General features: G+C 40.5%; 9 protein-coding genes and 2 pseudogenes across 23 annotated transcripts; 4 read left to right on the forward strand and 7 right to left on the reverse strand.

Annotated features, from left to right (window-relative positions):
- Positions 1 to 10: 10 nt before the first annotated feature.
- Positions 11 to 1,347, reverse strand: LOC118559679 (annotated as a pseudogene).
- Positions 1,348 to 6,612: 5,265 nt separating this feature from the next.
- On the reverse strand, positions 6,613 to 22,655 carry LOC105936947 (sphingomyelin synthase-related protein 1). 3 transcript variants are annotated; one of them, XM_021324198.2, is made up of 6 exons: positions 22,541 to 22,655; positions 17,370 to 17,999; positions 17,115 to 17,210; positions 16,905 to 17,022; positions 16,666 to 16,816; positions 6,613 to 6,836 (listed from the first exon to the last, which is right to left on the reverse strand). In XM_021324198.2, the coding sequence occupies exons 2-6, from the start codon at positions 17,993 to 17,995 to the stop codon at positions 6,781 to 6,783; spliced, it is 1,047 nt and encodes a 348-aa protein (XP_021179873.2). In that variant the 5' UTR covers positions 17,996 to 17,999; positions 22,541 to 22,655; the 3' UTR covers positions 6,613 to 6,780. The 3 variants fall into 3 exon arrangements, with proteins under 3 accessions (XP_021179873.2, XP_021179868.2, XP_012733479.2); XM_021324193.2 differs by lacking the exon at positions 6,613 to 6,836 and adding an exon at positions 12,741 to 14,051 and having other exon boundaries at positions 17,370 to 17,996; XM_012878025.3 differs by lacking the exon at positions 6,613 to 6,836 and adding an exon at positions 12,741 to 14,051.
- Positions 22,656 to 22,806: 151 nt separating this feature from the next.
- LOC105936983 (dual specificity protein phosphatase 13) lies at positions 22,807 to 25,994 on the forward strand. The gene is made up of 3 exons (XM_012878078.3): positions 22,807 to 23,223; positions 25,468 to 25,682; positions 25,758 to 25,994. The coding sequence occupies exons 1-3, from the start codon at positions 22,907 to 22,909 to the stop codon at positions 25,964 to 25,966; spliced, it is 741 nt and encodes a 246-aa protein (XP_012733532.3). The 5' UTR covers positions 22,807 to 22,906; the 3' UTR covers positions 25,967 to 25,994.
- A 740-nt stretch (positions 25,995 to 26,734) lies between these two features.
- Positions 26,735 to 28,308, forward strand: zgc:153981 (dual specificity protein phosphatase family protein). The gene is made up of 3 exons (XM_012878088.3): positions 26,735 to 26,879; positions 27,256 to 27,473; positions 27,568 to 28,308. Exons 1-3 carry the CDS (start codon positions 26,755 to 26,757, stop codon positions 27,777 to 27,779), a joined length of 555 nt encoding a protein of 184 aa, XP_012733542.1. The 5' UTR covers positions 26,735 to 26,754; the 3' UTR covers positions 27,780 to 28,308.
- Positions 28,309 to 28,972: 664 nt separating this feature from the next.
- On the reverse strand, positions 28,973 to 32,779 carry LOC105936708 (dual specificity phosphatase DUPD1). Of its 2 annotated transcripts, none has more exons than XM_021324232.2 (4): positions 32,579 to 32,779; positions 30,518 to 30,713; positions 30,211 to 30,434; positions 28,973 to 30,066 (listed from the first exon to the last, which is right to left on the reverse strand). In XM_021324232.2, exons 2-4 carry the CDS (start codon positions 30,694 to 30,696, stop codon positions 29,825 to 29,827), a joined length of 645 nt encoding a protein of 214 aa, XP_021179907.2. In that variant the 5' UTR covers positions 30,697 to 30,713; positions 32,579 to 32,779; the 3' UTR covers positions 28,973 to 29,824. The 2 variants fall into 2 exon arrangements, with proteins under 2 accessions (XP_021179907.2, XP_021179893.2); XM_021324218.2 differs by having other exon boundaries at positions 30,518 to 30,741; positions 32,579 to 32,778.
- Positions 32,780 to 36,207: 3,428 nt separating this feature from the next.
- LOC105936997 (dual specificity protein phosphatase 13) lies at positions 36,208 to 38,275 on the reverse strand. 2 transcript variants are annotated; one of them, XM_036130334.1, is made up of 5 exons: positions 37,964 to 38,275; positions 37,705 to 37,830; positions 37,354 to 37,622; positions 36,513 to 36,939; positions 36,208 to 36,425 (listed from the first exon to the last, which is right to left on the reverse strand). In XM_036130334.1, the coding sequence occupies exons 2-4, from the start codon at positions 37,827 to 37,829 to the stop codon at positions 36,719 to 36,721; spliced, it is 615 nt and encodes a 204-aa protein (XP_035986227.1). In that variant the 5' UTR covers position 37,830; positions 37,964 to 38,275; the 3' UTR covers positions 36,208 to 36,425; positions 36,513 to 36,718. The 2 variants fall into 2 exon arrangements, with proteins under 2 accessions (XP_035986227.1, XP_021179913.2); XM_021324238.2 differs by having other exon boundaries at positions 37,381 to 37,622; positions 37,964 to 38,271.
- A 2,689-nt stretch (positions 38,276 to 40,964) lies between these two features.
- On the reverse strand, positions 40,965 to 54,525 carry LOC105936968 (adenosine kinase). Of its 2 annotated transcripts, none has more exons than XM_012878059.3 (11): positions 54,380 to 54,525; positions 52,107 to 52,181; positions 50,662 to 50,715; positions 48,023 to 48,101; positions 47,768 to 47,940; positions 47,586 to 47,694; positions 44,461 to 44,631; positions 44,328 to 44,363; positions 43,442 to 43,556; positions 43,285 to 43,371; positions 40,965 to 43,197 (listed from the first exon to the last, which is right to left on the reverse strand). In XM_012878059.3, the coding sequence occupies exons 1-11, from the start codon at positions 54,517 to 54,519 to the stop codon at positions 43,073 to 43,075; spliced, it is 1,164 nt and encodes a 387-aa protein (XP_012733513.1). In that variant the 5' UTR covers positions 54,520 to 54,525; the 3' UTR covers positions 40,965 to 43,072. The 2 variants fall into 2 exon arrangements, with proteins under 2 accessions (XP_012733513.1, XP_012733522.1); XM_012878068.3 differs by lacking the exon at positions 54,380 to 54,525 and adding an exon at positions 53,485 to 53,585.
- Positions 54,526 to 55,153: 628 nt separating this feature from the next.
- Positions 55,154 to 64,972, forward strand: ap3m1 (adaptor related protein complex 3 subunit mu 1). Of its 2 annotated transcripts, none has more exons than XM_036130333.1 (9): positions 55,154 to 55,485; positions 55,805 to 56,117; positions 58,305 to 58,476; positions 58,627 to 58,764; positions 58,863 to 58,948; positions 59,045 to 59,178; positions 59,838 to 60,045; positions 62,517 to 62,661; positions 63,812 to 64,972. In XM_036130333.1, exons 2-9 carry the CDS (start codon positions 55,845 to 55,847, stop codon positions 63,910 to 63,912), a joined length of 1,257 nt encoding a protein of 418 aa, XP_035986226.1. In that variant the 5' UTR covers positions 55,154 to 55,485; positions 55,805 to 55,844; the 3' UTR covers positions 63,913 to 64,972. The 2 variants fall into 2 exon arrangements, with proteins under 2 accessions (XP_035986226.1, XP_021179924.2); XM_021324249.2 differs by having other exon boundaries at positions 55,808 to 56,117.
- A 182-nt stretch (positions 64,973 to 65,154) lies between these two features.
- LOC105936874 (vinculin) lies at positions 65,155 to 105,566 on the reverse strand. Of its 7 annotated transcripts, XM_036130328.1 has the most exons (24): positions 105,077 to 105,565; positions 94,626 to 94,696; positions 91,604 to 91,754; positions 90,931 to 91,039; positions 88,815 to 88,937; positions 87,485 to 87,645; positions 87,279 to 87,281; positions 83,525 to 83,615; positions 83,275 to 83,422; positions 83,028 to 83,181; positions 82,680 to 82,855; positions 80,006 to 80,196; positions 79,644 to 79,670; positions 78,130 to 78,329; positions 77,782 to 77,910; positions 77,496 to 77,645; positions 77,295 to 77,403; positions 76,889 to 77,191; positions 76,684 to 76,808; positions 75,859 to 76,044; positions 73,487 to 73,663; positions 70,783 to 70,986; positions 69,509 to 69,613; positions 65,155 to 67,870 (listed from the first exon to the last, which is right to left on the reverse strand). In XM_036130328.1, exons 1-24 carry the CDS (start codon positions 105,242 to 105,244, stop codon positions 67,724 to 67,726), a joined length of 3,408 nt encoding a protein of 1,135 aa, XP_035986221.1. In that variant the 5' UTR covers positions 105,245 to 105,565; the 3' UTR covers positions 65,155 to 67,723. The 7 variants fall into 7 exon arrangements, with proteins under 7 accessions (XP_035986221.1, XP_035986223.1, XP_035986222.1 ...); XM_036130330.1 differs by lacking the exon at positions 73,487 to 73,663 and having other exon boundaries at positions 105,077 to 105,566; XM_036130329.1 differs by lacking the exon at positions 87,279 to 87,281.
- A 6,806-nt stretch (positions 105,567 to 112,372) lies between these two features.
- plaua (plasminogen activator, urokinase a) lies at positions 112,373 to 116,809 on the reverse strand. Of its 3 annotated transcripts, none has more exons than XM_036130335.1 (11): positions 116,717 to 116,809; positions 115,952 to 116,045; positions 115,828 to 115,861; positions 115,229 to 115,367; positions 115,059 to 115,141; positions 114,919 to 114,972; positions 114,660 to 114,834; positions 114,405 to 114,550; positions 113,458 to 113,598; positions 113,218 to 113,366; positions 112,373 to 113,123 (listed from the first exon to the last, which is right to left on the reverse strand). In XM_036130335.1, the coding sequence occupies exons 2-11, from the start codon at positions 116,000 to 116,002 to the stop codon at positions 112,929 to 112,931; spliced, it is 1,167 nt and encodes a 388-aa protein (XP_035986228.1). In that variant the 5' UTR covers positions 116,003 to 116,045; positions 116,717 to 116,809; the 3' UTR covers positions 112,373 to 112,928. The 3 variants fall into 3 exon arrangements, with proteins under 3 accessions (XP_035986228.1, XP_021179975.2, XP_021179966.2); XM_021324300.2 differs by having other exon boundaries at positions 115,229 to 115,373; XM_021324291.2 differs by having other exon boundaries at positions 115,229 to 115,373; positions 116,709 to 116,809.
- A 13,121-nt stretch (positions 116,810 to 129,930) lies between these two features.
- LOC118559680 lies at positions 129,931 to 137,191 on the forward strand (annotated as a pseudogene).
- The last annotated feature ends 2,223 nt before the right edge of the window (positions 137,192 to 139,414 follow it).

A 139,414-nucleotide genomic window follows, 5' to 3' on the forward strand; every position in this document is an offset into this window, starting at 1 on the left:
TGAAAGAAAGTCAGACTGAGTTGCTTCTGCACTGGAGAGGCACGGAAGTGCGAGACGTCTCCATGTGGACGGTCGACATGGAAAACGCTCAAACTCCTCTTCTTGTGGGAAACAGCGGCAGCGGAGCAGCACCTCCCGCACCTCCTGTCGAAAGTTGGAGTTGAGGAAGCGTAGATGATGGGGTTGATGCAGGTGGAGGACATGGCCAGCAGGTGGCGAGGGAAAACAGGAGGTTGTGGTGGCAGACGGGCAGAGCCTCCAGGTTCCAGTCGGCCAGCACGTTGAAGAAGACGGTGAGCGGAAGCCAGCACAGGGCGAAGGCGGTGATGAGCGCCACCAGCATGATGTTGATCCGCCGGCTGTTGGTCATCCGCTGGTTCTCCGGGGTCCTGGCGCGGTCCAGCATGTCTTTGCGGTGGCGAAGGCGAACGAAGACCCTGACGTAGCAGAGCAGCACCACAGCAGGAGCGGGCCGCAGTACTGGAACAGCAGGAGCCACGTGGCGTAAGCGACCCTATGCTCGTGGGACGGCCAGTGCTCCACGCAGGCCTCCATGTGCATGGAGGTGGGGACATAAGAGAAGAGAGAGCGGTACAGATTCAAGGCACAGAACGAGTTCCTGTAAGGACGGAGACGAGCTGAGGAGCGGATGCGTTGGGATGAACATAGGGAACCAGCTGCGGATGGAGCGGCAGGACCACATTGGCGTACGGCTCGTTAGTGAGCAGCTGAAAGGCTAAAAAGGGCGTGGAGGTGAAGCTGGCCAGGATCAGATAAAAAGGACCGCCATGTAGGCCTGGGGAACGCTCGGTTTCCATCCGGATGGGTTAATGATGAGCTGGTGTCTTTCCAGAGCGATGAAGACCAGCGACAGCACCGACACCGTCACAGACACGCACTGGATGAACGGCACCAGGCGGCACAGCAGCGACCCGAACACCCAGTGGTCCATGAGCGGTAGATGACGGTGAAGGGGAGACAGAACACGCACACCAAAATGTCAGAGAACGACAGATTGCAGATGAAGATGCTGGTGACGTTGACTTCTCCCTGCGATGGGTGATGATGCAAATGAGGCCGACGTTCCCCACCAGCCCCAGCACCATCGTGACGCTGTACCACCACCACCAGACACGTCGTGAGGAGGGGACATGTGGCACTGCTCTTCGTGCTCGAGGACAGAGAGGTCCGAGATGAGCTGGGTCTTGTTCCCCGGCCATTCTTGAGCTGACTCGAGACTGCCGCTTTCCTTCTCCCAGAGCAGCGAGTGAGGAGAGGTGGCGGAGCCGTTGAAGAGGCGAGGAGATGTTGGTAGAGAAGGCGGCTTGTGTTGGCACTGAAGGACATAGCACCCGATCTCTCTGGATCTAACCGTCCATCCAGTCTACTGGAAACATACACCAGAGACAGAGGGGAAACAGAGAATAACCTGTTAGGTGCAATGGATCCTATTGGTCAGATAAGCAGTTCATGCAGAAATTATATGGTTCACTGACATGCAATATTTAGATAAAAAATATTTTTGTCAACCCTTGCCTGTTATGGAAAAAAAATTGTAAGATGGATGTCTCATGTTAGGCTTCTAAGAGAAAAGCTATGAGCACCATCAAATCACCTCTGAAATGACTAATGATAAACATTAATCATTGACAGCAAGTGTAATATTCTGAGTTCTGTTATGGTTTATGTTAGTTTTCCTTCTTCTCCCGTCTTTATTATCTGGCTGTTTTGAGTTCTGTCTAGTTTGGATTCTTGTTTAGGTTCGTGCTTACTGTTTTAGTTATGTCTTCAGATGCTTCTTAGTTTAGGTTTTGAATTTGTGATCTGTTCCTGTTTTGAGCCTCAGCACTGATGTCTGGTCTAATTACTTACTCTGCACACCTGCCTACTCCACCCCTGCTGCAATCACCTCTCACCAGTTTCACCTGATTCCACCTCCATATAAACTGCTGAGACCAGACATCAGTGCGAGGTTGTCCTGTTGAGTATGGGTGAGTCTCCTCCTGTGAATTCTGTATGTTAGGTTTGCTTTTTGGATTTTTGACCCCTTTTCCTCCAGAAACCCGAGCCAGTCTGTCCGGTCTGTTCCTGCCTTGTCTGCCCTGCTCGTTTGTTTATTTTTTGTGTCACCTTTTGGTTCTACAGTCTGTTTGGATTTTTCCCCTGTTTTTTGGGTTGGTGATTAAAGAGCTTTTTTTTAAGAAACCTCTGCTGGTCTGGCTGAATTCTGGGTCCTTTTCCTCGGAACATTACAGCAAGATGTATTTATGGACCTTAGCGACGCAGCTTCTCAAGACTCGAGTGTTTTTACAAATGACAGCTGAATTGATTTCTCATTAAGTCAGGGAGGGGCTAGGCTTGAAAAATCTGGAGGTGGTTTCTGCCGTCAATATCCATTGTGGCACTGTAATATTTAGGAATAAATATCAGAGCCCCTATCAAAGCATCTTTAATAATTTATGTCAGAGTTTCTGTTTAAAACAAACTTCTGGTTCATGCTATTGTTTTACTTTCTGTGATTTTTTTTGTCACATTTTTGTTGTTATAGCCTGTACCAACAGCAACCCAGCAAGTTTTGTGGTAACATCTGCCCTGCCAATTTCTGAAGCAAACTACATATTTGCTGCACTCATTACTACAGTGATAATATGACAATCAATCAAGCGTTTTTTTTTGTTTGTTTGTTATCCTTGATGCTCACTGTAAAGGAGACCGTATTGGCTGCTGCATCTCTGTCTGTCTGCGTCATGTGACCTGCTCCGTGTGGAGCGGTTGTTGGAGAGAGATTTGCAGAGTGCGACTGAAGACACGAGCTATTAGATTTTATGCAACGCTTATGAAGAATGAGAACGTTTTCTCTTAAGTTTTGCCCCAGCTTGATTAGGCGGAAGTGCAATATGTTACAAGCCGAGTTACAAAGAAAGAAAGAAAGAAAACATGTTAGTGGCAAAGTACCACTTTAGCTGACTGTAGCCGTCAGATATGTTTCAGAAACATATGCCCAATCTGTAAAAACTCCACTTGGGACAAAATATCTGTTGCTGTTAAACAGAAACTGGAGAGACTTAACATTGTTAGTGAGGGAATTATATTAGACACAGGCACAATACTTAAATAGTCCATGTAATACTGATTAAATCATGCAAGGTATTTTACTGTCCTTTGAAGCTACTGAGATTTTGACTTGATATATACTGTATGGCATAGATATTCATTAGTTATAATGAAGTAGTAGATTTAGAGGAATTATCAGCAAATTTATTCTGTCACATCCCAGGTAGAAATACGGGTGTTTTTACTGTTATTGATTCTTGAGGCTTAGCTACCATTTTAAGGTGAGGACTTTACAGACTTGACTTTAATAGGTAGGGAATAGTAAACTCTAATTTCTGTACTTTTCTTATTTCTGTTTTGTGGAAAACAGTATACAGTTGATCCTAAATATTTCAGATACTTGTGATTAAACTTAGATTTTTTTGGCCATTTTACAAATTTATTTATTTATACAATAAAAATAAGTGCGTCTTCACACAATAGAAAGCAGTTTCGGAAAACAGGTAACATCGTGTTGGCCAAACTTCAAGCACTGGAAGTTAGTTCATCAGTTGTTTGTTAAATTCAAACAAAATGTCTACTATGATGATTGCCTTTCCTATTTATCCCTATATCCAAAAGAGCTCATCAAAAAAAAAAAGACAAAAAGTTTCAGCGCAATGTCAGCAACTCTCTTTAAAAATATTCATTGTTAGAATATATCCAATGCTAGTCTCTATTTTTATGCAGATGTCACAATTATCTATTCCTCGTTTCCATCAGCAGTCCAAAACTTAAAATTTTCAGCAGCCTACCTCTGGAGTAGTTCAGTAAAGTTTGAAAAAGACCCCGGCTTGAATGGGTGTTAAATGCAGACAAATTTATAGCGTTGTCTAAGCCCCCTGAGATTGGGTCGTTAGAAGCTATCGCTTGGTGAGAGTGGAGGACTGGTCACCAGAATGATGACGATACTGCTGATGTAATCTCTTTGGGATGTGTTGGAGGACCGAGCTGTAAACACTGGGGAATTGGAAGCATAATCTTCCTCCTCTTTTCAGTGTTGGCGATTCTCTTTTGACCAAGATGGCTTCTTTCACCCCTCTTTCAAACTCCTCCAACTGAACTGATAACAAAGAACTGAGCGAAAGTCCGGTGCCTCCGATTTAAGCCTGTTTGCTGTTGCGATGACCCGGATAAAATGAGAATTTCCGCAGGCATTTTCCTCAGTGACTTTTGAAGCCAATTTATTGGAATTCAACTCGCTTGTTTACTTCCTCGTCCTGAATATCAGTATTTTGCACTTGATTTTTTTTATAAACTGTATTTGTCCATCTGTTCTTTCTGAGGATAAAAGTTTTTCAAGGAATTTTTTTCTTTTTCAATGTGCTTGACAGAGCATTTTTAAATCTCTCCATAGGATGCTGGTTTGTTAGGTCTCTAACCTCCTGTTACGTCTCCTCCAATTTTCTTCCCGTCCCTCAATAAAATAAAATCTAACTCTGTACTTTACGAACTCAAATTCGAGTTGGAGACATTACTGTAACGATTTCTGTCTCGGGTGGACAGGTTGTTATGCATTTATGTCCAAGTTTAGCATTTGCAAGCTAATGTCACGCTCAGCTTTTATTTGAGATATTTCTAGATTTCAGTGAAGGAAATTAATATAAAAACTGCAAATATTTTTTTACACGCCCTTTGAAATACACCTGTATACCCGTATGCAAAGAAAACGACTATAAGAATACTAAAACCAAAAGTTTTTGTTTTATTTTTAAATTTTCACCTACTTCACCTGCAGTGATAATTGGCCCTCCTTCCTTTTTTGCTTGCGCAGGCTAAGACCTCTCCATTCATCGCCCACCAATCCACGCACGTTTCTAGATAAAGATAACGGCGCTGTGACACTAAAATTACTGTGCATATCCTGCAGCAGAGATTTTCCTTTTTTTTTCTCCCTTTTGCACAGTGACTGATGCGATACGTCAAAGTGAAAGGGCGCGACATTGTCAGAATCCTAAAAATGGATTCAAGCCGTCTCCCCTCAATCCTCTGACATATTGCTGTGAAAGCCAACATCATAAACAAAATGAGACTGTCACTTTCTATTAGCGGCACATGCACTTAGCTATCAGTCATCTCACACGGCCTCCTTACTAACCAACCCTGTCAGCGCGTGGACGGAGCTGTGGGCAGCGTGGCACAACATGCATCATCCCTTGTTAAGGGGTGGCAAAGCAATTGTATCGTCGACAGTAGTTAGATGTAGAGCTTGAATCAGATGTGGAAAAACTCCAGGGACAAAATGCCCAGTACTCTGGACATAATGAAGTGATCCGACAACGTAGGATGGACATTCAGCTTGTAGTTTTGTTATTCTGATGGTCCCCATCCTTGAGCTGAATCTCTGTAGGGTAAGGGGACACCATGACCTGCCGGGCTCCATTTTCTCCATTGTAGTCTATTTTTTGTACCTCAGCAAAGTGTCCTCCATCTCTCAGAAGACAGGCGACAGAGTAATGGACAAATGGCTGAATGTAATCTTTGCTCACCTTGGTCTTTTTCTTTATATTTAGGAGGCAGCGCTGTGCATGGGCTTCTTTTATCAACCTTGCAGTTTCTTTTTTCTAATGCTTTTTTTTTTTACTTAGAAAATACATTTTCAGAAACGCATGGCAATCACACATTCTCTTTTTTAGCAAAAATTGCCCTTTGATGATGATGTTTTTTGAATTCGTTGTGATATTTGACTGTGCAGATGCCTTTAAAGTTTAAGCATTTGGGGAACTTAAATATGTTTTGTGTGTGAGTGAGTGTGTGTGTATGAGTGGAGTCACAGATCAAACAAATGTGCCCGCAAATGAAAAAGACAGGGACACAGCTTGGTCAATGTGTTTAAGACGAAAAAGCCTTAAAGTTAAAATGAAACAGCTTCTGATAAGAAAATGTTGCGTGATAGAAATTTTTAAGAGCCGTGCTTCTCACATATTTTTTTTCCACGTTGCTCCTCCGACGTTATGTCTTACTGTAATCCATTGTGGCTGTATGCAGATAAACTGTCCACATGTTTGCTATTAAGGAGTAATCGTCCTCTCTTTTGCCCTTTGTGTGTGTGTGGAGGCTCAGAGTAAACGTAGCTGGAAACTGTTTGGTCTGCTCAACCTGTGATAATGACCCGGGGTTCATTGTTCTCTGCTTAGGGTGTCAGGGATTTTGCAGGGGTCCTCTGAATACACTTTGGCTGTAATGAGATTTGTTATCTTCACCTTTCCACACGGTACTGCTAATGAGCCTTCTCATTTTTCCATTTCTTCTTTTTTTTTGTGCTTTCTCCTTTGTTCGGTTTAGGTGGTAAAACTGCACACATTTCTTTAAAAAAAAAAAAATGCCAAGAATCAAAAGGTATTGTTTGAATGCATCACACAAAAACATTTCTAAACATCAATTCATGCTAAACAGCAACATGATCAGGCTACAGAAGATAACCCACGCTGCATGCAATATAGGTGATTAAATATTCAGACTCACATCCACTGATTTATTATCTTTTTCATTGCATCGTTATTGTCTGGAAGACATAAGTCACTCACGTGTGGCGGAGGCTGAATAAAGAGTTTCTGTGATGCCTTGAAGACCGGAGATGATGCTCTGAACAGGTGTGAGTCCACAGGGAGGAGAGTAGAAGAAGGAGCTGAACATCATAATAGCCTGAGCGTTTCTGTCAGGAACAGCCGTGAAGGGAGAGCAGCTCTAATTGGGCTGTTGGAGCCCCTTGGGTGCCGAGACCCTTGGAGAGTCGATCTCTGCTGTCACACAGTGGCGAGATTATTATATTACAGCAGCTGCTGCACAGACTGTGCGTAAAACGTTTAGCAGAGAACATAGTAATCACAGCTGGAAGGTGCAACTTTATTACCAGTTCAATTCAAATTGTGATAAGATGAAGCAAATGGGTGCTGGTGTTTGTTCATTGGTTGGGTGCTCTGTGTAAACGGTGCAACCCAATCAATACATTCAATTCAATTTTATTTATATAGCGCCGCCAATTCATGAAACATGTCATCTTGAGGCACTTTACAAAGTCAAAATCAATCAGATTATACAGATTGGTCAAAAATTTCCTATATAAGAGAACCAGTTGATTGCTTCAAAGTCCTGACAAGCAGCATTCACTCCTGGAGAAGCGTAGAGCTACAGGGAGAGTCGTCTGCATTGTCCATGGCTTTGCAGCAATCCCTCATACTGAGCAAGCATGAAGCGACAGTGGAAAGAAAAACTCCCCATTAACGGGAAGGAAAACCTCCAGCAGAGCCAGGCTCAGTATGAACGGTCATCTGCCTCGACTGATTGGGTGTTAGAGAAGACAGAACAGAGACACAACAAGACAAACAAGCACAGAAGCACACATGTAGTACAAACCCGAAAAGGGAGTGAAGTTGTATTTTATCCATTAGGGTTTGCTTTGTCTTCAAGGAGGATTATACTCCTGTTTTGTCTGACCTCTGTAGAATCTCGGCAGAGCAGCCGTCTTTATCTACAAGCTCACGCTCCTCAGGGACGTCTGCGGCCCCCTGCATCGGGGATCTTTGAGAATCAAAACGGAACAAAAATATCATTCTCAAAATGTTTTTGTTAACTGCAGACTTTAAAGGAAAGAAAATGACTTGCTGTTTCTTTCTTGTTTTTCCACACTTTGTTACATTACGATTAATAATTCCAATTTATTTTATTAGGATTTTACATGACTGACCCAAAAACAAAATGACACATATGTGTCAACTAGAGGGAAGATGATTTGATGATTTCACACGAATCCCCAAATTGTTTAGAAACGTAAACTTTAAAATTGTGGTATTTATGTTTTCTGACCTGCGACAGACTGGCGACCTGTCCAGGGTGTACCCTGCCTCTCGCCCAGTGAACGCTGGAGATAGGCACCAGCACCCCCCGCGACCCCATGAGGGATAAAGCGGTTCGGAAAATGGATGGATGTTTTCTGACACCCCCCCCCCCCCCCCATGCCATGTGATTCACATAATAAAATTTGAAAAAAAAAAGTAAAAAGCATATATCCTTCATTCCACTTTTCATTATTTGCTAATTGTATCAAAACAATCCCAATGACAGGCCCGTATTAAGACAATGTGGTGCCCCTGGGCACTATACCTCAAAGGCCCCCCCTTACCCGTGCTGTCCTCCGGTCAAAAACATCAGACATAATCAAGGGGATTTCTGTAATGTAATTTTTTACTATTTACTAACTTGCACAACTACATGTAGGCATATGAGCAGTGAGCAATATTCAAATATCTCATTTTAAAATGTTGAAATCAAAAAAATCTTGATTTATTTATCATTTATTATTATTGTGACATCAGTGTTTACAAAACGAATAATGCATGGTCTTTCAACAATTTCAAGTAAATAATATAACAAAAATATATTTTTAAAGCATGTGTCATGTGGTGCCCCCCCCCCATGGTTGGTGCACCTGGGCACTGGCCCTTATGGATAATCCGGCCCTGCCAATGAAATACATTAAAACCTGATGTGACTGTAAAAAAGTTCAAGAGTGTTTTTACCAGGCTCTGTATTTTATCCCTCTCTATTTTCCAATGTTCCAGATAGATACAAATAATGGTTTGGTAGGATTTTTTTTCTGTATAAAAGTTCTACCTTTTCTATTAAATCCTCCCCAGAAAAACACCAATTATACAATTTTCACAGATCTTACAAGTGCACAGAAAGATGCGGTGGCCCTACCCCACAGCCATCTGCCTTTATTATGCATGAACATTAACTATCTTTACAGCAATTACTTTTTCACACATCCACCTGGAGGTAATATCCACTTTAAATCTCACAAGTCATCTCTTAGGAGACAGGTGTTGGATTAAGTAGGTGTTGAGACTGAGATCTGATCTCATGCAACCATGAAGCTTTATGTTTTAACCGTTAAGAAGGAAGAAAACACTTGTTTTAGGGGGAGGGAAGATAATACATCGGTAACACTCAGGGAAATATTGTAAGAAAGAGAATAAAAGACAGATATCTTACACGCGGCAGCAGCTCAAACCCTGCTTTGTGCAGGAGCCCTTCATGCACGCTCACCCATTCAGACCTGAAACCGTGCTCCTTCCCATCTTCATCCACACACCTTTTGTATACATAAATTAAACCCGTGTCAGAGAGGCAGCTGATGCGCTTATCTCTCTCTATCTGATAAATCCATGACAGCTGCTAATCCTTTCTGTGTAATAATTTGTATGGTGTGGTTTTTAAATCATTTGAATTTCGTATAGGATGCTAAATGCCAAAATATCTGATCCTGAATGCTTGTAGGCAACCCAAAATGTTAGTTTTAAGCTTGAGAACCTAAAGCAAAGGTCCAGTTGGCTTTTCCAAAACCACTTTTGTGTAATGAAGAAAGCTTTCCTCCGTCCCGCATCGTCTCCTGCATTTTATTGTATGGACTGCGGTCTGTCTCTGCAGGTTGCAGGATATTACTCACCTTTTGGAGGGTTTGTCGAATCTTTTATCACCAGCTCCTGGAAGAAACAGTCAGAGTGACACAGGACAAAAAGACCCAGCAGACAAAAAACAAGCGCACGAGGAGAAGCCTGAAAAAATAAAAAATAAATCTGTGAACATGTTTTATAGTCTGAGGTTGATTAACACAACGGTTGAATTCAGTTAATACAGTTCAGATTGATATAAAATTGTCCCTTTTGTTTGTTTTTCTTTTAGTTTGGAAAGTAAGGCTGCAATTTGTTGGACATAAAAATGCCATAATTTGAGGTTGTATATAATGTTACACAAGAGAACATACTGACTAATACGGCTTGTTTATAATTTAATGGGCTGGATTGTTTCCCCTGCAACACATAATGTTAATTTATTACAGTGACTTGCAAAAGTATTCACACCCCTTAAACTTTTCCACATTTTGTCACTTTATAAGCAGAAACATAAATATATTTTATTAAAGTGGTATACAATTGTGAAGTGGAAAGAAAATATACACAATTTTAAATATATATATATTTTTTTACAAATAAAATGCTGAATAGTGTGGTTCCAAAAATGTTCAGCCCCCTTTTCTCTGAGTTTATCCAGTCGCCTTCAGAAGTTGCCTGGCCTTTAAAAGAAAACAGAGTCTGCTGATCTCAGAGTCAGAGGAAGGGAGTTCCAGTCTCTAGGAGCAACAGAAGAAAAAGCTCTGTTGATCTTAGTTTAAATTTTCTATGGGGACAATCAGCAGGTCTTGATCACTAGACCTCCGAGCCCTAGTAGGGGTGTGGGGAGTGTAATAGCTCAGTGATGTACACAGGTGTCTGTCCATGCAGACGTATCCACTCAAAGCTTAGATTTTGAAACACACTTTATAATAAACCGGGAGCAAATAAAGCTGCATAAGAAGTGGAGTGACATTACAACATTTAGTAGATCTTCTCAGAAGCATAGCTGCAGGATTCTGTATAGACTGCAACCGGTCTATGGAGGTTATGGTAAGACTTGTGCAAAGAGCATTGCAATAATCCAGGCGTGACAAAAGAAAAGCATGAATAAAAATTTCCATCTCAGGATGAGAAACAATAGGGCTCAGTTTGCCAATGTTTCGCGGATAGTAGAAATAGCAACACACCAGAGAGTTAACATGATTTTCAAGTGTAAAGCCCAAAATAACGGTTATCCCAACGTTTATGATAGAAGACTTAACCAAGAGGCCCAAGGATTTGTTTTATCGTCTTTAGTTATTTTTTGCGGTGCAAAAATGATTACTTCAGTTTTTCCTTCATTTAATTGAAGAAAACGTTTAATTAAACCCAGGCATTTTAGTAAATTGTGTACCTTCAACACTTTATTTGGAAGAAAGGAAATATACAACTGGATATCATCTGCATAGCACTGATAGGAAATATCATTAAAAGATAACAATATGGGGCCAAGTGGGAGCAGATAAAGCAAAAACAACAATGGCCCCAGAACAGAGCCCTGTGGAACATTGCATTGAACGGGACAAGAAAGGGATCTATAAGTAGACACAGCCAAGAAGGTAAACCTATCGGATAAGTAAAAAGACAGGCATTTTGAAGCCTTGGCCTATCTAGCAGGGTTGCATGGACAGTACCAAAAGCTGAAGTCAGGTCTAAGATAAGCAGCACAGAACATTTACCTCCATCACTCTGCATCAAAATATGAGACTAAAAAGAGCTGTTTCAGTTGAATGGGACTGAAACCTGGCTGAAAGTGGTCCAGAATGCTGCACTGATTAAGAGCAGCAATTAACTGCTTGACCACAACCCTCTCTACAATCTTGGCCAGAAAGGGAAGCATTGAAATGGGTGTGGAACAGCTGAAAAGAGTAGGATCCAAATTAGGCTTTTTAAGAGTGGGTGGATTACTGCACTCTTCAGACAATCAGGTACCTGACCAGAAGCTAAAGAGGCATTTTCTTCTATGTCAAATACAAAAGGACCAATGCACTGAAAAACACTCACTACAGGAGAAGCATTTGTAAGTGGGTTTTCTTCCACAGATTTCTCTGCAAGTGCGCTTTAAACAGTGGATGCCATCATTTCCCAACAGTGTGGAAGTAGAAACAGGTAAGGACCTATTTTTAACCGAGCAAATACTGTCCAAAATATAAAGGCAACATTAAGTCAATCGATTAGTCTGAGAACCTATATCACTAAAAGGAAACAAAACATATTCATGTGTTAGAATGGTCCAGTCAAAGTCCAGACCTAAACCCATTTAAGAATCTGTTGCAAGATCTGAAAACTGCTACAAATATTCTCCATCTAATCTGACTGAGTTTGAGCTGTTTTGCATAGAATGGGCATTTTGCTGTAATTGCAGCAAAAGATGGTTCCACAAAGTATTGACTCGGGGGGACTGAATACTTTTACAATACACTTTTGAGTTTTTGTTTTGTAAAAGATATTTTAAAGTTATGTATAATTTTCATTCTACTTCACAATTTTATATCACTTTGTGCTGGTCTTTCACATAAGATTCCAATAAAATATATTTGTGGTTGTAATGTGACCAACTTCAAAGAAATGCTATGATATACATTTTACAAACAAATTTAATATTTTTGGCTTTATTAGAAGATAAATATTTTTGTTTGAAAGCGGCTCGTTTCAGCCACAGACCTCACTAAAATGACAGAATTAAAGTGCAGAGCAATGCAAGCTGAGTTAGTTAGAAATTCACACATTTACACTTCAACTGCAATGGTAGTAAAAATGTTTCATATTTTTATTTAAACCATAAAAGAAATTAAACTGTAACCAGTCTACAAAAAAAAAGAACAAAAAAAAAAAAAGAAAAGAAATTACAGCAGCCCTTATATGTCAAATATACTATATTCAGATGATGTCAGATCCAGTCAGAAAGAGTTTTGTGTGTCACAGTGCTGGTTTATATCAGTGGGTGTGCAGCCCTGAATATCTTTTCAATTCAATATTTGAACAGTGATTCATCAGACATTTGTGGGGAACAGGTGTAATTGAGTTATATTAAAATTGCACATTTAAAAACACATTTCTCAGAATGAAGGGACAGCTGGCATCCAATACATTCAGTATGCTCTTGCAGTATGCAAAAAACTAGAACGTAAAGGAATATGAGGACCAATAAACATTTTCCTCAACAGTAAACTTCATTCACTAGATTGAAGCAAAAAAGTAAAAAATAAAAACAATGCATTAATAAAAATACAAGCCAGGGTATTGTAAACAAAATTCTAGACTTTTCCTGACAAAGTGTTTTCTTCTGACAAATGTCAAGTAAATCTATGCTTGGTACATAATCAATGATTATTTAAGAAACCAAGTAGGATAAAGAAAAAAAATACATTAAAACCTGAAAGTTACATTTGAAATCAATCATAACTAAACAACTACTCACTCTTCATGTAAAAAGAGAAATAGAAATGTCCCTGAAATAGAATGTTTTTTTTTTGTCATTAAACAGGAGGTCAGGTATCTGGTTGCATATTAATAATAATAAAAGGCTGTTTTGGTCGCACTTACTAAAGTGCCCTTAGCATTAAAATGTAAACTTTTAGCAAAATCACTCTGGAAAACAAAAAACAGTCACAAGCATTACTTTATAGACTAAGACAAACAAATCACCAATGATCTGTAAACATCCCCAAAGTGGACGGTAATAACGATGCTACATAGCTAAAATTGTAGTCGTTCTGAAAATGCCTATATCCTTTGCTTCTACAATATAAAAGTCATTATCTTTTTTGAAAATGTGCAATTTAAATCTTATGGAGCAATTTAACATGTTATGAAATCCACATGCAGCTAACTCATCTAATCATGAAGGAGCTAGCAAGAGTCTGACGAATCTATCCTAATAACTAAAGAAACGCAAGTTTGTTTTTTTACATTTTCTGTTCAGATTGATTAAATGTGTTTAGCACTAAAACTACATGGTTTCCAGTTTTTAGACAGCTCCATGTCAGTATTTTTGGTTTTTCCGTATGCTAAGCTAACTAGCTGCAGCTTCATATTTAGCAGACTGACAGTAGGGGTTTAAACTTACTCATCTTTTTATATAAAGTACACAACCCAAACTGTATAATTATGCTATGCATAGTTTATTTTTGTAAAAGAAGCAAAATATTAATATAATAAATAAAATAAACAAGCAATATTGCTTGAGGCACTGATACAAAAGCTCAATTGTTGTCGTTCATCCAATTAGAGCTTTCATGAAGGCAGGTTTATCAAAGGGCCAGTTATATTGGTTGGGGACGGGTCCATTCACGTTGCACTCAAAGAAGGAGAACATGGGGAACCAAATGCGTGCTCTGCGACTGTGCTGGTAGGCGCGGGTGTTAGCTAATGTGTGGTAATAGAGGAAGATACGCGTGGTGATGTAGAAGGCGATGAAGACGTCGATGGAGTAGTGCTCGTGAGCCGCCAGGATGAAGAAAATCCCAAACAGATTTAACACCCAGGAGATGGTGTGGATCAGATTCCAGTTTCTTGGCGTGTCTGAAAATTACAGGTTAGTGTCAGTCGTTTGCCCTTTTGGGGGAAAATTGCATAATTTACCAAACTTAAAATTGCCCGTTTTCAGTTGATGTAAATGATTGAGAGATATTTCCAAAATGTTTACTGAAGATATTTCTACAGCGGTCAGCCTTAAAATATGAAACCAAGAAGGAAAACTGAAAGAACAGAATATAAGGAGGACACAAACAGAGAAACGAGGAATGGAAAAAGGAAGAACATGAAGACACAAAAAAGTAGGCAGAAGTTATAAATAAAAAAGGGAAATGAAAGAGATCTCCAAGTGAAAGGACAGAATGGAGAAAATAAGGACAAAGAAAGAAAGAATGAAGGACCTGATGAAAGCAGAACACAAAAGAGAAAAAGGAAACACAGGAGGGAGAAAGAGAATAGAGTATGTAAGGAAGGAAAATGAGGAATAAGGATACAATGGAGATAGAAAAGAAGGACACAGAGAAGGAAGGAAAGATAGCAGCTCATGAAGGATGATGGCAGTGGCAAGGAGGGAGGGAGGAAGGACAACATTTAGACAATGGGACAGAAAATAAATTCTTTAAAGGAGAAGTCCGATCAACAAGGAAAAATCAGTGGCTATACCTAAAACTAATACGTTCGTGGTGATTTAATGAATTTAGCGTTAATCAATAAGAAAATAAAAGCATAAATTGTCGTCTCGATCACTGTATCTGGGGGCGGCCATTAGTGCCCATATTTGGGCACTAATGGCCGCCCGACATCACATTCTGTGACGTAATGTTGCGGGAAGGCACTGCACTTCACAAGCTAATTCAATAGGAACTGTTGTACACAGCTGTGATCAACAGCAATTATTTTGGATTTACAGAGGACTTCACCATTGAAATTAACGAGAGCTATTGTTAAATAGCTCGTGCATGGCAGCTGGATGTTCAAATACATCGGGTAAAAGGGAAAAAAACATTAGTTATTTCGCCTTTCCAACTTATTTTATGTGACTTTGGTCTTCTTTTTTCTAAAGTCGCTTGCAAATCTCATGAGTTGTGGGGTTGCAGTTTTTTGGGCTTGTTTCTGAAAGTGAAGTCGATTGTTTGGGCTCTAAATTAAGTGAAATATCCTTCCGCCTTATAACGCACTGCGGCTCATCCTGACAGGAGCTGAGAGTAAATTCAGAAAGAGCTGCTCTGCCTGTATTTTCTACAGTTTACCGTTGCAATAACTGATGATAACTGCTGAAAGTAGATTAGGCGGTGCAGATCACCACTTTGAGCAAAGATTGGTTCTAAAGATGAATTTTTACTCACTGATAATTCATAAAGATGAATTTTTACTCACTGGTTTATGGGTCAGAACCCGACCCATAAACCCTACTTTAATACTTATGTTGTCTTTTTATGTCTCTAAAATGTAAAATGAGTATAACTTTAAATTTAAATGCTTAATACCATGTCTATCTTTGTTTAAGAGGCAAAAAACAATATTTCGGTATAAAAACTGGTATTTATTTACAACGGGACAGATAGGGCATTGGGACTTGCTTTACAGCCGATCCCGCACAGTGACGTCACAAACTGGGAGGAGGCAGTACTGTTCTTCACCAACATGGATGCCTCCACTAAAGGACATTCAAATGAAAATTACTCTTAATTAAAAAAAACATATCATTTATTGAAAAGTATGTAATAATTTTATATTTTAAGTACGTTCAGCAGTTTGAATTCTGATTTTGACCGGACTTCTCCTTTAAATACAATTATTTTTTGACAATCTTGTGATCTTCTTTCTACACTAATCCAGAGAAGGAAAATAGTGAAATCAAATTCTATACTTTTCCAGACTGTCTAGGGACGCTGCGTTTAAAAGGTCAGGCACCTTTAAATTGGTACACTAGGTAACATTTCCTTTCATTATGGTTAAACAAAATACCAGCATTCAGATTAGTTTGAGTTAATTCTAAATATGCTCTTCATTTTCCTACCTGTACAGTTTGGTGACCTGTTCACTAATCCTCAGCCATGATGCAAATCTACAACTATTTGGTTTCAACTGTTTTGCTTAGAGCTGTCCCACTTCTAGAACAAAATAGTCATCCAGCATACTCTGTCACTTCATGTAAATGATATAGTGGAAGAAAATTTTCTCAACATTACTTTAATGGCAAAATTACCATTATACTCTTTGTATATGTATATTTTTACCTCTGCTCTAGAAGGCTGTAGACATTGTACATCTACCCCTGTCCTAATAGGACTAACCGTCTCGCACATATTTTAAGGTTGTGCTGATGGATATTTAAGGTAGTCCTGAGTTTTCATTAAGACCAGACAGACCAGAAATACCGAGGAACATCTTTACTTTCCGTACTGTAGCTTTGCGCTTCTTCAGGGGGAGTGAATGCTGCTTTTCAAGACTTGATGCAATCTGCTGGATTTCCTTACATAGGAAGTTTTTTTTTACCAAATCTGTATAATCTGATTGAATTTGACTTTTGGAAAGTGCCTTGAGATGACATGTTTCATGAATTGGCGTTATATAAATAAAGTTGAATTGAATTACTTTTCTTAAAATCCATTTTTCAAAGCCAGTATAGAATAAATAAATGAATAAATAAAATACTTACATTCGGTGACAAAGAAGTTGAGTAAAGTGATGACCACGGTGTGCCCGCTGAACATGTAGTCTCCACAGGTCTGGACGCCTGTAAGAGTCATGCCGAACCCACTCCATATAGCCAGCGCTCTCTGGATCTTCCCCCAGGTATCACCATATGACTGACAGGGCACACATTTTTTTTCTACTTATTAAAAAAAAAAAAATCTAAAACTCTGATGTTTACAGTATACCTCGTGTTTTACCCACCAGGCTGGCACATTTCAAGTGCTGCCCAGGCACAGAGAGCGAGGTGACAAACATGGTGCAGCACCGAAGCAAAAACACTGTTCCCATCAGAGAACACAGCCGTCTGAGGAGAATTGACCTGAAACACAGAAGAAAAGCTTAGAATAAACCCTCCCACCCGCCATGATGGGCAGAGCGCAGTGTGATGGGATCGGCTGGAAGCGGGAATACCTGTGCTTGTGAAGGAGCAGGATCAACAAAAACATGTAACACAAGATGAGACCACAGGCCTCGGCCATCACAAAAGCCCAGGGGATTCTGGGTACGCTGAAAAAGAAGGATGACGTTCATATCAGGCTGTAGAGTAGATGCAAACAGCAGGAGAACTTGTTTCGGAGCTACAGAGATAACAAGCGCTGGAATCCTCTTGTGCATTTTCACTGATAGTCGCTGCAAAACACGCAAGATAAGCAGGCCGGTTCGTACCTGTCCAGGAATATGTCAGGGAGGGGCGGGTACGTCCTCATGTCGGGGACTCGCTCGTGGACAATCACCATGACGAAGGAGGTCAGTCCGCACACTAAGAACACATATATGGAACTGAGGACGGTCTTCCAGACCTCTGGATCCAGTCTGCCCGCCATTGGCTGCCGAAACCTGCCGTTGAGGTGCGTCTGACACAGCGCTGGCCCAGGCACACATCCAAAACCGCCGCTGCTCCTCAGCCGCAGCTCCGTGCCGCTCCACAAACGGTCTGCTCCATTACACGGCCTGCTCTCGGCTCCGTCGCAGCTCCACTCGGCCCTGGGAGCACCCAGCGAGAGTCCGGCGGGGGCACTTTCTAACGGCCACAGACCCAGCTCCTCTAGCTCAGCCCTATTCTCCCGCTGGAGGCGCCGCAGGGCCACGGTCAGCCTCTTGATGTGGCCCAGCACGGCGAGGCTCAGCGGCGGACCCCGCAGGTCGGCTTCGGTCAGAGCCAGCAGACCGAGGCCGTCGATGCGGTGCTGCGAGCACAACAATTTCACGTACTCCCCGAAACCTTCCTTCTGAAGCCACAGGGCCACTTGTTCCGTGCTCCAGGCGCTCACGCGGCCGTCCAACTCCGACATGCTGCTGCACACAGAAACACAGACAGCGTGAGCGCACGTTTAACTCGTCAAAGAAGACCACACGGGGCATTTCCTGGAATGCCTTCGCTGATTTACAGCACACTGGAAAGTATTCATACCTTCACAACTTCACAGCTAGTGTTGCGCCGATGCCATTTTTTGGCCCCGATACCGATACCCGATACCTGGCTGTGCAGTATTGGCCGATACCGATACTATACCGATACCATCTGTTTGAAATTGATGTGTGTGTGTGTGTATATATGAAGAACTGCATACTACTGAGGGTAGTATAGCTTTTTATTGCCTACCTGGAATGGGTGACAATAGTTTAATAAACTTTTGGCTCTCAAATGCCAAAATAGTGCAACTTTCATGAACTTATATAACATGTATAATAGTAGTCGGGAGAGAGAAGGCTGCGTTCAAGTGACATACAAACATAAAAATGGTATCGGTGCCCTATTTGTTGGTGCTTGCCGATACTGATACCACCATTTTAGTGCTGGATCGGGGCCCCGTCCGATACTGGTATCGGCGCAACACTAATCACAGCATTGGATATTAATGTGATGGACAAACAGAAAGTAGAGAATATTTTTCTTAAGCGGAAGAGAGAGAGAGAGAGAGAGAGAGAGAGAGAGAGAGAGAGAGAGAGAGAGAGAGAGAGAGAGAGAGAGAGAGAGACAGAGAGAGAGACAGACAGAGAGAGAGACAGAGAGAAAAATCACATGTAAATCAAAGGGTTTTAGAAAGAAAAATCTGAAAAGTGCGGAGTGCATTTGTATTCATCTCACCTGGGTCAAAACTTTGTGGAACCCCCTTTCACAGCTTTAACAGCTATAAGTGTTTGGCCTATGTCTGAACCAGCTTTACACGCCTACTTTTCTTTTTATGGACTATTTCAAACGCAACCAAAAAGTTACATTTTGGTCTCATCGGACCAGAATGACTTCTTCCACTTTTTGCTGTGTCCCCTAATTGGCTTTTAGCAAATGGGACTACTTATTGCTTTATTCAAAAAGGGGGCTTCTCAAAGGGTGAGGCTGCCCGAGTAAATGAGTGATAGGTTTTTTCTGTCAACAAATTCTCCCACCTGAACTGTAGATCTCCTCCAGTTACCATGGACGTATTGGCTACTTCTCTGAGTAATGCTCTCCTAGCATAATTTGGGCAAGTTTGCCGTTGTCCTTTCCAGCAGCAGCTCTGTGAAATGTTCACAGCTTGTAGATATTGTTTTATAACCCACCCCTGTGTTAAACGTCTCTAAAACGTTCTCCCTGAACCCGTCAGTCATCTTCATGTTGGTCTTTATGACATAAAATCCAAATAAAGCTCACGTTTGTGATAAAGCACTAATACTTCCTGATGTACTTCTGCTGATCACAACCGCCTACCATACTATCTAGATTGAAGTTGTGCAAAATACTGAACAGGCCAATAATTTGCTATATATTTGGCTATAATTCGATTTAAAAAATTTAAGGTAAATCTTAAAAAGGTGAAAATATTCCCTCCTCCTCACAGATATGTCTCCAAATTGAACCACAAATGTCTCATTATTGGCTAAATAAGGGGAGGGATCATTAAAAACACTGTTACTCATGTATGAGTTAGCCCGCTAATTGTTTACCAACTATCATCTTTATTAAACTACTTTGTTAAATATTTATTAACGGTCATTGGGAAAATTGTACCCAATACGTATTCTAAAGCTGTTATTTGATGTAATTTACCATAACGCCCTGTAAGCTTATATTGCAAATGTAAAATTGTTTGGTTTTTTTTGTTCAGGGCTGTTTACGCCCCAACAGAGCAGTAGTCCATAGCAAGTGAAGGTCAAACCAAACACAAATAGTCGGTCCTCTATGTTCCACTGCTGCCGCTTTAGAGCTCAGAGAAAATAAATAGACGTATACCTTGAGAAAACACACAAAGAGTCGTTGAGTATAAAGATTTAGAAAGAAACAAGATAAATGACTTTCTGTTTTGCACGTAGACATAAATTTGTTATTTCAGCTTTTTTGTTTTCTTTTTCGGTGTTTACCCTTTGACCTGCATGATAAGCTCATAATGATGTTGCTCCAAAGGTCTACAGCTCTGCACCAACGTGACTGGACTTGTCTCCACTTTTGAAAATAAGCGATAGCCTGCATGCTGAAGAGGCACTCGATGGACTTAAAGTCAGTACAGCAGGACGCTTTTTGTGTCCTACGACACATGAAACAGCACTTGCATTTAAGACGATCTTATATGTTAAACTATTGTTAATCCACTATTAACATCAATGGTTATATTAAAGGTGAGACAAGCACCCTCTTAGTGCACTTTGGTCTACACTCTGACTGACTTCAATATCTTCATGTACACAAGTTTAACAGAAAATATAGTCAGAAGTTTGGAGTAACCTTTGTCATTGAGCGTTTTGTTCTTACTTTTATGACTTTCTACATTATATATATATATATATATATATATATATATATATATATATATATATATATATATATATATTTTTTTTTTTTTTTTTTTATTTACTTATTTCCCCCCCCCCCAACTTAGAAAACACTCATGAAAAAGGATTCATCAGTGCATTCATTACATTAAGAGACTGAGTCTTTAAGGACATCATTTTTTTGTTGTTGTTGTAACAAAGCAATGATAAAATCCATTATCCGATACCGTATAACCAGCTGCTTTGGAAATCTAAAAGTTAAATCCATTTCTCAGATAAATACTCTGGTTAAGACCTCAGGCAAAAATCATTGGCACACAGGCCCTCGGGTCACCTCGGGAGCCGTTTTCTCAGGAAATCATCTGACAAGCAGACAACATGATGTTGGATTCCACACATGTTTTAAATCCTGAATATGTTCTATTGAAATCAGGGAGACGGTACAGGGTTCCGCTTTGCAAACAACCCTTATAAAAATCCCTCTGTCCCCTCGGCCCATCAATCTTGTTAACAATTCAAGACAGTGAGATGGTTTTTATTTAATTATTGATGCATTGATGCTTCGTAGATGATGAATAGCTTGTAGAAGTCTGGTTGTGTTTCAGTCGAGTGGGCGCAGAGATGACCGACTGCTGATGTTGTGGAAAATTTGTTCTGATTTTTAATCTTTTTTTTTTTTTAACTTTGTGTACTGTATGTTGTTTTTGGTGTAGTGGTTGCTTCCCGTGTCCGGGAAGAATTTCTCCCGAGGGAGACAAATAAAGAGTCTTTATTCTTAGATACATGGTGTAGGCATCAAAACCTTGACTCAAAAGTAAATAGAATTATGTATCAAACACAAAATAACTCAAAGCGTCTTGTATAATTTAGCTTTTTTCTAAATACACCCCATGTTTTGAATACTGCTTTGGTCACTCTTGGCTTTCTCTCGATGAGCTTTGTGAGGTCAGTCACCTGAAGTGGTTTTCCAGCTGTCAGTGATACACAAAGACAAACCAGTGAATGAGAAGGTGACTCCAAACATTTGACTGGTAGGGTAATTTTGTGAAGATCACTCTGGTCCACTGACTTTAACTCATCTAGCGATGCTCTTAGGAACGCTGTCCAATTAGAAGACCACTTTCTGGCCAGGCTTTAACTTCCCCGCTTGATGTCTTAAGATCCTGCTGCAATTTCCCTGACAATCTTTCCACACGATGCTACCTATTTTTGTAAAATACACCGTCTTTTTTTTTTTGTTTGTTCACATGTTGTGGTTTTAGACTAATTGCTTCGGAATCGCAAAGTCAGACCGAAGAAGTGATCAGAAAAACCTCCTTCATCCATCAAAGCGTGAGTGACCACTCTTTGTTTTCCTGTTGGGACGGGACAAAGACGTTGGGAAAGGCCACAAAATCTAAAAAAAAGGGCTGGAACATTTTTGATATTCTAGTTCAATACAAAATGCTTAAAATGAAAACAAAAAAAAAAAGGAACAATAAAAGAGAAAAGCTGAAAGGTTGGGCGAGAACAACAGCCTCACCCAACATGACATCACTGAAACTTGTCACACCGGTTCTAGCTGCAGGAAAGTCTTGGTCCACACAGCTGATGTAAACTCCCTGTCCCAATGGGCAATGTTTTATTAGTTTACCCAACAATAAATGCAAATCACACTGCTGCTGCTCCAGTATAAATGACCCCACACCAATGATTAGGGCAGGTCGAGCAGTGCCAAATATTTACACACCTCAAACCTAAATAACTCACCGGGCACAGCCTCTGCTCTGCTCCCTTAAAAAGAGAAATCGCTTATTTTTAATCTAGGCTCCGGGGGTTTTCTGGCATCTTCTGCGGCCGTCGAGGCTTTACTTGGGACGAATAAGTGCCGTGTCAGCACATTTGGCCAGCTTTACACTGAGTCAGAGGGAGCAGAGAAATCTCCCTGTGTGTCTGGACAGCTCGACAAAGGGCTTACAGTGTCCTCAAAAACACAAAGATATATTCTTTCAGAAGCCTAAAATGGCCCGTAGACACACTTAACTGGGAGGAAATTGGTCCCAGAAGGTATAATATGTTTTAAAAGTATTGTAAAAACAACATTTTCCTACCTTGTCGGTAGTCACAGCGCTGCTGGAAGTGGCTGATGAACTTTCTGCCTGTTTCTCCACTCCCAGGATTGTGTCATGGCCAACATGTTTCGGACAACCAGGCAACGCCAAACAGGAAGACGGCGCTAATAAACAACATCAGCAAAGAAGAGCTCGCTGCTTCGCGCAGACGTGCGGCCGGGAGCACAGCGACACCTGCCGGCCGGTTCTGCGAAGCGCAGGGATCTGAGTACAGGACACGTCACACAACCCAGACAAACGAAAAAAGGGAAGAAATAATAGTAATAATGATTTTTAGCTTGATCCATGTGCCAGGAACAAAAAAAGTAGCTTTTAAAGAGTGGATTGTTTACAAAAATATGTCATATGATTGTGTATTTTTTTCTGCCTTCGCCAAAGTGCACCACCTGTTTGTGGCAGTCACTGGCTAAGCGAGGAGAGGGTTGTTTCCTCTTCAGGAAAACCACAGAAATGACAGACACTAGGTCACCCCCGGGTGTTGTAATGGGAGAGAACTGTGTCTCAAAGGGCTCCAAACAGACAGAAACAGAAGAGGAGGAAGGACACAAATGCAGCACAAGCAAGACTCCAACTCTTGGGGAGCTTGAGGAGATTCTACATTCAGCTCCACGCTCGTGCCACCATGTAGATGAGGTGTGGCCGAATCTTTTTCTGGGAGACATGTGAGTATCCGGGGCTGCAGTTTACTATGTCGTATACAATTAAAAAAATTCAATTCAGTTTTATTTATATAGCGTCAATTCACAATACATGTCAACTCAAGGCAGTTCAGAAAGTAAAATTCAATCAAATCATACAGACAAATTGGTCAAAAAAAATTCTTGTCTACGGAAACCCAGTCGATTGCACTGAATCTTGACAAGCAGCATTCACTCCTGCTGAAAGAGGACATCTGCATTGTCGATGTCTTTGCAAGAATCCCTCATCCTGAGTAAGCATGAAGCGACAGTGGAGAGAAAAGTTCCCCTGTAACAGGAAAGAAAGCATCCAGCAGAACCAGAATCAATGTGAATGGTCATCTGCCCCGACCGACTGGGGGCTAGAGAAGAAAGAGCAGAGACACAAAAAAAGCACAGAAGCACACACTGATCTAGGAATCATTTCTATGTTATATGGTAATGGCAGATGATCTGCCTCCCTGGATGGTGTCACAGCTAACAGAATGCCAGACCAGATGAGCCTACTACGAAGAGAAAAAAGACAGAGAGAGCATAAAGTAAAAAGTTTATATAAAAAGAAACAATGCAAATTGGAGAACAATATAGGAGAACTCAGCAGAGTGAGAGAAATAGATCCCAATGTGCTCCAGCAACCTAAGTGCTTCTAACTATAAGCTTGTCGCGTAATCAGAGCTCTGATATATGATGGAGCTTGATTATTAAGGGCTTTATACGTGAGAAGCAGAATTTTAAATAATATTTTTGATTTAACAGGAAGCCAATGAAGGGAAGCTAAAATTGGAGAAATATGATGAATTTTCATCAGAACTCTTGCTGCTGCATTTTGGATCACCTGAAGGCTTTGAACTGCATTTTGTGGACTTCCTGATAGTAAAGCATTACAATAGTCCAGCCTTGAAGTAACAAATGCATGGACTAGTTTTTCAACATCACCCCTGGACAGAATGTTTCTAATTATGGCAATATTCCTGAGGTGAAAAAAGGAAACTCTGGAAACCTGTTTAATATGGGATTTAAACCAGCCTAAATCTTTCCCACTAATCCCTACAGTATGTTAAGGTTTTTCAAAGAGAATATTGTGACCAGCTTTATCAAATACAGCACTGAGATCTAACAGGACAAGTCCATTATCTGAGGCCATGAAAATATCATTAGTGACCTTCGGTGCTATGATGAGCTCTGAAGCCTGACTGAAACTCTTCAAATAGGTCATTACTTTGTAAATGTTCACATACTTGATTAGCAACTATTTTCTCAAGAATTTTAGATAGGAAAAGAAGATTAGATATAAGTCTATAACTTATTGAGTCATCTTGATCAAGAGAGGGTTTCTTACGTAAAGGTGTAATAACAGCTACTTTAAAAGCCTGTGGTACATATCCATTTACTAAAGAGATATTAATCATGTCTAAAATGGGGGCATTGATCAAAGGGAACACTTCCTTAAATAACTTGGTTGGGAGTGGATCTAACGTACAGGTTGAAGGTTTAGATGAAGCAAAAAGTTTAGATAGCTCAGAAAGCTCTACTGCTTCTAAAAAGTTCAAACACCGATCAGATTTTAAAGAATCCTCCAATGCTGCATCATTTACTGAGGACGAGGTAATCATGTTTGGGAGGATGCCAAAGATTTTATTTTTAATAGAATCAATTTTATTTATGAAGACTCCCATGAAGTCATTGCTGCTGAAAGATAAGGGGATGGATCAACAGAGCTATGACTCTGGGTAAGTTTGGCAACTGTACTAAAGAGAAACCTAGGATTGTTTTTATTCTCCTCTACTAATGATGAAAAATATGATGCTCTAACTCTGCAAAGGGTCTTTTAATACAACAGTAGATTATTTTTCCAGATTAGGTAGGATTCCTCTAGATGTGTAGAGCACCATTTTCTCTCCATTTTCCTAACATTGTGCTTCAAGGAACGCAGCTCTGAATTAAACCAGTGAGCCAGCTTCCTGTGAACAATCACCTTCTTTTTCAAGGGAGCTACGTTGTCTAATGCAAAATGCAATGAAGAAGTAACACCATCAATAAAAGCATCAATTTGTGAAGGGGAAGAAATAACATCGCTGCCATCTGCTGGACATTTCTATGATACTGAGGAAGTTAAAACGGGTGACAGACTCTTTAAAATCCACTTAAAATATGGATGTAATAAGGGGTATGAATAGTTTTGCACAGGACTGTTTTATGCTTGTTAAAGCTATCTTACAACCATTCCAGGTTTATGTCTCATGACAAGTTCGGACTCTGGCAGCTGGGCATCACTCATGTGCTGAACGCCTCCCACGGAAAGCTCTGCTGCAAAGGCAGCGATGATTTCTATGGAACCACTGTGAAATATCACGGAGTCCCCGCCAATGACCTGCCAACGTTTGACCTCTCGCCTTTTTTTTACCCTGCAGCAGAGTTTATTCACCTGGCTTTGTTATCTGGAGGTAAAGCCGGCACGTTCTTAGAAATGAAAACAGTGAGATAATTGAAGTTAGATAATTCTTTTTTTTTTTTTTTAGGGAGGATTTTTGTACACTGTGCAGTGGGAGTGAGCCGGTCGGCCGCGCTGGTTTTGGCCTACCTCATGATCCACCATCGCCTCAGTCTCCTGTCTTCTATACACTGTGTGCAACAGCGCCGTTGGATTTTCCCCAATAGAGGATTTATACGACAACTTATAGACCTGGAGGAAACGCTGCGTGTGGAAAGACAAAACAAGCTTAAATGAGCAGCTTATTTACCAGCTTGTTATGTAGTCATTGTTTTTTGTTGATGAGTTGGGCCAAACACAGGCCATTGTTAACCGGATCTTTAGTAGATCAAAAATTTAGAATTACAACAAACAACAGGAAATATGGAGCAAAAACCATAAATATGGATCAAATTGTTGAGGCATGTGTGAGAACCAAAGGATCTGACTAAGGAGTGACTGAACAGAGAGGCCTAAATGCAGGAGAAGGTGATTACTGAAATAAGTAACAGGGGAGTCTAATCACTGGGAGAGAAAGAGCTGAAGGAGAGACAGTGAAAATGAGCAGGTGCCTTGGCAACAAGGGGAAGCACATATCTAGAAATAACCTCTGAACAGAACATTACCACCAAGAACATCAACAATAAAACATAAACTCAGTGCTATCTAAAGTCCCACAGATCTTTCCAGTCGGATCACTTTCTGCATTTGTGAACTACACTGCTCAGCTCTTCAGCCCCCCCTCCCCACCCCCTCCTCTTCCCAATCTCATCTGATTTGACCCTAGTGCTGAAAGAGTGAGAGAAAGAGAGACAATCACACGCGAACAGACCGATCAATCCACCAGCGACACTAAATAACTCGAACGTCCTGCCAGAGAGAACACGCTGAAAACACCAGGCTAATTTTGTAGCGGGGCTAAGCGCCACCCAATAAATCAACCAGCTGCTCATGCCTCTCACCGAGCTGATGAAGGGGCGGTGGGCTGGGGAAGCAAGGGGCAGAGCGGGCGCCTGCTTAGAGTCGGACTCCTGTGCACAGGAAGAATGTCGAGGAACGGCCAGCGACAGAACCTGGTGGCCATTAAGGAACTTGAGCTCATCTTGGACTCCTGCACACTGGAGCTCACCCCTGTGGATGAAGTCTGGCCCAACTTGTGCATAGGAAATGTGTGAGTGTACTGTGTTTAACTACAGAAACAAATTATTAAGCAGTTCATTTCAACTTTTGGCATTTTTTTATTGTCTAATATAGTGTGGAACCTTAACTAATCTGGCATTTAGAAAGTTTTATAATGTATAGCTCTTGTCAAATAAAATAAGCAATTTATGATACCAGCTATGATCAGTTATTTTAAGGCAAATCAGCTATTATAAAGAGTTAATTTAACAGCTTTAACCTCTTAAAAATGTATGTGCTATGTTATATTCTCAGTAGATAATATTTATTGAGTACTTATATTTGTATATTTCTGTCCTTCTGAATTTATGTTTATATAGTATAATTAGATAATTCTGTTTTATGTGTGTCCTCTTTGGGATCCATAGGGCTGTTGCACAGAACAAAAACAAATTACATAAGCTCAGCATCACTCATGTCCTGAACGCAGCACACTCCAAGCAGGGCAGCATCGGTGACCAGAGCTTTTATGGGGACGCTTGTGTTTACTTTGGCATCCCAGCGGAAGACTCAGACCGCTTTGACCTCAGCCAATACTTCAAATCTGCTGCCGACTTCATTCATAAAGGCCTGAAGAGCAAAGATGGTATACCCCTTTCAACATCTTTTATAGATTAAATTAAAATTTTATTTTTTTAGTAATTTTCCCTCGTTTTTCACCCCCCCATCCTTCTCTACAGGAAAAGTGTTGGTTCACTGCATCATGGGTGTGAGTCGTTCGGCCACTTTGGTCCTGGCCTACCTGATGCTGAGGCATCGTTTCTCTCTAAGAGATGCTCTCAGACATGTTGTCAAAAAGCGGGCCATTTATCCCAACCGGAACTTCCTGGCGCTCCTCCTACAGCTGGATGAAGAGCTGAGCCGAAAAAGGACGCTGTGTCCTATTCTCTGACACTATTCTCTCTGTTTCATTGGCCCTCGGTTGTTTTCATGACCTCAGCATGTGTTGCACTCCGATTAAATCACTTTAGGCAGTGGCTGTAAATAGCACATTTGTGTAAACTAAAATAAGACATTTGAAGTCTCTATATTTGTTTTTCTTTCCATCATCTCATGAATCTGTAATCTGTAATTTTGATTTCCAGGTCCAGCAACATGATGTTATGTAATAACAGTTAGTGACGATTAACCCAGATCTTTTTTTTTTTTATCAATTTCTACATGACGTTTGTTAGCTGGACTCACATGGATGCTGAAAACTACTGATTAATCAATCAATTAATTAATTTCCATGTGCTCTACTTTACATCTTGGACCAAATAGATAAAACGTTGCCCCAATGTACGAACGCTGAACGTCTTTCCTGTGTTGTTATTGTTTGTTTCTCAGTTATAAAGTTGTGTGTTTGTGCTTTGATGCAACAAAACGTCTTCGGATGAATCCCAATGTCCCAATAAACAAATAATAACTTTTGTTTTCAATTCTGAGTTTAATTTAGTTTATTATATCATGATTGTTTTAGGGGCCGCATGGTGGGGAAAGGACTGCTTCCATGAAGCAAGACAGTTCTGGGTTCAAATCCCGGCTAAGTTAGTTGGTTTCTCTAAATTGCTCCTCGGTGTTAAAGGTATACTATGCAACCGGGGTTGATTTTCCAGCGAGGCTCCCCCCAGAGGGCGAAAGTAAAAGTGCACTGTCGTAAAGATGCTCAGCTGTTCTGGTTTCTCCATCAAGCCAGGCGCGGTTGTTTTGAGCTTAGCAGACAGGCGAACGCAACGAAAAGTCGAAAAAACGGCAGTACAAACAATGACTAACACAGTGAAAGTATGAACATGCACACAGAGAGAGAGAAAACATTCCAATGTTACTTACAATTGCATCAGCAGAAACGCGAGGTCCGCGTCAGCCTTGCAGCCTTCTTTTTCTTTCAGTTCTCGCCATTCGGAAAAAGCTTGCCCGATGTTCACCCGTGTACAACTCCTCTCTCTGCCCAGAGCCCTTTTCCTCTTTCCTCTTCCTCTTGCCTGCTCCGACATGGGCACCGATTGTGTGTTTCTTTCTCTTAGTTCTGATGGCAAAGCTGGTGCAATTAAGCATCTAAAAAAACATGTTAAAGACCTTGCTGTCAAGTAAAAGCCCCTCAACAACAATTTGAGCCTTTTATTGAATTTATTACTAGATGGGTGTAACAAAAATTACCCAGCATTTTTGGGTGTAGCACTATCATGCCTGACAGTTAGTGAGAAAGACCCAAATGCAAACAGGAGGGCGACAAACAACACGATGAGGTGAATTTTAATGGAAACCAGGGGAATAAACTAACAGATGCAGCTGGAGACACAAAGGAGAAAAAGCACTTAAACAAAAGGAATGATAAAGGAACCGAGAGATAAATACAAAATCCAGGAATAACTCAAAACACGAGAACTAAAACACAGGACAAAATAAAAACTGAACTAAATCATACAAAGTGAGGTAATGTTGAACGGTCCACCCAAAGACTCGACCTCAAACATAACAAAACTTCATAAATGACTATGTGCAAAACCAGGTGATGCAAGAAAATCAAACAATCTAATTGAATTGAACTATGCCAATTCTGATAAGAAAACAGGGCAAATATGTAGCCAAGATTATCTAAGGTGTCCATTTATGGCTACAAAATTCATGTTTCAGTGGTTCAATTTATAAATCAGTTAATCATAATTATAGTCCTTTGTGGATTAGAGAAAATCCACAATAGGTTCAAACTTGCAAGCAATTGTATTGAAAATGCATTAATTGCTGTGTAATCTTTACAGCCTGGGAAAAAAAGCTAAATTAACTTATTAAAAGGACAATATTGACATGGGATTCAATTATATGATGAATTTATGAAATTCTCATTGGAACTGCATGCAACACCATGCAAGAAGAAGGAAAGTACAACATAATTATGAGAAAAAAATTTACATTTATATTCACACCGGGTTACATCAAAGAAAATAAAGAGGTATGTCATGTTTCTGTTTTGCTTTCTTGGTCTTCCATGTCTCTTTTCCGTCTCAGCTTGTCCTCCTGCAGCGTGATGTCCAGCGCTCTGAGCTGTTTCAGGAAGCCGTGATTAGGCAGGATGCAGCGGTGCTGCCGCACATGCTCAATGGCTTCCACTACAGTTAAGCCGTGCTTCATCATCAGGTACGCCAAGACCAGAGTGGCTGACCTGCTGCGACCCATCACGCAGTGAACCAGCACCTTATCTGTAAAAGAAAAAAGAAAAAAAAACAGGTGGACTCGTCAGACCAAAAGAACAAAGCACAAGCACTTTCCTCAGAGGCAGCAGATATGTGGTCAGTTCTGTAGAGCAAAGACCTTGGACGATCTGCTTCTTCTCCAGAACTCACTCTGTGGGCGGCTCAGGGCCTCATGGATAAACTCTGCCGCCAGGAAGAAGTACTGGGAGATGTTGAAGGTGGGTTTGTCGTCAGCTTCCACACCAAGGTACTGGATGTCCAGGTCGCTGTAGTAATTAGCTCCAGTCAGCACATTGTTCCACTTTCCTTCTGCTGCATTCAGGACATGAGTGACACCCAGATCCCTGAGCCCAGGCCGCTCAAGAGCCGTTTTCCTGCGTTCGTGCAACACGTTCATCAAGTAGCAAGCTGCGCACTCTGGATTTAGATTCATACAGACAAAACAGAGATAACTCACTCATCCCCGATGTAAATCCTTGGCCAGACCTGATTGACATGGGTATATTGAGCTGTGGTGCCAGTCCAGAAGAGCTGCTCCAGGTCCAATGTTCCAGGTGTGACGTAATCACTGTCAGGGTCTACCTGCACTGCTGCATATGGATTCCTCCTCTTGGATTTCACCACGCAGGAGCTCATTGTTCATCTGTTATTCCCTAAAAACGCCCCAAAAAACCCACATCCCTGTGGAAAAAAAGGATGCATGTTAAAAGGACAGAGGGTGCTACATTTAAAATATCAAAACAAGACGGAATTTAAATTGTATTTAAACATCCAAAAGGAGCAACACGAAATGCCCAGACATCGCTGATCTTTTGTCTGCCTCAGCAATGGCCTGGTACCTGAATGACAGCAGATTTTTAAGGGTTTTGAGTTTGATCAATTTACAATATATTCTTTGCACATCCTTTCTACACAATTTTTTAAAAAGTATTTTTTTTTATTTACACCAAAAGTTGTGAAGCGAATAGATAAATGGTTTTCAGCTCTGTTACAAATGAAATTCTAAAAAGTTGGCTTGTGTTTTCGTTCAGCCCTCTGTAGCCCTCACTCAGATACTCCTGCATAAAATTCAGTCCGTCCAACTGCCAGATAATTAACAACATGTCAACATGTGTGTAATATAATTTTAAGATTTAAGATTTATTTATTTTCACAAATCAAAATAGAAGCTCAGAATACACATATAAAATAAGAAATGTGATGGAGTGTGACAGAAACCCCTTAGGGCTTATACCAAAGGCCACACCCCTAAAACAACAAAACATCAGGCAGCTAACATTAATTTCACTCGAGACAGAAAACAAAAAATAAATGTACAGTGCAACATTATTTTTTTACATTTTAGCTTTCAGATTTCAGGGAGTCAACATTTGTAAAATAATACATCACTGTCTTTTTTGGATAACAGTATTTTTTTCAAAGACTTTCTACCATTTATGAAGAATCCAAATATTTTCCATATTCATTCCATAGTTTTGCACCATGATGCCAAAAAGAAAATTGCACTTGAGTTTTAGTACTTAATGGTAAATGAAAGAGACAAAGCTTGTGTAGTATTATAAGAATGCACATATACATCTAGCTCTTCTGTAAAGGGCTTGGATGGTTTTTTATAGAGAACATTAGTGAACAAACAGCTTCATAAAGGAACATGGCAGACAAGTCTGGTTTTACAGAAGTTCAACGCAGTTAGGGTCTAGAGCGATATGTCATGCTTTGAACATCTCACAGACCTCTGTTGAAATCATGATCTGAAAGGGAAACAAATATGGCATACCTACAAATCAATACATAATTGCCTGTTAAACTAGATTAAACCGAGAAAGCAGCCAAGAGGCTCACGGTATCTCTGGGGGAGCTGCAGAGATTCAAAGCTGCGGCCGGACCACCTGTTGGTGGCAGATTCATAGTGTAGAGACAGAAACGCTGGTAGGGATTGATGGGAAGCTGGATGGAGCTTAATACAAGGTGATCCTGACCCCAGGGTGGGGATTCACCTTCTGAGGGTCGAGCAATACCCTTAAGCATAGATCCCAAGCTCGAGAGATGGAAAATGGTTTAAATCACAATGCTTCCTGCTCCTATGGGCCCACTTTAGATGGTCCTGTTACCTCCTCAGCGTGCCATTAAGGATCAACAGCAGGGAAACACCTAAAACATGTAGGACAGCAGGCCCTGAAGACCAGGTTTGAGGAGCACTGGTTTAGATCAAAGCATATTCATGTGTTAGAATGGCTCAGGCAAAGTCCACAGTTAAATCCAACTAAGAATCAACAGCAAGATTGAAACTTGCTCGCAGAAACATACAAAAAGACGTGCAACTGTAATCACTGCAAAAAAAGTGGTTTTATGAAGTGTGGACTCAGGGGTCTGAATACAAATTCACATTACATTTCTTTATGTTGGGTATCATCATCCTTCATTTTCGCTTCACTTTGCATCAAGGAAAGCTTAAATTCATGCACATAGATTACTCAGATGTATTAAATATATTCAAAGGCAAATGAGAAATACTCACCTTATTTAAATCTGTTGCTAAGCAGGAAGCAGAACCCCTTTCCTTAATGAACATGTGTAAACCGGCTCTGAGTATCAACAAAGATCTCCCTAAACAGAAAAACTACAGACGGACTGGTGACCACTCCCCGAGCCTGTTTAACATTATATTTTTAGACAGCTGGGCTATAAAACCTGAGCTGGACAACATGACACACGTACACACGCACACACGCACACACACACACATGCGCACACGCACGCACACACAATGCATACTTATTTTTTTTAGTTCTTTTGACTGTTCAAGCTTTTTAATTGGGCACAATCTTTGAATCAGCAGGGTGATGAAGCACAGTCAGGATCTTTTTAAGTTAAGCGGTAGATTATTTTTTTTCAAAGTCAAGAATCTGTGTCCAGGTGTGGATCTATAGCTGTGTGAAAAAGTGTTTTCTCCCTTCCTGGTTTCTTGTGTTTTTGCATGTTTGTCACACTTAAGTGTTTCAGAACGTCAAACAAACTTAAACATTAGTTAACAAAGATAACACAAGCAAACACCAAATGCAGCTCTTAAATGAAGGTTTTTATTATTAAAGGGAAAACAAATCCAAACTTACATGACCCTGTGTGGAAAAAATTATTATCAGGAGTGGCAAAATTACCATAAGAGCACAGCGACAACTCATCCAAGAGGTCACAAAAGAGCCGCAACAACATCCGGCAAAAATGGCCAGCAAGTTAGCGGTCCAAGACAAAACCACTGCTTGGCAAAAGCAACATTAACGCTCATCTCAATTTTGCAAGAACATATCTTAATGATTCTCAAGACTTTTGCGGAAATATTGAACGTATAAATATTGAAAGTTGAACTGAGAGGCAAAAAAATTACTGTTCCCCCAATTTCCAAAAACTTTTACTTGAATTCTTGTGCACGCCAGCATCTTCAGTGTTTTCAAAGGCTGGAGAAGTAAATGGTAAAAAAAAAAAAGACAAATAAGAATCGATTTAAACTAAAAAGGGACGAAAACTCTTATTTCTGAATAAAATCTACCATTTTGCACATCATTAAACAAGTTTCTCAATCATATCCAGCGTCCTCTTCCAAGTTCCACTAGTACTTTCGCTCCTATCTGCTTAAGCCCATGCCATTTCACTAAAGTGAAAGGAAAACATACCAGCCTGCCCTATTAGATTGTGCTTTTCTTAGAAAAATTACACATGGAAAAATATTTTATTATACATGTGATAATCATATAAGAGAAATGAATGGTTATTACTTATTAACAATCATTTCCAAGGGCCCTAAATGATACATATGCATGCAAGCATTTCAGATTATATTGCTTATTTTCCATCAATTTCACATTTTGTCAATAAAAGCTCTGCCCAATCCTCTCAAATTTCGGCTCCTGCAATTTATTCCCCTCAAAACGATTGCTTGTTACAATTTTAATAATTTTTAGAACCCGTAGCGTCTCAACGCTCCCGTTTTGGATGCTTGTAACCAGCGGACTCAAACCCTTAAGTGCACTTCCACCAGGTGCACACTTCACAGAAGTGCTTAGGGTTTAGTGTGAGTATTGGGACAGGGCAAATGTCTTATGAGGCTTTATCTCACCATTGATAGATATCAGGAAGGGGGCAAACCCTTTTTCACACCGCTGAATAAGCATTACTGACAGTTGTTCCTGGAGAAAAGCGTTGAGCGTCTGGTAGTTATATCTTTGCAAACATTAGAAAAACAGGGATAGCCCTCAAAACCAGTTTGTCGAAGGAGATTACAGTGAAAATGTGTTATGGAGAAAGAGCTTTTTCTTCTTTATTGATGTCCTCAGTGATCTGTCTGCTCTTGGTACGAAGGCTCAGCTCCAGCTGTCTAAGCTGCTCCAGAAATCCAGAGTTCGGTCCAATGTCTCGGCACAGACGCACAGCAGTGATGGCCTCCACTAACGTCAGGCCCTGGTGGATCATCAGGTAGGCCAGAACCAACGCGCCAGAGCGGCTCACACCCATGGCGCAGTGAACAAGAACCTTTCTTGAAAAATACTGTATACTCAGTTACACCAAGAATACACATTCACTGCTTTCAATCACATTTTATCAGGTTCATGTTTGTGTCTGGTGAACCATTTTTTGTAATGATTTTTTTTTATTGCTAATCTTGCTGAAGTGACTTGTTTTATGGTTGAGGTTACCAAATGTTTACCTAAAATATCCTGATATTTAAAAGAGTTCATCATGTCATGCTCTTTGATCAAGTACCTTAGCACTACATCAGATCCACCTGGAGTTATCATGATGTCATGCTTTTATAAAGTAATAAAGTAACCTTTATTCATAGAGCACTTAACACACAACGTCCCCTCAAACTCAGGAGCCAGGGAGAAGGAGAAATCACACACAAGAGCAATGTGGTTATCCCAACTAGACTTTCCTAAAAGCCGAGAGAAAACCCAAACAGGACTCCAGCCAGAACCCAGCAGTCATCCCCCAATGTTGCGGGAGTTTCAGAGGAACTGAGAGATTTATTTTCTAAACACGATGTCCCATTGGCTTTCAAACCACACAACTGTCATGATTTAGCTTTTTTTATTTTGTTTTGGACTTTCCTGGAAAGCTTTTTCTTAATCAGCCTTCACCTCTAAGCCATCATCCAATCAGCTCAGTCTCCCTCCAGCCACCACTCTGCTCTAGATCAGCTCCACCTGTTGCTGCTAATTACAGTCAACTTAGCTTACCTGTTCACCCGTCCACATGTACCTGCCTCAGCCATCTCATCCCTGCCAGAACGTCTCGTCTTGTCTAGTGAGGTGTCACTTGTGTCACTAGGAATGACACAAGTCACAATCACAACTCTTCAATTAAATACAGATTAAGTTGCCCATTTAAAAAAAAAAAAAAGGCCCTGTCTTTTACTAAGTGGGAAATTTTATTCCAAAATGTAGCTCCCTGTATCGGACTGAAAACTGACCTCTGCTGGACTGATACCTAGGAGGATGGAGCAATGAACTCTTGCAAGTTGAATAAGAATGAATGGAAAAATTTGACTTGAAATAAGTAATGAAATGCATTGGTATATTCCCTTGAGTTTCATAAATCTTGTAAAAAAAAACCTGCAAACCTGAAAAATTTTAATGTTATAAATGACCAGAATCGGTAGCTCCTGAAATAGAGCTGCAATTCTTTAAAAAAGCGTTTCCAAATGATCCGATTTTTTTGTTGTAGACTTGCAGGAAAAGTACTTCCACAAACTATACTGTTAAGATAAATAAGGGTACATCGTTCAAACCATAATAAAGTGTAATCAAACAGTCAGCAATAGTGTGAGGAATTACCCTCTTTTTTTTATACAAATAGATTATGTATTTTCCTAACAAATCCAATGATCTTTCCACCTTAAGCTCACATCAACAATGACTCTGAGAAATGTTATCAATTATACCTGCCGTATCTCTGTGCCATCAATAAACACTTTTGAACCTTTCCTAAAATTACATCTTATTTCTTTAGATTTAAAGATGATTTATAACAAAAAAGACTGATTTGATATTAAATGTAATGGCAGTACATTTAGACATGTTTTTGCTGTTTATTTCTCTGATTTGACTTTTTTGTGTGTGTGTGAATTGTCTCAGGCATTGTCTCACTGACCGTTTTCCTTCAGACCGCTGTCTATGAACTGTGCAGCAGAGCTGAAAAAAGGCCGGAGGTCAAACTCCGGATGGTCTGGAGCTTCGACACCGTGGTACACCACTTCAGTGTCGGTGTAAAATCTCGGACCAGTGTTGATCCGGTGTTGGCCCGCGGCGGCATTCAGCACATGAGTCACACCCAGAGAGGACAGTCTGGCTTTATCTCGAGCAACAGACCTACAGACACAAGCCACATTCAAAGAGACTCACACTATATCTTTTTTACCACATTGTGGGATGTAACAAAAAGACTCGTCTACTCACTCGTCTCCTACGTAGAGTTTTGGCCACACTTGGTCGACAGACCCCACGGGCTTCCTGTTGGTCCAGAGAATTTCCCTCACTTCTGTCAGAGATGGGCTTTCTCCTTGCACGGCTAAATGACCTCTGGAGCGATACAGATGTGTGTCTTTCTTGGTGCCGCATTGGGTTGTTCGTAATGATTTCTTGATTTGTGTTTGAGTGCGACTTTACAAAGCCTGAGCCTGTCTTTTTCTTCTCCTCTCCCGCTCCAGGCTGATGTCGAGGCCACGCAGCTGCATCAGGAAGCCCGGGTTGGGGCAGATGTCTCTGTGCTGCCTCACAGCAGCCACGGCCTCCTGCAGCCGGAGGCCCTCAGCAATCATCAGGAAGGCCAACACTAGGGTCGCAGAGCGGCTCACACCCATCAGACAGTGTACAAACACCCTTCCTGGGACACAAATGTTACTTATTACCATTAACCTGCATATACAAACATACAGTGGGTCTACAAAGTGTACACAGCTGCATATAAGGAGGTTTTTGTAGTGTTATCCTGACTGATACCTTTGTTCTGCAGACTATGGGTTTGTGGCTAAAGGATGCAAATAAGCAACATGTAAAAAAAAAAAAATCCTACTAGGAAAACAGTGCTTTAACAAAGTATTAGTTTAACCTGGCTGCACACTGATGTTTAGATGTATCCCCCTAATCGATTTTATTGCCATTTTATACACATGGTTCAAAGAAACTAATAGCTAATCTTGATCCTAAATGACTGTGTACAGGTCATAAATGTGCGGCAGCCTAGAGGAGCAGCAATCATTAACAAGCGACATTAAAACGCAAGCTGGGTTTTACACACTGTGCAGCTTCCAGCGCGCTGACTTGCCTCCCATGGCCAGTGCGGCTCTGATGTATCGCGCTGTTGGATAGAAGTAAGGGCTGAGGATGAAATCTGTGGCGTCATCGGCCTCCACTCCGTAGTAATCCACGGCCATGTCTCTGTAGAAGCGTGGCCCCGTGCTGACATGAAAGCAGGGAGCGTCGCTGGGGTTCGGGGGACCGTGAGCTGCGTTCACAACGTGCGTAATGCCCAGGCTGTGGAGAGCCCCTTTGTCGCGAGCAGCCACCCTGAAACACAACCACGGGTTCACTTTCTGCAGCGAGGATGCATGACGTTACTGTGTAGGCGAGCATGCATCCGTCCACCTACTGGTTGCCTATGTAAACATTTGGCCAGACTTGATTGACGTGACCAGTTGGTCGTCTGTCTGCCAGCAAGAACGCCTGCAGCTCGGAGACGGAGGGAGGCTCATACGGGGGATCCCTGAGAGACATACTGTACAGACGCAAACACAACGAGGACTGTCTTTAAGTACATTCTGTACAAGTCAGTGTGTGGCGAACTCAGCCAGAGATGACAAAAACCTCCCCAGTCACATGTGTTTCCAATATAAATCCCTCGTGCTTACCTCGGTAAACAGCACTTAAAAGGTTTCTCCTTCAGTGTTCGCTCCCACTTCTAGCAGCTTTGTTCCTTTAATAACTCTGTAATCACACACTCACCGATGACGCAACACTAAAACGCGTTACAACTGGACGTCCGAGTTCTCAGTCAGCTTTCAGCTTTGTAGAGCTTTGAAGTTTGACATCAGCTTGTGCATTTTCGCGTCAGTGTCATACAACCACACCTGTCAATCAGCTCCTCTAAGAGAGCAAAGAGGATTACTTACCATATTAAATCTCTAAATTATGTGCTTCTGTGTTCAGCTGCATGTCGTTTCTGTCCTTCGACCCCAGTTAGTCGCTCATACAGAGTCTGGTTCTGCTCGAGGTTTCTCCCCGTTACAAATGAGTGGTTCCTTTCCACTGTCGCCACGATCTTGCTTAGGAGGAAGGATTGCTGCAAATTCAATGACTCGATCCTGTCATCTGGTTACAGTCTTTGGCCGTTGTATTATAATTTGGATTAAACTGGGCCATGTGTTACTTTGATCTGATTATACGATTGTCTTGGAGTGATTCTGAACCTTTTAATCGGACATGAGCTGGACCTGGTTGTCTTATAATGTCCCTCAGGAAGGCCTTTGCTGTGAATTTAACCTATATTTGAACAAATTTGAATTGAACTGAATTTAGGAAAAGTCAGAATGCATCCATGGCCTGAGTTAAATAAAAGTAAAAAAAAAAAAAAGTATTTTCTTTGTGAAAGTTATGGGGAAAAGTATTTGCTCCCTTGCAGGGTTTCTTTTCTTTTTTTTTACTTGCTTTGTTGTCACACTTATATGATTCAAATAATTGAATTGAATGTCAGACAAAAGTAACCTGAGTAAACACACAAAGAAAACAGGTTTTATCAAGAGAAAGGTTTTCCAAACCAACCTGCCACAATGTAAAAAATGTTATTTCCCCTACACCTAATGACTTTGAGCCATGTTTAGCAGCAACTTCCTTTATGCCTTTGCATTGACAACCCATGAGACTTTAACAACACTGCGGAGGAATCTTGGTCCACTGACTTTTGCAGAAATGCTTTAATTCAACCACGCTAACCAGTTAAACATCTTGTCCCGGTATTTCAATAGGATTTAAGACCAGACCACGACTTGCATTACCAAACAAAAGTTTGGACTCACCTTCTCGTTCAATGATCTCCTTTGAGGCAGTTGGCAAACCACTTTGGGTGGCTAACCTCTCGAAGGCCAAGAGAGGCCAAGGCAGTAATAAAAACAAGTGGGGGAATTTAGAAAAAGCTAAAGCAGACAAGATGTTTTGAGTTATTTCATGATTTTGTTTTTGATACATAATTCTATATACTTTTGAGACATAGTGTTGTTGTCTCCACTGTGTATCTGCGATGCAGAAAGTCGTAAAAATTAGGAAAATCTATCGAGTGACAAAGGTGAGCCCAAACCTTTGACTGGTAGCGTAAGTTTAGAACTAAACCCATACTTGATTTCAAAACCTTCAATTTGTTTTAAAGCCTTTCAGAGAAGGACTTGCTGATGAGCTTTGGATCATCTGCTGCATAATACCGGTTTGGTTGAAGTTGATGCCACAAACTAATGGTCATCCTGCTTTCCTCCTGAGAGCAGAATTCATGTTTACAGCAAGTCATCCAGTTTCTGCAGCAGCAAAGCAGACCCAGACCATCACACTGCCGCCTCCATGTTTAACCGTAGGTATCACGTTTTCCTGGAGGGATGTCAGATCTATGCCAGACACGACGAAATACACGCCTTTCAAAAGGTTCCACTTTTAATTTGTTCGTCCACAGAACATTTTCCCAGAAGTCTTCATTATCATGAACCCACTTTTTTTTTTACCCAAATGTGAGATGGCCTTTTGTGTGCTTCTCAGCCAGCAGTTTCATGGTGGAATTCCCCATCAAAGCCATTTTTGCTCTTCCTCTTTTTTTTCAATCGTTGAATGACGAACACTGACCTCTAGTGAGGCAAGTTGGATGTGTTAAACGTGTCTAGAAGTTTTTGATGATCTGTTGGAGTAATTTTAAGCAGCCAGCCACTCCTGGGCAGGTTCACCAGTGTTTGTAGTATGTTATTGGTGGACAGTGGCTCTGATTGAGATCTTCTGGAGTCCCAAAGCCAAATAAATGGCTTTTCAATCTGTACTTGATCTTCTTTAGATTGGGGCATAAGGTGCGGTTTTTAACCCTACTTCATGTTGTCAGACAGGTTCTGTTCAGGCACTTTCTGGATCCTATAATCAGGCCTGGATGTGGATTGTAATATTGAACTCAGCTTTCCAAGAATCGTGTTATTCAGTTAATTCATGACCTAATAAGCAGTGTGGGTGGGTTATTTTTTTTTTTCATGGATCCAGCTGGTTTTTGATAAGTTTTTTCACTTATCACTTGAATCTTTTTTTAAATGACACTGGTTAATTTTTAAATTAAAGTTTAAGAAGTCCGCCTTGGTTAAAGTTACGTCTTTAGATAAAATAAATTTTTAGCAGTAATGTATATTCGTCTGCTCAGGAGTATTAAAAAATAGCTTAGGGAGGGGCTGACTCTGCTCCAGTACAACACATTCAAATAATCCTATAAAAAAAATAAAAAAAACCCAGAAGTAACTTAAAACCTTAAAAATGGATCAACACATAACCAAAGGGATACATAAAATACTGTTGCTCCTGCAACAAGACTTTTTAGGAAAAAAGATGATTTTTTTCTGCTATCATGGTTTCAGATGTTTCTTGGATGACATTTATTTGTTGACAATGCTGTGCAAAATACAGTTCAATTTTATTTTTTATTTCTTTTTAAGATTACATGATTCTATAAACCTATTGTTAGTTCTTACAGCATTCAGATATTTAATTATGCATTATTGAGTAGTGCTCCAAATATTACCTTATTCAATAAAAAGGTGCTCAGTTTTCTACTCAAAACCCCCGTTAGAAGGATATTAAAACAACTTCAGTCATAAATAAAGAAGAAAAACTTAACAAAAATGAAATTGGCATAATTAATTTTATTATTCACTGTCGAACATCATAGTCTCCCACACTTATGGGCAACTTGAGTGTCAATGAGACCAGGAAGTAAAAGGTCACATAAGGCTTTTGGTGTATCTGGACATACATAAAAAAAAAAAAGCCCATCACATGGATAAACATTTCAAGCAGGCAAGTTTCAAGGCTTTCTGCCATATTCAGAAACCACACACTTATTTTTTTTTTTTTTAGATAATTGAACATTTATCAACTGCGTCAATAATCAAGAGCTGTTCAGCTCGGAAACATCATGACACGACCGAATGTAATTAGACGTTGTTTAAACCTTTTGGCCCCATAATAATCAAAGTTATACCTTGTGTGTGTTTTTTTTCCTGTAAATTTCTTGCCCATTTTATTTTTTGTAGCAGAGGTTTTACCTCCGACGACAGTAGCAAATCACATTGTAAAAGCCATAACTTTTCCATTCCTTGTCCGTCCTGACAGGGTGACTGTTTAAGGAGTTAAATGAACAGACAGCGTTCATTTTAATGCCCACTGAGCTAACGTCCAGGAGCTTTTAAAATGCCCACGTGCCGCAATCTACCAGACGCGGCTGTAGCTTTCAAGTTTGTCTCCATAGAAACATTTTCTGAACTCATCCTGTGCTATACAGCAGGTTTAACAAATCCAGGTTCCCTCTTGTTTTTCTAGTGTTAGGTCAAACAGTTGAGAACATACCCAGAAGTATCCAAATACTGATTATAAAGTCAGTGAAGTTTGCTGACCAACTACTTATCAGGTCAAGTTCCTGTTCCGGAGGCGCCTTACTTATCACAAAAAGAGAATATAATCCTAAACTTATTATAATTTAAATAGTTAAAAAATGTTCATGAATAAATTAATGAGATTAATAATAACACCCTGTGCCCGTGGCGGCATCATGCTGTTCTTCAACAGGAAGAAAAACAGACATCATAAAGCACAAAGTGATCTGAAGACGATCTGTTCTAATATTTGGCTTAAACAAAATTATGTGGTTGTTTTCTTGAGACAGGCGAGAAACTTTTGAGGCCTTAATCTGTCAGATGGAGCGCTGCCTGATTTAAACATCACTTTATAACCAAAAAGGATTAAGTCCAGTAAAGGTTTATGAGTCAGGCTCAGATGTGAGTATCTAATAAATGAAAATATTTAAGTGGTCAGGGATAACTTTAAGAAATTACTTTAATGACAAAGGCTCCAAATCTTTACTAGTGTAGGAACAGAAATAAAAATCTGTTCCAGGCTGTTTGAGCTTTCTCCTTTTAAAGACATTTCGCTTATGCAGACAATTCCAGGAGATACTGAAGACTTGAAACCTAATGTCACCTTTCCGAAATCCTTTATCCTGCTTCATAATCCAGAGCCAGAGCTCTGCTCAGCACATTTACACCCTTTGTAATGACTTAAAAACTAAAAAACTAAAAAAAAAAAAAGAAAAAAAAAAAGGCCCACAGCTCACCTAAAACAGCGCTGACAGTTAAACTGACATGTTTAAACAGGTTGAGCCGGGTGGAAGCTTTAACATCACTAAAAATGTGTGCATTTAAAACAACAACAATACAAATGGCTTCTCAGCTGCTCCGTTTCAGCAGATCCAAAAAAAAAAAAAAAAAAAAAACCCTGTCTTGTTACTGAGGTTTTGCTCTGCAGTCCTTGTTTGTGCTTGTGCTCCGTCGCCCAGAGGGACAGCAACACTGGACTCCAGAGACAAGAGCGCTTGTAACAAAGCCTGAGAGGTGTCTGCGCAGCTGCACGCTGGAGCCGGGACTCGCAGAGGGAAACGCTTTTGCATTTTTTGCATAACTAATAACTTTCAACCAAGTTCCTCGTCAGCTACAAATACAAAACGCCTCCCCCTGTTCTTGGCTGCATGCTCCTCTACTGACCTCTTGAGGACAAAATGGAGACAGGCAAACCCCTCAATAGGCGAGTAAAGACGTGCGGACACTTTAAAAATAACTTTTAAGATTAATTGACCAATTAAAAAAAAAAAAAAAAAAAAGAAGACGTGGGTCCGATTAGTGGAGGCAGTGTGGGTTATGAGGTTTTCAGGCTGAAGGAGAAAAGCTTCTCGGCGTTCCTCATTTGAAGTCCGGCTTCTCTGGGAAGGTGCAGCCTGCTCTTCTGATGATGACGTTGGCAGAGTAGTGTGCTGCCCTCACGCACTGATCCAGAGGTTTCTCCTGGACGAGCCCGGACAGGAAGCCTGCGCCGCCCAGAGGCGACGCCGTTAACATGAATACGTAGAGAAAAAAAAAAAACAAGAGATGGAGGAGTAGAATATGCTGCTTACCTCCGACAAACGCGTCGCCCGCACCATTCGTGTCAACTATGTCCTTCGGGTCAATCTTCAGGACAGGGAATGTCTCAATCTTATCACCTGAGGAGACATAAAATTAGACTGGAAACCTGAAAGTAGAGATTAGACGTGAATAGAAAGGATATCTTACTCAGGGCCATGATAGTTTCATCCTTTCCCTGAGTAAACACAACGATTCTCTGCCTCTTTGCGTTGACTTTGGGTAATGCCTGGGCTTTCTTGGCAATCTCCTTAATGTCTTTAGTCTACAAAAAATAAAGAAAAAGACAACACCACCTTAACTGAACCTGTTGATGGGGGGTATGAATTAGGGCTGAACAATTAATCGCAATTTCAATATAGTCGCAATTTTAAAGAATGCAATTTTCAAATCGCAGAGGTCTGCAATTTTTGGCAATGTAACAATTAATGGATAAGACTTTTGCTGTGGTTAATATATTTAAAGTGGGTTTGGCTCCACATGGAAGGGAAGAGAGTTGCAGCAGTGAGATAATCTTATTTTATTATTTGTTTTAGAGTTTATGTAATCATACTATTTTTCACAGAAACTTTCAGGAATCTCACCATAGCATTAAGTACGATGAAACTGATTAATACATAGACTTGTTTGTTGGTTTCACAAGGATTGGTGTCCAATTCAACAAGCTATTCTCCTAAATAATAATATTCAGATTAATAAAAACTGTTAAATTACTTGTTTTAAATAGTCCTTGTTTACAAACATATTTACCTACAGGCCATTTTTGTAGCTTGTGGTTAATGCAGGGAAAAGTCAAAATTAAAGCGCAATTATGGTTGAAATATGTAGCAGTATAGATTTTTGCCAAAATCGTACAGCCCTAATATGTTTAAAAAGACATGATAAATTAAACTGAAAATAAATAATTACATTAAATCGCAATATTAAGAGTAAAAAAAAAAAAAAAAAACGCAATTAGATTATTTTCCAAAATCGTTCAGCCCTAGTATGAATTACAGGAAATAAGCAGCTCGGCTCCAAAAGAACATCCACTCACCTCAAAGTCCTGCTCTTTAGCAAAAGCACTTGCCTCCTGAATGAGCAAACATATTGCAGAAATAAATCAGCGATCTGTTTTCCATCAAGCATAACAGATGTAGGCTACCGGGGTGTGGAGGCTACCAACCCACCGTCTCGTTGCCGAACAGCACGTCGATGTAAGGCATGACCTGCATGAGGTTGTCCTTGAAGAACTGGCAGATGAAGGGTGCAGAAAGGTTCATGCAAAACAGCTTGTTCTTTTCGGAGGCGTGCTTGGCTACTTTCAGGATGGACTCCAAAGACACAGTCAGGAAGAAGCCCTGGAAAACACAGCGTCATCAAGATAGGCCTGACAGGCAACGTACCAGGCAGGCGATCAGGGCGGCTTTCCTACTAAAAGCCCGATTCACACGGGATTAGTTTAACCTAGGGACCACGTGTGATTTGTAATATTTACGGAGATTGTGTGCGCTTTTAATCCTGTGCAAATTCCCCATGTCAGTACTTTGTTAAGAAAAACTTGCCCTGCGAATTACCTACTACATCTGGCTGAACACAGAGGTCCTGTGATAATACTAATCCAATGCCAATAAGCATCTCTGTGATCCGATACATAAATAGGCAGTATATTATTATTTTTTTTTAAGTTTCCTGGTCACATTTTTATTTGCGTTTGGTAAGAAAATGGAGGCTGCATTGAAGTGTTTAGAAAACCCCGGGTCCTGGGCAATGAGACCCCTCCTGGAAAACAAGCCCAGTAAGCAACCCACCACACAGTAACACAGAGCCCCGTTCTATACTGCATAAATGCATTTAGTGCTGAATTTCTACCCACCGCGACTTTTCCTGTTCGTAAACCTGTCGAGGTGAGGTTGGCACGTATTACGTACGGGGACAGACATTAACCGGCTCGCGCTGTCTGCAAAATGTAACGACAGCGCGAGGTCTAGCCCTTGTTGCGCAGTGTAACAAGACAGGAGAAGGGGGTTCTGTTAGAGGAAAAAGATGAGCCCAAATGAGCGACTGCACGTTAAAAAATGGGCCAAAAAAAACCACGATTAATGACATCTACCGGCGACTTTAGAAAAAAAAGAGAGCCCAGAGAGTGTTGGGTGCACATAAATTTCAGCAAATCTCAGGCTTTGGTAATCCCGTGCGAATGCGCCACACGAAAAGCTGAAGTGGGGGGGGGGGGGTCACTTATCTATTACACCAAGTCCACAGATGATGCTTATCCTGTGTGAATAGGACTTAAGATGGAGACTCTATTCCTGCTGATCTTAATCATGCAATTGTTCAATTAAGCCATTAAAATAAATGTGATTAAAATAAAGAAATTTAAAAAAAGTATGTTTTGTTGAAAAGGAAAAGCACCAAAAACTGAAAGCGTGGTTTAAAATATCTTATTAATCCACTGACCCACCTCCTCTCTGTTTAGCTCCACCCTTAGTTCAGCTATAACTTTGTTATAATTGAACTCTGGGAGTTCAGCGTCACCCTCTCTCACTTTAACTCCTTCTATTCTTGCATGTTTAGGCTCCTCTCTCTCAGTTCAGTCCCACCTCATTACTTTGGCTCCATCCCCCCCCATTGAGGTGCGGGAACCTTTTCAGGAACCAGGGCGGTTTACTGGTGTAGGACCAAAATCAGCCAAAAGCGAATCTACAACCAAAATGGCGGCGATATGGAGGACGGAACCTGAACTAAAGCTTTGTCACGGATGCTAAACATTTCTCACTAGTTTGAAATCCACAGCCTCTTAAGTCACTCATTCCCCAGTTCATCTTGCTACCCATTAAACGTGTTGTTCCCGTTGGCTTTAAACGCAGACACAGACTGAAGCGGTCCCAGCTGTTCAGCACGGTGGATCATTCACTAGTTTTAGGTTTATGTGGAGCAGACGTTCTGCAGCTTCTCCGTGCGTGTTGTTAATGTTCCTCAAGAGACACGTTTTCCTGGCTTTAATTATTAAAGATATGTGGAGTGTTGCAAACTTCCTCTGAGGTAAATCTGGTTTTAATTCAGTTCCAGTAATCCCAAAGATTTGCTCTTTTTTCCTCTCTCTCTGGGAGTCACGCTCAGGGCTGTTAATTTAAAATCCTCTCTACCTGAACATTTCCACACAGTTCAGATTATTATCTTATTTCAAATTTTTAAGCCTGATTTCATCGTTTTTAGTCTGATTTCACAGTTATGTCTGATTTCACTTTTTTGGTCTGATTTCACTTTTTTGTATGATCTTATTTAAATTTTTTAAGCCTGATTTCACAGTTTTTATGTCTGATTTCACTGTTTTTATGTCTGATTTCTCCATTTTGGTCTGATTTCACTTTTTTTTTTAATCCGATTTCATTTTTTAAGCCTGATTTCACCGTTTTAAGTCTGATTTCACTGTTCTTGGTCTGATTTCACTGTTTTTGGTCTGATTATACTGTTTTTGGTCTGATTTCACTTTTTTTATTATCTTATTTAAATTTTTTAGGCCTGATTTCATAGTTTTTAGTCTGATTTCATAGTTTTTAGTCTGATTTCATAGTTTTTAGTCTGATTTCACTGTTTTTAGTCTGATTTCCCTTTTTTGGTGTGATTTCACTTTAAAATCTGATTTCATTTTTTAAGCCTGATTTCACCGTTTTTAGTCTGATTTCACTGTTTTTATGTCTGATTTCACTGTTTTTATGTCTGATTTCACTGTTTTTATGTCTGATTTCACTGTTTTTATGTCTGATTTCACTTTTTTGGTCTGATTTCACTTTTTTGGTCTGATTTCACTTTTTAGTCTGATTTCACTTTTTAGTCTGATTTCACCGTTTCTAGACTGATTTCACCGTTTTGGTCTGATTTCACTTTTTTTTATCTGATTTCACTCTTTTTAAGCCTGATTTCACCGTTTTTAGTCTGATTCTGTTTTTAAGTCATTCAGGGCTCTGCTGTTGCGGTGGGAGGAGATCTGTGTCTCCAGACTGGAGCAGCAGCTCTCCTACAACAGAAGGAGCTGTTCAGACTCAACGAGGATCTCTGTAAACGGCCCGGCTTTCAGACCCCGCCAGTCGAACTGGCATTAAAGAAAAAAACAATAAACGGCCTCAGTGGATAAGAAGGTTTTTAGGAAGTTAGGTTCCAGAGGAAAAGGGTTCAGGAAGCCACAGTGGAAACGTGCCTTCACTCTCCGTTCAGCTCCACTCATTTAGCTCACCTGTCTTTCAAGCAAAACAGAAACCAATTCTGAAGCTCTAAAAAACACATCTTTGGGTTAATAGAGTGAAATACTCACAGCAATATAGTAGACTTTAGCCTTTTCCACCAGCTCCCAGTTTTCATCCAAGTCTAAATGCTTGTCCTTCTTATAGCAGTTAGCAGCAGCTAGATTAGCGACCAGAGACCTGGGAGGCGGAAACAATACAATTAGACATGTGCTATTAACACACTTTATAACTCTTCCTTTAATCCCCCCACCTGTTATCTCCAGTGATGCAGGCAGCACACGTCCCAGTGGGCTCTTCGTCTTGCTCGTAGTAATGAGCGTCCACGTGGGCCTCCTCCGCCTTCTGCTTGAGGATCTCTCCAAACTTATCTTTGCCGATGCAGCCGAAGAACGTGCCCACGCTATGCGGCTCTTGGATCATCCACTGCGGACCGACGCAGAAGCTTAGCTTAACACCGGCCAATCAGAGTCTTCGCGAAGACGCTAAACATCTGTGGGCGACCCACCTGAGCGATCTTGATGGAGTTCTGCGTGGCTCCTCCGGCGTGATACTCCACTTTGAATTTCTTTACAAGCTCATCAAATCTACACAGAGACGAAAATCTGAGTTTATTCATCCCGCCATTTTCTACTTGATTCGACACTTGTGCATCTAACAGAGCTCCTGCAGCACAGTTTTTCTCCCGTCTGTCGCATCAACAGAGCGCACAGAAACAAGTTTGTTAAGGTTTAGGTTATAAACGTCAAAAGAAAAAAATTGGGATCGGCCCAAATCAGAATTGGCAGATTAGACCTCAAAGAAAAAGGGAAATCGTTATTGACCATTAAAACCGCGATCACTGCATCTCTAGTGCTGGGGCAGATCTTTAAGGTTTCCAACGTGAAGAAGTAAAAAGAGAACTTATGAGGAAAATTATTTGTTTTGGTAATAAATGTATGAATGAAACTTGTTATTTAACAACAGATACTTGTGTATTTCTTCTTATCTTTATGTTTACACAGCTTAGCCCAAAAGTATTAATACCCCCAGGCAGGTCTAGTTTTGAATGAAACTTTAAATTTTACCAACAGATTTCCTCTGATTGGAAAAAAAACATATTAACATTTTGGGATGAGCCAGCCACCGCCCTGATCTGAATCTGATATCAAAGATAAATTATCAAAAAAACACCGAAAGCACCCAGAAAGCTGGTCAGCAATTACAACACGTGTTTGATTGCTGTAATGATCAAAGGTTTACCAGAGATCTTTGGAGTAATTTTTGACATGCCACCTTTAAATAAAATGGGAAGGGGGGGGGGGGGGGGGGGGCGGAGAATACACATTATTTATAAGCCATACTCTTTTTTACATCTTTTTATCGTTTTGGGGATATGCCTCCCTCATTTCCAATCATCAGAAACAAGCTTCGATAGACACAGAGTAAAATCTAATTCGGCCAGGGGTGTGAATAATTTGTCCGGTTGAAGAATTAATGACTGCTAAGAAAAATTTATTGGGATGTAGCAGCACTGTCAGTAATTGAACAAATCTGATTATTGGTTTGCGGGTAAAAAGCGAACACTGAATGAAATCCAGGCGAGTTTTTCGGTCTGGATCGCCTGCCGTTGGCCGCTCTACTCTTCACATCCAATCCGTGCAGTCATTCTCCCCAGCCTGCTTCACATCTGGCCGCTTCCCGGTTTCTCCTGTCTCTTCTACGCACGGAGCAGGGGAGATGGGTTTTACTAAGCGAGTCACGGTGCTGTATGTAACGTGGAGAGCAGATTAACGCCGTGGGCTCTCGTGTCTCAACCCGATCCTTCAAAAGGCGCGCCGGGTTTGTGGATCATGATCGCTCTCAGCGGTACTTGTGGCTTTCCAGGCTCGAGCATGAAGAGCTGCCGGCCGGGTTACTGGGACACATTTCCCCCAGGACACAGATCTCACTCTGGGACACAAAATACAGGCTTTTCACGAGTAAATCCATAATTTATGAAGTAATTTATCATTTTAAACAACAAAAATTGTAAAAAAAACAACAACAAAAAAACCCCCCAAAAAAACAAACAAGTAATCTGGCACAGCATAAAAACCACCAGTTGACATAATTGCACTGATCTTGTTTGCTGTTATCTGAACGTGTGTCTGCATGTCTCTCAGAAAATAGGCAGTGGCTTCCCTGCTTATTACCACGTGAATTATTTATTCAGAGCTTGCATGTTTGCAAATGGATGCCAGGTAATGCGCAACGTGACATCCATGCAGAAAGCAGCCTCGTATTTTCCTCAAAGAAAAAAGAAAAAACACAAACACGCGCATGACTGACCGCTGATTATACAATCCGGGCCATTTATGCCGGTTACGTAAGGCGACGCAGCTTTCCTGTTTCCCCTTTCTGGGCTGAGGGCCGGTTAATTCACCATTAACGTTTCGCCTGTCGGCGCCGACAGAGGAGCGCTTGCTTTCGTGCTGCGGAGAGCGTGTTTTCCGATGTATTATTAGGAACAGCAACAACCACAGCGCTGCTAAAGGTCCTGAGAGGAAGTGAGAGGTCAGAGAGAGAGAGAGAGGGAGCGATGAAGGAGTGGGGTGGGGAAAAAAACACTTAGTGGTCCGTCGCAAGACATAAAAATGTGTCACTGCGATGTTGCTTTGAGTGATGACTGCGAGCGAGTCTGACAGGGTGAGCGAGCAGGATAGCTTCTGCTCTACGCAGACAGAAAAAAGGAGATTTGAATCTTTTATCCTCAAAAATCTAAGTAAAACTCTAAGTTTTATCAACAGAATTTGAAGAAAAAAAAAGAGGGAGACTCAGTGCGGATCAGTATGAACACACTGTCACATTCTGCTCTTATCTCCTGCTGTGAAATGTTTGCTTTCGGGCTCTGGTCTCAGCGGGACCGGGGAGGTGAAGTGTCGCGGCCCGTCATTGGACGAGGCCGCCCCACTCTGCGCTGCCATTGGCCGTCTGCGCAGGACCGGCGGTCGATGGTGGCAGCTTTCTTGTGCGCGCCTGTTTTGGCCGGCCCTCTCCGGAACTGAGCGGCTCAAACGAATTCGGACGTGTTTTTTTTCACTGTGCAAAGCTAACAAACGGCAAAACCCTGACGCTGCCGCAGCACGGATATTCTACGGTGAATGACGCAACACGGGGGGTACGAACAGTGCTTTGTGCTTGTCCTCCGCCAGGATCTGATCGTTGGGCTTCAGAGAGTACCTGCAAACGATTAAAAAGAGGAGAAAAAGGAAGGTGGTATTAGTAACACTAGATTACAAAAACAAAAAAAATACATTTCATAAACATCCAACAGCATCCAGATCATAAATCTCTGATAAATCGCTCTACACATACACTGCAAAAACGGAACTAAAAATACGTAAACTTTTCTTAAAATTTGTGTATCTGTCCTTGATTTGAGCAGGTAAATAAGATGATCTGCCAATGGAATAAGATTTTTGCACTTAAAATAGGAACAACTCATCTCCATCATCTTATTTCAGATGCAGTTTGTCTAATTATCTTATTTTAGGTGTCAGAATACTCATTCCATTGGCAGATAATATTATTTACCTGCTCAAATCTAGGACAGATACACTCATTTTAAGAAAAGTTTACTTATTTTTAGATCAGTTTTTGCAGTGTAAACCCTCTTCCTCTACATCACACTGCAAAAAAGGGAACTGAAAGTAGTTAAAATCCTCTTAAAATTAATGTATTTTTCATTGATTTGAGCTGGTAAATCAGTCTATTTGCCAATGGAATAAGATGTTTGTACTTAAAATAAGAACAATTCATCTACATCATCTTATTTCAAGTGCAGGATGTCTAATTATCCTATTTTAGGGGAAGAAATTCTCATTCCATTGGCAAATAGTCTTATTTAGCTGCTCAATTCAAGGAAAAATGTACAAATTTTAAGAAGATTCAACTTACTTTTAGTTCCCTTTTTGCAGTGCAGTGTGCTAATCAGAGAGCAGTTTCCTTGAAAAGGACGACAAAGGGTATGCTGGGATTAAAGGGCAGCTTTAGCCCCGCTTTAGCGAGGCCGAATTAGACCTAAGGCTGGCCGGTTCAGCTCTAATCCAGGACTTTACGCAAGGGGCTTCTGGGTGGACACTGAGCTGGAAAGCAAAGCAGCCCTTTGCCCTGGTAAAGCTGCGCCACTGGAGACGGAGAGCTCTCGGACGGAGCAGGGAACGAGCCCTCGGGGCAGATTCGTGTTCTGGGAGCTTTCAGGATTCAGACGGACCTCAGGGATTACAGCGGGGACTGATAAAGAGTAATTCATGGTGCAGGGATACTATACCAAGCAAATAAAGAGGCAGGGACAGGCAGCTAATTTAGTTTGAGCATGTAATGGATCAGATCAGCTGCTTTCTCTGTACTTACTGGCCTCCTTCCTTATTGACCACCAGCTGCCCTCCCTCTATAATCTCCCTGTGACCTCACTGATAACGGCGGCCTGGAGATCAATCGATCTGGTTTGGCTCACCGTTTGGTTTTGCCCCGTTAAGAACATACGCAGCAACAATCGCTTCATGCGCTCAGGATTTCAGAAAAACAAAGCATGAAACAATGTATTTTTTATAAAAAAAAAAAAAACTTACTTGTCCAAGAAGTCTTTATCCACCACGGCAGAGATGTCCAGTAAGGGGTTTCCCATCCCAAAGAGCAAATTAGGCCTGGAAGAAAAAGTGAACGTTAGGAACCCGCTTTAACTTTTAATGCTGCCAATTAGCCAATTATGAGATTTAATTAGCAACTGAATTATTACATCATTTAAAATGTATTCAAATACTAGAGGAAGATACATTATTTTAACTCATTTATTATTACATTTATATGGTTATTACAAATAAAAATGTAATATTTTTGATTCATCAATGATAGTTTAAATTATACAGTAAGTGCATATGATGAAAATGTACATCTTATGTAAATGTATATCTGAAAAGTAAATGATAGATACCTAAATGTACACAATTTTATTACAAATATGTAAAATAACCACATCTTTAGGAATATAATCATTTACAGCATAAAGAGCAGGACAGAGTGGAAAGACAAGACGTGTTTAGAAAACAAAGACGGAGCGTACTGTGCTGCTCTTGTGAAAACTGTAACCTCGCGGTGAGAGAAAAGCAGAAATAGTACGAATCGAGCCGACGTTTGCACAGACAAAGCGTTCATTTTTTTTATAAAAACAGATGTAATGTGGTTTGTGGTGAGGATCTGGGCAGTCATGCATGCCCTTATATTATGACAGCCAGCCCAAGGACAGAAGTAAACTGCATGTTTCTGCATTTTTCCCCCCCTCCAAGAGAAGGAAAACTAACGGCAGGGCTTCTGACCACCTGAGAACATCGTGACCGTGTGATGCCAGCAGACATCAGACGTCTGCGCTTTGTGTCATCTAATAACACAGACGGCTAAAAAACCGGCTAACCTATTACAGTAAAGGCAAAGGTCTACAGTGCAGCCTCTTCTGTCTGAAAGCACAATTAACTTAAGCAACAACCACCACCTAGTATTTATAATGAGTAAGCAGACCAGGAGGGGGGAGAATCAGGATATGAGTAACACAAAAACTCAGTTGCCGCTCGTTTTGCTCCAGCAAGCCTGAGCGTACTTGCTGTCTCTATAAACTTGTCAGCGTTTGTGGGGGGGAAGCCGCAGATGGAGAGCGCGCCGTACCAACATGTGCTGCCACATTTGCCAGCAAGGTTCTCTGATGGGACATGGAAAGACCTGCTTCTCCAAAAAATAACTAAATAAATAAATAATAAAGAGCCTGTCACTGGAACAACAGCAACTCTGTAAATAACATCTAGCCAGAGGACACCACACCCTTACCATTATCTCCCTCAACATCTGGCTGCGTGCAGGCGTATGATTAATGGGCTCGTGCGGCCAATTACTAACCCAGAGCCCATGCCTGCCTCCAGATCTGCTCTGCTGGCTGGACATCCATCAGTATGCGCTTACCTCACAGCAGACATCATGTTCTTCTTCTCTCCCTTTCTCTCTCGGTGTGTGCACCAACAAGACACTGACAAACCTGTTGAGCGACCTAAAAAAAAAAACCGGCTCTTAAAAGGATCAGCTTTGCAGGAAAAAAAAAAAAAAGCATAAATTTGAGCTCAGCTCAGCGTGCGAGACAGATCGATTTCTTTTCCCTGCATCTGCAGCTCCTCCTCCCGGGGACCGGCGGATTGGAGGCATCTGAAGGAGGAAGGGCCTCAGCAACCTGCCTCTGTCCGATGATTGGCTCGCTGCTCAGACTCCTGCTTTATTTTAGGGCACCGCTTCAGGCGTCTTTCCCCCCCCCCACCACCACCACCGTGAGAACCGCGCTGATGAGTGGCGTTTATATGAATCCGGCTATGATCTGATTTCTCCACAAGACAACAGGGGAGAAGAAAGATAACGTGGTCCGAGGCAGACCACGTGACTGCTCGGCGGTTCTTTGTTGTTTCTGGAGGCTGCTGGCGCAGGATGGATCCTGCACGGCCGGCGTCCAGAACCGGGTCGCTGCAGCCCCTGAACATGCCGAACCCGGGTTAAATATTGGCCCCGCTAACACGGCCCGCATCTGCTGCACTTTAGGGGCGGCTAGAGGTTAAATCTGAGCTCTCCGTGTTAAAGAGTAACAACATAAAAGGCACTTTGCACCACGATTGTTCCACTGGGCTGGCGGAGGAACACAACAGCAGCTTCAGGAAACCTTTTAAATGCGTAATCTAGTTTATTTATTTTTTTATGGATGCATAGTTGCACTCGGGGTAACGCTTTACGCATTGATTTGGCGCACAAATCAGAACTCAGGTAAACGCCTTTTTTTGCTCCGAACAGAGGCACAGCTACAGCACATGTTAGTCACCTTAGTTCGACGGCAGCCTTTTTGCTCGGAGACTCTGTCTTCTCATCCTCGGAAAGTTTAAGTTTCTTTGCTTTGGGTTCATCAGAAGCCATGGCTGTCCGTACCGAGCACGTTGCAATCACCTTATGAAAAGCGGTCATGCTATTGGGGTATCATTACACCCTGAACGCGGACTCGCAGGCATCCATGGCCAAACGTTCCGTTCTTTAAACACATAAATCATTTTATAGAAAAAAAGAATATATATATAGTTTTTTTACGCTTTTATCTAAATTTTATATATATATATATATATATATATATATATATATATATATATATATATATATATATATATATATATATATATATAGTATTTGGGACAAAACCATTTATATACCACTCCAACTGTTACAGTCAGATTTTTTTTATCATTATTTAATAATTGGTTATTTCTTCTAGGTTTTTGAGTGCTTGCTCATTTGCACATGTGCTCCTTGTTTTGTCTCCTCTTTACCTGTTGTCTTCAGGTACAAGTAAGTTTTACTAAAGTTATCTTTTCGTAGCATTGTTACATAATCTGCGAGATGTTAATTATTTCAGCAGCTGTTTACAATTTTCAGATTGACGTCAGTCAACTTTTTTTTTAAAATTCAAGAGCAACAGTCAGCAATATAAATAAGTTAATATATATGTACTAACGTATTTATATTGCTAACACACTGCTCTTAAAATAGAAAATATATAAACAAATTATACTGCAATAAATCCCTTCAAGAAAATGGTCCTACAAAAAGTGGTCAGGTTTACTGTGGCTAGGAAGTAGCACCTGTAAGACCTTACTGAGGGATTTTTATGCCTAGCTCGGCACCGGGTTGTAGCTGCCCACAAATAGTGCCTGATTAAAAACCAGTCAAAAAAGTCTATAAGACAGTCAGTCCTTTAAACCATTTGTTTTTCGAAGCTGGAAAAGCCTCCGTAGAGATATTGAACACTTCCCTAAAATTACGTAGGCTTTATTCTGTGGTTTTGACAACTTTTACACGTGACCCAGTTGTGTTTACGTGGGCAAAGATCTGCAGGCGTTTCCATCAAATCTTGTCCGGACAATCAGCTGCCGTTAGCAGGTAAACTTTTTACAATCTGACAAACTTTAACAAATTTAAATGCAATATATTAAAAGCTTCCGAGCGATCATGACGCTAGTAAGTGTCCGGTTAATGTTATTTAAGTAAAGTTGGTAAATATGTGCGAAGTGTCCGCAATCTGACTACCAACCAGACCGTGAAGTCAGCATATGTGAAAGTTTGCAGGAAGTAAATGTCGCAAACTTGAAAATAATATACTTTTGTGTTTATTTATTAGAGGAAGTTGTTTTAAAACACACAGGAAGACTCTATGCATGTAAATCTCACGTGATGTTTGCCTGCTGCACTTTTATATTAGCAGACCCAACAACAATCACCTCATCGTTGTTGCAGCTGAGATGATCCACAGCCTGTTTCTGGTGAGCAACTCCGGAGACATCTTCCTGGAGAAACACTGGAAGAGTGTCATTAGCAGGAGTGTGTGTGACTACTTTTTCGAGGCCAAAGAGAAGGCGGGGGACCCAGAGAATGTGGCCCCCGTGCTGCAGACCCCGCACCACTATCTCATCTCTATCTACAGGGACAAACTCTTCTTCGTCTCAGTTACCCAGACTGAAGTCCCTCCGCTCTTTGTCATCGAGTTCCTGCACAGGGTGGCAGACACCTTTCAGGTGGGGATTTAAACTCTCCTATAGGAAGTGGTGTTTAAAGGTTATTCAGATTAAATGTGACTCATGTTCGTTGGCATGAGACATGTGCCAGCTACCATTTATTTTTGTATATGATGCTTATTAAACTTGCACGGCCAGTCAGGTGGTTGTAGGAAGGCTCTTCCCTCCTATTAAGAAAAAAAAAAAATCAGATTTGTCTCTTTGGAAATATGGGGGCACTGAAGTCAGAGACGGTCATGGTGAGGAAACTAAAAGTGTGACGTACATCACTCATTAAAGTAATACTGTGAAACTGCAGTTGGCAAGCTACCAGTGGTATTTCTGTTAGGCCTAATTAATTGATTAATTAACTTATTGTTCCAACAAAGTTATTTTTAATGAAGATTAGAATAGCAAAAAGGTGTAACATTCTACACTCTAAGCTATTTAAAGCTATTACAATGCTTAGTGAGTGTAATTTTTCGTCTTGTATCAAAATCATGATAAATGCATGTTATGGAAAACAGTATAACTGTAATAAGCACTATGTTACGAGAGCTTTGCAGCGGCAGGAATAGCTGTGGCTTTCCTCTGTTTGTTTTTTTTAAGCAAAAACGTGTAGGTCAGTTTTACATGTTTTTTGATAAAGTTCAGTGCAAGCCAAGTTTATTTATGAAGCAGTTTTCAGTAACAAGATGATTCAAAGTGCTGATACCATGAAACTGGTATTTTTTATCAGTAGAGCAACCTGTGAGTAAGGTACTCACAGGTTGCTCTACTGTGAGTACCTTACTAACTACACTAATATATATATATATATATATATATATATATATATATATATATATATATATATATATATATATATATATAAAGAATGAGGAATTGATGAAACACAATTGTGTAGTCTGTTTTTTCAGCACTGGAAAATAAATAAAAATAAATAAAGATAGTAAAATACAAAGACTATATAAATAATAAACAGAAATAACAAAATTTTATTTCTATAGGGCCAATTCGCAACACATGTCATCTCAATAATTACGTTTTTAGTTTGCTTTTAAAAACATCAACTCTCAGCTGCCATCTGGTCTTAAGGAAGGCTGTTCCAAATTTGGAGGCTCTAGTAAACCCAGAAAACGACGCTTCACTGCAATGTTTAGTTCTTACATTAAGCATCAACAGAAGACCTGAGAGCCCTGGAGGGCTTGGAGGATAAAAGCAAATAGTACCCAGTATGGTGGGGGCAGGGGCCCACCGAGCTGAAGAAAACTCTGCTCACTCTAAAATCTTGTCTAGCTTCGTATTAAAAAGGATTTCCACCATAGAAACACAATTAGATAAGTTTTGGTTTTAAAACCTTAAATTGTTAAAACACTGTTACCCCTTGATGGCGATTATGAGCCCTGCCTTCACTGCTGTCTGCACACAAGCTTGCAAAGTGATCGCTGCCAGGACAATGCATTTTCCCAAGCGTTAAGGACAGATTTCTTGTTATGCACGCCGAGGGAAACTGATTGGAACCATGTGCATATGAGTGGATTCATTATGCATAAAATGGTTTAGTTGTGCTTCTCCATTTTCAATGAAGCATTGTTTTGGTGTGGAAAACAGAAATTGTTCTGCAAACCCAACGTCTACATTCGCTCCCTGCCCTTAGTCGGCTTTATGTGATTTATTTTTTTCTTCAGGGAGACATTGATCCAGCAGCACAGTGGCTAAAGTTCAGGTTACATCGGCATTTACCATAAGTCGACATGGAAAATATGACCAGACTTTAATCCTAAACAATAAAATGGCAATTAAGTGCTTCCTCCTCATCTAAATCAGGACTGCAGATATTACATCTTCAAATAATTCAATCCAAATAGTAAAACTAATGTATTATATAGATTCATTAAAGACGTTGTGACAAAATTTTCGTTAATTTTAAAGATTATGGCTTAAAGCTAATGATATTTTTTTTATAAAACGAGAATAAGACCAAGATATGGAAAAAAAGCAAAAACACAACATCCATTAGGACCCACGATAAAAAACAAACAAATAAAAACTAAACAAATAATGATGATAATATTGATAATGCAGAATATTGTCAAATAAAATAAGCGGTTTGGGTTTATTTTCTGTTTTTCGAGTGAGAAATTCCTCATGTTTGACTCCTGGCACAGAGAAACCCATTCTGATGTTTCCTTTCTTTATCAACAGGATTACTTTGGAGAATGCTCAGAGAGCGTGATCAAGGACAACACGGTGACGGTTTACGAGCTGCTGGAGGAGATGCTGGACAACGGCTTTCCTCTGGCGACAGAGTCCAACGTCCTCAAGGAGATGATAAGGCCTCCGACCATCCTGCGGTCGGTCGTCAATACGCTGACAGGTAATCAGAGGTCAGCTGAGGCTGCAAGCGCCAAACTCCAGGTAAAATCTTTGTTCCTGACGGGATGCACGGCCTGTGTGTGTGTGTGTGTGTGTGTGTGTGTGTGTGTGTGTGTGTGTGTGTGTGTGTGTGTGTGTGTGTGTGTTCCAGGAGGCAGTAATGTAGGGGGAACGTTGCCTACAGGCCAGTTGTCTAATGTTCCATGGAGGCGGGTTGGTGTGAAATACACCAATAACGAGGCTTATTTTGATGTGATCGAGGAAATCGATGCTATTCTGGACAAATCAGGTAAAATCAATGTATCTGATTATCATAGAGGTGAATCATTTTTTATGGAAGTTTTTTTAAAATATATTTCAGGATGTAACTAGAAGTGTCTTCTTCAGGTACGACTGTATTTGCTGAGATTCAGGGTGTGATTGAGGCCTGCGTGAAGCTCTCTGGGATGCCTGATCTCACCCTGTCCTTCATGGTGGGTCCGTTTTCTGTCGGCTTAAATTACTGATCAGCTTGTTAGATTTTCCGCAGTGTATCCCTAACCCACAGTTTTTGTTTCCTGGTGTTTAAGAATCCTCGTCTCCTGGATGACGTCAGCTTCCACCCGTGCGTGCGCTTTAAGCGCTGGGAGTCGGAGCGCGTCTTGTCTTTCATCCCGCCGGATGGAAACTTCAGGCTCTTGTCGTATCACGTCAGCTCTCAAAAGTAAGCACAGATGTCCCGTTGTTGCACACCCACTTTGTGAAACCATTCATTCCACTTGAGTTTTTCCACAGTTTGTCACAAACTGTAACATTTTTTGGTGGTACACCAACACAAAAACGGTGCATAATTCTGAAGCGTAAACAAAATGTTTCATTTTTTTTCTAAATAAATACAATTCAGAAAGGTGTTACGTGTGTTTTTAGTCACCATTTAATACGTCAAAACTTTATGGAACAACCTTTCGTCAAAATTACAGCTTCAACTATTTTTAGGTATGTCTCTAAAGATTTGAACGTCTAGAAGGGGAGAATTGGTTTCCCCCATTCTCATCAACCTGTCAGGGTGGATGGAGAATTTTATGCATTTAGTCCCATCTACCCCCTTACATAGTTGAAAAGTTTGCCAAAAGGTTTAATGTGATTTTATTAGGGGGGGTTAATATATATGCATATCCCACTTTTTACGTTTTTATCGGGTAAAAACGAAATAATTATATTTCTTATACTATTTTAAAGGTTCTATCCATGAATGCTTTTATGAAGAAGTTTGTTGTTAGAATCTACTTTTGATGCTTGAATCCGGTAGACAGCCTGCTGGTATCTCTGCAGTCCACGCCTGTTCCTGACGGAGGCCTCCTCTGTGTGTGCTTCCTGTCTCAGTCTTGTTGCCATCCCGGTGTACGTGAAGCAGAACATCAGCTTCTTGGAGACGGGTTCTTGTGGCCGCCTGGACATCACGATTGGGCCCAAGCAGACCATGGGGAAGATGGTGGAGGGCCTGATGGTCACTATTCCAATGCCCAAATCCGTGCTCAATGTCAATCTCATCGCCACTCAGGGAACCTACACCTTCGACTTATCAACCAAGGTAATCAGCTGAGTCAGCGTGGCTGTCCTAACCACTAAGGACATTAGTGGGACTTTAATGTCCCGGCTGTCTCTTACATGCTGCTCAGTTTTTGGTGTTTTTTTTTTATGCTTTAGTGCAGAGCTGTTGTGATCTTAAACACCTCCCTGCTGCCATTGTTGCCACATTTATTTACTTGCACCCCTGATTAATTTTGACAAAAGTGATCTTTAAATAAACTAAAAAAAGCTGTTCCTGCGTAACAGCGAGTGAGAATACTAATCTGCAGAATGATTTGAGAAGATGCAGAAGAGAAAAAATAGCCGTAAAACATTGAAGAATTTGAAAAAAATTAAGAATTCGAAGTAACTTGTAGTAACTTGTAGTAGTAGTAGTAGTAGCATCAGTAGTAGTAGTATCAGTTTTTAAAGAATTTGAAGGAATTTGAAGAATTTGAAGGAATTTGTAGTAGTAGTAGTATCAGTAGTACTAGTAGTAGTAGTTGTTGTATTAGTAGTAGTAATATCAGTAGTAGTAGTAATATCAGTAGTAGTTGTTGTATTAGTAGTAGTAATAGTAGTAGTATCAGTAGTAGTAGTAGTAGTAGTAATAGTAGTAGTAGTAGTAGTAATATCAGTTGTATCAAAAGAATTTGAAAGATTTTAAGTATTTGAAAAATTTGGAAAATTTTGAAAAAATTGGAAGAATTTGAAAAATTTGAACCATTTGAACAATTTGAACAATAAGAAGAATTGGAAGGAATATGAAAAATCTGAACAATTTGAAGGAATTTTCATTCATTTCAATGGGAGCAAAAAATGCACAAAAAGTACAAATACTTTAAAAAGTATAAAAGGTACCATAACCATGAGATATAGCAGTAATGTCGAACGAGCCGAACGTTTTGGTACGAAAATCGTTGAAATCGGTGGAAGTATGCAGGAGTAGTTAGACGCACAAAAACGTATGGAATAATAATAATAAAGAAAAACAGGAAAACAATAAGTGAGAATGCTGTACAGCATTCTCACTGATAATGGTATATAATAAATAATGTATAAAAGCTGATACCTCACTTAGTGTTTGCTGAAACTTTTATAGCTGCTCGTCATAATAGGAAGGAGAGCATACCATTCAAGTAACATGAATGCTTGTTGATCTTAAGTCAGCAATGACTACAGGAAAAGAGCTTCTTCATCAGCTCACATCTAGAGTCAGAGCATTAAGCGTGTAAAACAATTAGAACTGTGACAAACGAGGCTGGATGTGGACCGTGAGGAAGATGTTCTAAGAAGGGTGAAAAGTCTAGTGAAGAACTGCAGCAACGAGGGGTTTCTCCCTCTAAAGGGGCCTAGTCACGTACTATGACTATAAATAAAATACAGGAAACCATATAATCATCTTCAAATAAAATGATATACGCTTAAGGTTCGTCCTGATAGTGTTTACTTAGTCCTTTTTTAACCCTGCAAAGAATTTTGCACTGGGCGTGATCAGCAGACATGAACATTGTCGTGCTGTCGGCTGGCAGTACCGTGGAACTACCAGAAGATGGCGACAATTGCCGGAGGCGCTCAAAATAGAACAAGCCAACAGAGCACGGTAATTAATCTGATGACTTTTTTATGCAGCCTGCCGTAGAAATTCATTAAGTTATGGGTGACTAGGCCTCTTTAAGGATCAATTAACCTGTCTACATGCAAACTGGGTGTTTTGGAGGCGTGCCGGGTAAAACGCCTCGTCCGTCATTGCCTCACAAGCAAACAGATGTGAAGTTTGGTGAACTCTGATGAGTCTGATGGGACTTTTACAAGAACAGTATGGTTTGAGATGAGGCTAGATTAAGCTCTTTAAGAACAAAGTGGGTTAGGTGTGAAGCAAAGGGAGAGCATGTAGGAAAAGCACTTTGCAGCTACTATTGAGTAGAAGGGAGGTTCTGTGATGTAGTGGGCCTGCTTCTCCTTCAGAGCCCCTAAAAACATGGATAGAGCCCATGGGAGCAGTTATTTTTCTTTTGAAAAATAATGGCTTGAAGCAGGATTCTCTCTCAATGAATAAATAAATGTACTATAGATAGATAGATAGCTTTATTTGTCATTTTGTATGCACAAAGTGCATACAGAATTAAATTTCGTTTGCATAAAGCTTGAAAAATCCCAGTAGATTGCACTAATTTTCTGGATAAAGATGCAGCAGCAATTTATGTAAACAATTGAAATGTAAAACAATGTAACAATGTAGACAATGCATGGGAAATAGACATGCATTCTATTTCCCATAAGGGTTTGATTCTTTTCCTTTCAGATTGAGCTTAACCTGCTGCAATAAAAGGCATTTCACACATCTTTGCCAGGAGTGCTAGTAATTACGGAGGGTACTGAATGCGTTGTATGTATGAATGGCTTCTCAGTGCAGAGGCTAAAACCCGGCGGTGAGAAGACGAGCTGCGTTTTGATGTTTCATCCTGACCTTAAGCGCACGTTTTGTGGTAGGTTCTCCTTTGGGACATCGGGAAGCTGAACCCCCAGAAGCTGCCGAACCTTCGAGGAAGCCTCAGCGTGCAGCCGGGAGCCCCAAAGCCTGAAGAGAACCCGTCGATCAACATTGATCTGAAGATACAACAACTGGCCATATCAGGTAACGCTCAAAGACCAGCAGAAGCTAAAACTGAGCTTTTAACAAAGTCTGTTTAACGTTTTTATGTCTCTGCATGGTGAGATATTTGCAGACAAATTTTCTAGTATGGTTAAGTATGAAAAACAAAGATGTTTGGGAAACTATTTTTATTTTGTAAGAGTTCATCTATCTGTCCGTCCCTACTTACTGGGTTTGGTTTTTGCAGGTTTTATATGTAAAGTCTGACCAATTTACAAATAATTACCACAAAAGTTGCAGCAAACATTTAAATAGGATCAAAAACCTTTTATTGAGGAAAAATGCTAATAAATGTATTTGTTTTTTTATTTAAATGCTTTTGCTTTGCAAGGAATATTTTTGATATAATCCTCGAGACAAGCTTAGAACTAACTTTGCCAAATGGTAGTAAATAGTAAATTTTTAAGAGCTATAATTTTGGAGATACCCAAGAGCTCATAGGGATAGTTGGTGTCATATAACTTGTAATTTTTAAGCCACTTTGGCTTTTGATAAATGAAAGAAGGTTACATTTGTTAATTTTCAATATATATTTATCTATTTTTTTTTTTTATTTTAGAATCGTCATTTCCGTTTTTTAAATCTTCCTAAAATTGCATAGCTGCACAAAAACTGACTAAAAAAGGTCAAATTGAAAACCATTGTTCACATTTATTTTACACCTAAACTTCTAAATATAGTTCTTTAAGATTTTGTTTTGGATTAGGGAAATTATTTATTTTTGTCCATTTCCTATTAAACAGTGGAGTTCTGAAAAAAAAAAACAGTGTCCTTTGGGGTTAAATCCCCAAAGTATAATTAATGTATTTCAGGATTAAGTATTTCTAAAAGAGTGACTTGTGTAAAGTTAAAAAATCTTATGCAATATTATCCTGTGGTCCTTAAGTGTGAGTTTCTTTTATTTTAGTTTTTTCCTGCAGAAAAAAGGTTGCGTCAAAATCAGTGTATTTACCAGTTACCTATTTATTTATTAGTTATAAGAAGCAAACAGTCAGTGAGAAGTATTTATTGGAAAATGTTGGGATTTTAAAGGTCCTATCAAAGGCTAAAGTAGCAATAAATGGGTGTTGATGATTGTGAGACCTGGTGTCTCTGTCGTTGCTGAGTGGGCGTCTCATTTCCTTTTCTTCAGGTCTCAAAGTGAGTCGTCTGGACATGTACGGAGAGAAGTACAAACCGTTTAAAGGAGTCAAATATGTGACCAAAGCGGGGAAGTTCCAGGTCCGCACCTGAGCGAGGCCGGAAAGGTCGGCGTTGTGACGCACCAATCAGGGAGCGGAGTTACCACACTGCCGAGTCCGTCTCGCATATCCAATCATGAACACCTCCGCCTTCCGACAGCTATTTATGAGACCATGTAAACCTGGTATTGTGTTTTAAATATAAATATATATATATTTGACTGAAAAACGTTGGCCTGTGAAGGGAAGCCTTAAAATTAATGTGATTTCTGTTGAATGTTGGTTTAAATGTGCTGCGTCGAATGGTGGATTTTCTACTTGTTGCATCACTTGATATGAATGTGCGCGTGTTTCTTTAAAAAAAAAATGTTGCAGAAGGGGAATATTTTGCTTTAAAAACTAAGCTTACATGCAACTCTCTGCCTTGCTTTACACGACAACCCTGCACGCTGCCTGAGAGTACGAAAGCACGCCTTTTGAAAAAGTTTTACATAATACAAAGTAGCCAACTTTATACGTTTATTGAAGCTAAAATTGTATGTAATGTCTGCGTTCTGAATAATTGCTATGCAAATATTTCTGCCCACATTCAGCAGGTTATTTCAGTGGCCTTGTAAGGGCAGTGCTCTGTAAAGCACACACTACAGCACAAGCTGCATGTTTTGGAGACTTTAGGGAAGTTTGTTAAAAAATGAAATTTCTTATTTAAGCTACACGGTAAGGTGAGACATTGGAATGGGTTACTATTTGTTCAGGTATGTTGTTTGGGAGCAACTTTAAGAAACCTCACATGATCTGTTCTGCCAAACACAGCATTTTTAGTCAATATTAGAAAAAAAAAACTATTTAAACATAATGTAAAAAGATAAACGTGTAAGCGAGATGCCTTATTGTAAAATCTTTAACATCCTACTGGTGTTTTTTTTTTTGTTGTCTTTATATCCACGCTGCCTGATTTGCTTCATATTTGAGAATCCTACTTGGGTGCAATTTGTACAAATGTAGAGATAAATGTCAACATTTATTCCTACATTAAAGGGTATATTTCTTCAAAGTTCATTGTTAATTATAATGAAGCGCATATAATAAATTACCTTCTGTGCCACAAGTTACTTTCTGGTTTTATTTTTATTAAATCTATTATCTTTTGAATGCATTTTCTGCAAAGGAGCTAATGGCGATCAACTTAGTAAAAATTGTACAAGCTGAGGTTAGCACTGCTGCTGTGACCCCCCGCACCCCAATTTGTTTTATGCATAAAAAGCGTATGAAGGTCATTTAGGAGGCAGACTCATTTTGTTTTTCATTATAGTCTTTATTCTGTCAAGGCACAGCAGATGTTGGCAGGGCTAGAGGCTATCAGCATACATTCAGTGTGTGGATTAACAACCATAACGCACAGCTCCACACCCTGCGGCTCTCAGAGAGGGGCCTGTTACCACTGCGTGTTCAGTACGCCCCGAAAAACAGAGGAAGAAAACGGGTAACAGTCTGCGCTGCGATTCAGAACGTCATCCCTCATCGTTCCAGGGACCGCTCGCTAATACTGATAAAATGAGATCACACACCAGTCAATGCAACATATACATTTACACTGTAAAATAAAATAAAAATCTGTTAAAGGAATGAAAATATGCATTTACTGCTGTACTTATCATTACAGTTCTGGTTGGAAATTTCCATACACTCATCGCGAGCATGAATGCCATTAATTTTTTTTGCCCTGTTGGGAACATTTAGATGTGTCCAGTGTTCAAAGATCTGACCCAAAATGCCACCCAGGGATGTTCAAAAACAACCAACAAACCCTAATGTGCCAGGAAAAAAACAGCTGGAACACCGGTGTTTGTTTACATCCACGCAGGCCGGGAGGATGCTGGCCAAGAATTAAGCACTGGCTCCAAAAACACCTTCAAGCCAGACGCCTTCTGAGCAGAGAAATGAGTGATCAGACAAGACGAAGCTGTGGTGACGCAAGAAGAAGGTTTGGAGACGTCAAGTTGAGGCTTTTAAATCAAAGAAAGAGATGCAATGTACACACAAACTTGTGTCTCATTTAAAAAACATTAAAGTTTTTCTTTTCTTTAAAAAAAAAAAAGACGGCTCATATAAATCATCTAAAGCCGGGGTATCCAAACTTTGCATCACATGGGCCAGAACTGTCAAGTTAAAGTACTTAAAGGGGCAAAAGTTTTACATTATATATCTACAAAATTTGATCATGGAATATTTTAATAAAATGTGCCAGATTTTCTGAAGGAAAGGCATGTGTAAATCTTTGTAGATCCCAAATAACAAAAAAAAAAAAAGTATTAACACATTTAAAATATGTTCATCCAGTTTGCAAATTCTTTCAGGCCCGATTGAAAACTGGAAGAAAAATAAATGTGTCTATTCTCAGCGATGAAAACAGGATTTAGGCCTTTTTCTTATACACACTCGGTATACTTAGCCAATTTTAATAAATGCATTTAAAAAAGCAGATTTTTGCACACCAAAGTCTGTTTTTGAGTAAAAGTCATCAGACATATGTGATTCTTGAACTGCAGTTGGGAGTCACACTAAATCAGTCCAGGGGCCACAAATGGTCCCCGGGTAGCACCTTGGACCCCCCCTGATGTAAAGCCTATGAATGACATTCATGATGATGAATGCAAGTAAACCGCTGACTGGATCTGTGTGTGACCTCGGTTGTTTTTTCAACTCCTTTTAACTCAAAACTAACACCGATAACAATCGTTAAGTTTATGTTTAAATCTTCAAAAATATAATTTGTTGCTCTGGTTATCACTAACTAATTCTCAAACCACCTGGGTCGTCTAAAAAAAGGAAAAGAAAAGTCGCATCAGAGAATGCGAACTGGGACGGCTGAGGAGGACGGTATAAAACTTAAAGTTTGGTGGAAAACTGTAAATCCCAAACAGCTCAACTGTTACAGAGTGCAGCCACAAAAAAAAACTGCTATTAGATAAAAAAAAAAAAAAAAAAATAGCCAAGCAGAGAAAACATTCAAAAACCTCTTCTTTTTCTTTTTTTGATAGAAAGTAACAGACATCAACAATTACTACAGCATCTCTACTGAGGCTGATCTGCATTATTTTAGTAAAAACCTGGATTTTGAGCGTTCAAAGAACTCAATGAGGCTTGAGAGCAATGTTAAACAAATCCTTTGGCTTCATCAGACGCAGAAGTTCGATAAAAGTAAACACACGATCGGCTAAACTTCACCGTCACACAGATCAACACTGTCATCTTTTCAGCTATTGCTAACTTTCGTTTTTAAATCCACACGATCTTTCAGCTAAAGAATAAACACCATCAGCGGCAACAGCGATGATGCACCTCTGTCGATTTCCTAGCTTTTCAGATGACTGAAAGTAAACATGGCGCTCCCTCAGGACTCTACACTTTAGTGTCAAACCTGGTGAATAAAGCTAACAGATAATTATTGTTTATATACACAACATACATTACCGAACCGTGACTGAAAGAAAAAGCTGCAAATTTCACACATCCTCTAAATGTTAAGTGTCTCCATGTCAGTTTTTTTTTTTTAGAAAATAGAAAATGACTCATGCAAAAAAATATATACCTAGGATTTAGATAAAAGTCTCATAACCCAAAATACCAAAAATATATATTAAAAAAGTCTCCTGATAAGCTTGTGTGTGTTTCCACAGCTGCGGATAAAAGACAGCCAAGCTAAGTTCACACCCATAAATGAAACCTGCATGGCAACAAAATCAGAGATTCCCACCTAAAGCTACAGCGGAGAATGACCTTAAAAATCCCGCGGTCTCCTCTGGATGCGCCCGCTCAAAATGAGAGCGCGACTTTTACTCGGTGAGAGCGGCTGAGTCAGTTCATTGGTACCAGGGGGTCTTGCGCACCCAGCGGAGGGTGAACCCTGCATCTGTGCGGATCTTGATGGAGGCGGCCTCTGCTTCCCTCACCGTCTCCTTTACGGACTGCATCAAGTTCTGGGCGTTGTGGACCAACATCTCTGTGGCCTGGACAGGGAGGCAAACGGAGGATCGTGATGTGACAACAGCAGGGATTGGCTTAGAGATGCTGAAGCATTAGAAGTTTTACTTTACTCCATCCACATGTAGAAACCACAAATTAATGATCGGTCAAATTATCAGAGAGGGGAGCTCTTGTTTTATTTAATAACAGCACAGATGTTGCAGATTTTTAAGATAATGTGCTCAATCTGATTTAGACGTTTTTTCAAAAGCAAAATTTTTTCTTCTTTGTGACAAAACTAATATATTGCCCGCCTGAATTTGTTTTGATTTTATGATTGTAGGATTATTAAAAGATACTTCCGGGCGTGCTCGTGGCGTAGTAGGTAGCATGACCCATGTTTGGAGGCCTTTAGTCCTCGACACGGACGACCCAGGTTCGAATCCGACCCGCAGTCCTTTGCTGCATGTCTCTCCCCTTTCAGCGGTCACACTGGTCAGAAACCAATGTATTTTGGCAGTGATTCTGCTTCCTTTATCTGTGTGTTTTGGTATTTTATTGCCTGCATAAAGATATCACTGATACACACTGGTATTCAGTCAAGTACTATTATTATTTTAAAATTATGACGGTAGCCTATATTTTTATTAACTTTATTATTATACATGTGGACATTGTTACTGTTCAACTGTGTTTTGTTCTAAGTTTGACAGAAAGGCCTTTAATAGACTATTGCATGTGTTGAGGGGATTAGAGAAATGGCCAATATAGAAGCAAAGGTTGTAACGACAGGATTACACCACTTTCCATGAAATTCTGCGACTCTAGGGTGCGCTGTTTTGCTGACTCCTCCAGAAAAAACATATTTGCCCTCAAGTGCACAAAATACACAATCTCACAGGCCCAAAAGGTAAATTAACTGTACAAACCATAAGGAGCAGTCTCTTAACAACTTTTAATGTAGAGAATGTTATTTGGTATGTGTTTTATCATAATTTCAATGCATATCAGGTGTCCTACATTAACTTCTTTCAATTGTCTAGGCTTAGTGTTTTAAACACAAACTATGTTTTATAATTATTAATGACTATTAAAATCTGATATGAGGTGAAATTTGTTTTGCAAAGGCTGTCTGCTGAAAAAATTGAATCCCTCTCCACTACAGTACTCTACTGCTTCAGGAGTTATGAAAGGGTCAGTGAAACAGCGCCCTCTAGAGTCAGAATTGGACAGATCAGAGAAAATGGTTTAACTTTTTTTTTGCCATTTAAGTAGCTTCAAATAAATGTGTTTTCCTTAATCATAGCGGCACGGTTTCTGATGCACTTCAGTTCCTCATAAGGCTCCATCAAAAGATGTTGCTTGTTTGGTTTGAAGATCGGCGCAAGCAACTCATCCATTGTGGCATCACTGAATCTGTGATTGACCTCATGGTCTTTTGTAGACAGCTGGGGATGCGCATTTAGCTGGTTTACTTACATCTGGTTTGATATAGTCGCGCTTCCTGAGACTGGATTGGGATTTGTGAAATGGATAAAGCCAGCATGCTCTGATCCCGCTATGTCAAGCCTGGCTTCAGCGCTTATCCTGGATCTCCAAATTCGTTTTTTTTGTGAAACAGGCCTCTGGCATTTAATTTTATTTATTTATTTATTTTTAAAAATTGTGTTATTCTGCGTTACCTGCTCAGACTCCTCTTCACTAATGTTGGTGCGTCCCAGCATGGTAGCTTTGACAGTAGAAAGGATCTTCAGCTGAGTGCTGATGGTGGGGATTCGTTCACAAACCTGCAAAAGGAGACAGAATTAAAACTGCAGCCATGCAACATTCAGTTTAAAGTTAATCTAGGAGTCCTGTGCTGCATGTCTTGCACGTCCATTTACCAAACCAGTTTCTACATGAAAGTAGTTCCTTTCTGTTTTAAACTTGCCTCTCACCCTTTTGACAAGTTTCTCTCATCTGCAGGCTTCATTCACAAAACCCTCCACAAAACTAAGGATTTCAGATACTTCATTTATATTCAGTTCATTTTTTAAAATATGCCAGAATCCATCTTGTGACATTATGCTCTTTTGATCAAATAATAAAATATTTAAAAAAAAAGTAAGAAACCTTGAACTGCATACAAAACAGTTGCTTAGTTACGTTTTTTTAAGGAGAATGTACCTGAAAAGCAAAAAGTAGCAAATTATTATTTTTTAATTACTAAAATAATATATAAAAAGCAGATGTTTAAAAATGTATAAATAATAATTTCCTATTTTGTAATAATAGAAATAATCAATATATTTGTAAAATAATGTTAACTTTGCACATTTATGCCCGAATTCAAGGACAACAGGAGATAAAAACAAATGTAATTAATGGCAAAATATCAAGAAGTTGCATACACAGGAAAATGAATCAACTACTTAATAAAAGGGAAATAAAACATACAGCAGAGTTAAGCTTAAAATATTTTATAAACCCTGGCAGTGGTACTAGGATTTAAAATTATTTATAAAACCAAGAACTTCTCTCTGATAGGACAGGTATCTCTAAAAAGAGTTAAAACAATGTATATGTATATCTATATATGTGTGTGTGTGTGTGTGTGTGTGTGTTTTATTTACATGTAAGTTCAAATTGACATTTTGAAAACTATTTATACTATTCTCAACAACTAAAGGAAAAATCTTTATTGGGATTACGACAAGCAAACACCTGAGCAGCTTTTAGCGTGTCTCTGCTGGTATTTTGCTGATTTATCGTTCTATCAGAGTGTTTGACGGTGGAAGGCCTTCATGCCATCACCCTAATCGTTAGCTCATCCGACAGACTTTCTAGTAACATCAAATCAGGACTCTCCAAAACGTCAATATTCCCCTCCAGGCAGAAGAAACTGAAAGATTGCTTTGAACCTAAATCAAATCTGTCACGGGAGTGGATAACTTTGAGCTGGACTGCACGTCCATACCTGCAGCAGGTTGGTCCTGATGCGTCGGTCAGTGCACTGCTTGGCCACTTCTTTAGCCAGTCTTGTCACCTCGTCCGAGGCCTTGGCGATGTCTTTAGCGCACTGAATCAGCGCTCGCTTGTTTCCGCTCCCGCCGCGCACCAGCCGAGACATTTCCGCCATCAGCAGAGCCATTCGCTTGGCTGCTGCTATAATGTCGTTACCCTGAGCGGAAAGGGAGAGAACGGGAAGCCAAGGCTGCGGTCAGAAGAGTAAGGCGTTGTATAAAGCCATTCCACAGAGTCTAGCCTTTTACGAATTGGTCCGATAATCAAAATGTGGAACAACAAAATAGTGCTTTGAGGCAATGAGTGAAATGACCAAGACAAGCGTCAAAGCATGTTCCACAGCCCAGTGCATGCAGTGTCCCAGCGTGTTATCACCGTTTTTCAGTGCTCTGCAACGAAGATACACCGGGGTTAGTTCCTACGAGGTGATGCCATGGTGCTGAGATGATTAGTGCACACCTGAAAACTACAAGAAGCTGAAGCCGGTTATCGTACTTAGTAAGCCGGCGGTAAGATGTCAAAGCTTCATCACCCTGGAGTCTTTAGGAAACTGTCATCCTTGGCCTTACAGGCTGGCAATAACAATAGGAGTGAGACCGAACCGTTTTGATTATGAACATGTAGGAGGGGCAAGTCCTGGACCCACTGTGCGACTTTAGCATGGCATCAGCATAAGTGTGTGTCAGCCATTAATGAGTAGAAATGCGGCAGCAGTGGAACAGCAGCTGCAGCTGGTGGAAAGTGTCCATGGGTGCACAGCTGATCGTTCGTAAAGCCGCAGTCAGCTAAAACTCCAGAGAGTGTTTCTCATCCTGCATGGCTGTGGTCTGCATGCTCAGGTGTGCTGTGCCTTGCAACGGTATTCATACCTCTGGAAGATTGGCACATTTTATCACGTTACAACCACAAATCCAGATTGTTTTTTGGGAGATTTTTAGTAATAGACCAATACAAAGTAGTGCATACTATTGAAGTAAAAGAAAATGATACATGGTTTCCCAAATCAAAAAGTGGGGTGTCCATTTATGCCCCACTTTCGTCTGATACTTCCTAATAAAAACAAAGTGCAACCAAATCTCCTCGGAAATAATTCATTTGTAAATGAAGTTAAGGGTTAAGATTTTACATCTCATGTAGGCCCATTACAGGAAGAAAAGTGGAAAAAAGATGCCCTGGCCAGTTGAAAGAAAAAAAAAAACTTTTTAGCCAATGTGTAAAAAAAACCCATTTGTGTTTTATAACATGGCAGTGGTAGCATCATGCTGTGCGGATACTTTTCTTCAGCAGAAACAGGGAAGCCGATCAGAGTTGATGTGACTATGTATGGAAGACAAAAACAGGGCAATCCAGAAAGAAAACCTGTGAGGGGCTGTAAGAGACGAGCGGGGCCTAAACATACGGCCAAAGATGCATATCCATGCGTTGCAACCTCAGAGTTGAAGTCTGAATTGACTTGAGAATCGGTTGGAAGACTTGAAAATTAATTTTATAGGCACACTCCAGCCAGTCTCAAACTTTCTCTATATATTCAGAGGTGGTAGAGACATACCCTTAAGTCCGTATAAGTCAAGTATAAGCCTTGCGAGCAACTTGTTTTAGTGCCGTGTCTTTACATTTAAAAGAGGCAATTCACACTCCGCCCCCCCTCCAGGTCGTAGAGTGTTCAACTCCACCCCGATTGGCCATTTTTGTAGTATGCTGGGGGACGGTGTAATGAACAATCAATGTATTTATCCACTTGTTGCTTCGGCATCCTTCAGCTTGGACTTCATCATCACAGTGAGAAATGAAAATGGTGGACTCGTGAAATTGGTCGGCTGTAAGTCCATGACCTTGTTTATGCTGGTGAAGATTCTCAGTCATCCAGGTCATGGTCATTCCAAAAAAAGGTAAAAAACAAAGCAACTGGACTTGTTTTCCGTAGTTGAAGACGTTTTGCTTCCTCTCCAGGAAGCTTTCTCAATTCAAAAAGTTCACTTTTTGAATTCACTTTTTGAATTGAGAAAATTCAAAAAGTTCACTTTTTGAATTGAGAAAGCTTCCTGGAGAGGAAGCAAAACGTCTTCAACTACGGAAAACAAGTCCAGTTGCTTTGTTTTTTACCTTTTTTTGGAATGACCTTGTTTAGTGCTGTGGTGTAATTGTTCAAAAACGTATCAGAAAACAGAGAAGATTGAACACTTTGAAACTTATGACCCAAAAAGAATATAAAGATATCTATGCGGCACCTGGGCGGACTACACTCAACGTTTGTGCACTGCTAGAGACTCCAAGTACAAAACTAAATGCCAGAGAGCTAGAAAATTTGGATTTTGCACAATATGTCTCTCCTTTAATTACAACACAACTCAAGCGGACTGAATACAAATGCATGTCACACCGTTTTGTTGACAAAGAAAAAACAGGAAACCACGCATCATTTTCCTTCCACTTCAAAATCACGAGCTATTAAGTTCCATGTGTGAAGTGTTGGCTTAAAAAACACACACAACATTTTAAAGAGGCTTGGATACTTTTGCAGGGCTTTGTCTTTACATTTGTGTCTGTGCGTGTGTGTGCACGTGTCTGAATGGGCTCAAACAGGACTGTTAGATTCTCCCGGCGGCGTCAAACCCTGGAAACTGTGTGTACGCTGGAGTGCATGTACGTGCGCAGACCTTGCTGGACCACTTGCGAGCCTCCTGGTGGAGAGACTGGGCAGCCGCCAGAATGGGCTGATTGACAGGCTGGTTGGATGGCATCATCAGCAGCTCTGGCTCATAGTCATCCTCACCATCAGTAAACTCATCTTCATCATCTACCTCCCTCTCCTCTACTGCCTCCTCCTCCTCAGGCTGGGCCAGGCGGGGGACAAAACGGGCGGGGGGGGGGGGATTTTTGTGGTGGTTGGAGGATTGATAGGAACAGGGAGGGAAAGAGAACAGAAGGGGAAGGGGGGAAAAAAAGGAGGAGGAAGGGTTGGGGGACGCAAGGGAAAGCAGGTGGAGAGGGAGCATGGGAAAAGGAGGCATTTAGTACAGTATGAGCAGCACTGAATGAAAGAACAGAGGACAGGAGATTTAAAAACGAAGCATGGCGAAAGAACAGGGATAGGGTGGCGGCACTGCATGCAAGGACACAAACGGCTTCGATGGAGGAGGAGAAAAAAAAGAGAACAGGAGAGGTCTTGCAAGGAGGGCTGCAAGTGCATGACGCGCCTGAGGCGACGGCAGAGCTGACAGTTCACGACGTACAATGCAACACCGCACCCAAAACCAGCCTCCGGCGTCTCATTGGTGAGTTTAAGAGCGGCGCAGTGGGAGACTGAGCATGACAGAGCACCTTAATGAGAGATCACTTTATGTGCCTGTTGTCAGACAAATGTAGAATAAACGCAGGAGATGGAAAAAATAAAAACTGATTAAAAAAAACCTGCTTCAGATCAACTGAAAGGAAGAAAGATTGTGAGACAGAGAGATGGTGAGAGGGCATCGATCCTTGATAATCAGCAAATAAATAAGCTCTTGGCTTCCTTGTGTTTTTACCCTGAGTGATGATACCTGACTGTCATGAAGTACTGATGTTGTGCTCCATTGTGCTATCGCCAAATAAATTAAATTAAATATCAGGTCCTGCACATTAAACACCTTGACGTACACATATGGGCTCCTCTGCGTATTTAATGCACGTGTTATGATGATCGTTTCCAGTTTTCCTCTGAAAGTGAAATCAAGCTACCGATGTCCAGCTTTTAGGATTAAAAGAAAAATGTTTTTTTTTTCTCAAACTATCAGGAAATCACAGGAACAGTATATTGTTGCCAATGGAGAGAAATAGTAATGTTCTGCAACTCTACAGTGCCTTACAAAAGTTTTCATCTCCCCTTGGCAGTTTTTTTTTTTTTATGTTTTGTTGCTTCACACCCTGGAATTAAATTGGATTGTTTAAGAGTTTGGTACATTTTATTTACAGGACTTGCCTACAGATTTGAAGATGTGTTATTGTGTTTATTGTGAAGCAAACAAAAAAAAAAAAAAAAAGAGGAAGAAAAAACTGTTCACCTGCCTAAAGTCACTATTTTGTAGAGCCACTTATTGCAGAAAACTAAAGCAGTGGTTTTGGTTCAGTCTCTATGAGCTCGCCACATCTTGCCGCTGGGATATTTTTCCCCATTCCTTGAGGCAAAACTGCTCCTGCTCCTTCATCTTGTATCATTTTTGCGTGTGAACAGTGATCATCAAGTCTAACCACATATTCCTGACTGGACTAAGGTCTAGGCTTTGACTAGGCCATTTTAAACACATTTGAATGTTTCCCCTTAAATCCCTCTAGTGTTGCTTCAGCAGTACGCTTCGGATCAGTGTCCTACTGGAAGATGAACCTCTGTCCCAGTCTCAAATAACAGGTAGACTGAGACGTTTTGCTCAAGAATATTCCTGTATTGAGCACCATCCAACTCTCCCTCGACTCAGACCGGTTTCCTAGTCGCTGCTGTTGAAAAACAGCAACACAGCATGATGCTGCCACCATGTTTCACTGTCTTGATTTGTACTTCTCAACAACTTTGTCCCTGACTTGTTTGGAGAGCTGCCTGGTCTTCATGGTGTGGTGCCTCTTGCTCTGTGGTGCCGCAGCCTCTGGGGCCTTTCAGAAAACGTTGTGTTTATACTGGCAGATCATGTGACACTTAAACTGCACACAGGCGGACTACATTTCAGTAGTTATGTGACTTTTGAAGGTAACTGGTTGCAGCAGAACTTTTTAGAGGTCTCATAGCAAAGGGGTTGGATACATGTGCACGTGTCAATTTTCAGTTGTTTTTTTTTCATATTTTTTTCTCATTTCACTTCTCCAACTTCTATCATTTTGTGCAGACCCATCACATAAAATAAGATAAAGAACCATTGAAATTACGCATTAGAATATAAAACGCCAAGGGGCTGAATACTTTTCCAAAGCACTGTAGCTTCAAATATTTGCACAAAAACAGACATTCACCACAGATATTTCTGCAAAGAGGTATTAACGAGTGTTTTTTGTTTTAACTGACTTTGCTTGACCATTTGCGCGCCTCGTCGTGGAGCTGCCTGGCCGCCACCATCATGGGCTCGCTGAGCACCTCGCCGGCCTTCTGCTCCGGAAACTCCTCGTCCTTCTCCTCTGGGGGAGGAGGCCGAGGGGGAGGCACCTCTCCCTCCGGCAGCGGGGGTTTAGGCGGTGCCTGTTCGTCACTAACCTGGAAAACAAGGACAAGTTACTTTTAGAATATTTTCTGAGCTGAAAAGAAATTGCATATATTTGATTTTTACCTGGAAAATGACATGAGAAATTAATTTTTTTGAAAGATAAATGCTCCTAAATGCAACAAATCATAGGATCACACATTTTTCATTGTCTGAAAGTCATTTTTGAGCAAATAATCTTTTTGACGGATTTAAATAGGTGAAGAAGAAATACGACTAAACAGATGAAATAAATTAAATGAGAGGAGCGGATCGATGAGCGTTGATTTCATATCTGTTTTAAAGGTATTTTACTTTTATGCTGGTCAAAGATCCACTAGGAAGGACACCAGAAAGAAGTTGAGCTCTACAAAAAAGTTTGTCAGTAAGGATACGACTGGTTAGGGAATTTTAAACCCAACATCCTCAGTATACTAGAGCCTGTAAGTATAATTTTTATGATGTGTGGATTAGAGCAAATCCACGATAAATTCAAAGTTTACCCAACTCTTGTTTCTAAAAACTACAGAAGTTGTTTGTTGTATAATTGCAGCAACCTAGAGAAAGTATGTCTGAAATAAAACAACTAAAAACTAGAGCGGGAAGAAGAGAGCGAGGCAGTTTAAGTTCAGTGAGTTTTCAGATGTGCCTACATGGAGCTGATCCAGATCAGGAGGTGGAGGTGGGAAGTCTGGCTCCTGAGGCTGAAAGGCTTCTCTGACCTTTCCCACTGCAGCCAGGATCCTTAGACAAGAGTCCAGATAGCCTTTCTGCAGAGCTGTGAGCAAAATCATTAAGAAGAAACAGAGATGAGATAGAAAATGAAGGTTACCCATTATTCCACCTTTGCACACAAACCTTTGTCTTGTATGTTCCCGGCCACAGCCTTGGCATCCATCACCATGGGTGAGATGGTGTGTGAGAGGATGTCGGAGGCGTGTTTCACAGTGTCTCTGAACCGTGGATCTTCAGAGTTCTCCACTTCCCTCTTGGCTACCAACAAGACCCGGTTAGCTCGTCTCGCTATGCTCGTCGCCCCGGCAACGAGCATCTGGGGCTGGACATTTGCCATGGCAACTCGGCACTTGTCAATGTCTTTTTTAATGGCCTCTTCAGAAGCGTCCAACAGGGATTTGGTGTCTATGGCTTCATCGACCAGACCTAAGGCGCGGGCGGACAAGAAAAGGGCGCATCAGCTGAAACCGCAGTTGCTTCGATCTGAAACCATCGCCACCATTTTAAAGTGGGCCGAGGAAGGGCTCACCGGTCAGCCTCTCCACGTTGTCGATCCACTGGTTCTTCATGGTGTCGAAGTGCTCATACGCCGCTTTGTTCCCCGGGTTCTTCAGCAAGATCCGAGCGGCAGAGGTCACCTGCAGATAAACAAGCAAAACATGTTTGGGTTGAGTTTGACAGCGATCGATCTGCATCATTATGCAGGCAAAACCAAAATAAACCCGCGCACCTGTGGTGTCAGCTCCCTGGCGTGTTTCACGGCAGCATGGATGCCCTCTACTGTGCTCTTGTTTGCCGTCCCCACAGCGGCGGCCTTCTCTGCGGTCGCTCCCAGTCGTCCAGCATGGGTTTCAAAGTTTCCTGCACGCTCTTCAAAGACCTTTGAGGAAAAAAATAAATAAAGTATTTCGATCCAGTCACAATAATCCTTTTTAAAAGATAAGACTAAAAACATCTGGAGTTATAATAGTGAGAACAGTGCTTGGGACCATGGTTTTTTTTTGATGATCACTGACCTCCTGCCGGTTGGGCGCATCAGCAGGAGCCGTTGCTGCCACCGCCAGAAGCTTGACGGGTGTGGTGGTGTCGCTGAAAACGTCGGAGACCTCCTGGGTCATCACCTCCTGCATGTGCTGCCTCAGGTCCTGGTAGAAGCAGAGAGTGCTGCATCTATCCACAAGATGGAGCTCTGTACCAATGCTTTCTGTACCATCATCCCGTCTAATTTCTTAACAGCTTATTTTTACACGCTTGCGGTGTTTATAAGGCACTTTTGTCACTTTCTCAATTTAGATTTGTTCGTGTTGAGAAACAGGCCCAATAATAGTTTTGTTTAAATAAAGTCGGCTTTTGTAAAGAGATACCTTGAGGGTGTCCTGAAGTTGTGCCGCTGTGGCTCGCGCCTGAGGAGCCTCGGCCTCTCCTCTGCTCGCCAAGTCTGCCAAAGCTGTCATCAGCGCCTCCGTTCGGTCGCAGCGCCCAACCATGTCCTGACGGTACGGACCCAACAGGCCTCCTGCCAGCCTCTTTCCTTCCCCAACCATCCCTCTGATTGCTGCTTGACCTGCGGAGTCACCAGAAAGAGATTACACTCCACGCCTAAAGGCAAGGATACCTTCTTGGTGTTCAGTAAAAGCAATGAAACAATGAAGAGCGGATATTAAGGCAACAGTGTCTAGCATTGGGTGAACTGACTGACTGCACATGACGTCTTCTGAGTGGGAAAAGTTAATTCTGTATTTTGTTGTACATGCTGGTAGAGCAATAAGGGTTGTGAAATTATTTGGCATTTTAGAGATTTATTTTTTTTAATCCTGATAACCTGAGTAAATACAAAAGACAATTTTTATTGTTCTGTGTTTTCTCCATTTGTGGGTAATGACCCTCGTTCATTGGAGTCCCAGAGAGTTGCTTAAAAATGGCTTTGCAACCCTTTCCACACTATGTTTCCTCTCTGTCGTTGAATTTCTTTAGACCGGGACATGAGAGACAGAGAAAGATGTTTTAGTTTACTGTATGTTGGTGGACAGGTTTTGTTAAAGGATTGAATGTTGAATGATGTTGAATCTACAGGTCATACAGCAACCAGGGCAGGGAGAAATTGGACTTGATTGTCCAGATAATGTAGTTAATCACAATTAATTAATGATTTAACAAGGGCGGCAATAATGTTAACACATAGAGCAAGCCTACAGGATGGCCTGGATAGGTTTTCTCTGACTAAATAACTCTTCTGTTTTATATTTAATCAGGCTATCTTTGTCAGATATTAAAATATGTTGGAGGATCCAAAACACTCAAGACTGAAAAACAATGGAAAAATTGAAGAAATCTCTTTTGAGGAAGAAAAACTGTTGCACAGCACTGTATTTTACTTTACTATACAGTGTAGGCTATAGTAAAGGCTTAGGCCGGTTTCTATTATGAAGGAATTAACGCTCCTCTGCTTTGCCCTCACACACATTAAGACAAATGGCAGTTTTAAAAGCTTCCAGACAGCCGTGACTTGGAAACTTTCGATCACGCTTTGAATGGTTAGACTTTTTTAAAACTACAGTTAGCCATGACCTTCACGTCTGTTAAACAGCTAACTGCAGACTACCTAGAAACCCTGACTAAGCTAACGTATTAGCTTAGCCGACTAAGCTAACGTATTAGCTTAGTCGGGATTTATAAATCACAAAAGATAATCAAACTTGGCACAAATGTGTAATAGTCAGCACTTTGACACCGCTATTAAATTTAACAAACATATATTCTATATTTTTGCTTAAATCTGTGTTTTTCTATCCCATTTTATCATACTGTGAGAGTGCCGGCCCATGCCTATTATAGTGCTGAAGTTTATCTTCCAAGATGGCCGACAGTGAGCAGGTACCTGTGTTCCATTCTAGCCTCTCACACTCTGCTCCCAAAGGGAAGCGTGGGGAAGAGAGGAAACAATCAAAAGACAAGACAGATGGCATCATAGCATAGGATTAAGAAACATTACTAAATCATCAAGTGAATCATACATCAGTTGCATCACAGCATGAATGACAATTTCCTGAGTCCAGGCACTTGTTGACATTACATCACGAACAATGAACATCCCACATCTTTCATCACCAAATCGCTACGTAATGCAAACTGTTCGCCGCTCTTGCATAAAATCCACTGTCTTCACAAAATCAAGCAAAAACACAACAAGACAGAACACCATCACATCCATCCTTTCAACCACGACGCAGTCGAACATACCTACGCCTCTGTCATCCACCCCAGGATTGTTCGCCCAGCGCAGAGCCTGCTCCATTTTGCCCTCCAGTGTGACGGCAGGCTTTGCTGGTCTCATGTTGGCCACGGCCCGGTTGGTTTTGGACTGCAGGGTTAGCAGCGCAGCTCCGATCTGCTTTGCCAGCGCTCTGGCCTCCGGGCTGTCGCCTTTACCTCTGTATAACATAAAATAAATGACTTCACTGGAGGGGAGAAAAAAGCCCATCTTTTGCATTCGGCCTTCAAACCCATCACCTGTTTACGGTCCCAATACAAACATGTTAGAAGGCATCTTAAAAGGGAAATACCACTTTTGGAAACATTTATTTTAAATTTTTACCTTTATTTATCTGACAAAGTGGAACAGTTTTATAAAGAATGAATAATTTCTCACTTCCAAGAACAGATGATGTAAAAATATTTCTGTTCTGAATAAAGACAATTAATCTAACAGATTAAAGACTCAATGAATTAAGTATATATTGTGTGTCCTTGGACTGTTAGTTCTAGCAGAATAAAACATGAATGATGTGTATGTGTTGAGTACAGTACACCCTGTTCCAGATTAGAAAAAGCATGATAATTCACCCATGTAGACAAGCACAGCCATATCTCTTTCTTTTCTTTTTAAATGTACATCTCTCCTCATCCCAATGTACTGCAATTTTTCAGGTCCTTGCAAAAGTATTTATACCCTTTAAAGAGTTTCATAATTTGTCCCGTTGAAGCCACAAACTTCAGAATGTTACACAATATATGTGACAGACAGACAGACACAAAGTATGTAAATACTTCATAGAACCCCCTATTGAGGCAATTGCAGCTGCAAATCTTTGCAAAATAGCTGAAGTTTAGCCATATTGGATGGGCAACCTCCGTCTGTGCACAGCACCTTTCGAGTCTTGCTTGAGATTCTCAATTAGATTTTGATCTGCGATTTAATTGGGCCTTTGTAACACATAATTAGGCTTTGATATAAACCAAGGAACTCAAACACCAGCCCTCGAGGTCTGGTGTGCTGCAAATTTTATGTGCATCCCTATTCCAATTTACTTGCATCAAATGGTTGGGTACTTCCTCAGCAACTGATCCTGTTCTAAAGAGTACTGCTAATGGCCTAATTATTTGATTTCAGCTTTGTTGCTGTGAGACACTTTTAAAACTTGCTGGGCGTTGGCCTTCAAGAACTGGATTTTGAGACACTCAATCTAAACCATTCCACTGTAACCCTGGCTATATACATTTAGGCTGTATGTCCAGCCTAAATCTTTAATTGTAGATTTGCTTTCAGGATTTTCTGTATTTATTTCAGTCCATCTTTATATCATCCCTGATTAGCTTCATTCATCTTAATACTGCCTCCACCTTGTTTGACAAACTTCTTTGTTTTAGAAGGGGGTGGGGGTGTTGGGGTGGTTTTCTCCACATCAGTTTTGTCTGCTGATGAAGACAGCTGAAACAATACTGTAGATGCCGAGTCCCAAGATCGTTGGAAGGATGACAATACAACTGAAGTTGGTGTGATGCATGGTTATGATGTTATATTAGCGAATAATATAATCATTAAAGTTTATTTTTATTTTTTATCTAAAATTATTTAAATTACTTCATCAATCCAAGTTCTAACTTAAGAATCTTTATTAAAATAGACCCAATTTCTTCCAAAGAGTAAAGCAAATCATTCAGAACATGGACTTTGATGTTGATTCACCGCCACCAGCCAGAAACAAATAAACAAGAACAATGGCCGATTTGCAGAGTGGGAAGAACACCCCTCCTTTACTTTAAGCCTAAAGTCTGTCGATGAAGAAATACCAGGACACTTCAGTGTCCGGCCGTCAGACGATCCAGTCCCAAACCCATATAAGGTGTTTCAGTGGAAATAAAAAAAAAAAAAAAAAAAAAAAGCACTCGAGCCCTATACTAAGAATAAACCACACACACCTAAACTATTTACTGATTAGGTGAGTTCTGAAGGCAGTTACCTTCACTTGGTTTTGTTTAGAGGTAATATATGAAGATAGGCTGAATATCAATGTATACCACACCTTTCAGATTAATATTTGTAAAAACTTTTCATTTTATAATCATGCACTGGTTTGTGTTGGTCTATTACATAAATTCCCATCTATTACATAAATTCCCAACACACATTTGTAGTTGAATGTTCATTCGACCTCTGCTGGGACCATGTTTTGCATCGACCTCTTAGATGTGTTTGTGTGTGTTGAATGTGGATTATGAGCCAGTGTCACACCAAAAATGTTCATATTATCTTTTACATAATGACGATAGAGACTCTTGATACTTATAATGTGAAAAAAAAAAAATACATTTAAAGGGGGTGAATATTTTTTGCACTTGTTTTTTTTTTTTGTCAATTAGAGTTGGTTGTTTATTAAGTGGCATTTCCCTTTATATTCTAGCCAGTGTTCTCCTTCATGTGACACCCTGACCCCCTTTCACCACATTGAAACTCGGAAACCTGAAAGTAGGAGGGATGGGTGTGGCTGACAAGCAACAACACAATTTCCATGTGGATAAAATAGGCCACCCGTTGGTGACTTGTGGTCGCAGTCTCGGTCTGGAAGAAAAGGGCTTGACAATTAAATACTCGTCCCAAATTGTCATTGAAGAATGAGTCAGAGGAAAAGCATACTGTTTGCGTAGCTCCACCAGCCGGGCGGTGAGTCCCGCTATCTCGTTTATGGAGCGCAGGATGTCGTCCCTCTCCTTCGGGTCTTCACAGAGGTCTGCAATGCGTTTGGCCTCTGCTAGAAGTGCTCGGATGTTCTCCTCTCCCTCCGGACCACCATTAGGATCAGCCAACCATGCCTGAAAAAGCAAGGGTATTATATTCTATGTCTGATGTAAGATACAGGAAATAGTACAAGCGCAGAAAATAAAAAGAAGTCTGGAAACAGTAACAATTAAAAGGTATTGTAGTTTTTCTCCCCAAAATTGGATAGAAAGATTCCAGAAGGATAAATGTTAGCTTATATCTGACCTGTGCCGCGTCCAGCCTCCTGGCAATGGCCTGCTTGGCATTGATTAGAGCCTCCAGTCTGCGAGCAGCGCTGTCCACTTTGCCAAAGAGCAGCTCTAAGCCCTGTGAGCACTGGCCTGCACGCTGCACGCACCCCGGAGACTGTCCCTGGCCTCTGTCAAAATCCACAAACACGGTCAACTGGACCATGAGATCAGAATAGACAACTTCAACAGCTACTCGGAGGAAGTACGCACAAACACGCTACCTGACACGCAGATCTGCAATCTGATCTGTGATCTGCCCCAGAGCTTTGGTGGTCGCCAGTATGTCTTTCCTCTCCTTCCCAGCACACAGCTCTCCCACCTTACCAGCTTCGTCCAAGATGACCCGCAGCGCCACCTCGCCGGGGTCTCCTGAGAAGGACAGCGTGCCGCAGCACAGAGGCGGACACGTTGAATAACGCGGATGTGTTTCAGCTGAAGGGTTGTAGGTGTAAAAACTGAAACCAGTGCTACCTGGCTGTCCCTGCGGGTCTTTGAGCCAGCTTTTGGCCTGCGCCATCTTGGATTCAATCAAAGCCAGAGATCTCTTCAAGGCCTCCATGTCCTGAAGGAGAGAGAGGAAACAATAATGTTAAGCTTTTTAAAAGCAGCAACAGTCATTTAATACAATTGATTTATGTTATTGTGTATTGTAAACCAGATTGTTTGCTTTCATAAGAGCTTTCTGTGTTTTTTTAAGGATCTGATGCCAACAAGAAGGACTTCCATCCTGGCCATTATGAACAGCAGCCTCTCTTCAGGAGTGGTCCCAGCAAGGGGGGGGGGGGGGGCTGGCTGGTTGACCTTTTGACCTTTACCTTTTCATTAATATCTTCAAAACCAAAGCAGCACAAATGACATTTTTTGCTGCACAAACCAGCACAAACGGAGTCGAGTTGATTGACACCAATTTCGTCTGATTTGAAGAAGGTGGTGGGGGGGGGGGGCTAGTTGACCTTTGATGACCTCTAAAAACATTTGTTTATATCTTTAAAATGATAGCGGCACAAACGAAAATTTCTGCTGCACAAACCAGCACAAACGTTTGGCACCAATTTTGTCTGATTTGAAGAGGGTGGGGGGGCCAACTTCACTCAGGTTTGGATACGACATTTCTTTGTAAAGTTTGACCAATTTCTAAACTGCTTTTCAAATAAAAGATTATGGAGACTATTGTATATACGCAGTAGTCTGGTAGTATGGTATTTCTTTTAATGAACAATGTTCTCTAAGTCTTTTAGTTCGGTTTCAAATCTTTGCATAGCACAGAGTCTGTACGTTTAAAATGTTTTTAAAACCACTGATTCTGGTTACTGTGTTATTGTTGCGCTCTTGGATTTAACAGCAGCATTTGACAGGATAGATCATTAAATTGTTTCATCCCTCTTCGACCAGTGGGTCAGCTTTCGAGAAACTGCACTGGAGTGGTCCAGGCCTTGCCTGACTGACTGAACTCTGTTTTATATGGGGTTCCTCAGGGTTCAGTTTTAGGCCCCCTTCTTTTTTACTCTTTATTTGCTCCTACTTGGATTCATTCTCCAAATGCATGGCGTCTCTTTTCCCTTTTATGCAGACAATTGCCAGAGAACGTGCCAGGGTGACACAAACTCTGTTGAGCCCCTTCTTAATTGTTTTAATGATTTGAGATTTTTTTTGTGGATGGCTTTGATTTTTAATCGATTAAAGAATAAACAGAGGTGATGGCATTCGATGACAGATCAGAAGTCCTCTGTTTGGACCTAGGGAATGTTGGTCAGTTTCTAAAGCTAAACCAAGCACAAATCTTGGTTTTAAACTGGACAATAGGCTTACATTTGACAGCCAGATCAAGGCTATCGTCAAATCCAGCTTCCTTAGGCTTCGGCAACTAACCTAGATGAAGCCCATGCTTTTGAAGAAGCCCTTGGAGAGCGTAGTCCATACCTTCGTGACTACAGGGCTGGCCCACTGTAAAACACTTTGTTTTGGTGTCAGAGGGTCTTTATTTAAACATCTGCAGATGACGCAAGATGCTCCTACATGTCTTTTAACTAACATACATACTAACATACATGGGCTTTAAGCACATTTCACCAATTTTGAGTTCCTTTCACTGGCTGCCTGTTCATTCTAGGACCACTTTGTTTTTATATTTTTACATGGCCCCACCCCACTCTACATCTCTGGACTTTTATAGCCTCTGTACAACACTTTGGCCTCTGGGTTTGTGTTACGTGATTTATAAATAAAGTTGGATTGAACTGGAAAGACAGCCAGTTCATAGAAATTATTCAGATTATTGTATAACGTGAACGAGGAGTTTGGTATTAATAAGTGCTTTCTGTGTTGTTGTTAAAATCATATAAATGTCTTAACTGCTTTTTTAAAGATATGTGAGAGTTTAACTCATTGATGCAGGATAGTATAAATAAGTCTAATAGCTATGGTATGGCTTGTTTATTTTTGGACTTGTAAGAAGAAAATAAAAAACTGTGACTGTGTGTTTGAGTCCTTACAGACATGGCTCAGTTTGTTGTACCAAGGTTTAAGGATTTAGACAGATATGGTTTCAAACCCACTAAGATTAACATCATGGTGTTTATATACATTAGAACCCTTCTATCAGAGGCTTAGATGAAGTGCTAGAGTTACACTTTTCCTGTAGTTGTATGTAGCATAGACAACCACAGGACTATGACACTTTGCCCTCGCTTAAAAGAAAGACAAATTCACCTCGTTGGAAATATTTCTTGTCTTTGAAAATGCAGACAGCCATGATTTGGTTTATAAATGAGTTAAAAATGAAAGTTAGTTCTATAAATAATATCATTAATAATAATAATAATAATACAGACTGGCGACCTGTCCAGGGTGTATCCCGCCTCGCGTCCAGTGAACGCTGGAGATAGGCACCAGCACCCCCGCGACCCCATGAGGGACTAAGCGGATTAGAAAATGGATGGATGGATGGATAATAATAATAATTGTAATAATGGTAATAATTATAATATATTTACCTGTGGATAAGAATGGATTTTCAACCCACAAATAGGATGTCTCAAAATCGTATATTTTGAGACATATATCTGTATGCTGTATTGATAAATGTCACAAGCATCTTGATGTAAAAAAGCAAAAGACCTAACATCAGACTAATCTATATGACTTTTAGTTGCTTTAATGTGGGTGGGGGAAGTAGATGTTCATTCAAGAGCTGCCTGTAACACCTTTGAAAGTCAATATTTTTGCATTATATTATGTAGAAATAATATTACCACCTATATTGGAAAAAAGGACTTCTAAAAAACACAATACCACGTAAAACAGCAAACCAAATCTACTAACGATGTCTTCTGTAATATTTACTGCAAATTGTGGATGCTGAGTTGATAGCTGTCAGCTACTCTTCATAAAACAGCAGTTAGCAAACTTTTTATTGAAACGAAGTAATGAATAAGAAATGTAAATGTAATGCACTTCAACCACCTCGCATATACAAAGAAACACTCTTTGACTGCTTTCTATGAGGGGAAGAAAAAAAAAAAGAAAGCCTTTTCCAGCTGGGAGGAGAATGAGAAGCTTAAGTGGAGCAGTTCAATACAGACCATCTATTATGGATGTGTCTGGACACCACCCAGCCTATTTCTATAATTCATCACCAGGCGTGAGGACGGCGATCATCGTGTGCCTGTATCCTCCCCTTGCGCCCTGACAGTAAGTGCTTATCACAGCTCAGAGACTAAATATGCTGTATTCCCACACGAAACATACACAGACAGACAGACAGATTGTTGTCTGAGGAAGCCGTGTGCAGAGAGACATGCAGGGGTTACAGCTCGCACGAGTGAAACAGATTGCACTTTTCTATCAGTGGCTGCAAACACTTTGATGCTCTGAACGTCGTTTCTGCACAGTTATTGATCCTACACAGCGAGCAGCCGCTGCAAATATAAGTAAAAACAATTGTCTGTCATCTGTTTCATGGCCATTCTACAGAAAATGGACATCTAGTGACAAACAGACACACATAAAGCCGTTTACTGTCGGGATTACGCACTCAACATCACCGCCTCGGCTTATAAGTCGACACAAACACAGGACGCACTTGCTTTTTTGAGCAAGCGAGCGACAGATAGGCAGAATGTCAGCGTGAGGACGCGTTTCTGTCTCGATCAGACACACGGAAACTCACACGCACCCACAAGCCTGCATGCTGGAAACCGCAGAGGGGGGAAAGAAACAGGCTTACCTTCTACAGGGAGGAAAAGAATGAAGGAGGAAGGTAAAGAAGGAAAGAAAAGGGGAAAAAAAGGAAAAAACCAGGAGTTACACTAGCAAGCAAAAACAAAAATGGAGACAGAAAGTAAAAGAGTGAATTTTTTCAGAGATGCACCTTTGAGGGAGAACGTTCGACTTGGCGTAAAAAGTTTTGTTTCAGCACCCCACAGATTTTACCTTGTTGGCCCAGGCGTCTTCGTCCCACGTGGTGAGCTGCAAGACTCTGATGATCTCGTTGATTTCAGCGCTCATCTTTTCAAAAGTAAACCTTCTGTTCTTCTCGGCCTCCTCGATGCCGGCTCCTCGGCTGCTTTTGGTTGCCACAAAAATCTTTATGGCTGAAGACAAAAAATGTGACCAAATCACAGTTATTGCCAGATCAATGTTAAGGATGAATGCATGCCTACTACATTAGATCCCTGCATGACGAAGTTCACACCTTTCTTACATTTGATAGCATCTGTTGAAAATAGGTGCTTAGGTTGTTTCAGCTAAAACTGATGCCTGCTGGGAATTAATTTAAACCTACAACTGTGGACCGGAGTTTACATCCAGTCCTCATGGTCACCAGTGATATTCATTAAGAAATTTAAAACGGTCCTTTTTTAGTGTGGAACAACATCTTCAATGAATTATACAAACAAGAGTTGCATTAGGCTAGATTGGATGTGTCTTTTATTATGGATGCTCCCTAAAAAATTGTATTTGCATTCAACTTGTTGATTTTAGGTGTAGCTTAAGAATATTTAGGTATAGCACTTCTTCATTATTGCTTTCCCTTTGCGCAATGGGATAGTTAAAACTTGGTCACAATTGCTTGATCCTAAATACAACTTTCAATTGTATTTAACACAGATAAAACAGTGTAATAATAATTATTTACCCAAAACTTGTGGACAATTCTTAAAAGGGGAGCCCAAAGACACCAACACATTTTGATAAACCATGGGTTCTGATTAGATGAGATGAATATTCAGCCAGAGTCACGCTTTGTGTTTGTTGGTAACCATGTGGGGTTGAGATTTAGTAGTGAGAGCTTGAAAAGCCATACTGTTGGATCACAAAATTACTAAAAAAAATGATGCAAAAAGCCTCTGTAAAACTATTCAGAATAATGATACAGCGGATAATGACATTTCTGAACAACTTTATGACTTCTTTGTATAAAATAAAAAATGTATAAATTACTTGATAAGTTTTAGCAGCTAGAGTAAGAACTGAGATAGATAGATAGATAGATAGATAGATAGATAGATAGATAGATAGATAGATAGATAGATAGATAGATAGATAGATAGATAGATAGATAGATAGATAGATAGATAGATAGATAGATAGATAGATAGATACTGTATAACAGACTGTAGCTGAGCTGATGGTGGGCGATGCATCGTCAGTCTCACATCCCTACAACCTAATGACTGTAATTACCAGTGTTACCATAACAACCGCTGTATGCTCAGCGACCTGTCTTGTCGTTTGCCCACACAAGTTCACCCGATTGCACCTGAGATGAGAACGGGCAGCAGCTCCTTGATGGTGTTCATGGAGCTGACGAGCATCTGTCTGTGCTCCTGGTGGGTCAGCTCCTGCTGCCGCTCCTCAATCATCTTTGACATCTTGGTCATGCCTGGTGAAACACAGAAACAAAGGCGGGGGGCAAAAATGATTCACAATGAGACTTTGAGGTTACTACAACTCAACCTCTCCTGCGGGTAGGATGCAGGAAATGCTTTTTAAATTTGAATTTGACCCGGCTGATAAAGTGATTAGCCGACACTTTCGAACATTGCTCCTTCATGAACCACTGAGCTCGAACAATGTCCGAAGCAGTGGTGTGGGAGGAAGCCTGGCATATGGGTTCCTCCAGCTCACAGCGTACTGAAAATGCAATTAGCCCGATGCCTCTGGTGATAGATGGTCTGTTTATGATCCTCCTGCCAGTGGAAAGACTCACTAACAGTATCTTGATGTCAGCGGAGTCAGTGGTTAATTTGGTTTTTGCTTCTTAACAGATGGCTCCATGACCCGGAGAAGAAGTAAAGGTTAATTGTTTCATCTTGGATGCTCTTATAAAACATTTTTAAACATGTTTAATTCACACTTGTGTACTAAAGTTATGTTAGCTTTGACCTTAATGTAACAGTGTTATACATGGGTATTTAGCAAATCACTAAGATTAGCTTTTAATTGTTAATAAGGCTATTTATACATCAACGCTGTTCATAAATTATGTACAATAGCTGATTCTATGACAGTATTTTATGACCTTCAGCTTAAAATTAGAAGGTTTCTGATTTACTACTAAATAAAATTAAGATGCAAGATATAATGATAAAGTAATTTAAAAATTGCTCATCCCAATACAATGCCTTGCTAACATATTTGAACCCCATAACTTTTAATATTCAAAGGCCAGCACAAAGCAGTGGATACCTGTGAGTTTCACCTTAAAGATACATGATTTTCTAAAGTTTTGATGAATAAAAATCTAAAGTGAGGCTTGCATTTGTATTCAGCGACACTAAGTCAGTAACATTTTAGATCCATTCTGTGTTGCCGTTACAGCGGCATGTTATTTTTTTTTTGTTTAGTTTTTTTGCTGTAAGAGCTCTACATACATAGAGGGGATAGTTTAGCACATTGTTCTTTGCAAAATGGCCCAAACTCAGCCAAACTGGAAGCAGAGTGCCCATGAACATCACTCTTGTAAGCGATTCTCAACTGGACTAAGTTCTGGCCTTTGTCTGGGTCATTAAAATACAAGAATACGCTGTGGTCTGCATGTTTCCACTGTAGCTCAGGTTGTGTATCTAGTGTTGTTGTGCCGCTGGGACCTTCATGTCAGTCTGACGTTTTTAACTCCTCTAAGACACTTTCTTTTAAGACTGTCCCATATTTAACTCCATAGTTACATTAAATCTTAACTAGCTTCCCTGCAGGATGGCCGACCCAGAGCACGACGCTGCCATTACTATGCTTTACCAGGGGGTGTTGTGTTCAGGGTGATGTATGGTATTTGTTTTCTGCCACACATGGTTTTGACATGATGACTGAAAAGCTATATTTTGATCTCATCTGACCTCTATGACATGTTTGTTGTCTCCCCAAACTGGGGTTTAATTTAAATGAGACTTCTTACGGCTTTCTTTGACAGGCTTTCTACGTGCCACTCTTCCATAAAGCCCCGATCTGTGGAGCACACGACTAATACTGGAGTCAACCGATTCCTCCACCTGAGCTGTGGATCTCCGCAGCTCCTCCAGAGTCCCTGTGAGCCTTTTGGCTGCTTCCCTGAATGCTGTAGTTTAGGTGGACAGCCATGTCTTGTAAGGTTTGTAGACAGCCAAACCCTTTCCACTTTGAAATGGATCAAGTAAATGAAATATAATATATGCCACTCTTTTTTTTAGCTCTTTTTTTAGTTGTAACTATTTTAAATAATCACTTCTTTGGGTTGGTCTGTCACATAAATTTCCAAAAAAATACATTGAAGTCTATGGGTTTAACATCACAAAAAGTTAGAGGTGATGTTTAAATATGTTCGAATTGATTGGCTTTAAGAGGATCTTCTCTCTGTAGTCAAGCTGTTTCTTTTTAAATGCATTTTCATTTTTACTGACCTGGTCCAAGATTTTTTGTATAAGTAATGAGGTCCTCCATGGTCTCCACCACTTCAGCTACTGTCAGATACTCGAGGATGCCTTTGCACACACGGATGATCTTACGCACCTGAAAACACAACGCAGTAACAGGTGAGATATCTCAAAGAACAAAAAAATAAATAAATAAATAAGAGCTTCCTTCCACGGCAAGAACAACTATATTCGTCCTGTAATCTTTTTTCGGGCCCTTGTTGTCTCTGTGGTGTCTTTGTGTGTGTGTGCGCGCGTCTGCTGTCTTGTGATGCTCATCTTGTGACTGAGAAAAGCCGCTCTTCTGAAAATGAGGCCGATGATGAGACATGGTGAGCTTAATCACGTGCTCAATGTGATTTCACTTGTGGAGCTGCCGTCGAACCTTCATGCAATTATACACATGCAACCCCCCCCCCCCCCCCTTCACATGCACACACAGGAAGACAGACTTTGTGAGTTATGATAGAGGGAGGTCATTTGATCTCTGTGATTAGATCTAGCTGCATTTGAGCCTCCATTAAAGCTCCAAGAGTTCTTCCTTCCTCTGTGCAGCTGCTAAATAAAGCTGTAATTCCCTGAAAGAGACCAAACCACGCTCTGACGGGATGGTGAGTATCAAGACTCTAATGCAAATTGGAGTAAGTAGGAAAACACACACCTCTGCTTCATCAAAGGTAAGGAGCAGGTCGGACGTTCCAGACAGTATCCCTCTGGATCCATCGATCAGGTAATCCCTCGCAGGAACCGAGTATGGATCTGCCTTAAGCATCTGAGCCGCCTGGACGAGCTTTGAGCATGAGTTCTCCACCCTGAAAACATGCAGCTGGCTTAGGAAATCTCTTCATAACACAAAAAAAAAAAAACATTGGCTACATCACAGTCAGTCTTTATGCGAAGTGATTTGCAAAAAAAGGGATAAACATCATATTTATTAATATCTAAATATTTTAGAGGCTACAAATCAGCATCTAATAAAGGCGTGAAACAAAAAATATAATTTTCTGTGTTTCCATTAAGTTGCTTAATCATTTTGAAACACCCTCTTCGGAAACCAATTGAGCACTTCCATATATGAGTGCTGATGTAGCGTAATTAAATGCCCCATCTGAAAATCTCTCCCACTAATCTCAGAACGTCAGAACTTTCTGACAAAAACCAAAACAAAAAACACCTCTTTAACTGGAATATGTTTAAACGGATGAGTGGTCTCTCATTGGATGGAAACGGGATTGAGCGAACATTTTGATACAAAGATTAGAAATGCAGGAAATACAGGCGAGCGCCATGGAAGTAAATACGGTGAAGGAGGGATTTCTCCTCGCATGCCAAAAATTGTCTCTCCTTCAGAAACACTTTTTTTTTTTTTTTTACCCAGGGATCATGAAACAGTTTTAGTATCAGATTTAAATGAAGGAGCGACCCAAAGCTTAGGGAAGACAGAGAGCTTGATCAGGGAGTCAACAGCCAAACCACCAAGTGGGTTTTGCCGGTGAACATAAAGTTTGCCAAACAAGAACATGCTTTATTTTACAAGATAGTTAGCTGCACCAGGAATTTTCTCTCTTTATTTATTTATTTATTTACTTATTTATTTATTTTTTTTCCCCCAGTGTCCTGTCTAGCAATATGGCAATAGAAATTGATATCTCAATGCCAGATAGAGCTCGACAGATTTTGCTTTTACAAGTGGAGCAAACAGCTTTCGCCATAGTGCTCCACTTGATTTTATTTATTTAAATAAATTTATTTTTTTTTTTATTTTTTTTACCGTGTCTGAGCCAGATGAAGGACAGCATACTTGACCACAGCAGATATCCGATTGTGTTACAGTATTTTAGGGCCAAATTACGTGTTTTTGTGAGGAAACTAACTGTAGATACACTAATAGAGTTTAAATGGTGTGGAAGACAGTTCTCAGAAAAAGGTTCTGAGAACTGCATTGCTATAGTGAAGTAAAACAGGCAAATCATCTGGAAAAAAATTAGACTTAACTCAGATTTTATGAATGGCCCTTTAAAGACTTATTTCAATGGGTTCATACTTCAGAGTGGGTCTGCTCTGAGCCAAACCCAGAAGCAGACTTAAAACCTGAGATAAATGCAAATTACAACAACATCAGCTTTACATTACCTTCAGTTTGAGACAATTTTAGGAAAAAAAATGTGGGCATGAATTTCAAATATTGCTTCAGTCAGTGATCGACCCATGGGGGATGAATTTTACGAGGATTCAAATAAAGCTAAATCCCCCCTCATTCTGACCCCATTGGTCAGGGTATCAATGGCCGATGGCTCGTCTATATTTAGGCAGGTTCACATTCCCACATGCTCCCGCTCCAAAGCCCCACGGGTGAGGTTTATGAGGTAGGAGAAAAAACAGCAGTGACCTGCTGGAGATTGGGATCATTTCTGTGAACCTGCACAATATTTGAAAATTGATAAACAGGCGACCGCGGGAAACAAAGAGTGGCTGGAAAAACAAGCTGAATGTTAATGTGTGAGATAAGTTAGAGCAGGAGGATTTTTAAGTACCAGCGGGCGTTTAAAAATGGACATACAACAAGACTTTTGTTGTTTGAATGTCTTGTGTTTTTATAAAATGTACCAAGAACAAACAATACTATTCTTATTATCTCATACTAAATGCTTAGTTGAAGGCTGCTGTTCAGTTGTGTCTTTTCTCAAAAGTCAAGATTTTTAAGTTCCAAGTAAAAATACAATAGACAGGAATGTGCAAGAGGGAAATTCAAAATTTTACACCGACCCTGACCTCAAAATCTAACATGTCAGCTGCCTGCTTATAGCACACTCACAGCAGCAGTAAAAAACCTTACTTACAAATCACTCTCGCTTGTTATCTTTTTCATACACAAATACTACACATCCTCCACTGGCGACCACGGTACTTTAGTGTTTAAAAAACACAAAGCAACTACTAGCATGTATGCTAATACCAGATGGCTCGTCACTGAGCAAAGCAGTTAGCATAGTAGCACCATTGATGACTTCAGATTGGGGCATTTTTTACTTGATTTTGGTCTCATTTAATGATCCATGTTCAGACTTTGGAGCCGAACAAGCACTTTTTGGTCCACTGTTGCCCATTCCAGGTCATTTGCACAGCACATGAAGTCTTTCCTGTTTGATGCAAATATAAATGTCCTTGAACAACTCATCCTTTTGGCTATTACTTAAGTGTTTTCATTCACCTCATAAATGGCAGAAACCAAGATTCGTTCCCCTGACTTTAAATGCAACCCAAGTGCCATCAGTGGCATTTGAACCGCGGTTTGAGAACCACGGAGCTGGAGCAGTGGCATTTACACAAAGAAGCAATCAAACACTGATTCCCAGCACTGCTTAGCAAGAGCTCTCAGTGAGCATCCTGGGCTGATGTCAGTTCTTTGGATGCGAGCTGGAAAACAGCTCACAGCCTCTCAGCGGTCTGGATGCCGGGGCTGGACAAGCACCCGGTCTCGGCCTCAGAAGTGGCTCTTTGTTGTAGCCGGGAACGGCGCCAGGTTTCCTGACATTAAAACGCCTGGAATCCTCGATTAAACAAGTTCTCTGTGTGCTGAGATAAAGCGCATCGTTTCCAACATTTTGTGCCTGTCAGACAGAGATACAGCAGCGGTTATTTACTTTTCCAGCACATGCGCACTGCTTCGTCCACAGGCTTACTTAATAAAAGCAGGAGGCATGTCTCTCTTCATCACCTGGTCCTCTGTGGTTTGAACCGTTTCCTTCCCCACCTGCAACACACACAGATTGATTCCATTATCATTAGCTGCAGCAAGACAGGAAACGTTTTTAAAGGGCACTATTAATAGACTGAAAGGGTGAATGAGTGTGTATCAATTCGCGCCTATTCCAACCATGCATGCATGTCATTTCTCATGAGCTGGGGAAAGCAGCTCGGGCTCCAGTTCATTTCTTCTGTCTCTTACTCTGCATGAAGGCAGGGGAACATGTTTACGTGTGACCAGTGTTAGTAGCAAAATTAAAGCTCTGACTTCACCAATTCTAGGTTATATAATCTCAAGAGCAACTGTTTTGTAGAAGTAAACCAGGTGAAACAATATTTAGAATTTAGTTTTGATTCAATTTTCCAAATTGTAACGTTATTACGGCTGCATCAAAGAGAGCCACTCACTGCAGGCTTCTCCTGCAGACGTTCATAGCAGCAAAAGTGCATCCTTCGCACACAAGCATGCCTAACCTTATACGGACAAACACACAATTTGCAGAGCCGTTCCACTGAACTTCATAATGACAGCTTTAATTATTCTAGACCCTTAAAAAGCCAAAGAAATGTGTGTGGTCCAGCATTTCAGTCTCCACAGAGATTCTGGATCCCAGCAGACTCCTGGTGTAAAGCCCTGACAAATACAATAAAACATCTTTCTCTCTCTCACACACACACACACATACACACAAACACTCGTGTGCGCTCACACACGTTTGAGATGCAATTACAGCGAAATGATGACATCAGTTTCTTGCTGCTGCCTCAGAATATTTCTGTTAATAGACTTTCTGGCTCCAGAGATTTAAGGAACAGTAAACTGTGTGCAGTGCAGCATCTGTATGAAGTGTAGAGTTTTCCTATTTTGACCACGCACATTTATTCTTTATATATATATATATATGTATATATATATATATATATATATATATATATATATATATATATATATATATATATATATATTAGGGCTGGGCAACGATTAAAATATTTAATCGCGATTAATCGCCCTGATTAATCGCGATTAATCGCGATTAATCGCATTGTATTTACAAACTCCAAGAATGAATTCAAAAGTAGTGTAAAGAGCACTTTTATTTTAATGTTCTGCTGCCATATGAACAAAAGTGTTGTAACATTTGTAGCACTTATTTTATACTGTATATTTTCAACCCATCTATTGAATTTAGTGCACTAGTTGATCTTTTCTTCATAAGAGAACAGCAAGCACTGCAGCCAAAATATGGCCTTTTTTGACCTGCTGTATATTAGCCAGTCCCTAAGCTTGATGTATCATGAAACTGTTGACCTTTTGGGTTTTGTGGTTTTTATTTTATTATTACAATTAAATAATAATAATAATAATAATAATAATAATAATAATAATAATAATGTTATGTTCAGTGTTTTTTCGCTAATCCACCTCTTATATATTTCATCCTTATGTAATTTTGTCTGTGTTGTGTGCACCTGCCTGTTGCTTTAATCCTATACATTTCCCCGTCGTGGGATAAAAAAAGGATTAGCTAATGTTATCTTATCTTAAATAACACTTTTTAATATATGTACTGGGTTCTTTCAAGGTCTTAATTACATGTTATGTGTGGGCTCCAGTAACATCCATCCATCCATCCATCCATCCACTGATCTACCTGGATGTTCCCAGGAGGACTGAAACGCCTCAGTCAGTGACGTCTGTGGGTCTGTCGGGGCAGTGAGAGAAGTTTCATCTCCTCTCTCCGTTTCTGGGGCTCGACGTTTTCATGTTTTTTCACGTGCTTAGATAAATTTGTTGTGTTTCCACTGAAATGAACCGGCTTTTTACAAAACATACAGCTTGATTTCATTTACGGTATTAAAATAAAGCCAAACGGTGCTACTTCCCCGTTCATGTTTTTTCGCTGCTGCGGTCTCTCTCAGCTGTTTGTGTATTAAGTTTGTGTGAGAGCTCAGTGGGCGGGCCAGGCTGAGCCTGCGTGCTGATTGGCTGGCGCCGCTGAGCCATGTACGAGAGGGGAGGGGGAGCGGGAGAGTGCTGCCGTGTGCCTGCTGACTGACACTGACTGAAAGCATATGAGCAACATGCGTTAATGCGCGATAAAATAAATATCGCCGTTAATAGTCTAATGAATTAACGCGAAATTAACGCGTTAACTTGCCCAGCCCTAATATATATATATATATATATCGACTCTAAACAGCTTATCTTTTCCTGCCTAAGAAAATCGTTCCCGCAGAATGATGCTGCCATTACCATGTTTAACCCTGGGAATGGTGAAGTTAGGGTGATGTGCAGTCTTAGGTTTTCTACATAGAGCATTTTCTTGTATGCCAGAAAGTTAAAATTATGGTCTCATCTGACCAGAGAACCTTTTCTCCATGTTTCTTATGTTCCCTACATGACAGAGGACAACCCTTAAAAATTTATCTGTTGTAGGTGCATTTAGGCAATTACTTCCTTGTTGCCAGATTTAGCTATTAGTGTATAAATCGCTCTAAATGTAAAGTTCGAACCATGTAGACCTCTATGGTCCCTGATGATGTCTGTATGAGACGGAGGATGGGATAAATCTAAAATTAAACTTTATTCCTAAGTCAGATTTAAATTTGCCATTACTATCTGCATTTTAATATTAGTTTCTTTCATGGGATGCGCTTCATTATTTTCTTTTTGTCTTTCTTTTCTTTTCCTGTTGCCTTCTGCATGAATGGAGCTCCATAAGGAAACTTATAAGATCGCAAAGGGTAAATTGGAGGGTGTGGTGGTGACATAACAGTATTTTGAAAGGTTCAAAGAGTAAATTTGTGGCTCGATTAAACCTTGTCCAAAACGAGAGCAGATTTCTCCTGTTTTAGCAGCAATTCAATGGCCACCGGTTAGCTTTTGGATTTATTTTTATAATAAATTTTTGAAATATCTCAATGCACCTTGTCCTCACTTATCTGTCAGACCTGATCATCTGCACGTTCCTTCTCGCTTGTTCAGGTCATCAGATCGGCTTTTATTGGTTGTTCCAAAGACAAAGAGAGGTGACCGCGTTCTGTCATCACACCACCATGTAACAAATTATCTATACATATCAGGCCAGTCAACTCACTTTCTGTTTTTAAATCTTATCATAAAACACATTTTTTTTTCTCTCTCTGGCTTTTAACACAGTTTAAGATATTGGCTTTTGTGGCTTAATTGTTTGTTTTTGTTTATTTTCTCTTTAGTTTACTTGCTTTATTTTGCCATATTTTGAATTGTTAGCTTGTTAGGGTGTGTAAGGCACTTTGGTCAACAGAGTTATGGTGCTATAAATTTGAGTTGAGAATGTATTTGCAAAGCTCTGCAGCCCAAACTAAAGTCAAGTAGTTTTAAAATCAAGATTAAAAAACTGCAGAACTGCCAAACCTTTTTTGTCCTTAAAATCAGAGGAAAGAGTCTGCCTTTTGAATCAAATGCTAAACTACAACAATTTACAACAATTGTTACATCCAGCATCCATGGCATATTCAGTGGTGTAGCAAATCAGCAATCAAGAGGAGAATGGTTAGAGATTTTATAGCAACAACCCAGTTTATGGCCATCTGCATTTGAATCACTTTTGGGTGATTTTCCAGAAACCATCCATGAGCTAAAACAATAACATGGTGTAGAAGAGGGAACAGAGTGGGAAAAAGAGGATGTGCAGGAAGAAAGCCTATTTTAGAGAAACGTGTTAATATGGGGTAACTTCAAATTCAGCTTAAACTAAAAAGAACAAAAAATAAATTGAGGTAAAGCATAAAAATAAGAAGACCTGGAGCTGTTGCTGCAGATGATGCGTCCTCAGGGTAAACCAACCCCTGGACTTTAAATGTTACCATATAAAGCCTAACTACCTTCATTTTGGGTAACATTCTGTAGTCATTAAGCTGTACAATCAGTTGAGAACAAGCTTTTCATGCCGCAGTATGTTTGTAAAAAAGAAAAAGTCAAACAGAAACTGTCAAAATGATCTGACGCAGCTGATCTGTCCTGGGGACTTTCTTTATTTAAAACAAATACTGCTAAGGAATGCAGTGCAGACGACCCGGAAGCGTCCTCCAGACAAACTATGTTTCCTGTAAGCCGCAACGCTTGCTATTGATTATGCAATGCATTAATAATGCAGAGTAAAGTGGACACAGAAGTGGGCTGTACGTGATTGCTGCAGCAGGAATCACAGCTATTGATCGCAGCTGTCAAACTGCACTTTGTCTTACCTGAGGTTTAATGTGCTTTCTTTTTTGTTTTGAGGGTTTTGAATCGCCCAGAATTCCTTATGTTGATTTATTGGGACAAAACCCATCCCTGCACATAAATATATAGGTTTTAATGACAATGTTTGGAATAAATGAAGACCTTTATCGAGCCACCTCCACACACCTCAACCACTCCCTGATTGGAGCGTTGTCCATTTCAGATAGAAGTATCACTGTTTTCAAAGTCACTGATAACGCTGAACCTGAAAGTCTGATCATAGATGACCATTGATGATAAAGCACTATCCTTCCTGAGCCTAGGGTGGCTGCTGCTCGAATGGAGGAGTAGGTATCCTGAAACTGGAAAGTTGTGGGTTTGATTCCAGCTTCTTCGCCCACCATACTGCAATCCCCAATTTGTCTGATGATGCTCCAAATGCTCCACAGTAGTGATGGTATATTTGGAAAGGTGGTGTTTAATCAGTCCCATACAGTCCGGCACCTTACAACAACATTTCTGTTCTCTTTCATTCATCTCATTGAAACATCTAATTGACATTGGTGGACTTGGGGATACTCCAGATGCAGTATTAATCTAATTATAGGTTTTAGGCTTGATTTACTTTTCTTCCTATAATGCAATCTTGATCTAAAAATATCAAATTTTCTGATCAATGTCTACCATACTGTGTTTTCAAAGTCAAAACAAAAAAGTTACATCCTTAGAGACCATATTTGGGCTCTGTCTGCACAGTAATCAAGTTGTTGGCACCATTGCTTTGTAGCAAGGTCTCGGGTTTTGCATTTCTCTATGGCGTTTACACATGTAGGTTCCCTGCTACTATAAAATAATAGATTTTAGGGTAATTGGCAACTGCAAATTGCCCTTTGGCGTGAATGTGTGCATTGTTGTCTGTCCTGTGTTGAACCAAGTTAAGAAACCAGCCCTTATAGATGGGTGAGGTTTTGGCCCTTCACTTTCAATTGCTCTTTCAATCAAGATAAAATGTTTAGTCTAGGTGAAATTCAGTATGTGTGAAATGACCCTGTTTATTCCAGATCTTCTATATTTTTTAATTGAAACATCTGTGGTAAACAAATAAAACAGCTAAAAACACGCTTAGCCAAAATAAAAATGCTGGAGGGTGCTGTGAAAATCTTTGAAGAGGCATAAATACAGACTGTGGGTCATTTTCTTAATTCACGTAGAGTTTGACCCTTCACACGTACACAGAATAGCCATAATAATTATGAACAGCATGGGCAACCTGACTGTTCTTCTATTATGTGGCCTTACATGCCAAACGCTGTGATGTGCCGTCTTTTCTGACACCTTTCTATTTGAACCAGCATTAATCTCTGCTGCAGTAGCCAATCTGTCGGGTGCCCTGGATGACCTTGAGCCACAGCAGACCAGGAACACCAGACAACAGCTGCAGTTCGGAGATGCTGTGATCCAGTCATCTAGCATGTCCAGGTTGGACCTCTTTTAACTTGTTTCAACCTCTACTCTTTTTTCTATTTTCCTTTGTATGAAACACCAACTTTCAAGACACAATTTTTACTTGATGCCTTATAGATATCACACCCACTCATTAATTAACGTGTTATTAATTTAATAATATGAAAAAGTCATTTTATTTCCTATTGCTTCAAAAAGACTGTTTGCTGGAGCTTCAAAGACACAAATATCTGAAGTTACATTACAAACAAGAAACTGACAGTCTTTCAGTGCATGAAATATCCCAAATGTACTGCACAAATGTCCCAGTTCGTTTCAAAGTCACCAACTATGCCTCATCCTTGGTGTGCCAAAAAAAAAAAAAAAAATAGAGAAATAAGCCAAGGAAACTCTGATTTCTTGGTGAGAGCTGGCAGTTTAATCAAATTAAATTTCCTGTTAAAACACGGTGCTTGACTAAAACATTGCCATTTTTCTCTCCCGTATCATCCTCAGCTCATTGCGCATCATGTCATCGGTGCGCTTTTTAGTTGACAGGCCTACTTCTCACATAACTCCTCTCCCTCTCTGTTCAGTAAAGTGTGCGCTTACTTTACTCAGTGCTAAATCTATTTATTCCTCGCCTCCCCTCCCCCTGAAGGAGTCGACGTTGACTCCTTCAGAAGCAGACACTTCTATCACTGAGCCAGCTCTCTCATCAGCAGAACGCCCAGAAAACCTGCGCTCCCAAACAGATGCACCAGCGGCGGTATAGTATGTCCCTCGTCTGTGGCTGAATCTGCATCGGCCCCACGCACGACCTCAGGGAAAGCACATCGCCTCGAGTGTATTTAGGAGCCTGAGTGGCCGAGATCTTAAGTGCGTGCAACCCCACCCGGCCATCCACAGCCCACCCTGGACGGGGTTGACTGTAACTGTATCAGCGTGCTCTGGGACCCTTGTGGTGTTGTCGGCATCTCGGTGTACAGCACACTGTGTTAACTCTAGATAGGCTAGACATGAATCATCCTTCTAAAAAGAAAAAAACATGCATGCTCCAAAGAGCTTCACCTTTTTTTTTTTGGTTTTGGTGTTCTTTACATAAAGTTAAGTTTATCTACCCAGCAACAGCGTGCTGGATATCTCATGAGCTGCGGTCTCCAGCAGCGTCTGTGCTCTCTTTGTCAACCACTTCTTCGCTCTTGCAGATCTGTCAGCGAATGCATCGTTTTTCTCCTCTTCCTGGGAGTAAGTAGTCTGAAAGCTTTTTTTTTTTTTTTTTTTTCCTAAAAATACACCCCGCAATTCTCAGTGCTGAGACTTTGGAGTGTAGCTTTCTTTTCCTCTACTGAGATATCTTCCTCATCGCTCGGTTTTAAACTGTGAATCTTCATCCAGAGAGCGTTTTCTGCGTCTGGCAGCTTCCCCGTGCAACTCCCTGATCCCTCCTTGCAGGCTCTCATATCCATGATGCGATACCCAGCGACAACCCCGAGGCAGCTTTTAGCCTCCTTCTGCTCGCTGTCTGGATGAAGGAGACCGGCAACAACAGAGGGAAAAGGGAGAAAATAGCTGATAGCCAGCAGACAGCAAGGACCCAATCAAGATGAATAGCATTGCAATGGAGAAGGCTTGATTTTCTGCTTTTTTTTTTTTTTACCTCTAATCCAGACTGTAAGTTAACTGCTCATCAAATCATTATTTTAATGCCTGCCCTACACCAGAAAAGTGAGAAATAGGGAGATTGATGAAATAATTAACTATTAGCATGCAGTGCAAACTATTAGAGCTAATTATTTCATTTGCTATGCATAAAACACAAGAAACTTTAGCATAAGTTTCCATTATGTAGATTCAACATTGTCCTTTTAATTGAGGAAGTCAGGCTCCAATTAACCTACTATCACATTAAAGGATCCAAAACATAAAATAATCAGGTTTATTTTTGCCCTTTAAAAGGTTTTCTTTTGATCCAAAGCTTCCTGTTTTCATGGTGTAAGGGAATGCATGTTTACTTCTGCCTGGTGTTGAATTCTCCTGAGCGACCGAGTGAGTGGGTGAAGCTTTAATCAATAACAACGACCCAGGCCAGCAATAATGATGTGGCCCGTACTGATATTCATTTTTTTCCCAGCCAGTGCACACACAGGAATAGGTCAGGAAGCTGACTAAAGCCGGCTTCTTTCTACTCTAAACGACCACTGTGACTCAGCCGTGTCAGAGATTAAATAAAAGAGAACGTGCAGACGAAGAGAGGACAGTGAAAGAACAACAAGATGAGATGAAGTACATCCCATCGCCGAGTTCCTTCGTGAATATTCAATGTCTTGAGTTGTCTGACAAATTTTATGGAAATCCGAGGAGCAAACCCCGTCTTCATGTGGCACACATGACATATTTCCAGCCACTGGTCCCCCTACACAGAGGAGCTTCCTCTAAATTCAGTCAGCCCTCACTTCTTCCACCCCACAAGTCTCACACAGCGCAGCTGCCATCAGGGTAGCCAACTCTCACTCTACTGGAGTATCAGGAAAAATATTTTTCACAAGTACAAGTTAAGTTTAAAGTCTATATACCCTAATTTAATATAGGAACATTTAAGATATTTATGCACATCAAAATATACAAAATATGCACATTTGTGCCAGAGCTGTGGTTGATGGATCACCTACAGTAAATTCTGCTCCAATGTAGCATTTAAAACCCAGACCAGCCTTTCTTTTAACACTTTTTTTTTTTTTTACTGGCATAAGTTGCCAAAACAGTTATAACGAATCCATTTGTAGTATGCGCAACGTTGCCATGTGTATTCACAACACTAACTCCAGGGAGACAACTAATTTGGCTACTAATTGATTACTAAAATGATTTCTACTCATTGGCTTACTTTCACTCATAAAGGAAATAAAGATTGTACATGATGCCCATGTCTCAAACCTTAAGTCTTCAGTAAGTCTCTAATTTTGCGACTTAAAGGGCTAATAAGTAAGATTTTTACCGTATAATCAACCTAAATCATTCTCAAATGTCACCTGAGATGGAAATAACATTCCCTATAAACAATCTGTCCTCTCCATCAACAACGTCTTAGTCAAGTCTTTCTCCTTTCAAACCTAGAGGTACGGTCCAGAACTACTTCGGTTGAGGGTGTAGCCCGTGTTTACTTCCTGGTTTCCGAGCCAATCATATGAGAGTTCCCATAACAGAGCGCAGCATTTGGTATTTTGTTTTGGTAAAAGAGCAGCAGCCTGCAAACATGGAAGCCAGTAAGAGAAGCAGACCAGAAATAGAACATTATACAACCTAATTTATCTATCCTCTGGATGTAAAAATTCAGTGGGGTTTCAACGGACTGTTGAGTAAATGACTGGTCTCCATGAAAGGCGTTGTGTATGTGTTGATCCGACTTTAACTACTAGGTGTGATTGTTACCTATTGTTCCTTTAAGCGCAATTGGTCTATGTTCACACTGCAGATCTTTAGGCTTAATTCAGATTAAACAATTCAGACTTCAGTCTGAATTGTTCAGCAGCGCAGTGTTTAAGGAAGTGATGGCGGGTGTAATTGTTGCTGTAAGCGTTCAATAAAGCAACAGTACAAAAAAAAAAAAAAAAAAAAAAAAAACAGAATAGTGGATACTGGCATCTCCGTGTTATTATGAGGTTTTTGAGCAACTGGAACTGACCGGAATAATAAGACCACATCAACTCAAGGCGAAGAAATCTAAGGGGAAAAAAAAGCACAGCTATTAAAATTGGCCTTGACTGCTGTGTGGAAAAGTTTGATTAAAAAGCCAGGACAGATGAAATGCAACATGGGCGTTCAGACTGCAGGCGCTTTGAAAAATGTTTGATACTTATCCGATTTAGCCCCATCATATGGGGGGGAGCAGAAATCAGATTTTATTTCTATTTTGTGTGTGTGTGTGTGTGTGGGAGGGGGGGGGGGGCATGGGTTGATGGGTTGCAAATGAACAAAAAGTTGTGAACGTAGTGCAGACTCACGCCCTGATCTCTGTCTCAGGCTGGTCCTGAAGTTGGTATTAGAGTCACAGTGCAAAAAAATTGAGGGTTTTTATACTTTTTTTCCTTAAGGAGTGTGGGCTGTGTTGAATCATTTCCGATTGAAAATCAATGATAAACAGTTAAATCACCCAGGTCAAACCTGTTCTATGTCTACACTGGAGCAGAAGGAGGGCCTCGCCCAGGGGACCACTCATGAAGGAACCGCCACTGGGCATCAGTAATGCCCGGCTGTTTTTGTTTTGTTCCTCCTCACTCCAAGCTCCACTGAAAAGTTGCCAGCTCTCTGACCCGAACTGAGCAAAGTTTGACATTTCATGTTGCGCACTGACAAAAACCTAAAACCCGACGCTGGAGCCCATCAGACTGACACACACACAAACACACATACGGGCATGAACCTCAGCCGGTGGATGACAGCTTTATGTCTTTTTAATGGCGACCGAGGACCAAATAGGGATTTCCAAGCCATATTTGTGGAAGCCACAGAAAATAATCAGCTGCTGCTGCTCCGTGCAGGACAGCTTTATGGTCTCTTCTTCTCCTGATTCATGGCATTGACTGAGTAAAAATTGCATGATTGACCCCCCTCCTCCCTCCGCCCTCTTCGATCCAGTCGGTCCGCAGAAATATGCTGGAAGTTTTGGGAGACAAATGCTAAGATAAACTAAAAACACAAGGATCTACGCCCTGCCCTTTGAAAGTCGGGACTCACCCGCACAAGGTTGCTGACAGCCGCCTGCACCGCGGCCACCGGCACCGACAGGTCCGGGATGGCTTTCCCGTCCACCTCCCCCTCCTCATGCATGATGACCAGGTGGGAGATCTGCTGGGCCACCGGCTCCAGGATGCTCTCAATGGTCTTGGTGTGAAACACCGGCATCGTGAACGACTTTCAGCACAGCCCCGATGGAGGAAAGAAAAAAAAAAGGCAGCTGGTAGCTCCAGCGCTCACTGTCTTTTTTCACTCCCTCGCTCTCCTTCTCCCTCTCCTCCTCGGAGACGGACGCCGAGCTGACAAGCCCAGGCCTTTCAGAGGAATCCTTGCCTCCTCTCCCGAGGATCTCTTTGAAAGCCGGACCCGAGCGGTCGGTGTCCTCCGGTGGGAGCGACCCAAATCGTGACAGAAGGAATCACCGCCCTCCGCCCAATCAGAGCCCAGGAATACAGCTGCCAGGGTGCTCGGTGCGCACTGACGCTCTCCCCCGTACGCACACACTCCGCAGACCAGAGCGCGTCCTGAAATTACGTCATGCGCGCCTAGAGCCCCCCCTAAAAGGAAAGTGTTGGGGTAACTTAATGAGTCTTGATGGGGGGGGGGATAGGTTGTGGCTCTGGTTGCAGCAGGTGAAACATCTCCAGCCGGTGAGGTTTTGGCGCAGAGCGGCCTGAGAAAAAGGTCTCATAGGGAAGAACCAAAAAAAATCAGCACCTCTGTTCATAACGGGTTACGGCAAACGTGGCTGTTTTCGTTTCGTTCGCGAAGCTTTAAAAACCTCCATGTGACATTTGAGCCGCGTTCAGTAAAAGGTAGGTCAGGAGTTCGTGTCTCCAGGCCTTAATGTCCAGGTCTAAATAAAGACCAAGGATTCAGCTTGCTGCTGCCTGAGGCTGAAAGGAGTCTCAAAGATCACCGCATGGCAAGAGCACACGGTTTCACTCACTTATCTGCTTTTAAAGCAAAGATAAAGCTCGACGTGTGAGCATTTCGACAAGTCACCTGACGAGTCCAGCTTGACACTGTTGGCACATTAATGTGAAAACAAGTTGCCTCAGGGGTATGATAACATTTATCTTACTCTTGGCACCCCTGTTTGCCCCCCCCTCTGAGTGTGTGGTTGTTGCTGGGGTTGTCTCTGTTGCTGAAACCTGAGCCTGTGTTGGGGAAAGCGGAGACCCCGACAGCGAAACGAGCTGTATTTATACCCCTGGGACCCCAGGCTGACCGAAGGACCTGGGGCCAAGTGACCCCCGATGTGTTTACGCATGCGGTGTGTCCTGATGAGAAGCTGCTGTCCAAACAGGACAAACTGGACATTCTGGTCCTCCCGCGCCCTGTTATCTGCCATCTCATCTCATCAGGAATTACCCTTAAACAGGAGTGAAGAGTTGAACTCGCTGTCGCGCAATCCCATATATGGATTTAGCCGGAGTAAAAGCAGCAGTAATATAAACTGGTGTCTGTGAGTTACAGATGAGGTGCAAGGCAGGCTCTGATTGGTCCCAGTAGTCCCACTGGCAAGTATCTGTATATGTGGACTTGTCTAAACAGAATTTGATAGAAAGCTTGTGAGGGCTTTAAAGTATGCTTCCAGCAGCAGCCGCTTGGAATGTGGTTGCTTACAACAAAATGTACTCGGAGGCTTTTATGCCCCGCGTATGATTCGTTGTAATGATTGCAGAAGTGATGCAGCTCTCCTGTGAAATGTTTCTTCTGCTGAGTCTGGTGTGGGTGGAGAAGGTTTGGGGTTCTAGACAGAGAGGTGTGAGTCACAGCGAGTCTGACAAGACGTGATGCCAGACTTGCTCTACTGTGCCAATCTGCTTTCTTTCTTTGCAGTATTTCTTTTTTTATCACACACACAAGTGTGTATGTGTGTGTATGCACCTTGTGAATATAACTGCCTTTAAGCATGTGTGTAAGTATTTCTGTATAAACAGGTTTTTATTTGTCTGAGGTAGTATTAAACTACTATTAAATGTTGTGATTTAATTAAAATCATCCTAATTAATATAAATTAAGGCCTGAAAAAACATCAGTCTGCATGTAATTCGTCTATAATGTATATCTATGTTATTACCGGATGCAACTATATATAGTGTATATAAATAGATTATATCAGTTGGAAACTGGTTTAGAATGAAATACAGGAAAAAAAAATATTTCTAAAGTCTCTAGCTAGTCCATTTTAGAATGGATTTTGAGCTGTTATTTGAAACGCTTAGTGTTATGCCGCTTCACCGTACCCAGACCTCTCAGGTCTTACGGGAAGTGTCGGCCTGTTGGTCCTTAGAGCGAAAACTTAAAACACACGAGGCGTCCTTCTCCTGCTATGGCTCTTCTTCTTTAAAGTTTGGGTGTTTTTACATGTGAGCTGTTAATTGTTTTATTTAATTTTATTTAACAATTTTATTGATGTACGTGCGTCTTCAGTATTTCTTCAATACCTCATTCCTTACAAATAATTTTTTTCATGTTATGCCCAGGCTGACAGAGAAGCCGAAATTCGAGTCAAACTCGGTGTTGGGCTTTAAAAGTTTGATTAAAAATAATAAAGACTTGGTGAAGGCAGGCAAAAACTGGAGAGGCTGCGAGCTGCAGGACACGCGACCGAGTCAGGAATCAGTTCTGCGAGAAAGGCAGGGTTCATGAACGACAGGACTGACGGGCCTGGTGAAGATCATGGTCAGGAAAGAGAAAGCTGATGAGGGGTCCAACGAGGACAATGTGAGTCAGGGGAACACAGGAAACGAGAAACTTGATCAAAAACACCCAAGACAGGCAAAGAACACGGGGCATCTTCTCACTCAAAAGGCTTTCCGATAATCCGCCGTTGAATGTGAAGCCTCAGAATATAAAGCCAGAGAAGCAGGTGCAGGAGGTTGTCTTAATTACGCTGCAGTGGAAGAGATCACAGGTGCATGAGATGACCTTAATAGCCATGGCGTAGGAGAGGGACAGAAACAATTCAATTTGCCCTTTGTTCATTTTAATGTATGGTTCTTAATTGTTTTACGTCTGTCCTTCAGTTTTTTTACTTCTGTAAAACTTTTTTTGTCACATCTGGCTGTATGGAAAGTGCTTATATATAAACATTGATTGATTGATTGATTGATTGATTGATTGATTGATTGATTGATTGATTGATTGATTGATTGATTGATTGATTGTGGCTTGATGGGTTGAGTAGTTGTCTTGCAATTGGAAGGTTGTGGAAGGCACTTAACCCCAAGCTGCCTACCGAGCTGCGCATCGGTGTATGAATGTTGGCGTGTTAGTGAGAGCAATTGGGTGAATGTGGCTATAGTGTACAGCGCTTTGAGTGGTCAGCATGACTGGAAAAGCGCTATATAAGTTCAGTCCATTTAATGATAAGTAAAAGGCAGTTATTAGAAAATCAGGCTACTTCATTAAATAATAGGTGCTTTATCAAGAAATTACAAAATATTGAAGTCTAATCTAATTAATATTATTTTCTATGTTTTGAACAGAAAGTTGTTTATTTGCACTTCAGCACCAAAAAAGTACATTGCTTTACTCATTATAAAAAATAAATGGTATAAACAAAAATGTGTTATTGAGCTGAAATAAATTTATGACACCCTGCTCATAAATGCAGTCCACAATAATAAATCAACTTCAGTGTTAAAAAAAACCCTGATTCACACAAACATGATAACATTTTGATGAGAATCTCACTTAGCGCCATGTATGCATTGGGTTTTGAATTATTAAGCTGGTTTTGTTTTCATACTTTTATTCTATCTTGCTGTTTTTTTGTTTCTGATTAATGTTGTGTTTGGACTAGCTCCGTTTTTGTTATATTTTACCTGTATGTAATAGTGTTCAGCTATTTACTCTCAGTGACTGCCGTCTGTCCTTCTCCACTGCTGCTCGTTTGTAATCACTGCTGTTTTTGCATCCAATAATCACATTATTCAGTATACATGTGACCTGTCTTCATGCACTCTTTGCATGGCTGCCCTGTTGCTTCTGGTTTCATGGTAAATGTCAAATGGTCACTGTTGAGCTTTGGTCAGATTATTTAGTGTCCATTGTTTTTGTGTGAAAGTAGAAAGTACAGATAATTGCATGAAAATGTAAGAAGTAGACGTAAAAAGTAGGCTAAAAATCTAATTACTCCACTGAAGTATAAATGACAAAAAATTCTACTTTAGTAAGTTAACAAAGTATCTGTACTTAGTTATTTGACACCTCTGTTTTTTTTTTTTTTTTATCAATCTCCAGCATTTTTTTTAAATTGAGGACCGTGTTTCACATTACCACTGCCTGCTGAACACCACATTCCTTCATCTGGGTCCTCAACAGACTTCTAATTATGACACCATGAGGGACATTTTAAATGAACGAAGATCTGAAAACCACTGAGGGAACAAGATAAACATACTTGACTTCAGAAGAACTGTAATGTCAGCGTAGTGCGGTTTGATTTGCAGAGAAGATGGTGATCTTGTCCACATTTGCTGGTTTCATTTTTTTCCCCCCATGAAGACTGTTCTCACAAATTCACCTCATTCCACCACACAGCCATGGTGATGTGCTCCACTAATTCTGGTTGATTCATATTTTGCACATACTAAGGATCATTTTGGGACCCCTTTTACGCCATTAGGCTCTCAATTATGTCAAGTTGTGACTATTTTTGCTAATTTACATCCTAAATATCTGTCCGGTCTGTTTGTGTATAAAAAAAAAATAACAATCTACTTAATTGTAGACTTCCTGCTGTGACATTTGGGGTCTGCCCAGGGATCTCCTGTCGGGAAAGCCTTCGAAATTTGAAATTTGAGCTCCGCCCCAGCTGATTCATTTCCACGAAGAGGAGCAGTGGTTCTACTCTGAGCTACCCTGAGATAAGTCCAGCCCCATATGGTGGGAGCTCATTTTGGCCGCTGGTATCCAGGATCTTGATCTTTTGGTCAAAATTCATATCTTCTGATTTGTCTATCCATCTCTACATCCGTCCTACCACTACACAAGAACAAGACACGAAGATCTTCAATCCCCCCCCCCCCCCACCCCATGCATCTATCAGAAGCAGAGGAGGAAATATTATTAAAATGTAGGTCTTAACCACACAAGGGATTTAAAGTTCAGCCGCTTCACCTATATTGTTAATTCAGAAAAGAGCAGGTGTCAGGGGACTATGTGGAAATCAGAAACTTGAAGGTTGGATGGAGGAAAAGTGGAGAGGTTAAAGGGAACTTGTGATGAAATGGTAAATCAAGCGGTGAAGACAGGAGAGGAAGGATGTGAGTTATTGCGGAGCAGCTATAGTTTGGTTGTTCCTCACAGAAAGGGGCCAGAGACCTCAAAGAACAAACAGCAACGATGTTTAAAGTCGACCCAGAGACCTGCTTTGTTTCTTAGGGCAAATAATCATAATTCCTAAAAAAAAAAGTCTCACTTAGCCGGTATCTCTTGTAGAAGTTGTCTTTGCCCTCCTGGTTCAAAGTGAACCGTAAAAGTTGCAGCGAGTGAAAGTTAAAAAAAAGAAAGGGAAAAAAATCCAGACTGCATTCTTGTTCATCAACAGTGGCAAAGATAATCATTAGTTTAATCTGCAGACTGAGATTACGGCAGAAAAACAACAAGTTATGTTTAGTCAGTACAAATAGAACAGAAAGAGAAATTATTTAGAAAAGAGGGATTACTCTCCATTCAAATATTAATTTGTTTACCTACATCTTGCAATAAGATTTTAGCAAACTCCAGTCATAATTTAACACTGCAGAGATTACAGTGGGGAAAAACATGTAACACTGTTTTCCTTGGTCTTTTGTATTCTTGTGGTCTTCTCAACTATCAGTCTAAATGTAAGTTTAAGACTTGTCTAAAGCACACAGACTGGTTTGCTCCCTTCTCCGTTACAATTATTGATTTTACTCTCTATCTGCTTCGTTCTCCTTTGGTTCAGAGAAATCTCAAGCCTGTTTTAGCGGAGAGGATGCTTCACCCTGGAATCTCGTTCACATGGAAAACAAATGAAGCAAAAGTTTAGCTTTGACTCATCAGACCAGGTAATGACCAGGTCATTTTTGGGTTAGATACTAACATGAAACTAAATAATGACTAATAAACAATTGTTAAAGACTTTATTAAAGCTCTCTACAGCTTGTCCCCGAAGAGGCTAATCCTGTTTGTTCTTCTTAAATAACTTCTTTTATAAGGATTTTAAACATACGCTTTCTGTCACTTGAAGTTTGAAACTGCTGCACGCTTAACTCATTCAGTTTCAATTTTGCTTTTATTAAGTGCCCGTTTAACCTGAACACAACAGCGCCCTCTAACGTTTGAGCCGGACATTGCCATGATGTTTGAACCGAAACCACTCTACAAACTTCACTCCAATGAAATCTGCTCCTGATTCGTGCTTTGAAAAGCATTTTACAGAACCTTACAAATATTCTGGTAGAGAAATATATGGTGGGTTCTTTACGATATTCATCAAAATGGCGTTTAAAACTGCCCTACCAGCTAAACCCTTAATGCTCTTAGGAAATTTCAATAGCCATGATTTCCTTTTTATGAAGTTTTTCTTTTTCAATGTTCCCTATTTACAACAGTACGAGTACATTGTTGTTTTCTGCATGTCACCTTGTGTAAAGTGTGTGTTTGTGCACGTGTCTTTCAGGGGTAGCAGATGGAAATTGGTTCTGAGAGTTTTAATCTGGTGAAAAGCATTAAATCATTCATTTGAGATCAGTGCTGCTATGGATGGTTCCTGTTCTATAAAGTATAACAGCAAACAACTGCAAGACAAATAGATTCATATGGACAATATCTTGATGAAGTTCCCTTCTGTTGGATTCTAATGATGTCCTCGCAGGAAACATTTATATCTATTGTATATCTATAATAAACCTTTAGGGCAAAGGAAGAGACCTGATGAAATCTGAAATAAACTCGCTAAACAACGTTTTCAACAATAGTAACAACAATATAAAGAAGACATGTAAAAAAACACGGCACGATTTAGAGGCTTTAAATAAAAGAGCAAAGTCAAAAATTATGCAAAATATGTTTTAATATATTTATATTAAACAACGAAACAGGAAAACAAGCAGGACCAGCCTTCAGAAATCAGGCAGTGCTTAAATTAAATAATGTAAATAAAATACATAATAATAATAATAAAATACACACTATCTATCTATCTATCTATCTATCTATCTATCTATCTATCTATCTATCTATCTATCTATCTATCTATCTATCTATCTATCTATCTATCTATCTATCTATCTATCTATACATACATACATACATATATTATTTTTTTAATTTACAAAAACAAATAATTTAAAACATTCTCTTTAAAAGTAACCATTTGTGCAAATATAATGTTACATATACATCCAAGTTTGTCAGCTGCTCTTGAAATAAGGGCTACGCAATAAATATTTATTTGTCAATGTTTTCAGCTGGTTTTAGCTCATTCACTGGCTTTCTACGTGACTATTAGGTCACCACTGCAGCCACAGGGTCAAATTATTAGGCCCCTGTTAGTTTAAATGGTCCATTGGGGGATGACGGAGTAACCCAAACTACTGGCAAATGTACAGCTTTACTGCAGAAAACATTGTAGCAAACATTATCCTATTTTTTATTCCCTAGCGAACCTTTCTAAGGAACAATCCTGATCCAGTTTTATCCCAACACTCTCTCAATGTTCATTTTAGGCTGATGCTGGTATTGTGCAACCAAAACGGACTACATCAATACAAGCTTATATACATTTTACACTTAAAAAAAAAAAAGCCTGTCAAATTTTCCTTTTATGAACATGCATTGGCCGGAAGACCATTTGACCCGCGCCGGCGTTTCACTTCTGAGGATACATCAGGCCTTTTGTATACTCATAGAGCCCGGTTTTCTTTGCGATCCAGTTGTTGTAGTTGGTCACCTTTGTGTAAACACCTGGCTTGTTCTCACTGGCACAGCCGTCACCCCAGCTCACCACCCCAAAGAGAAACATTCGACCCGCCGTTTCACACACCAGGGGGCCCCCAGAGTCACCCTGTGAAGAGAGAGTCAACGTCAGCGAATGATAACGAGTCCCTTTGTTAATTTCGAAATTCAAAAGGATTTTTAAAACATGGACACACACTTACCTTGCAAGCGTCTGTGCTCCAGTCGGGGCTTGCGGCACAGATCATGTTGTCAGTGAGTAAACTTTCATAGGAAGAATCACGTTTGCAGGTGCTTGAGGCGAGCAGCGTCACATCAGCCTGCTTCAGGCGATTGGAGTAAAACGCCGAACCTGCAGAAACCACACAGCATCAGGTGTAAAGGGCGGCTGAAATGGACGAGTCTCTTAACGAATTTCATGATATTCATTTTGCCGTACTTACCAAAGGCTTCTTTCCCAAATCCTGCGATGCTGCATGTGATTCCAACAGGAAGCTGAGTGTGGAGCGGAGGGAGGCAAACTGTCCGAACTGAGGCTGTCCTGAATGCGCCTTGTCCTTTTGTGCTTGAGATTTTCAGCAGCGCTGAAATGTAAAGATTTTGTATGATTGCTGCCCACAGAAAGCTTTCTTATTCAGATCATGTTCACGGTGCCTTGCAAAATTATCTGTACCCTTTGGATTTCATTCTTCACATTTTATCACCTATGAACAGCAAACTTGAATTAATTTCATTGGGATTGTACGTGCTTCACCAACACAAAGCAGTGCATAATTGTAAAGTGGAAAATAATACATGGTTTGTATATATAAAAAATAGATAAAAAGTGGCAGTTCTTTTTGTTGTGCCCCATTATTCTAACATATCTATTCTATTCTAACAAATTCATATTCTAACACAAAGTTGGGAAGTTTAAAGTAGGGTTAAATTATAAAATAACCATCATCTGAACACAGAAAGTCAGCTTAGATTTAGTGACACATTTGTGTCCGTCCAAACTACAAGAGAGGCTTCCCATGGCTTGTCTTTTTTTAAAGTCAGAATCTCCACAAGCCATGGAGAAAACTTGAGCCATTTTGCAAAGAAGAAATGGAAAAAAAAATGTCTGGGTGTGCCGAGCTGGTAGAAGCACTACCTAAAAGACATGCAGCTCTGCACCAAAACGTGCATACAAAGTATTGACCCAGGGGTCTGGATATAAATGCATAATACAGTTCTCCAATTTTTTAGGGTAAACACATGAAAACCATGCATCCTTCCATACTCCACACAATGAAGTGGGCATTGTGTTGCTCTATTATTTAAGGTTTTGGTTGTGGCAAAAGGTTCAAAAGGTATGAATACTGTAGAATAAATGTAAGCAAAATTAAAAAAAAATGCTCATACACACCAATGTCATTGTTGTAGTTGGAGCTGTTGTATTTCTGGTGGATGATAAGTTTCTCCACTGTGAATCTCTGCTCCCTGTCAGGATCTTTTTCTTTGATGTGAGTCTTTCCCAGAACCACCGACAGATCCTTTAGACGGGTTTGGTCTCTGAACGGACAACGTAAAATGGTTCAAACACCCTCGTTTGTGCGAAAACATCTCACGTGAGTGTGATGGCTGGTAGAGGAAGTGACGCTGGGGGGCCACGTTTTCTCACCCGTCTAAGAAGCAATGTGCAGCCGTGAGGACCCAGCTGGGTGAGATGAGAGAACCGCCGCAGAGGAACTTGTTGTGATAGATAGCAGCGACCCATGGGTTTGACTCGATGGGCATGAAAGAGCCTCCCACGATCTTATTCAGCCTGCGCTCAGACCGCTCACCACAGGTCCTCTCTGGAGGAGGAGGAGACAGAGTGAATACCTGATGCATGAATTCACCTGAAACCACTGACGTATTGGAGGACATTAGAAACAAACCTGTATCTACAGCACGAGGAGTTGCTGTTGTTGGGTTTGCAGTTGATTTAGCACCTGTGTCAGAGCACAAAATAAGGGTCAATTAGAGAGATTTAAATCAAAAGCTCTGGAACATTTCATGCAGCAGTCGCAAGCCTTACATTTGGGAATATCGCAGAACTCTCTTTCAACCTTGCCTCGTTTCAAAACATAACACCACGGCTTCAGGCTCTCGTCAGGATTCCTGCAATGAAAATGCAAATAAACATAAAAGTCGTCCTTTTTTTTTTTAAAAAACTGTTGAGGCATTAGGTTTCAAACAATGGAGTACCTGCAGTATCTATGGTTTCCAACTCCTCGTAGACCCCAGATTTTGTTGGATGAAGACAATTTCCAGTTGCGACACCTGTGACCGTTTGAAGATCTGGAAACGGTTCCCCTGTAGCTCCTGCCTTTTCCGATCCGACACTCTGCCACTGCCAAAACCAAAGCACACAAGAGAGCATTCAATGCATGTATGTCATAAAACATGAGCATCAGGCTGAATCCCATTTGAAAGGTTTCCCCCGTCTCTATACTCCCCCCCTTCTGCCATCCCCCTGCGCTTAATTCAGGAAGAGGTTGAAATTTTACTTGGAGAAATGCATAAAAAAACAAACATATTATACTGGAACACTCCTGATTATAGACATTTCAATGGTTGATGTGCCGTCGCCACCATGCAAAGTTAGGAAATATTCACATTTGTCATGGGATGCGAATGAGCAGCTCCTGCCCCTGAATAGTCCCCTGTTTATAGTCTACAAGGCCATCTTCAGTAGCCATTCTCCACACAAACTACGGCATCATCCTACCCCTTGGAGAGCATTGAAAAGGAGTGATTTAGGTTTTCGGTCAGTGTGAAAAGCGTTGCCAGCAATAGTAACTTACCCGTTCTGCTTTGCGAGCAGCTGTGAGAAAACGCCTATAGGAGGAGAAGACACGTGGTGTGAGTGTTTCACAAAAACTGTTGTGGTTCCATTTAAGGTTAAAGCTTTATTCTCCTGCTTCTCACCACGTGGACACTTAGCGCTGCGAGGACGGAGAAAATGACTAAAAGGTTCATCCTCACTTCTGGTTTTGCTTCTGCTTTTATGGGATATTTTTGCCTGGGAGGGGGGGAAAAAAAAGGAATACAATAAATTGAACTTTGCAACAGAGGCTGAATTGGCATAAAGTAAACCTTCCCTAACCTTAACCTTCCTAATATGGAGATCATTACAAAGCATGTGACGACACAAGTGGTTTCTCTCTCGGATTGAACCGACGAAATACAAATACAAAAAAAACATTCCCACCACCGTCAGTTTGATGTTTCTCATTACCTGGTTTCAAACTTGCAAGAAAAAAACTCAGATCTCTCAGCCATGACTAGTCCAGGAGGCAAAGTATTATAGATATCTAGCATGTAATTTTTTTGTTTGCTTTTGCACGGATCAATTTATTTAATATTATTATGTATTTTATAAGAAATGGTATAAAATGGTGCGATCAGCTCCCGGAGGATGTTTACTGCGTCTGGTTCTGTACTGCAAACATTGTTTCTATCTGTACAATGAGTTCCTATCAATTTAGGTTAGTAGATTACGACGCATGTGCACGCTTTGCATCTCATTAGTTCAGAAATACGCACATATCAAACTCCTAGATGTTCTAGATGTAAGTTGTTGACGAGATAATAAAGAATCGGTTGCACAGTGAAAGATTTACTTGCTGTAAAAAACAAAAAGATCTAACATTTCACTGAAATTGTAACAGAAGGTTTCACAGATCTGCTCACCCTTTTCGACGTCTCTGTCCGACTGCTTTCTGCTTTTCAGCGATGTGGCACGGAGTTGTGCGACGAGCTGGACTAAACTTGCTTGTTGTTGTGTTGGTGATCCTCTCTCTGCTCCTTCCCGTTTAAATACTGAGATTTTACAAGTAGGAGGTGTCCAGGAGACCTGATGAAAACACTACTTACATGCGGCTGCTGAGCAAATCAGATAATTTGTCATGTCCTGTGACACATACTGAAACACCCCCCTTCCTCTTAAAGACCAGTTATTTGAAGAAGAAAAAAAAAAAACGCATATCCAAAATAGGCAATGTGGTCAAAGAAAGCATCTGACAGAGTGACATCCTTATTGATGGTAATACGTGACAAGAAGTGACACCTTTCTAAACACACACTGAAGATGTGGGAGAGGAGTCTTTGTCAAAAATGCCCAAATAAATGTAACTTTGAAAATGTACACTTCTCTAGAGCTATGCATGTAAATTATTCATAATTTATTTATAACTAGGTTCAGATCTGAACCTTGATGCAAATCTTTCTTTTATCACCCTTTATAAGAAGAGCCACTGTATTTATTTCACAATAAATACAGTCAGAGACTAAGCTGACTCTATCAAATCACCGGCAAAAGAATTGATTATTTAGATTTTTCTTTCAGCTAAAATAGTCGGAAAATTCGCTTTCCTTTTGCTTTGATTGCTAACATAATTGTTTTTCTCCTCATTCTTCTTTCTATTAAAATTTGTCATGATTTTCTTTCTAAATTGCATGCTTGTGTAAGTTTAACTGTGCTGTTTTTTTTTACTTCCCTTTTATCATGCATTGCACTGCACCTGCATTTGTGGTTAGAATCTTGCTCAAATTAAACATGTATATCACAAAAGCTTTCCATAGATGTATTTTTTTTTTTTTTTTTGCGGCTCTAGTGGCTTGCTTTTTCTGAACGTAGGCTGACAGGAAGGGGGGTGGAAGAGGGGGAGAGACATGCGGCAAAGGACCGTGGGTCGGATTTGAACTCGGGTCGACTGGGTCAAGGACTAAGGCCTCCGTATATGGGTCGCTCTACCTGCTGTGCCACAAGCGCGCCCGGATCATAGATACATTTTTAACTTTCTTCTCCCGTTGTGTAATGTAATGAATTATACAAAAAACAACTTCTGTCATTTTCAGAAACAAGAACAGGTTGCGCAAATTAAAATGTGTTAAATCCCCTTCTTTAAAACCAACACGTCAGAGGCAAATTGCCTTCTGGAAATAATATCAATGCACAGATGACAGAGCTTGGACTGTTTGGCATTAGTAATTAATTTAGTTTGGAAGAGTAAAGGTCAGATGATTTCAAAAAGTTAGGACTCTACATCGTCTGTCGAACATGGTGGTAGTGACATCGTCTTGAGGCTCTGTTTTGCTGTTTGGGGCACTGGTGCGTTGCTCAGAGTGGGTGGAAAGATGAAAAAGGACGACTGCCTTCTAGTTCACCAACTTTCCCTCACATCAACGGCAAATTAGCAGGAAGATGGAAACAACTTGTTGCTAACTAAATAAAGCAGGGTAAGATGAAGCTTCTGACAAACCTTAGCACTATTAATATTTGTGGGCTTAAAGATGAGTCTCTGGCAGAAAACCATCCTACATACATAAACTCTACCATTCCTGATGAGAAGAATCGCCAGATATTCAACCAAAGTTATGCCAGAAAATTGTTGATGGCTAAAAAAAAACCTGTTGTATCTTTCGAAGTTGTAATGGATAATCATTAAAATCTAAATAGAAGTGTATGTATAGCTCTGTATTTACGTACATTTTTGACATCATTTGAATCAGCTAAAAATATTTTATCATGATTCAATTTCTGCAGAAAGCCCAAATTATCTCAAACAGGAGACTAAGAAACTAAGTGGTGGGAAGCAGGAAATCAGGTAGGTTGAAAACCGAGAAACCATCATGAAGCACTGCAGCCTATTAAAATGTCAGTGGTGGCTGTGGCTTAGGTGTGAGGAGTGCTGGCTTGAAACACAGAGAAATCGTTATAAAGAGAGCCTGGGAACCACCCTTCTTTCCGACAAAGAAAAGAAGGGTGGTGTTAGTGTCTTTGCTTCCTCGAATCATTTGACGAGGAAGGCCGAATGATCCCCGCTCGAAGGGAGCTGTCAACGTGCTTCTGCGTGGCTTAGTGTTCTGGTGAGGAAAGTGGAAAGATAATCTCTAGGAGGAGAAGTACCTGGTAACAGGAAGATAGGACCGTCATAGGACCTATGAGGAGGTAAGGAGGTGGCCTTTTGTTCGTTGAACACCTCCTTAAGATAGTGAGAGTGAACGGGAACTCTAGAGAGGTCGAGATAGGTCTCCTGCACATCAGAAGGAGGGAAGGAAGCAGAAACGGCCTCAAGGAGGCAGGTTGACCAGCACTCCTAGGCCAAGCCCAAAATATCTTCCCTCTTCCAGTTAGTGTTGGAATTAGGTCCATTGAGCCACGTGGTCCCCAGCACAAAAGGTTACTGAGGGTACTTGATTACCAGGAACTTGATGTCGTTATTAAGCATCCCACTTACTGACAGGTGTATTGTTTCAGTCTCTGATGCACAGTGGTTAAGAGCAGAACCATCTAATGCTACAATATTGTGTTTCTCTAACTTTGGGACTAATTGATGCCCAGACTTCTGGCAAATTCCTCACGTAGGAAGCCTCAGGTAGCTTGAACTGGAACAACCGAGAAGGAGAAGAACTGGTTACTGGCTGTAGCAGAGTCAAAGATGAAGATAAGATTCAGAATAAAAGCAGAAACCAGCAGGAAGCGCTGCAGAGGAGCTGAGACTGCATCGAGTCCGGGAGACAGGCTTGGGTCATGCGCAGGGAGTCAGAGATCTGCAGGAACATCATTGGGAACAAGAGGCAGGGCTCATGAGCTGTGAGAGGGAACCGAGGTAGTTGTCCAGAAATTAGAAGCTTGCTAGAAGTCCAACAAGGGCAAGACAAGGTAGGGAAATCCAGAGAACATGGTCATTGTTGTAACAAGGAAGTCAGGGATGGGAATAATGCTGGACATCTACTGGCTAAGGCTTTCAATAACTTGCTGCTGTCTGACTGTGGAAAGGAACCTTCCCTGCAACAGAGCGGGGGAGGTGAAACAGAATGCAAACAGCAGATGGACGTCAATCACAAAAATAATAATAAATGCATATTTATTCATCTGTTTGCATGTTCTGCTTGTAATTACATGCAGAATAGCATTAATAATCAATGATTCCTTGGCATAGACTTTACAGTGTTGCTTGTTGCACTTTTTACCTTGTTGCAAAAAAGTCCTGGGTTCAATCCCTGGCTCAGGTCTTCCTGTGGGGAGATTTGCATGATTCCACTGTGCATGAATGCTTTCTTTTCAGGCACTTCTTCCTAAACCCCATGAATATGCTTGTTAACTTAGGTTGACTGGCAACTGCAAAGTGCCCTGGGTCTGAGCGTGTTTATGTCCTGCTTTCTGTTTGTGACGCTAAACCACAGGATGAAAGATGATTCATCTGTGTGAGAATTAGCACACACACACACGTAGGAACTGAACCAACTTCCCTCACGTTCACAAATTCAAAAAGCAGCCAGAGATAAACAGGCAGGAACGTTAGTACGAGTTTCTATAATGTGGCTGATAAATAAATCATCTTGTCGTTGTTGGTGATGTTAGACAACCTTGTCCTCCGGTGTTATATGTGTACGTCCTACATTGGTCCTCTGGCACACACGCATCTGCTTGCCAGACCTTTCAGTGCAATGTAATACAACTTCCTCTAAAACAATGGGCTTTGTCTTGCAGTTTGTAGGGGAATTTCTGAGTTAAAATCTCCCTCAAAGCTGACTTCTTAATGACTATGATGCTTGTGTTACTCACATTTCCTCCATTTGATCCTGATAGTAAAACGATAAGTTTTGTTCATGCAAGGACGTTACCAACAAATATGAGTTGAGGAGAGAACCATAAAAGAGCTGAATAACATATCCTGTGTTAATTATTTCACACTCTAGCAGCGTGCAGTTGAGAGAATCTGTCCCATATCATTATTTAAGAAAAAAAAAAAAAGAAAATGAGAAAAGAAAAGGGTGTAAATGGTAAAGTTACATCATCCAGGGAAGCCCGGTATTTATTTAGTCTAGACAGCTGCAACCCAACGTGTTTGATTGATCATTTTGGAAAAAGACTCCCTTCAACCACAACACACTACTGTTTAAATTAAAGCTCAAAGCTGTCTTAGTCACAGGTATCCCCAGATTTTCAGCATTTTTCTATTTGTTGCAGCTTTGAGGGTGTGAGAGGAGTTGTAAACAAATCACTTGTTGTCCTGTTGTAGACGGGAAAAAGCCAACACCCGTGCTTTAATTTGTCTTTACTGAAAATAATCTCTCTCTTTTTACTTTTACTGAATTTAATTTTAATTAAATTGTAAAATGTGAAAACATGTAAAGCTACAACTACAATAAATATATAACATTTATTTTAAAGCCTGGTTTAAGTTTAAGATAACTGCCATGTGAGAAACTGTCCAGTAAACGTCAAAGAAATAAAGGTTTTTGAGTTTTACTAATGTGTTTTTATTTTGTAATGTGTTTTTATTTTGTAATTCCGCCCCCGCATCCTATATATGAGCTCATCTAGGTTTATGCAGTGGCATGAAACACACTCACATGAATTTAAAGACAAAGAGGAAGGAAAAAAAATGACGAATGCCTCAGACGAAAATAAAAGGGAAAAATAACATATTAAGAGAGCTGCAATCTCTCATGGTAAAATGTATGAATAGCAACCTGTTTAGCTAAGCGTCATGCTCAAAATCGAAAACAGAAACCGTATTCCAAGTTTATACCTGTCACTGGAGACAGAGCCAATCAGTGAACTACTATTAACCTGTAGTTTCATGGTCAAATCCATTCCCACACGTCACATCAATAAATAAACATTTGACACATGTTTCCACTTCTCTATTCGATCACGAGAGAAATCAAGCTGCTTCTCCTTTTTACTTTCAAATATATTATATTTGGAAGCATATATTTGTTTATATGCCATAAACATCATGACAATGTCCAGCCATCAACCCTTAAGAAAAAGATACCATTTTGGTGTCCCAGAGATTAACATGTTTTGGAGGGAAATGTGAGAATCAATCCCAGAATGACAGGAAGACAACTCATGAAGATCCTGGCTGAAGCTCGCAAGAATGTGTCATTATCCACAGTAAAGCCAGTTCTGAATTGACATGAGCTGAAAAGCCGCTCAGGAAGGAAGAAGCCATTACTCCAAAAACAACATTCAAAAGGCAGATTGAAGTTTGCAAATGCACTCAGGAACATAAACCCTAACTTTTGGAGACATGCCCTGTGGTCTGTTAAAAGTAAAGGCAAAGAGTCCGGCCTTTATGGACATTGCTACATTGCAGTTGCCCTTCCTAATGCAAACGGAATTCGATCCCATGTCCCCCATATTAAATCAAATAATTAGCATCACTGTTGTGTAGTATAGAACAAGTGCTAATACAATATTGATATCTTACAAGGGGAAATAACAGATAAACATTAATAGAAATATGAATTAACGCAAGTGGCAACATGGGCTGTGATTCTGTTATCTTACACAAAAAACTGACCTATTAAATTCTGTTATAGTATGATGCAACTAGGCTATAGTGTGTTGCCTTGATAAAGGTACTCATAACTCTTGAACCTTTTTGCAATTTGTCAAATTATGAACTTTAATTGGGTTTTTACGCAATAAACACAAAGTGGTATATAATTAAGCAGGGTTTGGAGAAAAAAATTATGTAGTTTTCAGAATTTAGACAAATAAAAATGTACTATACACACGCATTAAGGCCACATTGTGCTCTGACACCCCTAAATAAAATCATTGGCATCCTTCCAAACATAATTACCTCATCCTCAGTAAGTGAGGCAGCATTGGAGGAATCTTGGTTGCAGGAGCAACAGATGAACTTTTCAAAACAGCATCATGAACAAAGACAATGATGTGGAAGTATTGTAGCAGCATATCAAGACATCAACCCAAAAGTAAAAGCTTGAACATAGATAAATCTGTCAAATTGATAATTACCCCAAGGACACCGCTAATATTACTTACAAAGCCTTAAGCACAATATTTTGGAGTGACTATAGACAAATTGAGGACAGAGCTGAAAAGGTGTGTGTGAACAAGGCAGCCTACAAACCTGAGTCAACTACACCCAGTTCTTTTTTAGGAGGAATCAGCAAAAATACCATGTAATGGTCCTTGGGAGTTTGGGGATTTCCATTTGTTATGTGTATGTTTTCTTCATTAAGTTCTTTCTGGGGTTTTTTGTACTTTAGAAATGATCTCTGTTGTATTGTCCATTGTGTTTCTGTGTATCTCTGTTCACCTCCATGTTCCACGGTTGACCTCCAGACAAGAGTCTCGGTGGATCCTCCATGGGCTGACCTCCAAGCTTCTGCAGCCACGACCCTCCAGATGGTTGTGCTTCTATAAGATGACCTCAGGATCTCCAGAACTCTGTACATCTCTGGGACAGCCTCTCAGTAGACCACAAGAACCCGAAACAACTCTGTGGTTGCACTCCTGAGCTGTTTTTGATTTTGTTGTTGCTTTCCCTCCTTTAGGTTTTGTTTTTGTTGTTGTTTACCATTTCTTTTAAATAGTATGATGTACCTAAGTCAGAAATATACATACATATCTTCTAATTCTTGCTTTGGGTGTTTTACTTATATTTTTACCTTTGTGTGAATCTGCTAGCTTTCACTTACCTGTCAAATTGATGCTGGTACCCCAGAATTTTCCCACTGAGGGACAATAAAGGATATTTCTATTCTATTCAATTATGTTCTACTCTATTTATACCACAGTGCCTTGCAAGAGCATGTATACCCCTGGAATCTTTCTAATATTGTCACATCAAAAACCACATATTTCAATGTATGTTTTTATGGTCTTGTAAATAATTTGGCAACCCAAAGCAATGGATAACAGCAAGGTGGGCATAAAAGAAACTTCACATGGAAATATTTGATATGCATATATTTTCTTCCCCCTTCATTTTTATACCCCTAAATTAAGTCTAATGCATTCAATAGAAGTCACATAATTAGTAGACAAAGTGCAGCTGTGTGTAAAAATAAAAACTATGTGTTCTTCTATGTCACAATTATACTTTACTTTGTACTGCTCTGTTACATAAAATGACATAAAAGTATGAGTGTAATGTGAGAAAATGTAAAGCTGCTTAAGACATGTAAATTATTTTAAAATGGACTGTAAACATGTAGGTGCTAAATTGCTGACAAAGACAAACGTGCTTCTGAAAATATGGTATGTACAAAAATTGGAACAGAAAAAGTTAAACTCAACCTTATTCTCAGATTTAAAATCACATTTATAACCAACAAACTAACTTGGAGGTCCCACTAAGTGACAGGGATGCTTTGCTAAACATATCCTAAAACCCTACAACTTCTATGATGGTTTGACAATGTAAGGACATGATGTAAATCTACAACCCTCTGCTACACCTGGTTTTGCAGACCATTCGCAGAAAGTTTTGATTCATCATGACGAAAAACAATTGCATGTTGTTGCATCACCCAGTAAAACAGAACCGTAACCATGTTGTTGATGTCACACTTCCTGACCGATTGCGTATTCCTGCAAACTGCATGAAGCTCGTTGTTTATTTATACCAGTTGCAGAGGTAGGCACAACCTATCCAACCTTATTTTGGAGACTTCTCTATAAATTTAACATCACATTTATTAACCAAGTTAATCACCATTCTTGTTAATATGAATATGTGCATTTTCAACAAAAGAGGAAAATAAGGTTTGACTGGTGCAGGTAAGCAATGTATTGATCTTGGTACTCTGCCTTTTAGGTGTTCAGAGGGACCGCCTGGGGGAAAAAACTAACCGTGTGGCGGCAGGTTTTAGTAAATAGTGCTTTGTAGCGCCAACCTGAAGGTAAAAGTCTATACAGTTTGTTTGCAGAATGTATGGGGTCTTTAGAGATGTCACCTGCTACGCTTCCCTTTTCCTGACCTTAGACCTGTACAAGTCCTCGATTGAGGGAAGGTCAACCCTGATAAGTCTCTCTGCAGACCTAATTGTTTAATTTGGTAACAAAAAAAATGGAAGAAAAAAGTAAAATTAATAGAATAAGTTAGAACCTGGTCAGGGAGGCTGGAAGCAACACTTATAACTGGGTGAAGGTCTAAAACTAACGTCTTTGAATGGCTTTGTCAAACTCTAGACAGTTTGACGATAAATGCATGGGTTCACCTGGAAAAAAATGCTGTGAACACAAATAATATAAAATTTCTCTATAAAAATTTTTTATAGAGATTTGGACAACTTACAAAGTAGAGAGGGCAAAAGTTGCAGATTTGTGATATGATGATAAACTCCTACAAAGGAAGACTAAATAATAAAATCTATTTAAAAAAATGCTTTGACTAAGTTTTAGCTTGCAGCAAGATGTTATACGCTATAAAAAGACAACAATTTAAATTGCTATCTGATAAAAATAAATAAATAAATGAATTTTTGCTGGTTTAGGTCAGTCAGGAATAACAGAATCTTCTTTTTACAAAATGCCAGAATTATATTTTTCTTATTCCTTTTTTCAAAGTCAGAAGTTTTCATACTCCAGGATTGATATGCCTTTAAACTATCCGGAGAAGCCCATTTGATGAGGATGATGGCCTTTTTTTGGTACATTAAAATCTACATGTTAGATAAAAATAGGCACACCTGTGGGTGTATTTTGAGGCAACACGTCAAACACACATTCCTTGTGTGACATCAGGGTAATAATAAAAAAAAGCAGTAAGCCAAGATATCAGGAGAACTGTGGACCTCAAAAAGTCTGGTTCGTCATTGGGTACAATTTCCAGATGCCTGAAAGGGTCACATTAATCTGTTTAAACAGTGGCATGCAACTATAAAAACTATGGAAATGTACAGTCATAAAATTACTCACGGAGGAAGAGTGTGCCCCAGACAAACGAGTTTGTAAATGCTCTCAGGGTTAATAGACACAATAACACTAGTTCTGTCAGGAAGAAGGCCCCACATTCCAGCAAACTATTGTGAGAAGCTAGGAGACCCAAAGAGTTTGACCCAGGTCATGGCAGTGCAACATGTCAAGGTTACTTTGTAAATACCCGTAGGTAGATTTGTTTAAGGTAATTTATGTAAACTTCTGAATTTGAAGAAGGTTTAAAAAAATGATCTGGGCTGCAAATTCACAAATTGTTAGAATTGTTATAATAAGGGTGAGTCTGGTTTAATTTCAGAAAAAGAAAAAAAGGTGTGCCTTTTTTTTTTTGTTGTTGCAAATTTCTAGTTTTAATAGGAAATATTCTGTATTGAGGAAAACAGAGGATCTGAAATTTCAGCCAGACACAGGAAGTGGTTTAAAGGATTTATTATAAAAGAGCAGCTGGTGTGAGGATAGAATCTGCCGCTGGAACAGACAGGAACCACGGGAAGAGGAGAACAGGCTTTAGTACGCTGCTGAGAAGAGTTTGATGGTAAACAGACTCAGAAAAAGCCCCTAACCTTCCCAGAATCCAGGGAGGGTTTGAGGTTCTGATCAGTGACTCCTATATGAATTGGGAAAGCCAAAAAGCTGAGACTGCAGGGAGTGATAATGTCACGGAGAGAGGCTGACCAGAGCTGGCCTCTTTTAAAGCAGACTGATTTAGCAGCGCGCCAGAAGCTTGAATTGGTTCTGTGAGCCAGGTGCGGTTCTGTGACAGGCAGGTTGTAATATTCACGAAGATCCACAGGCTTGGCAGGGCTAGTGAGTCAGAAATCAGAAGGACAGCAGACCTCCGCTGACATGAAAACACCGCTGGACGTCTGCTTACATGTGGCTTTAAATAATCTGGCACCAACGGTCTGTGAAGCTTCAGTAGATAACGGCAGGAAAACAGGTGCAGGGAATCAGCTTGACTGCAGCAGCGGCACACAGGTGCGTGAAATGATGCTAATTGGTGTGGTGCAGGTGGAGCGTGAGGGAACATGCAGACAGACCAGAATCATAACATATGCAAAATTCCCTGAAAGAAGTCTTTAACTACAGAAAGAATCCTTCAAGTCACTTGGTAATCGCTGTGTGATGTGACGTAATGATGAACATCTAAAATCCTTTAAAAAATAAAAAAAAAACGTCATGTTCGAACAGCATGGACGTGCTGCCTGAGAGCCAGTTCATGTTTGATAAAATGTCAGTTTAGATTCCAGGAGGATTATTTGGACATGACTTGATACAGAAACACTGCAAACAACCTGGAACGTCTGAACTGAGCAGACCAACCAAGCTGGCAGGCTTTGATGTTGGAGTTTACCTCCTGTGAATGAGGCGGCCACCTTCTTGCAGCTCCAAATTGCAAGAGGGAAGGTTGTGACTGCTGTCGGTGCTCGTTCAATGAACAGCTGTCCTGGAATGGGGTGCCTCCTTGGATTTTATTGTAGTCCTGGGGGACTTCAATGCTCATGTGAGAAATGATGGCGTTACCTGGAGGAGGGCTGTGATTGGAAAAAACACCGTCCCTGACCTGAAAGTAAAATGTATTTTGTTATTATTTGGACTAATCTGCTAGACCATGGTCAAGCCTTGTACCAAAGGTCGGTAATTAGTCCTGCAGTCCTGTCATCAGGCCTGCATCTTTATTGTCTTGGACACTCAGGTCCAGACAAGGGTACTGCTGTCAACTAATCACCTGGTAGTGAGTTGGATCTCCTGGTCAGGGTAACTGCCAGATGGACCCGAGGAACCCAAACGAGTGGCGAGAGAATCTGGGCTTCAGAAGGATGCTGAGGACATAAAATCCAAATTGTTCATGTTCACAGTTTCCGTTGCAGATGAGGCTTCCCCAGAGCTTTGGAAGTGGTTAACACGTGTCTTCAGTCTGGCACGCAGGAATGTAAATGAAGCTTACCGTAAGAGCCTGTATGACGCACTGCTGGTTAATATACAGATTTCACAAGTGCACAAAAAAAATCATCATGGCCCCAAATCCCAGCGCTGGGAGAGCTCTATTCCCACGGTGCCACCAGAAAGCCACCAGCATCTGTGAGCATCCATACCGTTGTGTGTTTGAGCTGCAAGCAGATGCTGTAAAGTTATTTGCACCCACAAAATGAGCCTTTTTTTCCCTCCCTGATGCTCTGGCTGCTCTAAACTAGACTAAAATTGTTACAGTTTAATTTGATGCTTGCCAATGTTCATGCTGTGATTTGTGCTTTATTATATTTGCATATGCTGCTTTGTAGACATTTACTTTTGAACCAGCGCCTTCTGTTTTTCACAGGATGATTCTGTTGCCTGTGGTGGCGGTGACCCCTACTGTGGGTTGCTTTTCTGAGAACTTCCAGTAAACATTCACAGAATAACTGTTTTTAATTCCTGTCATGGCTTGGGTTAGTTATTGTGGTCTGATAACAGTTTCCTTTTTTATTACTATTTAACCAGAAGATAAGCAGTTTAAATTTAAAAAAGCAAAATCTCTGCACCCTGTTCTCAGTTCACTATGGCAAATCAGCTAATTTCATATGTCAATACCTTTTTTGTTTTGTTTTTTTTTTGGGATTTTTTTGCGGCTCTTGTGGCTCGCTTTTTCTGAAAGTAGGCTGACAGGAAGGGGGGTGGAAGAGGGGGAGAGACATGCGGCAAAGGACCGCGGGTCGGATTCAAAACAATATATATGACTATATATTTATATAAGACCATATATACCATGAGACTATATATATTATATATATATATATATATATATATATATATATATATATATATTATATATATATATATATATATATATATATATATATATATATAGTAGTAGTAACTTTATTTGTCCCAATATGGGCAATTTTTTTGCAGTAGTAGTAATAAACATTCACACTTCACACATAAAAACACAAGAAACACATAAAATATAAAAGTAAGGTGAATAAATATATATAAATATGTGCAGCGCAGAGAATGAATAAAGCGAGGGCCTATATGTATGCAACGTATGACTATCTGCTTTTCCTGGTAGCGTTTAGCAGCTGGACAGCAGAGGGAAGAAAAGAGTGTTTGTATCTATTTGTCCGGGCTGGTGGATATTTAAAACGGGAACCAGAGGGTAGAAACTGAAATTGGTTGTGTAAGGGATGGGTGTAATTATCCAAGATGGACTCAGCCTTCCTAATTACCTGCTCGTTGTATATTTCAGTCATGTTTTTCTGTTGGACGCCTGTGATTTTACTACATACGTTAAGAAGAGCAAACCAGCAGATGGCAGAGAAAGTGAGTATGGACTCTATAAAAGATCTGTAGAACATGGTCATCAGAGTCTTGTCAACCTGAAACCTGGCTTAACCTGAAACCTGGCTATATATATATATATATATATATATATATATATATATATATATATATATATATATATATATATATATATATATATATATATATATATAGGTTATATATCTTCTCAGGTCAACTCCGTCGCTATAAGTACCTTAGAATACAACAAGCAAAGTGGCAACCCTGCTAGATTAATAAGTTAGATAAAAGAGGAAATCCAGACCTACTCACCATGCATGGTGGTTTCCACCCCAAATCCAGCATCGGCACTAAGCACAAAGAATGCGGCAGAGGCCTAGTTAGCAACAGGGCTCCAAGAAACCTGGTAGTTGTGCAGAGCTCCAAGAAACATCCAAACAAGCTTTATATTTTTTTATGTTGATAGTTATTAGCTCTATATGAAACCTGATTTTTTTTTTATTTTTTTTTTTTTTTATTTTCATTATTTGTCATTTTCGTTGCAAATACTAACGTTTCTCATGACACGAGTGCCATAGTTTCTGTTCTGTTTAGACGCGGCTCCAATGATCCAAGAGATGTTGGCGCCATCTAGTGGCCGTATACTGAATTCGCCTAGGTGCCAGGGACTTTCCCAACGTTTATAGTTACAGTAACAGTAACAAGCAGGCGGATTTACCCAATAAAACTCTCCGCGTTGATACAGCATGAACACCTTGTTGTGCAGTTTAGGGTGCGTGGCGGAAAAAAAAAAGAAGGAAAATAACAAAAGTAAGAATAACTAAAACAAAAGCACACGTAATAAACGGAGCCCTGGGACGCCATTAAGACTCACGGTTCTGTCGCTGTGGATCACGCATGCGCACAGTACCAACCCTTTACTTTCACTTTGGCACTGACGTGAAGTCATCGTTGCAAATTCCTTGCAAGAAAAAAAAAACAACACAAAAAAAAACATGAGAGGAGCCGCACAAAGTTTAGCTCTGCGGACATGGTGATCGGGTGAAGGGATCGTCTGGCCGGGGCTGCGTCTCTTCTCTCCCAGACTCTGAACTGAACGTAAAGGACATGGCGAGGCAGCTGTGAAGACACGATCATGCTCTGACACAAACAACACACGGGCTTTGTCAACGGTGGACTCTGACCTCGAGCTAAGGTGAGTTTTAAGAGGTCTGTGGAGCCTGACATTACCTTTAAGAACCCCGCTGCTTTAAATAACTAAGACACCTTTAAGTTATTTTTACTTTGTTGAGACTAATGTTGAGTACTACTACGTTAAGCCCCGGTGAAACCAAGCCTACGCAGGTAACCTGATTTCATGTGTAATTTACAATACCACTCAAAATAAACGTAACATGTTAATTATCTCGTTATATGTATGTGGAATAGAGTTTAGCTGGGTGTGACTATCTTTTGATTTGGCAAAACAGTGATGAAACACTTTAATTATACTCTGTTTACTTAAAGAAGACGTATAATTGTATCATACGTAAAATATAAATAGATAAATAAATGTAAGACTGGCTTTTATTAGTCATTGCGTTAAAGCCCTGGAATTAAATAAGGAGAAATAATGACTCTTCTGTATTAGAGAACGTTCCTGCTACAACAACAGCTCACATTCATTCTGGTCAAATGAACTGAAATCTGAAATACTCTATTCGTTTCTTTTCTTTGTGATAAAATAAATTAAAAGTAGCTGCCTCACTCCAGTTTTCGCTTTTCTTCCTCGTCCTCTACGGCGTGTAGAGCTGGTTGTCGTTTTTTGGTTTCTTGATAAAGAAGCGTGAACGTATATACAAGAATTGTCTTAGAGAGGATATCACACAAGCAGAATCCCCTAGGGTGACTCAACAGGAAGTCGGTTCCTCACCTCTGTCCCCTGACTCTGCACCAGCGAGAAAACCCTCTCTAAAATTTGCATTTTGTGTGGGCAGTGCAAAGGCAAACTGTTCAATCTTCAGCAATTCTGAGTAACACGTTAGAATTTTGGCCCTCTCAAAACATTTGCTCCTCTTTCTGGTGCGCCGTAATCCTTTCCCCGGAGTGGCAACAGGCTGAGTTAACTCGCGCTGCTCTCAGCTTTGCACACGGTGCACTCCGCCACCCATTTGTCCCGTCCAGGGCGCTATGAGGGACATCTTCTTTTGGTGGTGCGTCCGTCAGAGGCACACTTGTGCTGTGACACGTTGCAAAAAGCAGCAGCAGTAGCAGCACCGCCCCGCTGTCAGAGGTGAGAGGCCACTGTAAGGCAGCGCCTCAGGGATGTAGATGCTCATCTGGGAGGGGAGAGGCCAGCCAGCGATCCTCTGTGCCATATTGACTGCCCCCTGAAGCGTTTCTGTGTCCACCTCAGTGCAGCCGTCCTGTGCGGTAAGACAGGACGTCAGCAGGCCGTCAATGGGGGAGAGGCAGAGGGCCAGCAGTAGATCGGAGTCCAGGTTGGTCTTCCCGAGGATCCTCAGGAAGTTTCGGTGCCGCGGAGCCTTCCTGATGACAGACGTGACGTGGATGAGGAAACCAAGAAACCTTTGGGGTTCCAGACCGTCCTGGCTTTGACTCTCTGTCCTCTCAAAGCTGCTGTTATTCCTGTTGCTTTTGCACTTTTTCCTTCCACTCAACTTTCTGTCCATATGCTTGGTGAGAGCAGTCTGTTCGCAGCCAGCTTCTCTGGTGGTGACCTTCCAGCATAAACAGTGAAAGTCTTACCAAAGTTAAAGACAAGGAGAAGTTCAGAGTTCAGGATGAAAATGCATCAAAAACAAAGTAGAATATTACTTAGCACTTTATTAAGGGCTTAGGGGCTTTTTCTGTGTCTTGATGTTTACTTTAAGTTTATTGTTCACAGGAATTTGTCTTCTTTGATGTTTACCAAAAAAAAAACTGACTTATCTGACCTGACTTAATTGCACTAGGAGACAATTCAGAATCTTTTTTCCATCTCTGGTTGTTTGCTTTTATTTATAATTATTCATTCATTTGTATGATTGTGTCTTATGATCCAGTTTCATTTGTTTTGCAACCACTCAAATTTGCACAAAAACTTAGTGAGAGAGTCAAAGTAATCAAAGTGAACGTCTTGAGTTTACAGTGTTGTTGTAGTCACGTTATTTATGCAGCCTGCGTTGTGGTTTGAATTTGTTTAAATTGTTGTATACTTCTGTTTTGGTCAGGTCATGTTAAATAAAATCACATGATTAATGTAACTGCATTGGGCTAAATTCCTAAAGTAAATATTCATATTTTTATTAAAGTTAGATTTAGTTTCTACAATTAGCAGCATTAGTTCTTTAGATAATGTCTTTTATATCCAAGTAAAATTGCTACTGCGGGATATCCTTAGCTGAATCGGAAATCAAACTGAAGTGTGAATCGAATCGAATCGGGCCCTTGTGAATTGAATTTGGGAAATCCAAATCGATACCCAGCCCTAATAGTCATTGCCAAATTTATTCACAGGCATATTTAAAAGGCGACAGTTAAGAATATAAAGCACAAAAACACACAATGGAGCGGCCCACACTGAAAAGGAGCCAGCTGTGCGTCTCTTGGACCATGAAGGAAAGACTCGGGGTGGGAGGCTTCGGGCACGTCTACCTGTACCAGCACAATGTGAGTACATCCGTAGTACCGAAGATGACAAAGAAAATTAAAATTTCTCAAATAGATCTTTGTCACATTTTACTCCTCGTCTGTTCTCGGAGCAGGAGACGGGAGAGAAGATTGCCGTGAAACTTTGCCGCCTGGACCTGAGTGAGAAGAATAAAGATCGCTGGAGCAGGGAGATTCAGATCATGAGGAAGTGAGGGTTTCATTGTAAAAATGGAAATTCCATTGGTCCTGTTTTTTTGTTAATAATTGGCACCGCACAGTTCAAACTTGCCAAAGGAATGCAGCATATTTGATGCCTTGTTTTCTTTTGTTTTTACAGACTGAACCATGTGAATGTTGTTCAGGCCAGAGAAGTGCCAGAGGACGTGACCTCCATTGCTCTCAATGACCTACCTCTGCTCGCCATGGAGTACTGCACCAAAGGAGACCTGCGTAAGGTACCAAATATCTATTTTATAAGACCCTCAGTTAGTGTATTTTAAACCGCGGCGCATAACAGCTCAAGTCATTCATTTAGGTGCTGAATAAGCCAGAAAACTGTTGTGGACTGCAGGAGAGTGAAGTCCTGTTGCTGCTCAATGACATTGGTACGGTTTCCATCTGCCTTCACTTTGACCGAAAGCTCACTAAAATCACACGTTGAACCATAATATATGTAAAAAAAAATTCTCTTTATCTCGCAAAACAAAAAGGCTCTGGTATCCAGTATCTTCACGAAAACAAGATCATCCACAGAGACCTAAAACCCGAGAACATAGTGCTGCAAGAGATCGACGGGAAGGTAAGCAAGTTTCCTTTGACGCACGCGTTTTGTCTGTAGCGTAACGTGAGACTTTTACTCATTGTTTTGCTGTGTGAACGGGTTTTTTGTTGTTTCTTTTCTGCAGCTTGTCCATAAAATCATAGACCTGGGGTATGCAAAAGATCTGGATCAAGGCAGCCTTTGTACATCCTTTGTTGGGACTCTTCAGTACCTGGTAAGAACGTTTTACGCCGGTGACTTATGTCTAGTCAGATGATATTTCTAGTCAGGAATCTTAAAGAAGCTTTAACCTCTTGTGTGTGTGTGCGTGTGTGTGTGTGTGTGTGTGTGTGTGTGTGTGTGTGTGTGTGTGTGTGTGTGTGTGTGTGTGTGGCAGGCGCCGGAGCTGTTTGAGAGTAAGCCGTACACTGTAACCGTGGACTACTGGAGCTTTGGGACGGTCATTTTTGAATGCATTTGCGGTTTTCGTCCATTTCTGCACAACATGCAGCCGGTGCAGTGGTAAGCCAACAATACAGTCGCCCCCGCCCTCCAAATGAATGAACTTAGGTCACTTCCAAGTTGGAGCTGTTCACTCCAGAGCACAACTGCGACTCAGCAAGCCCATCAGTTTCAATCATAATGTATGGACCTTTTCCACCGTTTCATCCAGTGTAGCCAACCAAGCGAAGGTCGTCCCGTTAGATGTTTGCTTTGCACAGCCTATGAACGGAAAGTTGTGTTGAGACTTTGCTGAGAGACACAGCAAGCCTTAAAGCAATGGGCACACATGTAGCGGAGCTGGACTGTCTGTGCAAGTGGTGACGCTGACTCTAACTGGATGCAAAAGCAGTCAGGAAACATGAGGAAGGCTCAGTGTCTGCGGCCTCGTCCTGTAAAACGATTCCTGTTTCCTCGTTGTCCTTTTTGTGCGCCTGCTGTTCATTTCAATAATAGTAAAGCGTCTGATACTGATTAACAACCTCCTCTGCATCATAACTGACCGGATCTATATCTCTGACTGTTAACTGGAAAAAAATGGTCCTTTAATTTTATTAGGCTGTGTCATGAGCTTCACTTTTTGAATTCATTTACTGAAATTGTGTAGTTATTTGATTGTTTTTTTTTATTTAATAGGTACCAATCTAATTTATATTTCTTACTTTCCATCGAATGCTTTAATATATATGAGTATTGTATAGGAGACCTGAACTAGCTTGTAAGTAAATATCCACAACATGGGTTAGTAAATGAATGTTTATGAAACCTAAATGTTATTAAATGTAACTCTCTGATTCTGGACAGAGTAATAATTCGTTTCAAGGATGAGACGAGACATGACGTATGAAAGCCATTCAGTGTGGCCGGGCGGGGCAGGAGATTTGGTGTTACCCTGCATGAGGATAACCAGAAGAAAGCATTGGATCGCAGTATCGGACGCGGTCAATTGTCGCCATTCGACGCGGAGCCGACTTCTTTGAGGCTAGAACGCGCTTCCACGAGTTGCTTGATCTACTTCCTGGTCTCTTTTGCAGCCGGTTAAAGCGGGGATCAGACTCTTGCCTCGCTCTTCCACCACTAAACAAACCTGTTACGTTTTATTTCTGACAAGGAAAGCTCTGAATTCAGCCTTAGAAGTTTAGCAATGGTGACCGATGTGAGCTTGGGAGCTTTGGAATAGTTTTTCTCCCCCCCCCACATCTTATTTCTGAATGCAAACTAAACCTTTCACCAAATCGAAGCTTCCAGAAAGAGGATGAACTGAAAATAATGACACCACCATCACTGAAGAGTCATAAATATTCGTTCCTTTTGAATATTTTGAGGGATCAAGGTTCTTCTTCTTTTTTTTTCTTATTATTATTCGCTAATTTTTTTTTGTTTTGCAGGATAAACAAAGTCAAGAATAAAGGCCCTAAAGACATCATGGCTGTGGAGGACATGAATGGAGAAATTCGGTTCTCGCCACACCTGTCATATCCCAACAACCTCAGCAAGTAAGGAGAGGAGTGCGCTTCCTCTGAGCTTACCGCTGAAGACGACCTCGCTGTAAGAAACTAGCGTTTGTGGCTGTCTGTGTCACCAGGCCGCTGCTGGAGCCAGTCGAGTGTTTACTTCAGATGCTCTTACTGTGGGACCCTGCTTCCCGTGGCGGGGGTTCTGATCCGAAAACAAACAAGCCACGCTGCTTCGCCCTGCTGGAGAACCTTCTCAACATGAAGGTTGAAACGTTTCGTTTGTTTTCTCCTCTCTGAAGTAGTTTATCATATCTTCTACAGCGAAGCAAGCCTCTAACAAGGATTATTGCGCTTGTTCTGGTCCAGGTTATGCATGTCTTGGACATGACGTCGGCCCAGCTGCACTCCATGGTTTTGGGCGTCGAGGAGAGCTTTCTGTCCCTGCAGCTGCGCCTGGAGGCTCAGACCCAGGCGCACATCTCCCCGGAGAGTCAGGAGCTGCTGCTGGAGACGGGAAACTCCCTAGACCCACGCTGCGCGCCCGTCCAGTGTCTGCCAGACGGCTTGGTATGTGACGCAGATAGGTCAGACATAAAGCGGTGGCAAATGACCACCGCTTTCTTTAGCTGCATGTTTTAAAAAGTCGGAAAGATTGTCCTAAATGTATGTTTGTTTTTGTGGATGGTTGCGGTTTAAAAAAAAAAAAAAAAAAAAAAAGCATGAAGGCATGCGATTAGTCTGCAGCCACAAACAAAGCAGTGGACATAAAGTAAGCGGGGAAACGAGGGGTGTAACTCTACGTGGGTTCGTAACAAAAATATATGGGAGCGAGCGAACGCGGCGTCGTCTTATAACAGATCTAAGCGTCCAGCGCAACGTCCTGCTGCACACCGCTCAAAAGTGACACCAAAGCAAAGCTGTGAAGACTCCCAGCTATTGCTAAACTCTGCTGTTTGGCTATTTGGGAGAATTGTAGCAAGTTTTGTCTTTGGGTAGGAGTGTGTGAATGTGGAGAGGAGGAGTGATTTTTAGACTCACAGTGTTCAGACTCACAAGCGGGTCTCTTTATAACTGGTTAGCGTCGCTTATTTAGAGCCAAAAAAGGCAACTTCACTTTTATAAACAAGCCCAACAAACCGCGACTCGTGGAATTTACAAGCAACCTTAGAAAAAAAAGAAACCCAAAGCCACTTGTAATAAGCGGACTTGGCAACAGCGTATTTAACAGACCACACACCGGTACAGGGCTAACCAGCCCGCCTGACCAATGGGGACTCCCCTAACAGCTGCGCTTTTATGGAGCTACAGCTACATCTCGTATCCTGGTTTGTCAAAAATATCAAAGCATCTAAAAATTTATTAAAACCTTTTTTTAATCTCTAATGTCTTCACAGTCTTAGCTAAAAATCCCTAAACAACAAATTTGGCCTTTCTCCAGTGGTTTTATTGTGGCGTCATCTATCCATCCAAGCAAATCAACCAAAATCTCCTGCCACTTCTATAGTGGGCACGTTTTCTTTGTTGCTCTTGGCTGAAGCGGACTGAAGTACGTATCACACTGTGATCTTTATGTACCGTTGAATCTGTTCGCCTCCAGACTATGCAGGGAGTGTCATTTTAAATTGTTAGTCTATCAGAAACTAATAATAGGCTTCCATCAGGCTTTTGTGTTCCTGATCTACTCTTTTTAACCTTTTTTATTTCTTGGCACTTTTAGCGTGGGTGGGACACCTCCCATAGTGTTCCTGTTTGATAAGAGCCTCACCAAGTATTCAGGACCACTGACTGCCAGACCCCTGCAGACAGCGTTAACTTTATTGGTAAGGCGTCTTTCTCTATCTCAGCTTTAAAATGATCAACAAACGGCTTTCTTTTTGAATTTCTAGAGCATGTAGGCATTGTACATGTCAGAGAAAATGTAATTTTTGAGGATGCCAATGCAATTTTTGAATGTTCTTTTTAATTGTTAATTTTCAGAAATTCCTAGTGTTAAAATGTGTAAAGCTTAACTTAGTTAAGTTAAAAAGGCCTCGTTCAGACCTGCTATGGGCATGTGTTCTGGGAGATTTACATGAAGGAAGTCAAGCCTCAGGCTCAGTCTGCTAATGAGTTTGTCTCCAAGGTATCGGAGGCAAATGGTGCCAATATTAACAGGTTACGGTGGAGCCAGGCTGAAGCTTACGGTCAGAGCAGAAAAAAGCAGGAACGTTACTTTGCTGCTGTTCATCACTAAAGAAATGTAATGTAAAATATGTTGTAAATGACTAGAAAGCAGAAGTTGTACAGGAAGGGGGTGAATATATATTTGCTTGGACCAGACTCCTTGTTTACGCTGTAAAAAAAAATATGTATATGCCATCAGATCTGTGTTTGTTTGTTTTTCTAAATAAATAATAGGGCAGGGTGATACATCAATTTAATCGATTAATTTGAATTTACAATTTTTTAAGATTTCATTTTTGGAAAATCTGGATTTTATTTTGCCAGTGCAGTCACTGGGCTTCCATGAAGAGAACAGCAACAATGCTGAATATATGTTTAGGAAATATGTTGTCAAAATCATTGTAAAGAGCAAACTTTCTTTTTACCTTAAGATCGACATACAATGTATTTGTTTACATTTTTAAGTTAGTTTGAAGTTACCCAAGTGAAGTGAAGCCTGTTCTTAGCTCATTGTGTAATGCAGCAAATATTTCTCATATTTTCATTGTTTACTATGGCAGGACCGCCATCTTGGTTTACAAGCAATGTTTCACAGCTTGTATTTAGTTGCACTTTAAATTCAGGACAACTCTCAGACTAAATGCTTGGTTTAAAAGCAGGTTTTTTGAAACTTTTCTTTTAGTTTCTTTTTCCTGAACAAAATGAAGAAATAAATCAATTAATGCGATTTGGTCTAATAAAATTGGAGATTTTATTTTTTAGCCATATGGCCCAGCTCTAATAAAGAATGATACCTTTCTATTTGTTCCTCAGTGGTAAAATGTACACAAGCAAATTATAATAAACATAAATAATTGCATGACTGAATCAAAGGTACACACTTCCATAAAGTTGATAACCGTATAGTATTAATTTAATCTTGTCACTTCCAAATAAGAAATGACGCTTAATTATTCATTATTTAAATCAGAACTAACTTGTCCCCTATTTATTTGTTTTACGCTTATTATAGAAGTTAAAGTTAAGTTTGTGATATTGTAAATTATTTTTTGCTCTTAACCAAAAATAACCTTATGCCTTCAAAAAATGTGCCGTTTAGTGCTGGTGTCGAGTTTGAAAATTACCGTGACAACCCTAAAGTTATTATATTTTGTTACTGATAAAATTCTTGCTCGGTTTATGCAGCTGGAGAGGCGTGTAATGAGAGAACTAAAAGGAGATGAGGTAACATGTGACTTTCCAAGGCTCCGCATCAGCTGACAATAAAAAACATGTAAACTGTAAAAACTCCACATGCTGTCAGCTGCTCTACACGCCTTTATTACACATCGACATCTGTAATTCAACTAAAATACGAGAAGGTCTTATAGAAGACTGGATGATCCAAAACGTTTGGTTATTCACTGCAAAAATGGAACTGAAAATAAGTACATTTCTCTTGAGATTAGTGTGTTTGTCCTTTATTTGAGAAGTTATATGAGATTATCTGCCAATGGCACTTAAAACACGAACAACTCATCAACTTCATCTTATTTTAAGTGCAATATATCTAATTATCTTATTTTAGGGGTCAACAAACTCATTACATTGGCAGATCATCTTATTTAGCTGCTCAAATCAAGGAGAAATACATTCATTTCAAGAAAATTAACCTTATTTTCAGTTCAGTTTTGGTAGGGTTGAAATCTTATAAAAACAGAACTCATGATACATTTTTGTACCAATTTTCTCTGTTTCTGCTGATGGACATCTTGTTTTTATTGCTGCCTTCGCCAACATTGTCTTTTATCCCCCCCCCCCCCCCATAAAAAAGGCATTGTGAGATTTATAAAGACAGTATTTATGCCTGTTATTATCTTAAAATAAAAAAAAAAGAGACA

This window comes from Fundulus heteroclitus, unplaced genomic scaffold (assembly GCF_011125445.2).
Source record: "Fundulus heteroclitus isolate FHET01 unplaced genomic scaffold, MU-UCD_Fhet_4.1 scaffold_338, whole genome shotgun sequence".
In the NCBI taxonomy this organism is placed as follows: domain Eukaryota; kingdom Metazoa; phylum Chordata; class Actinopteri; order Cyprinodontiformes; family Fundulidae; genus Fundulus; species Fundulus heteroclitus.

Coding starts and splice junctions, on each gene's coding strand:
- LOC105936947 (XM_021324193.2), bottom strand. CDS start 17,995: ATGTCGGAGTTGGACGGCCGCGTGAGCGCCTGGAGCACGGAACAAGTG. Junction 16,817..16,904: donor ACTTGAAATGTGCCAGCCTG/GTGGGTAAAACA, acceptor GTGCCCTGTCAG/TCATATGGTGATACCTGGGG. Junction 14,052..16,665: donor CAACTTCTTTGTCACCGAAT/GTAAGTATTTTA, acceptor TGTAATTTTCAG/ACACGCCAAGAAACTGGAAT.
- LOC105936983 (XM_012878078.3), top strand. CDS start 22,907: ATGATTGTGTATTTTTTTCTGCCTTCGCCAAAGTGCACCACCTGTTTG. Junction 23,224..25,467: donor AATCTTTTTCTGGGAGACAT/GTGAGTATCCGG, acceptor CAACCATTCCAG/GTTTATGTCTCATGACAAGT. Junction 25,683..25,757: donor CCTGGCTTTGTTATCTGGAG/GTAAAGCCGGCA, acceptor TTTTTTTTTTAG/GGAGGATTTTTGTACACTGT.
- zgc:153981 (XM_012878088.3), top strand. CDS start 26,755: ATGTCGAGGAACGGCCAGCGACAGAACCTGGTGGCCATTAAGGAACTT. Junction 26,880..27,255: donor AACTTGTGCATAGGAAATGT/GTGAGTGTACTG, acceptor TGGGATCCATAG/GGCTGTTGCACAGAACAAAA. Junction 27,474..27,567: donor AGGCCTGAAGAGCAAAGATG/GTATACCCCTTT, acceptor CCTTCTCTACAG/GAAAAGTGTTGGTTCACTGC.
- LOC105936708 (XM_021324232.2), bottom strand. CDS start 30,696: ATGAGCTCCTGCGTGGTGAAATCCAAGAGGAGGAATCCATATGCAGCA. Junction 30,435..30,517: donor AGGATTTACATCGGGGATGA/GTGAGTTATCTC, acceptor GCACGAACGCAG/GAAAACGGCTCTTGAGCGGC. Junction 30,067..30,210: donor GGCCCTGAGCCGCCCACAGA/GTGAGTTCTGGA, acceptor TTTCTTTTACAG/ATAAGGTGCTGGTTCACTGC.
- LOC105936997 (XM_036130334.1), bottom strand. CDS start 37,829: ATGTCTCTCAGGGATCCCCCGTATGAGCCTCCCTCCGTCTCCGAGCTG. Junction 37,623..37,704: donor AATGTTTACATAGGCAACCA/GTAGGTGGACGG, acceptor GTTGTGTTTCAG/GGTGGCTGCTCGCGACAAAG. Junction 36,940..37,353: donor AGCGCGCTGGAAGCTGCACA/GTGTGTAAAACC, acceptor TTTGTGTCCCAG/GAAGGGTGTTTGTACACTGT.
- LOC105936968 (XM_012878059.3), bottom strand. CDS start 54,519: ATGACCGCTTTTCATAAGGTGATTGCAACGTGCTCGGTACGGACAGCC. Junction 52,182..54,379: donor AAGGCTGCCGTCGAACTAAG/GTGACTAACATG, acceptor TTTTTCTTCCAG/GCCTAATTTGCTCTTTGGGA. Junction 44,632..47,585: donor CTAAAGTCTACTATATTGCT/GTGAGTATTTCA, acceptor TGTGTTTTCCAG/GGCTTCTTCCTGACTGTGTC.
- ap3m1 (XM_036130333.1), top strand. CDS start 55,845: ATGATCCACAGCCTGTTTCTGGTGAGCAACTCCGGAGACATCTTCCTG. Junction 60,046..62,516: donor CCTTCGACTTATCAACCAAG/GTAATCAGCTGA, acceptor GTTTTGTGGTAG/GTTCTCCTTTGGGACATCGG. Junction 62,662..63,811: donor ACAACAACTGGCCATATCAG/GTAACGCTCAAA, acceptor CCTTTTCTTCAG/GTCTCAAAGTGAGTCGTCTG.
- LOC105936874 (XM_036130328.1), bottom strand. CDS start 105,244: ATGCCGGTGTTTCACACCAAGACCATTGAGAGCATCCTGGAGCCGGTG. Junction 78,330..79,643: donor GAGGCTAGAATGGAACACAG/GTACCTGCTCAC, acceptor GTGACTCCGCAG/GTCAAGCAGCAATCAGAGGG. Junction 77,646..77,781: donor ATGCGCCCAACCGGCAGGAG/GTCAGTGATCAT, acceptor TTTTCCTCAAAG/GTCTTTGAAGAGCGTGCAGG.
- plaua (XM_021324300.2), bottom strand. CDS start 116,002: ATGAACCTTTTAGTCATTTTCTCCGTCCTCGCAGCGCTAAGTGTCCAC. Junction 115,142..115,228: donor GGAAACCATAGATACTGCAG/GTACTCCATTGT, acceptor TTTTCATTGCAG/GAATCCTGACGAGAGCCTGA. Junction 114,835..114,918: donor TCCTCGTGCTGTAGATACAG/GTTTGTTTCTAA, acceptor CTCCTCCTCCAG/AGAGGACCTGTGGTGAGCGG.